Source organism: Talpa europaea (genome assembly GCF_964194135.1).
Source record: "Talpa europaea genome assembly, chromosome: 8".
Lineage (NCBI taxonomy): Eukaryota > Metazoa > Chordata > Mammalia > Eulipotyphla > Talpidae > Talpa > Talpa europaea.
In genome coordinates this window covers 117,661,256-117,803,918 of record NC_140075.1, presented here as the reverse complement: position 1 = coordinate 117,803,918, position 142,663 = coordinate 117,661,256, and the positions used below count along the sequence as shown (strand labels likewise).

Here is a 142,663-nt window from a genome sequence, read left to right as displayed (position 1 = left end):
GCGAGAGGTGGGGAGCAAACACAGATGCTCCCCTTCAGTACTGCGCTTTGTTTGTGGGCACCATGTACCTGAATTCTCTGCAATAACAAACACACATGTTGGATAAACGTGTCCACGCGTGCCGTGCACGCCAAGGTGGTGTCAAGTAAGGGTGCCCTGATTCTAATCCCACATCTGCTAGCTGGGTGCTGAGCCTGACCGAGTTCTTTAATCTCTCTGCTGGTTTGTTCACTTATAAAGTGGTAATAAGAGCCCTCCCTGATGGCGCAGGGGCTAAAGTCTCCTCGCTATCAAGCTATTGCCAGCCACTGCAGCACAAGTTCAATCCCTGGCCAGGGAGCTGACCCACATGGAGCAGCAGACCTCTCCTGACTCGCCTGCTCCTCCCCTCAGCAGTGTATTTCAATAGATTCACCTGTTCTGCTCCCCACTCTGTCTCTGGCGGGTCCTCTTACCCAACGCACCTCTGGCCTACACCCCAGCTCTCGTATGCATAAATAAATTTTAAAAATGGTAATAATAAATGTCTACCACACAGGGTTGCTACAAGAATGAAATGCTTGTAAGTGTAAAACTAAAGACAGAGTTTGGGTGACCTGAGTTGTTTTGGGTGACCTGAGTTGGTAGAGACTGGGTGCCCAGAGTGAGGGGGCAATGCTTCGTGAGGCTCTGTGGTTTTTGATTAGCCTCTTGTTATTATTATTATTATTCCTTTATCCATCCTTGAACGCTAGTCACCTCTTGCTGGACTCCTGTTTCCCTACCCATGTTTTCCCAGGTGGGAACAGTGGCCTCTGGGGACAACCACAGCCCCACACCCTCACTGGACAGTAAGTCCTCACATGACATCATGACAGGCTCTGTCCACAATGGAATGAGGCTACAAACTGAGCCCCCACTCCTGACCCCGCAGACAGGTTTGGGAGGTTGGAGTAGGTAAAGGAATGGATAAGGCTGCCTCGGGGACAAGGCCATAAAACCGACCACCATGGCCAGATCCAGCCCCGCTCCAGCAACGCAAGAGCAGGGGCCAGAATGTTTCCATGTCAAAGCCCAGTACCCGAGACCAGACATCCCAGCAGGTAACTGGTGCAAACTTGCACCCCACGTTAGAAAGCCTGTGAAAACAGAGTATAAAAGAGCCTCAAATCATCCTCAGAGCTCAGACTTCTCCTGTCTCACCTGCTGCTCCCCTCAGCAGTGTATTTCAATAAATCCACCTGTTCTGTTTTCCACTCTGTCTCTGGTGAATTCTCTCACCCCCATACCTCTGGTCTCACCATGATCTCCCCGCAAAAGGTTCTTAGAAAGACTTTAACATAACAGTTTCCAAGACTTGTTGGAACATAAGCTAATTCACAGAAATAAGACTTAAGTTCTAACGGCACGTTTCAGTCACAAAAACATCAAACTTCTAAATAAAAAACCCAAACACATCTAATATTAAACCACCACTTGTATTTTTTCTTCATTTTCCAACCTGATTATTCCAGGAGTTCAGGGTCGTGGGTGACCAGAGTCCATCTCAGCAGCTCTGGGTGCAAGGCAGGACCCCACCCTGGAAGGGGGACCCTCCTGCCACACCCATACCCAGCTCACTGACTGAGGGTGCAGGCACAGCAATGAAGCATAGGTGTGCATCTGTGAGGTGCGGGAGGAAACTGAGGCACCTGGAGAAAGCCCACACGGACGTGGGAGATGGTGCAACCGTTGCAGGGAGTGGCCACCCCAGGAAGGACTTTTTCTCCTCAACGGTGTCATGAAACGAGGTTGAAGAAAATGGTGTGTGCAAGCCAGAGGTCCTGACATTGTCTGTGACTGGGGTCCTGGCATCTTCGCCCATCTGACCCCGGGGGCCCTCGGGAGACACAGGACCTTCCAGGCAGCTCCTGGCACAGGTCTGCCAAGTAGTGACCCTTCAGGAGTTAAATGGAATTTCTCTGAATGAGAAACACAACCGCCTTCAAAGTGAAAGCATTTGCCAGCGCAGCCTCGTGCCTTGCGGGGGGAGCCTGGCCAGCAACGGGAAGAAAATTAGCAGGATCTCCCATCCCCAGCCCCTCTGAAGAGGCAGCTGAGATTTTCCCCTCGGAAGAGAAATTAATTCTGCCCAGAAATAAATCCCTAATGAGTCTCCCAGGGAGACCATTAGGGAAGCACATCTCCTCGCGGCAGGAGTCCCCTCCTGTGGAAGCCCGGTGGAGCGGCTGCTGGATCCTTCTCTCCTGCACAGCCGCCTACCCTGAGGGGTGTCTGACGATTACAGGAGAGTGAGTATCTCAGCCGCGCCGGGTCAGGCGTCTCAACAGCCAACAGGACGCTGCTTCTCTTTCCTTTAAACTGCTTATTAAAACACAAGGCTAAGTCCAGCAAGGGAAAACTTTTGCCTGCCTTCTCCTCCAATTAGCCAGCTGTTGCGCCCCGAAACCTTCTTACTTGAGCAACACCTCTGCATAAACTCTGGGCAGGGGGTTCCCTTTAGGGGGCCACGGGAGTTCCCAACTTGGAATCAGATTCAAATCCCTAATTTCTCCTGAGCCAGGTGTGTGGCCTTAGTCAGTCACTTGTCAAATTTCTGGGCTTCAAGTTCAAGAAAACGGGGAGAGAAACACCACCTGCAATTGCGGAGACTGTGTGCCGCAGACTGTGGAGGCACCGCCCGCGGGCAGCCGCCCGAGCCATGGCTGCTTCTGCTCCACACTGGCGCCCCCATTCTTTCAGACCCCGGGAGACCCCAGCAAGGGAAGGTGCATTCTGCCCAGCCCAGGACGGGTTTCCTGATTGATGCCTCCAGTCGGGGCCATCCTACTTCCCTCCCATGAGCGCTGTAAGAACACAATTTATTGGCTAATGAAAAATAAAAATAGACATTCTAGGCAAGGGGGTGGGTCTTCTGGGAAAGGGATCCTTACTTCCAAAAGGGCTACCCCAAGGACTGGCAATAGTCCCTCACCCCTAGCACCCCCACCCCCACCCCAGCGACAAGTATCTGGCAGCTGGTCCATGGACACAAGCGCTTCTGCAGAAGCTTTGGGACCAAGGGAGGGGGCTGTGACCCTCTGGTGGTGTCCCTAGCAAGCATGGCTGCTTTTCAAAGGTAGCCCCTTGCCCTGGCAGACTCAATGACTGAGTCCTGGCTGGTTACACCCACCACAGCCCAGTCTGGCCATGGCCGCCAGCATATTCCAACAAAAGACCCTACAGGAGTCATACCCATCTTTGCCCCATGAAACAGACCCACTGACCTCAGTCCTGCCTGTGGAACCTGAACCAGCCCTGGCCCTCATAGACACCAGTCCTGCCCACCCAGACACCAGGCAGGGGGCACGCCCATTCAGAACCCCCTGAGCAGGCCCGAGGGCCCCAGTATGATCCCATCCCTAAAGGGCCCTGTAACCTGGCTGCAGCCCTCTCAGTCTCAGCCAGGAACACTCCGCCTGCCTGGGGGACCCCAGGACTTGCAGTCACTGTGTCCTTGAATCATGCTGCCTCCGAGGCCTGGATGCTGGCCCTGCCCCCTTCCTCACCATCCTCACCAGGAAAGGGCCCCACATGCGGTTGGCTGCCTGTGTTTCTTTCTGCCAAATCTGCATGGATGTCTCTGATGATCTGAATTTAGGCAACATTCTCAGCTGCTTGAACAGCAAGCTCATTTCTGGCTTCTACATAAGGAAGAGACTGAAATGTGGCAATTTCCTCAAATTCAAGAAAAGTGTTCCAAAATGTTGAGTGATAGCACAAACGTCCATTGTCCCATCTCTCCCGAACTCTGAGCTCGCAGGGCTCCTCTTGAACAAGCTGGCACTTTCAAGGACATATGCCAGTTTGGGGGTTTGTAGTAGTCCAGTAGACTAGAAATCTGCAGACTTGGGTTCACATCTCAGCTCCATCACTAGCCACACGGGACCAGACATGAAAGGTGACCTGGTGCTGCCCCCCAGACTCAGTGGAGTCAGCTCTTTGCTTCTGGATCCTCAGACTCTCAGGCACGAAGTCAGCGCTGCTGCGTTTCAGGCCAGGTCTGGCCCCGAGCTGGCTACACAACCTTGAGCATGTCACAGAGCCTCTTTGGGCCTTGGTGTCCACACTTTAAGGATTTGCATCAGCTGGTGTCATTGGGTCTGTCCTGCCTTTTTCCTTGCCTCTAAAAAAGGTGTCACGTCCCATGATATCGCAGAGTGAGTGTGGTTTGGGTAGTGATAATTGCTCATTTAAAGGTGAGAAATCACCAAGATACAGCCTCCCCAAGGAAATGTGAGGAGTAGGCATCAGGAAACTTGCACCAATATCCCCCCAATTAAAAGTGACGGGGAAGCATTTTGCAAAGAAAGCATCACGTCAACACCTGCTAATAATACACCCATCTCTCCCCAAAGACGTGCCAGCGTCCTGTGGCAGGCAGCTGCCGGCTGACTCATCCACCCAGGGAAGAGGACTTGGCCTTGAGAGCCAGCCTTGCTCAGTGCCTCTGCCCCTCTAGTCTGAGGACACCATCTCCTCTTCTCCCCTCAGACTCCCCTGGGGGGGGGGGCTCTGACTCCTGGCGAGAAGGGGTGACTTCTTTGTCCCCCATGCTGGAGAACCCATGCGCTAGGCACACAGCCTCCTGGTTTCTCACTTTCATGGCACAGAGCGTGCCACCTCCTTCCCCACTCTCGGGACCAGAGCTCAGACTTCCCAGACCCCAGCACATCCGTCCAGCGGGCCTGGGGTGTGCTTTAGCACCAACGTGCCTGTCTGACTGTCCAAGCCTCTAACTCTCTTTCTGAGCCTCAGTTTCTCCATCCTGTAACACAGGGCTAAAAATACTGTCCAAATGATTTAACAAGTGGATATGCGAAGTCCTAGCCTGGTGTCGGGCACTTAGTAGGTGGTCAGGTAGGTAACTTCCCTGTCTTCCCTCAATGCCCTAGTTTCCTGGATGGCCCCTCTCTGCAGAGGACTCCCAAGTGAGCCTCTCCTCCTGTGCAGCCCTCTCTTCAGGCCTGTCTGCCTGAGCCTCTAAGCTTGGGCTCCTCTGTGTTTACCTGATGTGTGAGTCAGGACCCCACTGTTGGTGAGCACCGCTTCTGCCCTGGGGACCAGGAGGCCGAGCTCAGGCCACTGCCTGGCCCTCACCTGTTGTGGGGCGGTGTGGAGCGCCCCTCCTCCCCCTGTAAAGTGAGTGTGTGGAGTAAAATGGCCCGCATCTGGGGAGCACGTGAGTCAGACACCCCCTTGCGCTTCAGCAGATTCAGTCATCGCTATAGACGAGGAAGGTCCGTGGCATCCCACTGAAAGGAGAGGACACTGAGGCACAGCCCCAGGTCCCAACCCTGCTAAGTGGTGGGGAAGGATTTGACCCTTGGACCCTGGGCATGACCCACCCATAGTCTCCCATTTCCCCTGCGTGCCCAGCTCCTGGGCATAACATTTAAAGTGGAAAGAACATTCCACACACCCCAGCCATGTAAATGTGTTTATGGGTCCAAGTCTAGGGACCCCACCGCACCCCAGAAGGATACTTGAGAGTTCAAGAACAATTACTGGCTCCAACCTGCCTGCCCAGCGGCACCATTGCACTTTGGCAGCAGCACAGGTCCCAGGCTTTGGAGGCAAACAGAGACCATGGGTGCAGGCACTTCCCCTGCCTGAAGCTCAGTGTCCCTCCCACCTGTGGGATGGGCCTGATTCTGTCCCGATGCAATCCCAGGGAAGGTGACACTGATCACGTGTGCAAAGAGCTGAGCCAGGAGGCACCACGCAGCTGCTCAGCACTACGAAATTGAGACTGACTCCTGCCCCCGCCCTACGAAGCAGGTGCAGCCGCTCGCTTGCGAAGGACGCACTTCTGGACAGCTTAGGGAGGGTTTGCACCCCAGTCCATTTCCCCTCTGGCCTCTCTTTCCCACTCCCTCCCTCCTCCTCACTCTCCATTCTGGAGAGAAGGCTGGGGTTTCTTCTTTAAAAAGGTGGGGGGGTGCACTTGCAGCATCCTCCTGCTCCCTTTCCCTCCAGTTGCTGTTGTCATAGCAACCAAAGGCATCTGCCTTTCTCTTCAGCTGCGCCTCCTCCCTGCCTGTGTGACTGGTCTTTCCCCTGCCCTGGGAGGGCTCAGAAACCCACCGTTAGGGTTCCCCTGTTTGTTCTTAAATTTCCCACTCAGCTCTGCACCCTCCTGAGCTCTTAATCTCTTATGCTGCAGCAGCAGAAAGGCCCATTCCAAGCAGCTGCCCAGGGCAGTGACAGCATTCATTCATTCATTCATTCACTCATTCACTTATTCACTCATTCACTCATTCACGCCACAGATGTCTGTGCCCCCTCCTGGGCACAGTGTACCAAACAGAAATTTGCCAGTGCTAGAATGAATGAGGAAGACCCTCATTTTAGAGCTGAGGAAACTGAGGTCCAGAAAAGGGGTGAGGCTGCCTGGCGTTAGAGGTGGCAGACGCTGTGCCCCCGTCCTGTTGGGAGCCTGGGTGAGTGCTGGGCTTTCATCAGACTTTGCCAAGGCAGCCACGCGCAGGCCCAGGCTGCCCGTCTGCAAAGGCCACTGCACCCTCGGTGATGGGTGTCACTGGCCAGTTCTCAGATGGGTGGGCACCCCTGCCCATGCGCTGTGCCCCGCCCAGCTGCATCTGCTCCCGTGCTCACCTGCCAGCCCCACGCCTGGGCTGACGTCACTGCCCCTCCCCCGCCCGTTCACATGCATGTGCCTCCTCTCTCCCACACCACGAGGGTTTGCAGGGCACAGACCCCACCTGTGGGGGCCGGGGGGAGCGGAGGTGGACGTCCACACACTGTGGACATGAAGGAAACCTGGCTCTGCCCCCCCGGGGCGGCTGGAGAGGCGGCTGGATGCCCCGGGCTCTGAGGCTTGAAAAGGAATCCTTAAACATGAGCACTGACTGTCAGCTGCTCCCTCTCCAAGGAGTGAAAGGGCCAACACCACACCCTGCCGGCCTGGCGCGCGTGGACGCTGACGTCGCTGTCACCATGGCGCTTACTGAGCACTGGGCACGTCCCTTCTGCCGGGCCTGAGCTCCCGGCTGCAGCTCTCACCACATGGGCTTTCTGCAGCTCACTCTCTGTGCTCCGGCGGTGCCTCCAGGACAGACACCCGCTTGCTGCTCCTTTTGCAGACTCTCTGCGTAGTCACTTCCGTAACTACAGGTATAGTTTTTTATAGTGACTTGGGGGTGTCATCATCCACTTTCCGCGACAGAATTTAGCCCTTTTACCGCCTCCTGTGCCCACACTTCCTGCTTGCATCCTCCTAAGGTGGCTATTTCATCATTTTATTTCCATCACCAGCCAGTTAGCATGATGATGAGGGTGGAAATGCAAAACCAAGCCGAACCTCCAGGGCTGTTTGGTTTTCTTTGGAGCAGTGACAAGAGAACAGACCAAGCAGACCTCTCCCTCGCAGGGAGGAGGGACAGCAACTGACAGGTGGCCCCAGCTGCTGCCCCTCGGGCCCAGCCCCACCGCACCCCAAGGCCACATTCCTGCAGCCAGGGCTGAGCACAGGCCACCCCTGCAAGATGTGAAACCCCTTCGAGGGGTCCCTCAGGCTGGAGAACCCCCTCGCTCTGCTGCTCCTTCCTGGGAACTATAAGCTGCAGTCCAGGCTCCTCCTACCCGCTTCTTCCAGCCTGCGCCGCCCTCCTCGCAGCCATTCATTTTCCCCAGTCCATCTTTCCAACATCTAATCCATCTTGTCCTTATCATTAATCCTGAACTGTCAATCAGAGTACCTCTCCCACACCCTCTTTGTTCAGTTTTTCAAGCATGTTGATCAATAATTCAGCCCTGATCTCTGCTAGTGTGTAAATCTCCTTCCCATCGTGCGCAAACATACCAGGTGATCTATCAATTTCACCTCTAAGAAACTTGTCCAGGTGCCTTTAACCCACTCCCTCCTGGACCCACCTCTCTGTGTGTGCTCTGCTGCCCAGCTACCCCCGGCGGTCTTCCTCTACCCACCCTCTGGTGATTCCCTCCCACCTCCACTTGGTGCACCCCTTGTTACTGTTTCCCAGGCCTTGCTCCCCCTCATCTTGGCTTCACTCGTCCTCAGTAGCTTCCTCAGGTGGGAGCGAGGGCTGCAAATCCTAACCTTGTCTTTGGCCTGTCCTCACATTTCAACGGGAGCCTGGCTGGCCGTGGCATTCTTGGCAGAAACCATTTCCCTTCCTTCGGCCCCAGTGCAGCAGCGCTGGTGTTGGGGAGTCTGCAGCGACTCCAGTTCTCCATGCCCCCTGAGAACATTCTTCTCCCCTCTGGAGGCATGTGGGGTGCCTCCTTGCCACCAGAATTCTCGGGAACCCCAAGGCCGTGTGCCTCAGCTGCAGGCCCGCCTTCCTCCCTTGTCCTGGGTCTTACGGTCTTTTCAGATGAGAAGCTCAGCTCCCTCAATTCGAGCAAAACCCCTGAATTTTTGTCACCGGTGAGTTCCTCCTCTGTTTCCTGTCTTCCCATTTCGCTTTCATTCAGATATCGAACCTTCTAAACCCGTTCTCCTGTTTTCATCTCCGTCTAGCTCCTTATCTTGTTGTCTTCCCAGATTTCCCCACTTGCACCCCTTGATGGGATTTTTCATTTCTCCTATGATGTTTTTTAATTTCCAAAAGAGCTCTCTTGGTCCTGGGGTGGTCCTCTGCTTAAAACATCTCCTCTGCAAGACAAGCTGGCCTTGACCCTGACTGCTAAGGCCAGCAGGGATTATCTATTCAAGGCTTACCCCTCTCCTTATAACTTCTGCAACTTTTGGTCTTCGTTCTGAGAGCTTTCTTGTTGAGAGTGTTCTCAAGTTTTCTTGACTGACTGGTAGTATTTACCAGGAGACATTACAAAGATAAAAAGCTGGCAGGAAGTCTGGGGGAGGCAGTGGGGGAGCTTGTTGGTGGTTCTCATGATGGGAGATCAGCAGAGCATTTTCCTTGGAAAATTCCAGTTCTTAGTATTTTGGGTTCTTTTCTCTTGGGCTGGTTACATTTCCCAGAAAGACTCCTACAGCCATTCTGGATGCCAGCGGAGGAAGGTGATTGGAGTTCCACCTCCAGCAGTGCCCTCCTCAGCCTGTTTCCAGGACAGATCGTATTTACAATCCCCTCCTCTACATGATGACGTTATTTTCAGTACTAATCATGTAAGGATCAGTATTAATCATTTCTTAAAATTTCCTCTTTTGTTTTAAAACAAACTACTAATGCTTACAATGGAAGAATAAAATGTCAGAGATATTATGCAGGTTCAGTAAAATATGTCACATGGGCAAAAATCTGCATCTACCAATCAAAAGCATCACATTCAATGCATCCTCTGATTTTACTAGTTTAAACTGTAACGGGAATAAAGTTCCAAGCGGTCTTGTGAATGGGGGGGGGGGAGGTCCCCCAGCCTGTTTCTGTCCTGATAATCACTGTCTTCTCACCATGGCTCTGCAGCTCCTGGGCGCATATTCACAAGTCCTTCCGGCCCTGGGGGGACAGTCTCCTCCTTCCCCATACATACCCCTATGGCTGTTTTCCACTCAACTACCTTTGTTTTTTTGTTTTGTTTTGTTTGCTTATTTCTAAATTCCAGTTTCCTTCATTTGCTCAACAAACACTGGATACTTATTCTGGACCTTTCCTGGTGGTCACTAGGAATGCTGCCGTGACTGAGACAGCACCCCTCCCCAGGAGCTCACAGTTCCCAGGAGACAGAGGGTCAGCAGCCTCTGTGTGGTATGGTTTGAACTGGGATGGGGGGCAGGGGCATGTGGAGGTTCTGGGAGGGCCCTCAATGCAGCAGTGCAGGGGGATCATTGAAAGCTTCCCAGGGAGGTCACATGTAAACTAAACTGGGGAGGAAGATTAAGATTTTGGCCCATTTTACACCTGCTCTGTGCTGAAGACTGAGACACAAAGGTTTTTTCATTATTATTATTGAGGCATGATTGACATATGACGTTAAATTAATTTTAAGTGTATAATATAATGAATCCCAAAGTTGCATGATTATGAAATTATCATCATAATAAACCTAGTTATTATCTATCACTATGTGTGGTTACAAATATTTGTTCGTGTGATAAGAACTTTTAAGCTCTACTCTTGTTACAGACCCCAAATCAAAGAGTGGGTCCCTGAACGCTCTAGGGAAAGACTCCACCAGACAGCACCGGGTGTCGCTGAACCCGGCAAGGCTTTACTAGAGACTCGCACGAGGGAGCGGTGCAGGGAGGGAGACTGTGGCCTGGCTCCTCGCAGGGCCTGAGGAGGAGATAGATATTTGAAGGGCAGGTGCATGAGGCCGGGAGCGGGGGCCAGCATCACAGCCCGTTCTGGGCTGGTCTACACCTCGCATGTGCAGATGGGGAACCTTCCAACAGTGCCCGTGGATGCTCAGCATCCTCCCGCCAGGAAATTGTGAGCTAATCACTGGTCAGGATCTGACGCCTTTGTCTAGCGTGGGGCCTCATGGTCAGCGCGGGGGCCAGATCGCCTGCACAGGGCTCCAGCCCGTGATTCAGTCCACCTGCTCAAACAGGACTTGGGGCCGCTCATCATGTGGGCTCTCAAATTTCTTTTACCTAGGCTGTCTCACTTTCTCTGCAGGGTAAGTGTGCAATAGAGTATTATGGGCTCTAATCATGGTGCTGTACATTACACCCCAGGGATTATTATGTATTTTGTAACTGGAAGTCTATACCTGTTGGCCCCCTTCACCCATTTTGCCCACCCCCAACCCACCCTTACTTGTAAAGGTGTAAAGTTTTGATTCAGTTATTCATCCATCAACCCAAAGTAACATTCAGTAGCTCCCCCCAGATGCCAGGCCCCGTGTGACTAGGGGTGAGTCTCTAGCATGTCACAACAGCCTGGGGTCTCCCCATGTGCTCTGGGCTCTCAAGACCCCAGCAGAAGTCATCTGCCTTACAGGGCCAGCATGGGACCCTGATGGGGCAGTTCGACCATCTGATACCTCCTCATTCTGCTTCCAGATACTCATGTATCTTCCAGACTTGCCTGATGCTCCAAGAGGCCGGTAAGAAAAGCCTCACCTCCAAAAAGCTGCTGCGGAGTCCATGCTTCCTTTTCCAGAGTAAGGAGGCTGTGCAAGGTCACACAGAGTTGCTCTGATGAAGCAGGAAGATTGTGCGGAATCCATTGTTGATGACAGTCATGCCCAGGACAGAGAATCCTGAAGAAAGCATCAGAGCTGACTTGAATCTCTACCCTCCAAGCGTGACCTTGGACAAGACTCCCATCTGCTCCTGTGCTGAGCACCCACTCAGCATAATTAATTGGAAGCCTTGTCCTTATGACTGACAGGCTGCCACTGATTAATTATCTTAATATTTGCTCCAGGTTCTGAGAATGTGCAAAGAGGGCTTTTAGGAAACAGTGAGTTGTTTGTTTTCTGTGCTGTAATTGTTTGCTAAATGATTCACCATAATTACATGTAACTTTCCATTAGGAGACAGCGAGTAATGGAGTGCCCCCAGGTAATACTTATGAACTATAGAAGCAAAATGGAAAATCCTAAAATATAAGCACAGTAGGGGCTGGGGCAAGCTGGGAAACATTAGAAAGTATCAGAGGGACTCACCCACCCAAGGTTTCTCTCTTGTGCATTGTTCTGATTTGTAGACTAGCCTGAGAAGAGATTCACACAAGCTTTGGAGCAGGATTGTCTCATAGCAGGATGCCCATGGGTGGTGGGGTGCAGGCAGGTGGGGAGGGCGAGGCAGGCCTGGGTTCTAAGCCTGCTGTAGTCACATTGTACCTGAAAGCAGAAAAAGAATCTGAGACACAGAGATTCTGACTGAGTCACCATGGACCTTCCCAGGCCAAGGGCCAGGGCTCCCAGCTGCTGGGCCCCAGGTTTCCTGGCACAAGAGAACAGAGTCCTGAGCCTGCTCTCTTGTTCTAATCAGCAAGGGATTCACAGCTGGCGCTCACCTGCCTGTGTCCACTGCCTGCCCAACCCAGTCACTGGGCTCAGAAGAGGCCAGCCGAGAGAGGTGGCGTGTTGTGCAGAGCATCCAAGACAGGTGTGGGGGTTCGCAAATTCCTAAAGCCTCCGTTCTAGTTAAAATTGTCTTTATAGTTCAGCACCACGGACAGTGTCAATGGCGTCCAGAGACCTTAGATTGGAGGCTTGAAACGTCAGAGAGGACTCTGAGGTCCAGAGGCCAGAGGGGACTTCCAGCATCAAGTCAGACCCAGGTGCTCAGGATAAGCAGCACCGACTGCCTGGTTGCACAGCTCTGGGACGCTGTCCCCCTGCCTGAGCTCTCTGGCCCCTGGAGGTCGCGGCTGTGCCTACCTCACCTGTGCCTCCAGAGCCCACACACCAGCCACAGGGGAAGTGATCGGCGGACATGGCTCTGACTGCTGAGAGAGAGAGAGAGACCACGTGCAAGAAAGAGACGGCTGGAGAGAGAGGGACTTAGACAAAGACACTGAAAAGAAAAGGGAATACTGGGAGCGAGGCCCCACTGTTGTTCAGGGCCCGCAGAGCCAAGAGGAGCACTTTGGGCAGGTAGAGCTCACTGGCCAGGGTTGAGACTGTGTTTTATTTAGTCTGATTTATAGGAAAAAGTAAGCATAGTGACTCACTGTTGGTTTAAAATCAGTCCCTCCACCCCCAAATCCACAAAGCAGGACACGCGTTGATTCTATCTGTTTTCACTCCAGTGCCAGCCCTGGTGACCCCTCTGTGTCCACACATTAGTCACGGGCTGTCACTTCCCTGGGAGGAGGACATGCTGCTAAGTGGAGCTTCACCCCAGGAAGCTCTGTATCGGCCTTGAGAGGGCTCGTGTGAGTCACAGCGGGGCCGGCCATTCCGGCAGGCGGGCTGTAGGGTGGACATGCGCAAGAGTGGACGAGGCAGAGGACACTAAAGTCAGGTGACCTGGGCCTCTGTCCACCTCGAGGACCATCCTGCCTGGATGGCCAAATCAGAGCCTCCAGGCTCCAGAGAGGAAGTTTGGCTTTGTGACTGCACTGATCTGACCTGTCGGGTTACCATCGAAGACTCCTAGGGCTCCCGAGATCTAACCCAGGTGCTCAACCAGAATTGTAGGCCACCGGGTCTGGTCTCTACGACTAGACTTGCCTTCTGCCCCATCCAATCCGGATCCTGACTCTCAGTCACCCGGCCGGCTGCTGGGCTGGGCACACGCACCGTGGCCGACAGCCCTCTGCTCCGCAAGGCTGCGTTTCACCCGTACCTGCCCCCTCCTACTCCAAAGCCAGCCGGGGCCTCCCAGGCTTCTCCAGGATCCCAGGCTGAGTTGTCCACACTCCTCTGCTCCACATCCATGGAGCTGGGCTTCATGGGCCTTCCGTCAGCTCCCACACAAGAGTGATTTTCTCCCTCTGTTAAGTTGTGCATCCCCAGGACAGTCCGCATGGCGCACCCTTGACTGGCTGCCCAGGAGCCCTGCCCGTCCTCGCTGCCCACTGTACAGGGAAATGGAATTTGAGAAATGCATCCCAGGCCAGGTGGGCACACGTTCAGGCTATCGTGGCACCCTCATCCTCACTGGTGGTGATGGGTGGTGAGCGCAGGGCCAAACCAGGCAGTGCTAGAACTGGGTTGGGGCTGCTGTTGGTGCAGAGGCAGGCAAGAGAACTGACCCAATCAGAAGAGGCAGGGGCTTGCCTGTAGAGCTAGCGGGAAGGTCTTTCTTTCTTTCCTTCCCTCCCTCCCTCTCTCCCTGTCTATCTCTACCGCGATCTCTATCTCCACTGGCCGTGAGTGATGAATGAGGAAGAACATTCGCTTCCTTGTGGCTCCTTGACCACAAGGACAAGCAACTCCGTGCACCCAGCAGTGTGGAGCCAGAGAAGAGAGCCAGGAGAAGCTGCGTCCTTGATGACACCACGGAACCGCCAGGCTCCAGCCATGCCCCAGCTTCGAATTCTGCAGCGTTTCCTGGCGATGTGAGCCAGGCTGGGCTGGCTTGTCTGTCGCTCACAGTTGAAAGCCCTGAGTGGATGCGCTGTGTCACCCTTGTACGCCAGAGGCCAGCACCCTGCAGGAAGACAAGCCCCAGTGTCAAGTTCTCTAGCTGATGAAGGAGGGAGAAATTGGCTGAGAGGAGTGAGCACCTCATCTTCCAGGTGGGCTGGGTCAGAGGCAGGTAACACAACCCTCCCAATGCAGACTCAACAGTGGCACAGGTACTCACCCCAAGTCTACCTGGACCAAGGGCCTAGCTGTGCCTACCATCAGGCCTCCCTGCTGCTGCAAGGGGTTGAGGACAGAACTGTGAAACTACCTGCAGCCACTGCAACATGAGTTCGATCCCCAGCCAGGGAGCTACCCACAGAGCACAGCAGACCTCTCCTGTCTCGCCCGCTGCTCCCCTCAGCAGTGTGTTTCAGTGGATCCGCCTGTTCTGTTCCCCACTCTGTCTCTGGTGAATCCTCTCACCCCCACACTTCTGGCCTGTACCCCAGTTCTTGTATGCATAAATAAATAAATCTTAAAAAGAAGAAAGTCTCTCCCACCCCTACATGCTACTTACAGTTTATCTTGTGATTTTACAATTTTATCATTTTTTTAAAGATTTAATTATTTATTTATACAAGCACTAGGTACAGTCAGAAGCGCGGGAGGGTGAGAGGATTCACCAGAGCCAGAGCGGGGAGCAGAGCAGGCAGAAGGACCGAAGTACACTGCTGAGGGGAGCAGCGGGCGGCAGGAGAGGTCTGCGCGCCTTGTGGGACCCTCCTCTGGTGGCCGGGGAGCAACCGGGGATCGAACCAGTGCTGCACAGGTTGTGAGCAGCTTCACAACCCAGCGCTCAACCGTGGCGCCACCAGGGAGGCCCAATTTTATCGGTTTTTTAATGCAGTCTGTCATCCATCTAAATTTTTGATCTTGTCTAGAAGAGGGATTTGTTTTGTTTCTTTCCAAATGGACAGAAGTTGTCCTGATGCCCTGGATTCAAGAATCCATTTTGTGCACCATGTGGAGTGGAAATTTTTACTATATAGTAAGATGTAATTTAATTGGGACTGTTCGTGCCTACTCGATGCTGTTGCCTGGATCTATTTATCTAGTCCTAACCCAGCGGTTACAAGGGCTCATAGAACCTTCTCATAACGGGCACCGCATAAGTCCATCTGCACCTTTGATGTCTCTGGCCAATGACCTATTTCAGCCCACACCTGTTTATTGCATGCATGGGGACAATTATGAGGAATAATGCAATATAAATGTCATTTACATTATTCAAAAAAATACCCTTTAAAAAGGCTTTGAAATTCTAATGCAAAGTTTATCTTATTTACATATTTATTTGTGAGGGTTATTTGCATATTTATTTATATGAAGCAAAAGTTTGCATATTTATTTTAGGTGAACTGACTTTTTTTTAAAGATTTATTTATGCATGCATGCATGCATACATGCAAACAAGAACTGGGGTGCAGGCCAGAGGTGCCAGGGATAAGAGGATTCCCCAGAGACAGCGTGGGGAGCAGAGCAGGTGGATGTACTGAAATACACTGCTGAAGGGAGCAGCGGGGAGACAGGAGAGGTCTGCTGTGCCTTGTGGGTCAGCTCCCTGGTGGGGACCCAAATCAAGACCACTGGAAAGAAGGAGCCTTGTGTCATACACAGATGTGAAGAAATAAAGCGCTGATATTATTGAGTACCTACTATGTGCCTATAGGCAGACATCATTGCCTTGGTACATTATCTTATTTCCTCCTCCCTCCGGCCCTAGGATTGGACACACTTATCCCTAATGGTCCAAGTCAGTTCAGGCTTTCAGGCTGCTATAGTAAAGTGTTGCAGACTGGGTGACTTTTTTTTTTTTTAAAGATTTTTTTTATTTATACAAGCACTGGGTACAGTCAGAAGTGCGGGAGGGTGAGAGAATTCACCAGAGCCAGAGCGGGGAGCAGAGCAGGCAGAAGGACCGAAGTACACTGCTGAGGGGAGCAGCGGGCGGCAGGAGAGGTCTGCGCGCCATGTGGGACCCTCCTCTGGTGGCCGGGGAGCAGCTGGGGATTGAACCGGTGCTGCAGAGGCTGTGGGCAGCTTTGCAACCCAGCGCTCAACTGCTGCGCCACCGGGGAGGCCCTGGGTGACTTTTTAAAAAGGGTGTTTGCTTATAAGTTCTGGGGCCTGGAAGTCCAAGATCCAGGTGCCTGCAGATTCCTTTCTGGGGATCCCTCCCCCTGCCCAGCTTGCACAGGGCATCTTCTTGCTGTGTCTTCATGTTTCAGAGAGAGAAATTACCGATATTACTTTCGTCATGGGGGCTCCACCCTCATGGTCTCATCCAAGCCTAATCACCCCTCAAAAGCCATACCTTCAAATGCCATCATTTGAAAGTTTAGTGCTTTCAATGCATGAATATTGGAGGGACACAAAGATTCAGTCCAATTATAAGTGAGAAAACAGTCATAGATGGGACTTGAGTAGATTAAATATTCTGTTCATAAATTCAACCACAGGAAGTAGCAGAGATGGGATTGAAACTGAGGTCTCCCTTACTCCAAGGCCATGATCTTTATACTACATTATGCTGAGCACACACGTTCTTTTTAAAAATTTCTTAAAAAAAAAAAAACCAACCACCCTGTGCAGGAGCATCTGGTAATTTTATAAGGCTTTATAGCACTCGCTTCTCCCTGTGGTGACACTACTTGGAATGAACTTGCTGTTCCTGAGCAGGGGTGGAATTCATTTTCCTCCTCAAGAATCTGCCAGAACTAAGAATAGGCTAGAGACAATCTGTGTATTTAATAACACTCTGAGCCGGGAGCGCCAGCCCGGTGAAGCATCACCTTGGTTAATGGGATGAGACTAGAGAGGGAGGCAGACAGAGGCCTGTGGCCTCTGTGCAAAGGCAGGGCTGGGATCACCCAGACTTGCCTCTCAGAGACTCTGGTCAGGCCACACGCACAGTCACACACATGCATGTAGTGCACATGTGTATACCCATGCATCTTGTATGCACAGGGGTATGCATGTCTGGTGTACACTGCACACACACACAATGGTGAGCATGCATGCATATGTGTGCGTGCATGCATGTACTCATGTGTGAATGTGCACATGCATGCACATAGTGATGCTCACCCACACATGCAAGCCCAGATGCACACTCTGCATGCATATGCACACAGCCGACATGCACTCAAGTGTTTGTGAATGCACCATGCAGACATGCACGCATCCACACATGTTCACAGTAAGGTTCATGTGTGTGCACAGGGATGCACATGGGTGTACACACATGCACACACTGGCACACATGCTCACATGCACACTCACCCACACGGTATTAATGCCTTCTCCACGTTGAATATATGCTGGCCTCTGGGAAACAGCTTTCGTACAGGAGTAAAGAGAAACTTAATGCCTTTGTATCTTTTTGCACTCCTGATTTTTCTATATGGCACAAGCAGCTTTATGCTAGCAATAAAGGAAATGAGAAATCAAGGGAAACATTCAGCCGGAATCCCTCTAGTCCAGCCTCACACTCTGTTTTAATTCCTTCACGTTCCTCTACCTTCTTCAAGGGAGCACGTGTTTCCAGCAAGCTCCAATCCCGAGCTCAGCCTTGCCCTGGGCTGCAGATTGCCTTTGGCGATACTGCAGCTGCCGCCCAGGGCTGACTCTGTTGAGTGGGATTTCCTAATTTGCTTTATTGTGTAAATATCTGTACTGCTGCATCTTTTTCATGGCTGGCCCATTTTTGCCACCATAAATAACAGCACAGAGAACATTTTTGTGAAAAGACTCTACTATTTGGGAGAATTTCCAGGAAGGGTGGATGGGTCACCAGTGGGTAGTTGTTTGGTCTCAAGCTGTTTTACAGGCTTCTTTGTTGGGCGCCCTTGGGAAAACCCCGCCGCAGCGGTGCCTGCTGCCCTCAGACAGGTGAGAGGCCCAGAGCCGGGGAGCTGGTGGGTGGGGAGTGGGGGGGGCCCATGGGGGGGGGCCTACCCAGCCCTTCTGCGCTTCTTATGTTCTGCTTACACCTCCTCTGTGTTAGACTTCTACAAAGAATTGTGCTTCAGGAAAGTGTGCCTTGCTGAACACAGGCTTGAAAACCAGAGGCCAAAATACTCCTTAGAGTCCTCCCAGCTCCCCTTGGTTCAATTTTCACTCACTTAATAACCCACAGGTGCATATTTTCATTCATTTAGTTCTTCATTCGGTCCTTTCAGAAGCTCCATTATGTACCAGGCTAGTCATCACAGGTCAACTGGGGAGAGCAAGTCCCTGCTCGTCGGCCAGCTGCTCCCCGGTAGGAGAGAGAGACTCAAGCAGCGACGAGACAGCTCATCTGGCCCTCACATGAGCCTGCTGTGGCATTACCCATTTTACAGGTGAGGAGACTGAGGGTTAGTGCCTGCTGCCCATCAAGGACACACAGGACAGCCGCAGGGCAGCAGGATCCATGGGCTGTGAGAGAAAGGGGTGCGTTGGGGAGGACCAGAGCGGGCAAGCGACGCCGGCAAAATTGCACAGCTGGGGCAAGAGCGAGCAGAAGCTGGACAGTGGTTCCTTCACTCCTTGTCTGTGGTCCTGCCTCTTCAGCAAACGGGCCGCCCCTGGTTCTCGTGCACTCAGGAGGGTGGATGGGGAGCCTGGATGCCCCTGAGAGCTGAGATGCTGTCCATGCCGGGGCTGCAGAAGCAGCAATGAGGGGACATTTCCCTGACAAGGAACAATGGAAATTGGAGATTTTCAGCATAGCAAACCCTCTTGCGCTCTTTGAAAAACTGGGTCAGCTGTGAAGCTGAAAGCCCCCTCCGCCCGGGGATTGCTACCTGGAACGGCGTTTCACGCACCTCAGATGTCATTACTGCCCCCCAGGGACTGAGTGGTCTGACAATGCTCCTCTAAGTTAATGAGCAAAAATATGCAAAATCTCAGGGAAATGAGAATCAGGAAACTGTCCCTCACTCTGCGCCTTCCCTCTGGGCTGAAGTTCTGAGACATGAAACCAACCCACTGTGATCCGAACCCCATCGCTTCTGCCCAAGATCAAAAGGCTGTGCTTGGAAAGAGGTGAAGGAAGGAGAGGCGCTTTGGTTCAGCTCTCTCCCTGTTGCAGAGCTCAGAGAAGATTCCATGTGGTGGACAGGAAAGAAGCTTGGCCTGGAGGTCAGGTCATGGGGCTCCAGTGATAGCTCAAAGTGTGGCCGCAGGCCTGGCTCTGCCCCTGGCTGCCTCTCAGTCTCTCTTCACAAGTCAGCATCTCCCCCAGGAAGGCATGTTCTGCCCCAATCCTGTCACCTGACCTCCTGGGTCTGGGCGCTGGCCCCTGTCTCTTCTGCTCTGCCTCCGCCCCACTCCTGTTGAGAGCCCCCCCGCCCCCACCCCCGCGTCCTCTCTCCCTCCCCCACCCTCTACCCACCCCCTTCGTTTCCCCATCCTGCCTCTCAGCCTCCAACACACTGCCCAAGCTTTCTGTTTGTTCTTTTATTCAGGCTGCCTTCTTTCACCAGCATATGTGCTTTATTTTAATTACAGTGACTTTAACATTTAAAATCTGTCACTTTATTTCACCTCCTCATGCTCTAGTTAGTGGCCACATGCGAGGGTTTGCAAAGCCTGTGATGCCAGCAAGGCAGCCGACTGATCATCCACCACACTCACTGGGTGTCGGGCCGGGCGCCAGGCGTCCCTACGTCAGCACCGGGAGCTTGCGGCCAGGCTGCCCGCACCACTCACACACTCACACGGCGTCCCTGTCATTGGATGCCTGGGCTCCTTCAGATTCCCCCCCACCAGGTGACCCTGGGATAGCTGTCTGTGGGTGTCAAGGTTTCCCCAACGCCTGGATCGTTGGTTTCTTTGACCTTGATGGGGCACCTCTGCCCTGGCCTGTAGCTGCTTCAGCTGGCAGCAATGTCCCTCTCCCCCCACCACTTCACAAAGGAAACAAACAAGCTAATTTCCCAGACTCCTCTTCCAACAGGGTTCCTGTTCAGTTTCTGAAAACGACAGCCTTCCTTTGAGATATGGAAGGGAAGAGAGAAGTGGCCATAATCCATCAAGGGAGTGTGGGGCAGGACGCTGGGGTCATCACCATCAAGTGGCCATCACTTGGGTATCCCCTGCAGTTGGCCTGTTGAGTGCTGTGGGCAGCTGGAGTCAATGGGGATGCCTTCCTGTAGCATCTGGATCTTCTTACTTGAGTGAGTAGGCACTGAGGTGTACCCCCAGATCCTGTCTTCAGGAATGATATATATCCCCTGGCTACTGATGGAATTGCTCTCCAAGGGGGTAAATCCACACCCAAGGTTATGTCCTCTCCAAGGGGGTGGCCAGTAGCCAGTTGTTATGGCAGAATTCCATTAGGGAACCAGGCAGCACTCAGAGAGAAGGAGGGAAGATCTTTCTTTATGCCAACAGGCCCAGAGGAGATATTTCTCCAAGGTCTGAGCCCTGAGCAATTAGGTAACATAGTATTTGTTGCCTCAGCAGGGGCACATTTACACTTTGGAGCAAGCAGGGAGAACAGAAGCAGGAGATTCCTGAGCAGTAGTCTGGGTATAAGTCAGGTGTGTGGCCTTGAGAATGCTTATCAGTTACTCCCTGGAAACTTCAGTCTGTATTGAGGCTTTGTCTCAACATAACTTCAGACATTTTTCACTTCACAGTGTTGTTTAGCCCAGCCCAGTGTTAGCCCAGTGTTGTTTATTCTGCCCAGCCCTCCCCTCCTCTCTTCCTTCCAGGAGTGTCTCCCAAGATCAATTTCCAGTGAGCCTCCATGTGCACCTGCCCTGCTCAGAGCCTGTTTCCAGAGAAAACAATCTAGGATGCTGGGCCTTGCCATCTAAGTCTTTGCAATGGTCATGAAAGCCAAGCAATTTCAGGGTTGGCTTGATGTGACAACTGGCACTAATCATCCTAACAAAACAGAAGTGAGGGATGGGAATCAAGTTCTACCTGAGCAACAACCCTAAAATCTGTGACTTCACTGGGGTGATGGGCATTGAGGAAAATGATCAGTTGAGATAGAAATATGTGATTTCATTGAATTATAAAATAGGTAGGTCATGGGCCGCCCAAATGAATTTTCCATTCAAGGGCAGAGGTTGGAAAAATAGTATTAGTGGTGTGTGTTGGTTGCAATTGGTTGGATTTGAGAAGACACTCTAAGAAGAGATGAGACAAAAAAGAGAAATAACGAGTGTAGAAAAATGGGACCTTGCAGGGATGAAAAAGGAAACTGCTTCTAGATCCAAACCAGGAAAAGATAGGATCAAAGGAGGCTTTCAGGTACAAAGTGCGGCCAGACGGCCAGTAGAGATCAAACCCACAGTGAAGATCAGAGTAAGGCAAGAGCTGTCTCCTGGCTACTCGAAAGGGACAATACATACTGGGCAGCAGTTTCAAAATAAACTTGAGGTGTTCCTCTGGCTGGAACACCCTTCCACCCCTACCCCATGCTTCAAACTCATATTTACACTTTGGAACAGAAGCAGGAGAAGCATGTCTGTTTGGTTTCTCAGCCAGGCTCTCTCTGGGCTTCTGGATGGACCAGACTCCCTCCCCATGAGCCTGCGGAGCCCCTGCTTCCCTCCGCCCCCCAACCCAGGTCCTGCTGACCCTTCCCATCGGCCTTCCAGCTGTGAGCCCAAGGTCTGTGAGCATGTCCCATTCTGAGTTTTCACCAGCTGTGGCTCGTGTGACTTGGTTCTACCAGGACCCCTTGCAGCTTGAGGTTCTTGGTTTTCTGAGAAACCACAGGAAGTGGGAATCCAGCCCTGCAGGGTCCTCAGGACAGACAGCCACCCATGGCTGTCCTGCTCTGGGACTGGGGTCTTGTCCTTGCAAGCCAGGGAGCCTAAACAACACACTTCTTACCAGCACTGAGGTCAAGACAACATCTCAGAGAAACTTGAAGATATTTTATTTAAGACAATAAAGTACTCTTTGGAGCCAGAGGAAAGTCTCTACGATGATGTCAACACAGTCTCTGTGACAAGAAAAGGGGGTCAGGAATAGGCCGGGCCCCACTCCCAAGCCTCCGGGCCCAGCACAGAAGTCACTGGGTGGCTGCAGAGACATGTCATCCCGGAAAGTCATTAAGCCCTTTGCATTTTATGAGTTCCCTGCCCTTCTGGTCATATATCCCAGCTCAGCAAGGCTGAGAACCTTGTGGAGACCCGTCCCCAGCCTTCCCAGCAGCAGGAAACTCACTGTGGGTGTCTGTCCTCCCCACCAGGCCCTTTAGGCAGCAGAAAGAGATTCCACTCCTGGTGGGTGAGCGGAGACCATTTCTTATGCACTAGAGCCCCCTGCTGGCTGCAGCTGAACTGTGGGCTCCAGCCTACCCGGACCCTCTAAATCAGAAAGTTCCCCATCCAAGAAATGTAGACTTCTTGTGAAATCAAATCACACAGCATTCAGATCCATAGGGAGGAAAGTGACTTATTCCACAGTGAGTGGAATTAGGGGTCAACAGTGTGGAGGGGATTTAATTCGATTCCACTACACACAACACACTGATATGAATTCCTGATGACCAGAGTCACATGGGAAAACACAGACTCCTAAAGGAACGACAAGAAAATACAGGGCATGGTCATTAGATTCACGGTGGAAAGCACTCTGCTCAGTATGCAATGAAAATGAGATTTCACAAGGGAAAGTATGAATCCATCTGACAAGGGTGAGTGTGTCAATTTCTTTACGGAGTCATCCCAGATTGCAGCAGACGTGGAACAAGGGCTGTGTCCAGGTAGGAGGTGTGATGGGAGGGCCCTGGAAGGACGACACCGGGGAGAGAGGGGGAGAAGCAAATCCAGCAGAGGGCAAGTCGAACCCTGTCCAGCTGCAAGAGGGCTGGCCAAGCAAGAAATTCCAGGCTTCCTGGCCCACAGCTGCCCTGACTCGGGCACAGGCTCCAGGTCTGCTCTGCAGACCAGCCTTGGGATGTGAGACACCTGCAGGGCTTTCTTCCCAGGGAGGGACTCAGCTGAGCCGTCCATCAGCAGAGAAACGGCCCCCGTCCTGCAGAGATTCTGGGGGCACCCGAGCCCACAGCACCACCGTCACCGTGCCCATTTCATCTTACCCTTCCAAACACTTAGAATAGGTATTTTTAAATCTTTGCCAGTTTCATGAGTTAAAAAAGTGAATATTTTTCTGTTGCCTCTCTGGGCGGCAGTGTTGGTTGTGGTGCGGGACAAAGGAAGGACAACCCAAGTGGACAGAGGCCTAGAGGGGCTCACATGTAAAAAGGTGCAACCCCGATCTCTGGGCAGTCATGTGTTTGTTTAGATCCAGGTTCAGAGAAGATGGGCCAGCACATGCAGAATGTGCCTTTGTGGGGTGAGATGTCTGGGGATGCATCATGGTGTGATGCAAGCTGGGGTGCAGTGACCAGGAGCTATTGCCTGGGGGGGCTCCATAGCTCCTGCTAATCAAAGCATCCTGTCTCCCGGCCTCCTGGTGCCGCAGGGGTTAAGCACAGCACTGTGAAGCTATCTGCAGCCTCTGCAGCATGAGTTCGATCCACAGCCAGAGAGCTACCCACATGGCGCAGCAGACCTCTCCTGACTCCCCTCTGCTCCCTCAGCAGTGGATTTCAGTTGATCTTCCTGTTCTGCTCCCCACTATGTCTCTGGTGAATCCTCTCACTCCCCCCTCACCTCTCACCTGTACCCCAGCTCTTATAAGCATAAATAAATAAATCTTTAAAAAGAAAAGCATCCCATCTCTATTCCCTACTCTTACCTAACTTTCTGCCAATTCTCACAAGTAAGGCATTCTAGCTGATCTCGCTAATCTGGCCATAATGTCTGCCTGCTGCTTTCAGCAGATGCTGGTTTCCCAGTATGTTCCTCATACCAGGACTTTCACCCTGGTGAGAGGCTCCTGCCTGACTCTACATTTTAGCTTGACCAGCAGGAACTCTGGGCACCGAGACAACAGCCTTGAGAGTAAAGAGGACTGGGGATCCCACATTGTTTTAATTTGCCGAGGTACATTTTTGCTTATAGATGGACTGATTTTCCCCCAAATTTGTGACGTGGCTAGTCATTTTCTTTGCTTCTTTTTCTAACTAAACGTGGCTTCTCTTTAAAGGGGGTGTTTGGACAGTAAGCAACCGACAAAGATAACTTGGGAGCAAATAATCCATTGAAGTCTTGTCTTTTTCCAAACTCATAATTATAAAACCTTAAACATATTCTCAGGAACTTAAAACATTACATCCTAATTTATCCCACCTGCCATTCCAGCCACTTATAATTCATTTTCATTCCCTTCCCTTTCTTTTACCTAAAAGGCTGAAGGCAACAGCTTTGATGAATGCCAGCCGCTAGCCACTTAAATGATAATCAAGTTCTTTTGAGAGAAATTTATCTTCTGCAAAAGGTATTTAGCTCCATGTTTAGATGTTCTGAAATCTCAATATGATTACTGAATCATTTGTAGCCTGAAAAGTGTACATGTGTTCTAGCCTCTAAAATAAACACTTTTTTGAGGATCACTTTCTGAGAAAAAAATCCATCACCTTGTCTAACCATGAAACTCTTCTTTATGATGACTATAAATTTCACATGTCAGCATCATCAAAGCGTTTGGGGGAAATTGTGTTGTTAAAACACACTTGGTGAGGCTGAAACTTTGAAAATCACCTAAATAAGAGACAATAGTCAAGTGGGGGATAATAATTTCCTCCCCTTCACAGCCATTCAATTCAATTTCACAAGTGACTGTTGACTACGCTTCAGAAGGCACCACACCAGGCTGGGGTGATTCACATTTAGATTCCTCAACACAGCAATCAAGGGTCTTCATGCTCTTGTTCAGCCCACCATTCTAGACCCTTCTGCAGCCACACCCACTTCATCATTAAAGTGCGGCTTCCCAGCACCTGGGACTGTGCCAAAACAGGTCTCCCTGGCTCCCACCCCTGTCTGGGCCTCCATGGCCTCCTCATACCTTCTGTCCCTGAGCAGTGAGCGCTGCTAAGATGCCTCCTCTCCTGCGAATGGCTCACTGCCCTCTGTGGCAGCGGAAGCCCTTCTCTAGCTGCCCTGGTCTGCCCTTCCCACCCACCTCCGGATTCCTAGTTTTCCACTGTTGTTTCTTCCCACTTCCCTCGAGGCCACAAATTCTTTAAAGGAGTGAGCTGTGCCCTCTGAGCGTGCAGGGCACAGCTGGCAGACACTGTTAACAGAAGCCTTGTGAACAAGCAAATGAGCAGACCTGGAAAGTGCTTTGTAGTTCCAGAATGTTCCCGCAGACTGGAGGTGATCTGATCAACTGTGAGGAGAGAGAGAAGAGGGAAGAAGAGGGAGGGGAGAAATTGACTAAGTTTCTGCACTCACAGGGTTTACAAACTAGTGGAGGAAACAACTCTCACAATCCTTGACAGTAAGAGACCCTAAATAAGCCTGCCGAATTGGTCCTGGAGATCAAGGTAAAAGAGATGAAATCCAATTGAAGGGGGAATTAAATGACGTTCATTTTGATTTTCTGATGAGTGAGAAAAATTCTAACAATAACTTAAATTCACCGCACGGGGCAGAAGAAGCTCACTGTAATTAGGATTTAATATTCCTCTGTGACTTTGCTCCCATTCATAATTCTCCCTTGGATGGAGCCGTAGAAGGAAATGAGGTTCCTTGCATTTACTGAGGGCTTGCACATGGCAGGATGTTTATTCCAGGTGAGTCGTTAATCCACCAGTGCAATTAGTCTTGGGCAGAATTCCTATGTTCCCCGAACCCAAACCTCCCGCCCAGCCACCCAACCTTCAGCCCCAGAGGCCGTGTGCCTGGTGTCAGGCCACACACGTGGTTGTCAGTGCAACTAGGAGTCACAGCCACGCTAGATTCCAGTCTGTATTTATTCTTCTCTCTTCCTATTTCCTTTTCACCCTTACAATACAAATAACACAAGAATGCATTCTCATTGTTAATAAATCCCAGGAAAAACGCATGTCACCCTTAAGCCCTGCCCAGTTGCTCTCTCTTCTCATGGTGTAAATGCTGGTATCAGTTTGCTATGTTCCTTGCCAGACTTCTGTCCATGCATTTGCAAACATATGGATATTTATTTGATCAACAGAACACGGTCTGTCCACACAGTGGAATGCTTTAGCCAAAAAAGAAAGCAAAGTCATGATTCAGGTTATATCACCGGTGAGCTGTTAACTAACAGAGAGACCAGGCACAAACAGCCACGGACACTGGCTCTGTCCACATGGACTGTCCTGGGACAGGCAAATCCAGAAAGAGAAATAAATTCCTGGTGGCCCCAGGCTGGGAGGAGGAGGTGATTAGGAGTGTTACAAGTGTGAGGTTTCTTACTGGGAAAGGTTTTGGACTTGGTGGTGGTGCACAGCTATGCAAATACACTCACAACTACCGATGGTTACTTCTTAAATGTTATGAAATGTGAGTCAAAGCTTACTTTTTAAAGCTGTACCTGAATGTTTATAGTGGTTTCTTTAAATTGCCAAATGAATTCTCTCACCCTCCCATGCCTCTGGCCTGTACCCCAGTTCTTGTATAAATAAATAAATCTTTTAAAAAAATGCCAAATAAAGGAAATAAGAGAAAAAAATCCCCTCCAGTCCCTCAGTGGGACTGGTGTGTCTGTGCAATGGGACACACCTCAGCAATGAATGGGGAGGGACATCCTGAGCCCCACGAGGACAGGGGAATCTCAGATGCATGGTCCTAAGCGGCGGCAACCAGACTGACAGGACCCACACCGTGTCATCCCACTTCTATGCCATTCTTGCAAAGGCAAAATTATAGCACTGGATAGTAGATCAGTGGTTGTCTGTGAGTGGGATGGGGGTTGACTACATAGGGACATGGTGGGGGTACCTGGGGGAGTGATGGGGCTCGTAGCTTGATAGTGGTTGTAGAGATGGGACGTGGGACTCCTCTCTTTCAGAACTGCCTACATTTGTAAAAAGACAGAATTGACACTGAGAGGGGTAAATTTTTACTTTACATGCATTCTACTTTAAAATTGGGGGTGATTTTTCTTTGTCTTTGAGAACTAACCAGTCAGTGAGTTTGGGACTTGGAGTGCTACCTCACAGTATAGATCCCGCACGGGGGATGTATCTCACTTGTTTACCTCATCCTCATCCATGGCCACTGAGCTGGCTCCTTCCTGGCTATTACAGTCTGGCTTCCTTTAGTATTCTGGGACTTGCTTCCTTGCGCTCTGCGTTTTCCTTTCTCGAGACGTGCATCTACTAATGGCATTCCTAGGTCAAGTTTTAGCCTACGCTCGCTATATACAGAGGCTGCCACCAGAGATTCTTCTGCCAGGAGACAGCCTGGAGTCCTTCTTCTACAGCCCAGCGTGGAGCTGAATATTGATCACTGTTCACACTTTCATTTTCCAAGGGTTAGTTACTTTTTGAATCAAAGACTTGTCTCCAGCATTGTTGCCCTATTTGGTGGATTGAATTGGCTGATAAATATCCCTTCTGTGGCTCATTTATCTTGCTCTCCAACTGTTCTCTTTTTCATGAGGTGGCTGATAGATTTGATTCTAAAGCTATAAAGGATTTTTTGGCAGCAATATTGATATTTTTAAGCAGTGCTAGACAGCTGCAGTTAGCACAATCGATGACTTTCTTTACTTTGCACAGATGATTCATGCAAGTTTTTTTGTGTGTCTTACTGGGAATTCCTAGGAAACATTGGTTTCCCAAGGTGATATAAATGCCATATGTTTTTAACACATTGTTAGCCATGGAGTCTTGAAACTAGGAGGAACTCACTACTCCATAAGGGAAAGGAATCATACATGAAGTACTCATTACGAAATACTCAGTATCTAGAATGGTGCTTGGCATGCAGTTGCTGTGTGCTAAATGTTGAGTATGCGATCCCGCTGGATTGTTCAGTGGAATCCAGCCCATGTATCCAAGGATTTATACTCACAAGATTTGCAATTGGACAACTAATTGCTGTGGCCCTAAATAGGTGCACAGGGCTTTCTCTTCCCAGAAATCCTTGCTGAGTATGCCGGACAGCCTCCGTTAAGACAATCCGATTACTTTCTTTATTATGCTTAGATGATTCATGCGAGTTCTTTTGTGTCTAGTTGGAAATCCCTAGGAAATGTGGGAGGAAGAGGAGGAGAATAAAAGGGGAGGAGAAAGAAGGGGGAGAAAGAGGTGAGGGGGAAGAGAAGAAGAAAGCGAGAGGGAAAAGAGGTTAAAAGAGAGAAGAAAACATATTTGTTGGATGGCTGACTGGCTGGCTGGATGGATGGATGGAGGATGGATGGAAGATGGATGGATGGATAGGTGGATGGATGGGTCGATGGATGGATGGATGGATAGATAGATGGTAGGATGGCCATTCTGGGTTTTGAATTTGAACTTGGCCATTAAATGAATATGATGGTCATTGATGCTACTCAGGGATACCCAGTTCACTCCTTCCTCTGGGTAACAGGTAGACACTTGCTGGATGATTGGATGGAGACATGTAATTTCTTCTTGACAATGAGTTGTGGGTGGAAAGAATATATATCACATGTGTCCTGGAATAGTATGAAACCCTGCAAGTTTCCTTTTCCTTTGGTGTGGCTATGGCTATCCCTACCTTTCACAGCCATGAGCTTTCCTCTGACATTTTAGCCCATTTTTATTTGAGGTCATCTGAGGAAATTTCTCTTCCTTGAAGTCAATATGTCTTTACCACATCCTAGGAAAAAATATCAAAGGATCCAATTTTATTACAATTAGTGTCCCTCCAAGAGTGTGAATTTCATTGAAGGCATCAGAGATCCCCAAAGTGATGAACTACATCTTGGGAAACAATTCATGTAGTACCCATCACTGGAAATCAAGGTGTTTGTTCTATTATACATCCTCCTGGGTGTACAATGCCAAAAGAAGGCAGGATGATGACAATGCCCAGCTGGGTTCCACCAGGAGGCAGGATACTCTTCCCCAAGGAATGCAAGTAAAGCCTTTCTGGCTATGGCAGCAGCTCAAAAGCCATGCCCAACACCTCCCCTTTCAACTGGCAGATTTCAGGGTTAATTGACATATACACAAAGTGTGAGATCAGCATTCCTTATGAAGCAAAACCAAAGATGTTAATGGTTTATAGTGATCTGGACATTGACTTGGAACATCTGTCCACCACGAATAAAGACCAGGACATGGTCAAATGGGCCAGGGCTTTAAAGACACACCAAAAAGAACAAGGACCTGGAGCCCCATGACTAACTCAGAAAGGAAACCACTGCACCACGAACTTTTCCAGGATCACCGAATTTAACCTTCAGGACACCCCAGGGATATGCCATCATTGTTCCCTCCCACCTTACAAATAGGAAACTTGGGAGATGTTTCCACGCAACATCTGATAGCTGGGCAACATGATGTCACATGTCAAATCTCAGCATAGAATGTTTGTAGATTAGGGAGTTGTGTGTGCCTTTGGATGTTCCTCTTCGTCTATTTTTCAATCGTATCATTTCATATTGAGGTAACATTGGTTTGCAACATTGTATGTGGTTCAGGGGTGCAGAACCACACTCTTCAGATGTATGAGTCCATGCCCAAGCACCAATAATCCACCATAGTCCATGAACCTCCCTGTAAGACTCCCCGCTGCCAACCCTCCCCCTCTGGCAGCCTCAATTCTGCCATCAGATTTCAATGGTTTGTCTTTGTTTAGTTTGTTTGTTCCTTTGTGTTACCTATTCATACACTGCACATGTGTAATCAGATCCTATGCTGAGTTCTCAAAATATTTCCATGAAGTCTAGTTCTCCAAATCTGGAGGACTCCATTGAACTTCTTTCATTTGTACCTGAAACCCCTCCTGTCTCTCTGCTGTCTCCGTGGTGTCTGCTGGCCACGGTGCTCCCGGGCTTCCTGCCACACGAGGCCAATCTCCACCTCTTGGCCACCCGGCCATCTCCGAGCTGCGGTGGCTCCTCTCCTCTTCTTCGGGGGACGCCAAGTGGGTTATCATTCACCCTGATACCCTTGTCTAAACTTGGTCACATCTGCAGAGCCCCAGATTTCACTCACGACAGCAAGGGGAGGAATTCGCCACCTCCAGACTTGCGCCTCTCTGTGGGTCACACGACGCACCCACGCCGGGCCGGGCCCGAGTCCTCGCTCGCCTCTGGCCTGACGCCTGGGAGACAGCCGCTGGGGCCAGCGGGGCGGAAGCCAGGCGGGTCCCTCCCACGGGTCACAGCAGGGCCACAGCAGCGCGGTGAACAACAAGGGGGCAAGCCGCTGGGCCCTGCCTGTCCCAGGCGGGTTCTGGAGGAGGGAGGCCTGTGGAGCAGGGAGACAGGCGGACGCAGGCAGGAGGGACAGGGACGGAGCGGAGACTCTGTTTCGGGCAGAAGGGAAGCCTGGGACAAAAGCCAGGGAGAGGCCTCCAGCCTGAGTGGGCCTGTCCAAGCAGTTCAGCTGGCGCAGAGCAGCCATCGAGAGGGACATGGGGGCAGAGGAAGCGGGGGGCCGGCAGAGCAGCCCCGGGCTGTGCTGAGCACACCCTCCGTGTCCTGGATGCCCGGGGAGCCAGCCAGGGGCGAGGGGCCCAGGGGAGGTGCTGTGGGGCGGACGCATTGGCCCCATGTGACACAGTCAGAAAGCAAAGCCCCAGACACGAAGTGAGCTGGGCAGAGGCAGAGGCAGGGTGGACTGGACTCGGAACCTGGAAGGCCTTCTGGGGACACGTCTTGCTGCAGGGAGTTGGAACAAAAGGCGGTGGCGTGTGCAGGTCTTCCAGCCAGAGGCTGAGCTCAAGTCCTGCCCTTCTGCGCGTTCGCTGGTGACCCTAGGGTGCCTGCCCAGGGCTCGGCTTGCAGACACCACCTGGCGGGGCTGCTCTGGGGACTGACCAAGAGGGGCCACCAGGGGTCTTGGAAGCACATGTGGGAACAGGAGCAGCCTGGTGACCACAGGGTCACTGTCCCCATCATTGAGGTCATGGGGGTGGGGGTGGGGGTGACAAAGCCAGGGGGTAGAGGGTCCAGGGGGTAGAGGGTCCGGGGGGTGGAGGGTCCGGAGGGGTTTTGCCTTGGGGGGGGTCTGGCGCCCCCTACCGACGGTTCTGACGTGGTCACTCTTGCGCCTGCGCAGCGGGGCCGGGGTCCGGCTCACCTGGGGCTGCCCCTGGGGCTTCTCAGCGCGGCTGGGGCAGGTGCGGGCTCTTCCCAGCAGGGATGAGGGTTGCCCGGGGCGCACGCGCGGTGGTGAGTCTGGGGGGCCTATTTGCATTTTCTGGCAGGGGGCGCGGTCACCGGCTGCCTCTGGCTGGAGGGGGTGTCCTCCCTGACAGTGACCTGGCCCCTCCGCCCCTGGCGTCCTCGGAGTACAATCTGCCCCTGGGGGTGGGAGGGTGAGCGGAGGGTGCAGGTGTCCCTCTTTCCCGCGGTGAGTGCGGCCAGGGCCAGGGGGTGCTAGGAGGGTTCGGGGAGTTCTGGGGGTGCAGCAGCTGGAGATCCTGGGCGGGCGGGGTGCGTGCGTCCCTGCTCTGCTGGAGCCCCCCTGGCATCTCAGGGTCACAGGCGGGGCCTTGCGGGGCGCGGCCTCTGCGGAGGGCGGGCGGGCAGAGAGGCCCTGGCCTGGGGGGCACCGGGTCGGGCCGGCAGCCGCTGCCCACGTGGGGGAAGCTGGGGGTCAGGAGCCCCCGCACCGTCCCGGGGCCGCTGCCCTGAGCTCGGTCTCTCCATTGTGATCCCACGGCGGCGCCGTCTCTCCTGCAGCTCAGGTTGTGCTCAGCTTCCCTGTGAGAACTGGGGGCCATTTCAGGTCATGACATGGGCCTCCCGGGGGGCAGGGGGGAGCAGATGGAGAGCCCCAGCTCTGGCAGCCCCTGCAGGACGAGTTCCCCGCCCCCCACGGGCCAGGAGCAGCCCACAGGGCGCAGTGGACCTCCCCGTCTCCCCACTGCCCCCCTCAGCTGTGGATTTCAATCCATCCGCCAGTTCTGCTCCCCTCTCTGTCTCTGGTGACTCCTCTCACCCCCCGCACCTCTGGCCTGTACCCCAGCTCTTGCAGGCATAAAGAAATAAATCTAAAAAAATAAAGGAGGAAGCGTGTAGCTAAAGAAGCGGTTACTGCGAATGTGAGGGTTGGTCTGAGCTGCTGGGGTGCATCTGATGCAGCTGCAGGTGACGGGTCCCTCGGGGAGGAAAGCACCAGTTGGTCTCCCCATCTCTGGCGTTCCCCCCTCGCATGACAGATGTGTCTTCTCCCCTTCCCAGGAGCTGAGGAAAGCAGCCTGGAGCTCACCCATTGGGACCCACCCCTTCCCCTCCCCTTGGCAGACCCCCCTCAGCCTCCCCTGTTTCCCCTTTGCATAAAGCCCCTGCCCTCTGCCCAGAGCAGGCCGGGGTCTGTCAGACATGAGTCTGCTGCCCTCAGGTTTGTCCACAAATTCAACCACTTTCCGCTCGGTTTCCTTTTTTTTTTCCCTTAGATTTCATTTATTTGTACAAGAACCGGGGTACAGGTCAGAGGCGCTGGAGGGTGAGACAATGCGCCAGGCACAGAGCGGGGAGCAGAACAGGCAGACAGGCGGAGGACACTGCTGAGGGGAGCAGCGGGCGGCAGGAGAGGTCTGCGCGCCATGTGGGTTTCTCTGTGGCCGGCTGGGAGTTGAATCCGTGCTGCAGAGGCTGCGGACAGCTCCACAGCGCGGCACCCAACCTGCTGCGCCACCGGGCAGGGAAACTGAGGCCGGCATCAGGTACCAATGGGGCAGGCCAGGGGCACAGGCAGGCAGGTGCTGCTGCCCTGCGGAGGGAGAGAGAGTTGGTGAAAAGAGGCACCTGCACAGTCACGGGTGGGCAGAGGGTCGGCTGCTCCTTGCCAGGGCAGAGACTGCACCGGTATAATCTTTTTCTCTTTGGGAGCCGTCCCTCCTTTGTGGAGTGGCCTGTTTGTTGCTGATGTTGGATAACTTGGCAAAACTAGAAAGGGGCCGTGGGTTCCAGGATGGACCCCATCTCCCTGTCTTTCCCCTCAGGCCTGTGCGCCCCTCCCTAGAGCATCTCATCCTGCTTGGGCCTTCTGCCTCGTGACAAGGCACTCGCCTGAGGCCTTGATTTCTACAGCTGGGGTAATGGTCGTGTTACTTCCCTCTACCCCCACCTCCTGTGAGAGTCAGGTTCTGGTCTCAGGGAGCCCCCTTTCCAGGCTTATCACTCTTGTCCTCCATCAATTCTTCCAAGGAAGGAAACTCAATTTGAGACTGTTTGCAATTGCAGTGTGGCAGGGTGTGTTCTTTTCTTTTGACTCATTCAGTCATCACTGCTGATAACGAGGGAGTACCCCGCCCCCAGTCTCTGCAGCTTGGCCTGACTCCAAGCCCTAACCACCAACCACAGAACAGACTCAGGGATGTCAAAGTTGGGGCCACAGTGTATTGTGCTGCGCCATGATGCGCAACGAGAAATGTTATATGTGGAGCCGTGAGCCTTCATTTTTTTCAGAATGTATTTTGAATAACAGCTGCTTTTTAATGTTTGCTATAGGATCCATGTCAGGATCTGCAGGTAAATGACATTTTGGTCATGCTTTTATTTTATTTTATTTAATTTTTTTACAGATTTATTTACTTATGTGTTCATTTGGACTGACAAATGAGTTCAAGCTAAAAATTGAAAACCCATTGATGGAATTCCAGTGATGGGGTTCAGTATGGGGTGGGGTTCTTGGACTCCTCTGACAAATCGTTCAGTAATGTTCCCCTTCATCAGCCCATGGCAAGGTTATTGAAGAAAAGAGAGCAGGAAAGAGAGGCATCTGCAGAGACACAGATCGGCTCTGAAAAAACAAAAGTTGCATTTTGCCAGGGGAAGGGGTGTTCTTTCATCATGTTCTTTGATGGAATTACGGTGGAAATTATTGCCTTGGGTCAGAATGGGTTCTAAGTTTGATAATCCCCTCTGCCCCCTCCTCTGGCTGATAATCTTTTCTGACCCCACCTTAGATTGCTGGAACCTTCCACAGTTGAGTTAATAAAGATTTATAAATTGTCCTTATGATACATCCCTCAGTAAAAAACAAAACAAAAAAAAAAGGTGACCTTGACATTAACTGATACACAGCTGCTCTTCCCACACCTGCTTTACTATCAGGAAGACCATATTTTCACCCTTAGAAATTTTTCTATAACTGCAACAGAATTATTTTTTTATTATTTATTTATTTATTTATTTATTTATTTATTTATTTATTTATTTATTTATTTATTTATACAAGCACTGGGTACAGTCAGAAGTGCGGGAGGGTGAGAGAATTCACCAGAGCCAGAGCGGGGAGCAGAGCAGGCAGAAGGACCGAAGTACACTGCTGAGGGGAGCAGCGGGCGGCAGGAGAGGTCTGTGCACCATGCGGGACCCTCCTCTGGTGGCCGGGGAGCAGCCAGGGATCGAACCGGTGCCCCAGAGGCTGTGGGCAGCTTCGCAATCCAGCGCTCAACCACTGCGCCACTGCGGAGGCCCTGCAACAGAATTTTTAAGGCTTTCTTTTAAAAAATTCTATGGTTACTTTTCACCTGACAAGGAGCAGGGGGGAAATTGCACCAATGATTGCACTAATTTTTAAATTTGCTTTGGTTGACTGGTTCTGAAACTGAAAGGAAGTTGCATACATTGTAGAATATTTGAACATTAGAATAAAATAAAATGAGGAACAGTGAACTGTGATTTTTCATCAAAAGATAAATACTTTTAGTGTCTTCCTAGTGGTGCAGGAGTTAAAGTCTCAGCGCTATCAAGAGATTGCCAGCCACTGTGGCCTGATTTTGATCCCCAGGCAGAGAGTTGATCCACAAGGCGCAGCGGACCTCTCCTGTCTCCCCGCGGCTCCCCTCAGCAGTGGGTTTCAGTGGATCCACCTGTTCTTCTCCCCACTGCCTCTGGTGAATCCTCTCACACCCCGCACCTCTGGCCTGTACCCCAGTTCCTGTATGCATAAAAATAAAAAAATCTTTTTAAAATAGATAATTTTAAGAATTAGCTCACTTCCTCATAATTTCCACTATTTTGAACTGTGAACTATAACACCCGTGTGTAAGGGCAGAAAATTTAGAATTACAAAATGAACTCCCATTAACTGGGTGAAGAAACCTAAGTCCACACTATATCATCCTCTTCCTCCCCAAGGAAGCAGGAATACGTGGCTGTCATTATAGTTATTTCCCTTGACCTTCGACAGTTCATCACCTCAGCGTATCACTAAATGCACCGGTAACACATGGTTTCAGTGTTGTCTGGTATTGAAAATTTAAATCAATCCTATTATCTTCATTCTATATCTGGAGCAATGCTGTGCCTACAGTCTTCTCTCTTCCCTCCTTCATTTACCATCATAACACAAGTATTTTCAAGTCATTTAAAACTATTGAGAAGGATTGTACCCAAGTGCTACATTTGTCTCATGTACATAGCGCCACATGTGTCACTGTTCCCGGAGTTTTGGCTTAGATTGCTTCCAGTATTTGTTAGTATGAGGAGATGCTGGTTAGCATGTTTACAAATAAAGGTGTGTGTGTGTGTGTGTGTGTGTGTGTCTCAAAGCGTCTCCTTAGGTCGTGTCTCAGAACCTGAATTACTATTTCTTTCAACGCGGACACACGCATATGTGTAACACCCCAAATGCTGATATCTAAACCCGGAGTCCCGCCGAAGGGCGACACCACCTTGTTCTCTTCCCCGAATGCGCGAGAACCCCCATTTTGCGGGCTCTTGCCTCCACGTCATTCTGTCTCCCCACCTTCAAGGCTCTGACGTCACACACTCCCGCTTCCTGCGCCCCCCCTGAGCGGGCCTCCCCGCGCCCCCCCCCACGCCTCTCCGGGCTGCGGCCCCCCTCGCCCCTGCGCCTCTGCCCGCCCGTGTCCCGCCTCGGCCGCACCGCCCCTCCGCGCCACCAGGCGGCGCGCGCCGCTGCTCCGCCCTGGTTTCCCCCCCGCGAGCCTCTCCTTCCTCGGCCTTGCCCCGCCCCCTACGTGCTACGTCACGTCCCTGCGCGCTGACGCGGGAGCGGAAGTAGCAGGGACACGGAAACCAGGAGCGCCCGCCCCGACGGAGCGGGCCCGCGGACGAGGAAGGAGAAGCCCCGGGGGCAAAGCACAGGAGCGGGGGGGAGCGCGCGCCGCCTGGTGGTGAGGCGGGGAAGTGCGGCCTCGCGGGGAGTCTTGAGGCGCTGGGGCGGGAAAGGCGGGGCGGGCGGAGCAGGACGGCCCTCCTCTCACTGTGGGGGGCCGCGGGTTCGGGGGGGCCCTGTGCGGCCGCGGGTCCGTGTCCCCAGCGTGTCTGCATGCACGTGGACACGACCTGCTGTTTTCATGGCTGCGGGAATTTTAGGGTCACAGCATTTTCAGAGACGTGGGCTCTTCGCCTCCTTTTCCGTTGGATTTTCTAAACTTCAGCCGCAGCAGGACGGGCCGGGGGCGCCCCTGTGAGCACCCCGGGGCTTTCCCGCTTGCCCCCCGCCCCGGAGCGCGCCCCCTACACCCGCCCCGCGGCCCGCCCCTGCCGCCCGCGGCCCCGCCCCTGCCGCCCCGCGGCCCCGCCCCTACCCCGCGGCCCCGCCCCTACCCCGCGGCCCCGCCCCACCCCCGCGGCCCCGCCCCCACCCCCGCGGCCCCGCCCCACCCCGCGGCCCCGCCCCCGAGGCCCCGCCCCTGCCCCCGAGGCCCCGCCCCCACCCCCGCGGCCCCGCCCCACCCCGCGGCCCCGCCCCCGAGGCCCCGCCCCTGCCCCCGAGGCCCCGCCCCTGCCCCAGGGCCCGCCCCTGCAGCCTCTCTGCCCCAGCACTGGCTCCCGCCTCCCGCCGCCGGGCTCGCCTTAGCACTTGCTTCTCGGGCTCGCGGTGAAGGCCTTGCCTGCGGGAACCCGGTTTCTTCAGGAACCACCCAGAGCGAGGGGAAGGTGAGGACGTCTCCCTGCCCGTGGCTGGCTGCAGAGCCGCGAGTCAGGGACCCGGGGCCGGGCAGGCGGGCAGTGGCGAGCTCTGCGCGGGTCGTTTTGGGTCCTGGAGGAACACGGGGGTCAGGACATTCCCGAGTGTGACTCTGTGGGTGCCCGGCGCCCCTGAATGAAAGCGCATCCCCCGTGTTTGCTCCCAGCTCCTCCCTGCTGCACTGATCACCCCCGGGGTTGGTTTTCTGGGCTCTCCGTTCTGTTCCACTGATCTGTGTTTTTATTTCTGTGGACTTAGAATGTAATTTGGGGATGTATTGTAAACTTTTCTGGGGCTGACACCCCCCTCCCCACCCCAGCTCCAGCAGGCAGGAGGGCAGAGTCCTGTCCCAGTCTCCCGGCGTGCGGGTTCTGACCCAGTGGGTTGTGTGGCGCCCTGGGCTCTGCATTTCTCACAGGGTCTGAGATGCCGCCTGTGCTGGGCCTGGGCCCACATCTGAGGGCTGAGGTGTCACTACCTGCCATGCAGGTGATGTGGCCATTCAGAGCCTTGAAGGCAGGGTTGACCCTGGAAACTGCCTCATGAGGCGACTTTACAATAACCCTTGAATAGAATCCAGGCTTTCCTGAGCCTTGAGTGACCAGGAGCCACACGGCTGGCATCCTCTGGCTACAAGTCTTTGGTTTTCTAAAATGGGTTATTATTAACTGATTCGGTGTATTGAAAGCAGCAGCCCTCTCTGCATCACTGAAGGACCAACCCAAGAAACCCCACAGCAGTGACAGCTGGGCGCTGTCACCCATCGGGGTGGAAAGTTTCTTCATGCTGCGTATGTGAGATGCTGAAGGGCCCTTTTCTAAGCTCTTGAGATCTTTTCTTTGTAGATGGTGCTAAGAGGATCCCTCCTACTTCAGGGATTGTGTAAACCACAGTGACTCATATGGGAACTAGACATTTTGGAGATAATCCACTTTATCTTTTTTTTTAAAGCTTTTATTTTTTTCATAGAACTGGGGTGCAGGCCAGAGGTGTGGGAGGGTGAGAGGATTCACCAGAGACAGAGTAGGGAGCAGAACAGCGGATCTACTGAGATAAACTGCTGAGGGGAGCATCAGGCGAGACAGGAGAGGTCTACTGCACCATGTGGGTAGCTCTCTGACCAGGATTGAACTCAGATCATTGTGGTGACAGCACTGAGATTTAACCCCTAGGCCACTGGGGTAGGGGGAGGCTGCACTTTACCTTTTAATGTGTTAAACTGATGTTACCTCCTCCTTCCTTGCCAATCCCTCTGTTATACTCGCTTTGGAGACAAGTTGAATTTGTCAGGAAAGGAGAAAGGAATCAGGAATTGGCATTTATTGAGCACCTGCTGGAGCAACAAGTTCATCGCTTTAGTTACATGATCTCCATTAATGACGCTGTAGAGATATTATTCCTACCCTGTAATCGTAGACCCTGAGGTCCAAAAAAGGGATCAGTCACTTCTCTGAGATCAAAAAATAAGCACAAGGGCCAGATATATTTGGACTCCCAAATCTTTGTATTTTGTGCTGAACCAGAGGTTTTAAAATGAGGGTAAATTGTTGTGGACTTCTAGTGAGTCCTGACCCGCGACGGTGAAGGAAATCAGACATGGGGGACTGTCATGTCCAGCATGCAGCAAATCTTTATTGTCTTAGTGCTTATTATATACTATTTTAATTGTAGCAGGTGTAACATCAAAGCATACCACATAATGATAACACGTATGAATGATTAGTCTATTTCTTACTATTATCTATTTACTTCAGACAGTAGGATACCAGGCGGTTAGTTCTCACACACATAATCTTATCGCCTCCTAGCCTGAGCCTGGGAAGTTCGCTCATTATTTTGTTGTTGTCAATCTGTGGAGATGTACGCAGTTCACTTCCAGGCTCTCAACACCAAGTCCTGTCACCCAGAGGTTTTCCTCCGAGACACATGTGTTTTCACATGCCTTAGGGACTCAGGTCAAGGCCCTTCTGCTTACTGCGCAGTATCTCTCCATTTTGTTATTCTCAGACTGTGGAGATGTAGAAGCCCGACTCCATGCAGGTCACTTTCCAGGCTCTCAACACCAAGTCCTGTCACTCAGAGGTTTTCTTCCGAGACACATGTGTTTTCACATGCCTTAGGGACTCAGGTCAAGGCCCTTCTGCTTACTACGCAGGGTGGCCGCCTCCAACAAATTGTAACCCTCTTGGAGGCCAGGGGGAGGGAAGGAGTGTGGGAGACCCCACCCATCCTCAGAATAGGTCCTTGGGTGCTGGGTGTCCTCCTCCATAAGGAAGGAGCTTTGGGCTAAAACAAGACAGAACAAAACTTTCAAGTTTCATTGTACCACATGAAGATGCCGTCATTGATATTGAACATGAGTGACTTAATAGTTTTAGAATGGCTCTAATCCCAAACATGATTGCTACTCGTAAGAGACTGCAATTAAAAATAGCCTTTTTCTAATGATTCCCACACAGCAGGCTTAATTGCTGCACCTACCAGAGAAAATTTCTGGAGATCTAGAACAATTGGTGAGGAGGGGATGCCTTGGCAGTGCCTGCAGCATTGTTCAGGATAAGACCCCCTTTAGGAACATTTCTTTATTTATATTGTCTTAGGGTCTTCCCTTTCCTTAAGACCATCTCTTTTTTCTTCTTTTCTTTTTTTTAAATGAGTTATTTATTAATACAAGAACTGGGGTACAGGCCAGAAGCACGGGAGGGTGAGAGAATCTACCAGAGACAGAGCAGGCAGCAGAACAGGCAGAAGGACCGAAATACACTGCTGAGGGGAGCAGTGGGGGGGACAGGAGAGGTCTGTTTTGCCATGTGTGTTGCTCCCTGGCAGGCCAGGGATCGAACTCATGCTGCAGAGACTGCGGACAGCTTCACAGTGCTGTGCTTAACCTCTTGGGAGGCCCTAAAGGGTATCTTTTTAGCCAAAAATAAAATCCGGACCTCCCTGGTGGCACAAGGGGTTAAGACACGGCCTATGGGGCTGCCCACAGCCTCTGCAGCACAAGATGGATCCCTGGCCAGGGAGCAGCGGGTGAGATAGGAGAGGTCCAATGCACCATGTGGGCCATCTCCCAGGCTGGGGATGGAACTCATGGCACAGTAGCTGCCAGTAGCTTGATAGTGCTGAGACTTACCCTTTGCACCACGAGGGAGGCCCCCAAACCTCTTGTATTTGAAAGCTGGAAGGGTCTGGACTTTGAATTAGTGCCTTATTATTTTCATTGTTTCATATTTTTACCTATGATTATATGAAGCTTGTTGATTAAACACAACATGTATTTTAAAACTTGAAAAAGAGTAAAATGTGTTCATTTGGGTTGACAAATGAGTAGTAGCCTCAGTTCAAGCTAAAACTTGAAACCCCCTTGGAATTCAGGTGATGGGGTTCAGTATGGGGTGGGGTTCTTGGATCGCTATGACAAATAATTCAGTAATGTTCCCTTTCATCAGCACATGACAAGGTTATTGAGGAAAAGAGAGCAGGAAAGAGAGGCATATGCATAGACACAGATGGGCTCTGAAAGAACAAAAGCCACATTTTGCCTGGGGAAGGGGTATTATTTTATAATGTTCTTTGATGGAATGAGTCAGAATGGGTTGGTCTTCTCAGTTTGATAATCCTCTCTCCCCCCACCTCTGGCTGATAATCTTTTCTAACCCCACTTTATATTGCTGGAACCTTCCATAGTTGGGCAAATAAAGATTTATAAATTGACCTTACAATATATTTCTTTCTAAATTTTTCTACTCTAATAATCCATCATCCCTCAGTAAAAACAATAACAACAAAAAGCCCAACAAAGTGACAATGACATTAACTGATATGCAGCTGCTCTGCCCACCCCTGCTTTACTATCAGGAAGGCCATATGTCCACCCTTAGAAAGTTTTTTATAACTGTTCAGAAAGTTTTCTATAAGTGTTCCATGGCAGGCAGAGGGACAATCCAGAACTCCCAACCCTGCCTGCTCTAAATAGGTTCTGCCATCTTCCCATCAAGAGAAAACATATAGCACCTTTAATGGAAAGGAACTTTAATACAATTTGAGAGAAATACATAAAAGAGAAAGAATATAGTTTCTAAATCAAGCACCCAAATTTACCCACCCCTCTGGGTTAAAGTCCAGCCAAACGGGATTGGCCCAGAGCAAGGCCCGAAAGCTGCCACATGTCTAAAGCACCTTTCCAGCAGGGACCCAAAGAAAAGGGTCAGAAATAGCCAGACAAGTCTGGGAAGAAAAGAGCAAAATCAGAATCAAGATAAAAAGTGAACACTTCCCTTCAGGTCTCTCACCCACGTCTCTTTCAACCAGGACCAAAAGGTAAGCACAGTTTCTTCACATGGCTCTCTGCTCCATGTGCCTCCTGCAGGTCTCCTGGCTCTCCACCCTACTTCCTTCCTTCTTCAGTCTCCTCTCCAGTATTGTCTCCTCCTGCTCAGCTCCATCCTCCCTTGTGTGGGGCAAGGAACCTGAAACTTACCCTTTTCTTGGGCACCACCCTGTGACATAACCAGAACAGAATTCTTAAGGCTTTCTTTAAAAAAAATCTTGGTTACTTTTCACCTGCCAAGGGGTAGGGGGATAATTGCACCACTGATTGCATTAATTGTTTAATTTGCTTTGGTTGACTGGTTCTGAAACTGAAAGGGGGTTGTGTACATTGTAGAAAATTCAAACATTAGAATAAAATAAAATGAGTAACAGTGAATTGTGATTTTATTCATCAAAAGATAAATACTTTTAGGGTTTCCCTGATGGCATGGGGATTAAAGTCTCAGCACTATGAAGCTATTGCCAGCCACTGTGCCCTGAGTTTGATCCCCAGCCAGGGAGTTGACCCACAAGGCAGAGTAGACCTCTCCTGTCTCCCCGCTGCTCCCCTCAGCAGGGTAATTCAGTGGATCCGCCTGTTCTGCTCCTCATTCTGTGTCTGGTAAATGCTCTAACCCCCTGTACCTCTGGCCTATACCCCAGTTCTTGTATGCATAAAATAAATCATTTTTTTAAAAGATAATTTCATGAGTTATCTTACTTTCTTCCTCATAATTTCCAATATTTTGAATTGTGAACTCTAACACCTGTGTGTAAGGGAAGAGGCTATCCACACAAAATTTAGAATTACAAAATGAACTCCCGTTAACTGGGTGAAGAAACCTAAGACCACATTGTGTCATAATCTTCCTCCCTGACTAAGCACGAATATGTGGCTGTCATTATAATTATTTCGCTTGCCCTTCATGACAATTCATCACCTAAGTGTGTATCACTAAATGCATACATAGCACATAATTTCGATTTTGTCTGGTATTTAAATTTTAAATCAATCATATGTTCATTTTATATCTGGAATAACACTGTGTCTACATTTTCTATCTTTCCTCCTTCGTTTAACATTATAAGTATTTTTCAAGTCATTGAAAACTATTCCGAATGATTGTACCTAATTGCTACACTGATTGTCATATATTTGACTGTTTCCTGGAGTTTTGAGTTAGATTGTTTCCAGTATTTGTTAGTATAAAAAAGTGCTAGTTAGCATTTTTACGAATATAGATTTTTATTTGTGTTCAAAGCATTTCATTGGGTCATTTCTCAAAGAAAGCCCCATCCAGCTCTCACCAGCTACTGCAGCAAGAGATGGACCCTGAGGCCAGGAGCAGCGCACAGGGCCCAGCAGACCCTCCCATCTCCCCGCTGCTCCCCTCACCAGGGAATTTCAGTCGATCCACCTGTTCTGACCACCACTCTCTTTGGTGCATCCTCTACGCCCCCCCACCTCTAGTCTACACCCCAGTGCTTGTATACACAATAAATAACTCTTGAAAAAAATAGAAAAGCCCCCCCACACACACACCCCACAGTGCAGGCAGGGGCACTGTAAAGGCCGGACTGGGCACAGTGCAGGTTTTCTGATCCCATGCAGACCGGGTAAAGGAGGAGTCAGAGTCCTCAGTGGTTTTTTGCAGGTCTTTTATTGGGGTTCACCAGGCATATGGCAGGCAGGGGTGCTGGCTGGGAGGCTGGCAGGCTGGCAGGCCTCCCAGCCCCCAGCAAGTCTTTACTCTATCTGAGCTCTCTGGAGTTTGTTCTGCTGCTTCTCGGCTTCTCTTTCGGCTTCGGCTTCTCCTGCTGCTTCAGCTTCTACTGCAGCTGGCGTCCCCGTGACGCCGCCCTTAAAAGCACAGTCTTAGCTCAGCTGAATCCCATCTACCTATGCCCACACCCTATTCCAGGTGCCCGCCATCAGGCATGCATTCAGGACAAGGATCCACCATCTATCCTGATGGCGGAAGGGCAGAAAAGCCTGACATTTTCTTTACCCTACAGGCACACACTGAACCCATCATGGTGTGAAAACAAGGAGCGTGTCAGGAAGAGGTGCCTGTAATGGCAGGACAGGACACAGTGCAGGTTTTCTGATCCCATGCAGACCAGGCAAAGGAGGAATCAGAGTCCTCAGTGGTTTTTTGCAGGTCTTTTATTGGGGTTCACCAGGCATATGGCAGGCAGGGGTGCGGGGGGCTGGGAGGCTGGCAGTCCTCCCCGCCCCCCAGCAAATCCGCACTCTCTCTGGGCTCTCTGGCGTTCTCTGCTTCTGCTTCTTTGCTTTTCTCATTGGCTTCTTTTTCAGCTTCTACTGGCATCTCCGTGACGCTGCCCTTAAAAGCACAGTCTTAGCGCAGGTGTACCCACTCCAGGTGCCCGCCATCAGGCATGCATTCAGGATCACAGGGTTCCCTCATCTATCCTGATGGCGGGAGGGCAGAAAAGCCTGCTTTTTTACCTTATCCTACAGTGCCCAAGAGCAAAGTCGATCAGATGGAGGAAGAGGCTCTCGCCCGTGGGAGCAGGTGTTGGGGGTCGAAATGGGCCGGGGGACTGGATTCCACATGGGAACCGAGATGATTTATTTTGGGGGGCGAGGTGCTGGGTCCCTGGAATATTTTGGTTGAAGGCGATATGGAGACTTGTGATGAGAGCAGGCGCAGCGCTGCAGGTGTGGTCACCTACGCAGTGAGGGGTCCTGAGAGTGGATGGGGAGCACCTGGGCTGCTGGGAAAGTCCCCGCGTGTTTGCAGTCACCTGAGGGTCAGTGACTTTTCCAAAGTGTCTCCCAAAACACACAAGACACTGTGACCCTTTGCGGGGCGGCCCTGAGCAGATCCGGGGCACGCACGGTGGTGGGGCTCAGGGCCAGAGCGGGAATCTGGGGGTCCAGGCCGCCGCTCTGCCCGGGGCCCCGGCCTCTGCGGCATCACCTAGGCCTGGAGCGCGGGAGGCGCTGGAGCCTGAAGGGCGCACACCTGGGGCGCAGCGGGGAGCAGAACAGGTGGACTGACTGACATCCGCTGCTGAGGGGTGCAGTGGGGAGCCAGGAGGGGTCTGCAGGGGGCCCTGTGGGTCCCCTTCCTGGCTGGGGCTGGAGCTCGTGCTGCGGGGGCTGCGGGTGGCTTCACAGCGCGGTGCTTCACCCCTGCGCCCCCAGGGAGGCCCCTTGTCGTGCTTTGATGTCCGCTTCGGGTGAGGGGATTTTCAAGAATGATTAAAAAACAAATCTTTCCCAGAAACGCCAGCAGCCTGGCCTGCCGTGTTACTGCCCGGCGGATAACGCGGGGGCACAGTATTGGGGGAGGGGGAGGCCTCTTTCCGCACTCACGGTTCATTCGTGAACCTTCCCGCCCGGGTGGGCGTGGCCTCCGGGAGCCCCTGCGCGCCCCATCCTGCCCCGAGCACCTGCCGCACCTGCGGCGCCACCGCGCGTGCGCGCTCGCCCAGGCCCGGCCCCTGGCCCCGCCGGCCCCCAACTCGGGGTGAGGTTCCGGCTGGGGTGAGCCTGGTCCTCCAGGATCCCCGCGGGGGCGCCGCTGCGCTTGACCTGGGCAGCCGGCGGCGGGGAGCGGACAGGTGAGGCCGGGGAGGGAAGCGCGAGGGCTCGGGGCGGCCCCGGCGAGGGCTGGATGTGGAGAACTGGGGCTTTGGGGAGCCTTTTGGGGCCTGCAGGACGCAGGGGTCTGGGTCCCTCCTGCGCTGGCCCCGACGTTTGCTCCCGACTGCGGCCCGCGAGGGCGCCCCGGCGGGTCCTGGGCCTCCCGCCCCCGCGGGCTGCGCGTTTCCACCCCGCGGGCTGCAGTGCAGTTCGGGGAACGGCTTTTCCGCTTTCCCGGGGCCCGTCCCCCGCCCGCCCCGGGTCCAGCAGGCGGAGGCCGAGCCGCGTCCAGTGTCCCGCGTGCGGGCTGTGCCCAGCGGGCAGCGTGGGCCGGGGCTCCGCGTTCCTCGCGGGGTCTGGGGCGCTGCCCCTGCCGGGCCCACGTCTGAGCCCACGTGCTGCCGCGCGGCCGAGGTGGCCGTTCAGAGCCTGGAAGGGGCTTTCACACCTGGAAGCTGCCTCAGGAGGCGCCTTGAGACTCTCCCTGGAGTAGAATCCAGGCTCTCCTGAGCCGCGAGTGACCAGGAGCCACGCGGCCGCCGCACCCTGGCTGCTCGTCTCTGGTTTTCTAACATGGGTTATTTCCAGCCGACTCGGTGCAGTGCGAGCAGGGCCCTCTCTGCGTCACCGAAGGGCCCGCCCGAGAAGCACAGCAGGTGCAGCCGGCCCCGTCACCAACGGGGTGTGCAAAGTTCTTCATGGGGGGTCATCGGAGACACGCGAAGCGCCCTTTCCTGAGCTCTGGAGATCTTTCTCTATGACACCGGGTGCCGAGAAGATTCCTACCTCAGGGGCTGCATCAGCCACAGTGACTCATTCACCTGAGAACTGGGCAGTTTGTGGATAATCCACTTTGCCTCTTAACCGTTGTAGTGTGTCAAACTTGTGTTACCTCCTTCCTGGCTGACGCCGGCCATGCTGCTCATGCCGTCTGACAAGGGCCGGGTATGGGGGAAATTCCTGAAAAGTCAGGAGGCTCCATAGCTGGCTCCTGCTGGATCCTACCCGTTTGTTTATGGCTGATTCCCCTGGATGTGACCATTGTCATGGCAATTGTTAAAGTATGCGTTCAAGAATAAGCCAACAACAATGTTGTGACTGACTGAGCTGATAACCATGGTAGCACAAAGGGTGCATTTGGAAATAATCAATGTTACAACAACTGATATGTCACGTATTAGCTGTTCTGGGAACCAAAAGCTATAATCATTTCCGGCCCTGCCTCCCATAAAATATTTGTAGTTCTTTGAAGCAACAGTCAGCAATCTTATAGAGAAAGGAGTTTTCCCTTGATCTTAAAGTGAGATATAGAAACTAGGCTGACGAGATAAGTATGGGAGTAATAGGTGGAAAAACTCTTTATTAGATTAGGAGAATTCCTCCCTTAATTGAGAGCTTGGGTTTAGGGAAAAGTCAGTGCGGCTTGCCCGGCATTGATGTCCTCCAGGCCCTTGGTTCCTTAATATTGAATCAATAGTTTATTAAAACAACATATTATTAGATGATGATTTCTATATGAAAGCCTTCTGTTTTTGCTTTGATCCTATGGTTACATGTTAGTCTTAAGTTTATAGGTTAGTTAGAAATAATCCCTTTGTTTTCCTCCCCCCGGATAACTTCGTCCTTTGATTCATCGTTCACAGTGGTAAATATAGAGATGTTAGCTGTCAGTCACATAAGTTTTTTTGAGCCAAGCAGACGCCGGCCGGCGCGGAGGGCGCCCCCAGCCCCCAGGCGGGCGCCGACACCCGCTCCACGATTCCGGCCAACGGGGCGTGACCCCCGCAGTCTCCGCCCCCGCTTCCCAGGGCTGGGGCCATCGGGTCGGGTCCCGCGCCCTCTGGTGGCTCGTGCTGGTGCGCGCGCCGACCCCCCCCCACCGGCCCCCGCGGCGTCTCCCCGGCACCTGGGCGGGGGAGCAGGGCCATGGGCGCCTGCCGCCCGCACACACACACCCCCCCACCCCCCGCGAAGGGGGCGGATTTGGCGGCGGCGCCCGGCGCGCGGTTCCGGGAGGCCGGGCGCGCGGGCGGACCGGCGGACCGGGCCGGGAGGGCGGGCTGTGCGTGCGGCGCCCGACGCCGGGGGATCGCGGGCGCAGGTTTGCGGGGGAGGCGGTCGGCGCGCTCGCCGGGGCGGGGGCTGCGCGCTGCGAGGGTGGACCAGCTCCCCGCGGGGCCCGCGCCCGCCTGGGCTGCCGAGACGCACGGTAGCCCCGCAGCCCACACGGAGCCGCCCGAGGTGCCGAGCAAGCCCGGTAACCCCGCAGCCCGCCCGGACGCCCGGCCCGCCCCGAGGCCCCCCGCAGCCCGCGGGGCACTGATCCGCAGCCCGGTCCCGGGGGAGGCAGCGGCTGTCCCACGCCCGGGGCTGCATCCCCGCCGGCCCCACTGCGGCATCCCGCGCCGAGGGAGGGAACCTCGGGGGTTCCAGCTGGTGTGAGGGCCGACCGGGGCCCAGCCTCGCCCCCGCCGTGCCCGGAGGCCGGAGGTGCCGCCACTGTTCGCCCCAAGTCTCCGGCAGGTGACGCGGGGCCAGGGGCCCATGAGGCGGGCCGGGGCCTGGGGGCCGAGCGCTGCGGGTGGGGAGCGCGAGCTCGGGGTGTCCGGAGCCGGCGCCGGGACAGCGTACGCGGGTGAGGCGACCGAGGGGGCGAGTCGCGATCCTGCAGCCGCGGGGGAGACCGGGGCGCTGAGCGGTCGCGGGGTGCGGGCCGGGGAGGGACCCGCAAGCTTCGGGGCGAAGCCCGCACTGGGCCGTGGTCGGGGGGGGGGCAAGCCGGGGTCCCCGGGGGGACCCGCGAGTTCATGGCCGAATCCTGGGGTCCCGGAGCCGCAGGACGCGAGTCTCAGGCGGGGTCGGGCCTGAGCCCGCTTCGTGGAGGGCCGCGGCGGGGAGCCGGGCTGGCAGCGACCCCCTCCCCTCCCCCTCCCCGCGCGCAGGAGGTCGACTAGAGGCCCCGGCGGCGGGAGAGGGGTCGCGCGGAGGGCCCGGGGCCCGGCCGCCGCTCCAGGCGCCCGCGGGGATCTGGGGCCTCGCCCCGCCCCCGAGGCCGAGGGTTTTTTGGCCTCAAATCTGCGCTTTTTGCCAGCAGAGTATTGGTGGCCCCTCATGCTGGGCGGAGCCCCGCGTGCTCCCTCCGCGCTCTCGGGGTCTGCGCGCCGGCCAGGGCGCTTGGAAGCGGCGCACCGCGCGAGCAAAGCCGGGCACCCTACGGGGTCTTCCGGCGGATGCTGCCTCTGTCTAGCAGCGGGGCGAGCATGTCAAGAGGAGCGCAAAGAGTATCTCGGGCTCCAAGCAGCGGGCAGGGCTGTTGAGCTTCCCGGGCGCCCCGCGACCTGGTACGGGCAGTTCGTTGTGCCACGGTAACAAAAAGATCCCGGATGAATAATGTGCACCACCCGGGGCACCGAGGTGGGCGCTGTCAGCACCACATACGGCATGGTGAGCTCTGTGGCCCGCACCGACCTTCCTTTGGGAGGGTGCCCTGAGCACAAGTGGATGTGCCGCATCGGGGCGGGAAGATGTAGGCGTCCTGGTGGATGCGTGTCTTCTGTGAAGATGCCTCCATGTGCTCCAGGGTCCTCAGTGATGGCCTTGGGCTAGCCCTGTGGTTGACACAGTCTCATTGTTATGCTCACCAAGAAGAGGCATGGGGGTCGTTCTTCCTGGCCTTTGTGTGTGGCATCCGGGGTGCCCATCCCGCTGAGGAGTGTGCGGCAGTGGTGTTCCCACCACTTTTAGACACCAGCACTGCTGTAGTGTGCACCCCGGGGTCGACCAGATGAGCCGGTTTTTTCTTCCCCAAAGATCCTCTCCCCTCTATTTCAGATGTACATGGGAGACCAATTTCTAACACCAAAAAAAATTACTCATACTGAGGTTGTGGGGTCATTCCCATCCCACTGGTCGACCTTAGCAATGCAGTGAGTTCAACACAGTCACAGCTCAGAAAGATGTGGGGCCTCGGGCATGGCCCAAGGGAAGGCACCCCAAAACATTGGCTCTTTCCAGGAAGGATACCTCATTGAGAGCAGGGCACATGCACCAGGTGCCCACTTCAAACTGCTTGTTGAGCATCAGCAGTAGGAAGAATAAGGACCCCTTCATGCATTCCAGATGGGTTGTGGCCAGAGAAGACTAAGACGGCAAAACCACAAACCTGTACTGGACAACGCAGGGTCAAGCTCACGGCGGCATAGGCACCACATGACTAAACATCCAGCCGTTGAGGACAAGACTTCACCAACAGCTCAGGCCTGGGGCACTGCCCCTCTGCACATCCACTTGTGCTCAAGGCACCCTCTCAAAGGAAGATCGGTGCAGGCCACAGAGCTCACCATGCCAGATGCGGGGCTGACAGGCTTCCAGCCCCCACCTCGGTGCACATTATTCGTCCGGGATTTTTCTGTTACCGTGGCACAACGAACTGCCCGTACACACCATACACATCCCGGCGCGGTGATTGTTCCCCTCTTGACACGCTCGCCCCGCTGCTAGGCAGAGGCAGCATCCGCGGAAGACCCCGTAGGGTGCCCGGCTTGGCTCGCGCGGTGCGCCGCTTCCAAGCGCCCTGGCCGGCGCGCAGACCCCGAGAGCGCGGAGGGAGCACGCGGGGCTCCGCCCAGCAAGAGGAGCCACCAATACTCTGCTGGCAAAAGGCGCCGATTTGAGGCCAAAAAACCCTCGGCCTCGGGGGCGGGGCGAGGCCCCAGATCCCCGCGGGCGCCTGGAGCGGCGGCCAGGCCCCGGGCCCTCCGCGCGCGACCCCTCTCCCGCCACCGGGCGGGGAGGGGGAGGGGAGGGGGGCGCTGCCGGCCCGGCGACCCGCCGCGGCCCTCCACGAAGCGGGCTCGGGCCCGACCCCGCCTGAGACTCGCGTCCTGCGGCTCTGGGACCCCAGGATTCGGCCACGAACTCGCGGCTCCCCCCGGGGACCCCGGCTTCAGTCCACGGCGCCAAACCCAGACCGCTCAGCGCCCTGGTCTCCCCCGCGGCTGCAGGATCGCGACTCGCCCCCTCGGTCGCCTCACCCGCGTACGCTGTCCCGGCGCCGGCTCCGGACACCCCGAGCTCGCGCTCCCCACCCGCAGTGCTCGGCCCCCAGCCTCCGGCCCGCCTCATGGGCCCCTGGCCCCGCGTACCCTGCGGGAGACTTGGGGCGAACAGTGGCGGCACCTCCGGCCTCCGGGCACGGCGGGGGCGGGGCTGGGCCCGGTCGGCCCTCACAACCCCCGGAACCCCCGAGGTTCCCTCCCGCGGCGCGGGATGCCGCAGTGGGGCCGGCGGGGATGCAGCCCCGGGCGTGGGACAGCCGCTGCCTCCCCCGGGACCCGGGCGGTGGATCAGCGCCCCGCGGGCTGCGGGGGCCTCGGGGCGGGCCGGGCGTCTGGGCGGGCTGCGGGGTTACCGGGCTTGCTCGGCACCTCGGGCGGCTCGGGCGCGCAGGGCTCCGTGTGGGCTGCGGGGCTACCGGGCGTCTCGGCAGCCCAGGCGGGCGCGGGCCCCGCGGGGAGCTGGTCCACCCTCGCAGCGCGCAGCCCCCGCCCCGGCGAGCGCGCCCACCGCCTCCCCTGCAAACCTGCGCCCGCGATCTCCCGGCGTCGGGCGCCGCACGCACAGCCCGCCCTCCCGGCCCGGTCCGCCGGTCCGCCCGCGCGCCCGGCCTCCCGGAACCGCGCGCCGGGCGCCGCCGCCAAATCCGCCCCCTTCGCGGGTGTGTGTGTGTGTGTGTGTGTGTGTGTGTGTGTGCGCGCGCGCGGGCGGCAGGCGCCCATGGCCCTGCTCCCCCGCCCAGGTGCCGGGGAGACGCCGCGGGGGGCGGTGGGGGGGGGTCGGCGCGCGCACCAGCAGGAGCCACGCGAGGGCGCGGGACCCGACCCGATGGCCCCGGCCCTGGGAAGCGGGGGCGGAGACGGCGGGGGTCACAACCCTGTTGGCCGGAATCGTGGAGCGGGTGTCGGCGCCCGCCTGGGGGCTGGGGGCGCCCTCCGCGCCGGCAGGCATGTGCTTGGCTCAGCTCGCCGGCGCCAGGCCAGGACCCCCGCTGACGCCGAGCCTCTTAAGGTCCCGGGGCGGCGGGGAAGGCGGGGCCCGGCCCAGCACAGCACCCCGGGTTGGCAGCGCAGGAACCCGTGGCGCTGACGACTGGAAGGGGGAGAGAGGGCGGCCATGGGCCGCCACGTGCCCGTCCGCGTTTGCGTTTGTCCGTCGGGGTGACTGGCGCAGACCCGCGCGTGCCCACGTGAGGAAATCACCCCGGTAAGGAGTTTCAAGCGGAAGCCAAGTGAGGGGCGTCCCGAGATCACGCATCGGGAGGGGGCGCTGTCTTCCTGCGGGGGAGGCCTGGCTCTCGCCTGAGTGAAATCTGCCCCTGGAAACTGGGGTCTCATTTCACTCGTTCAACCACCCAGCTGGCATTTCCTGAGCACCTACTGTGTGCGGAGGCGGGGGCGGGGGCGGGGGGAAATGTGGGCGAGAGGGAGGAGCTGGACTGTGTGGTTATGACCCTGGGCTCCGGGCCTGAGCGCGTTCGGCTAAATAGTCCAGCACAGCATTTCTTGAGGACCTAGTGGGTGCTGAGCCCTAGATGGTGTCTGCGGCCCTGGGAGGAAACAACTGGGCGTTGTCCCTCAACTTTGAGGACTCTAGGGTGGATAGTGGGTGAACTTGCATTCAGCTGCGGGGGAGGGGTTGGGGGGGCTTCGTGAAGACCTACTGTGTGCCAATGGCCAGGCGCAGGAAAGAACTGGAACGCTTGGTTTCTGACTTGGAGGGCCCCCAGGGCTACAGCTGTGGATGCTCACCGTGCATCCATTCACCCCAGGACTCCTGAGGACCCGCTGTGTGCTGAAGCCCGGGTGACCCCCAGAGTACAGGGGAGACTCAGTCCCCACAATTCCTGACCTGCTGGGCACCAGGGCCAGGCTGGGGCATTCCCCACTTACTCATTTCCCAGATGTTTTCTGAGGGCCTACTGTGTGCCAGGGCCAGTGCGGGTAATGCCAGACCAGAAGCAAAAAGTCTGACAGCCCCTGGTTCCTTCGCAGAGCTGAGCTGAGCGGCCTCCTGGGTCTGGGCTCTCCTCCTCCAGCTACACACCCGCAGATCGTTGGCTTATTTTCAAATAAATCATGTTTTCCAAACTTTTGGGGGTGGAACAAGGAAACCTGAGTATGGCCTGGACAAGGACATGAAGAGATTCACTCTGTTGGGATGACGCTGCAGCTGTGTAGGAGACGATTTTGCTTCGACTCGCAAGCGAAGGAGTTTACTAGTGAAGTGAAGCCAGATCTTATAATTTATTTCAAAATAAATTCGGAAACGTAGACATTTCCATGACCTATTTCAAAAGCAGTTATCTACTACAAAGCCCATTAAACCCTTGTTTTTCTTGGTGGTGTCTAAACTTTCAAAGGTGTTGGATTAGGGAATGCATCACACTTTAAACTTTTCGGTATAATTGGAAAACCTCGTTTTTTTTCAAATGTGGATTTTTGTGCAGACCTGTTGTTCTAGGCACAGGGCAGTTCGTCAGTTGACGCTGTGCCCAGGCTGTGGGCACTGGGGGTGGGGGGGTATGACGTGTGTAGGGTGTAAGAGAATGAACAGAATCCCCAGGGGCCGCCCATGTGGGGGCACATTCAGGCAAATGAGCGAATATTCACAGGAGCACCTGCTTACCGGGAAACAGGGGAGAGGGCCCGGGGACCACAGACAATGGTGCCTGGGGGGCCGCAGGGAGGACTCTGGGGCGGCTCAGTGCCTCTGGAGGGGACTCAGTGCCTCTGGGGTGGACTTAGTACCTGGTGGGGACTCGGTGCCCAGGAGGGGTGGCTGGTTATTCTTTTGACTGCAGAAGTTGCCCGCCCCAGCGGGCCACGTGGTACTGTAGCAGCGGGGTGCGAGAAGTCGGCGGCTTCTGGGGGGGGGGTCCCTTGGTGTGCTTAAACCCCTGAGCCTTGAGGGCCTCGCCCCTTCCCCCTCGATCCCCTCCTCCCTCCCCTCTCCCCCTTCCCCCGCCTCCAGGGCTCCCGGACCCTGCAGCCACCATCTCTGCCCTCCAGCCCCTGGGTGGTGCCGGTGCGGGGTGAGACTCTCCGCTGTAGAGTCTGGCGGGGCCGTAGCCCCTGCGTCGTGCTCCCGGTGGCTCCGCCGCAGTCTCGGTTCCGGACCTGCTGGACAGAGAAGGGAACCCCGAGCCGGTGCTCTTTGTCCCGGGAGCAGCGGCTTTGTGGGGAGCAGACGGGGGTGGGGTGGGGACCTGCACTCCGGGCAGGAGGGCCCAGGCCGGGGCGGGGCTGTGAGGGGAGCGGGGCTCAGGCCAGGGCAGGGAATCAGCGGCTACAAAGGGCGTGGGTCAGTTCGCACAGGGTTTCGGGCGCTGCGGGCGCGTGCTGGGGGGCCCTGCACCCTGGGGCTGCACCCGTCTCCTCCCGGGCGTGTGGGCGGGCAGGGGTGGGTGGGCGGAGTGTGGCGGACGGGCAGGGAGGGGAAGGGCCAGCGCGGGGGTCGCCCCGCCTCAGCATCGCGAGGGAACAGATGCGCACTCCGCACAGCCGCGCCCTCCCCGTCGGGCCCGGCTCCGGGGGCTTTGGGCGGCCTCCGCCGGGCGCGGCGAGTTCGGGCCGCTTCCTCTCGGCCCCGAGACTCCCGTCCCGCAGCGGCGCGGGTGGGCGGCGCGTGCCCGCGGGGCGGGGCCTGGGGCGGGGCCGGCGCGCAGACCAGAGAGGCGGAGGCACCGCCCCCAGGTCGCACAGCGGCCCTGGGCGCCCTCAGCCCGACAGGCGCAGCTAGCGCGCGCCCCAGCTGCACAGTCCAGCCCTCGCCGGCCCCCCACCGCTGGGACGAACGATTTTCCCGCAAACGTCTGGGGCTCCCCAGCTGGAAAACGGGTGACGATCACAGACCCGCGCCGCGCCCCCGACTCCCCGTGGCCCTGCACGCTGGTCTCGCCGCCAGCGGGACCCCAAGGGAGGCAGAATGGGGGCGCGCCGGGGGCCCCCGTAGGAAGGAGGCGCCCAGGGGTGCCTGGAAACCGGCTCAGTGCGCAGCGACCTCTCGCCCCGCCGCCCCCGCCTTCCTGTGCCCGCCGCGGGGTCTGTCCTGGGGACGGGGCGGCGCCCTCAGGAGCTGGACCCACGGGGAGCGCGGCGTCTGTGCCTCGAGAAACGTCTCCCCGGGAGCCCCAGGGTGGTCCGCGGCCCTCCACTGACGGGATGAGGCCACCGGCGGGCCGGGGTCGCCGCTCGGAGACGGACTGGCAGACGCGAGCGCAGCCGCCGCCGCCCACCCAGACCGAGCCCACTAGCGGGGCCGGAGCCAGAGCAGGCACGCGGGACCGCCCGGGCTGGGAGGGGCGGGCAGGAGAGGGGCTGGCAGGGCAGAGGAGGGCCGCGGGCGGGACCCCCCAAGCTCAGGAAGGCGGACAGGACAGCAGCGGGCGAGGACAGGGCGGCCACCTGGCTGCGGGGGGTGGGGGGAAGAGGCCGCTCCGCCAAACTCTCCTTTGGACTTCAACGGCCGAGCCGCTGACCCACAGGCCCCCCAGGCCGCTCTCCAGCTGACGGGGTGGGTCCCCAGGGCGCCCGCAGCCGGGGGAGGCCTCGTTACTGCGGCTCCACGGCTCTCCCGGCGCGGCTCTCCCGCGGGCTCCGGGGCGCAGAGGCTGAAGCGGAGGTGGAGACGCGGGCAGGGCCGGCCCGGAGGGACACCGGGGCCACAGGTGCAGGTGACCCCTTGGGCTCACTTCCTGCTCTCGGGGGGGGGGCCTTGTGTGAGCGCCTGAACCCCGCCTCTGTGGGGCCCCCACACAGAAGGAACCCGCGCCGGGTGTGCGGCTGGGAGCAGGAGACGCGAGAGAGGCTGCAGGGAGGGGGGGACCCCAGCCACCACGTTCCCCCCCAGTCACCCCCCGCGTCGCCCCCCAGCCACCCCCCGCGTCCCCACCTCTCCCCATCCCCCCTCACCGGCGGCCTGTTTCCGTCCTGGATGTCCCTCAACCGTATGAAGCAAGACTAGTCCGCATCCTGGATGCAGCCACACCGTGTCTTTGCACTGCCGCGCAACGGCCACTCGACGCTGTTGTGCACATGTGTTCTCCTCACGCGAGGGGGAGGAGAGGACATTTCATTAACATTTCCTTCTGTGGCGGCGTGACCGCATCGCGAGAATTCTCCACTCTCCACACTCAGCACTAATGTGCGTCCTTTCCACGCCACTCAACACCATTCCGTGTTCCCGCACGTGGTGTTCACATTCAACTTTGTATATATTGGCGGGTTCTATTGAGACAGTTTCAAATCCTCTGCTGTAAATAAAGTGTTAGTGAACATTTTTACACATAAAGTTTTTTTTCTGAATTTGAAAACATTTCCTTAGGCCATTTCCAAAAACAAGACCGTGTCCATTGAAAACGTAAGTGTTTTGAATTCAAAGTCCCCTGCAGAGGCTGGTGACCTGATTTCTCAGGAACAGTGAGGACAGACCTCGCCTCCGGCCGTCACTTCTCCCGTCCCGCGTTCCCGGTGAAGCCCGCCGCCCTCCCCCCGCGGGCGGCGCGGGCCTCACGTGTCTCGGCTCCCGCCACCGTCCGGCGCGGCCAGCGGTGCTCTCAGTCCTCCGGCCGGCCCGTGAGCAGCCCTTTGCCATATGGGCCTCTAAGCGCGCCCTCGGCAGCACGTCATCACTCTGCGCCTCCCGGCATGCACCAGGCGGAACGTGAGTGGCCGCGCCAAGTCGGCTCCCGCGGGCAAATAAATACAGCGAGTGGAGCGATTGTCGCCGCCTTGTGGACTGGGGTGGTATCGTGGGAAAATCGTGGGAAAAATCACTACCTGAAACACCAGCTGGCCTGGAAGTGGCCGCGCCAAGAGCGGCTCCCAGGGGCAACCTAAACGAGCGTGATGAGGCAGTGTCGCCGCCTTGTGGACCGGGGTGGCATCGTGGGAAAATCGCAGCCCAAATCACCATCGGGACCGGAAGTGTTCGCGCTAAGGGCGGCTCCTGGCGGGCGAAATAGAGGCGAGAGGAGCGAGTCTCGCCGCCATGTGGGCCGGGGTGGTATCGTGGGAAAATCGCGGCCGAAATCGCCAGCCGAACCAGAAGTGTTCGCGCCAGGGGCGGCTCCTGGGGGGGATAAATTAAGCGGCGAGAGGCGCGAGTGTCGCCGCCTTGTGGACCGGGGTGGTATCGTGGGAAAATCGAGAATCCCAGCGGTGTAGTGAAGGCGCGGGCGGGGCGGGTGTCGCCGCCTTGTGGCCCCGACGGGTAATGAGGGGGAAACGCAGTGACGACGGCAGGGGGATGGGCAAGGTCAAGCGCCAGGTAGGGTGAGAAAGGTGGAGAGCAAGGCGGGAAACGGGAGGAGGAACGAGGCAAAGGGGGCCGAGCGCGGAATAATGAGTGGGCGGGGCGGCGAATAAGGTGCAGAGACGTGTTTCAGGGCAATGGAAAGGGCGGTGTGGACCATGTGAACAATAACGGGGGCGGGCGCCGCCTGGTGGCCATCAGTGGCGAGAGGGCACATCCCTGACCAGCGGCCCACGGGGAGGAGAGGCCCAGGGGGCCGAGCCCGGGGACCACGACACGGGGTCTGTGGGGGCAGAGTCGAGTGGCGGCGCCGGGAACAGCCATGGCGGCCAGCTGGGCAGGGGCGGGCCCGCACAGAGGCAGGAGCAGCAGAGCCTGGTGGGAATTTGTGTCCAGAACCTTGAAGAAAACGGATAGACTCACGTGTGAGTGAGACTAGGCAATCTGCCCTCACCATTCCTGAGAAGTAAGTCCACAACCCCTCTGCAGGGAACTTTGACTTTAAAATACTTGAACTTTTAAAGGAAATAGTAATTTTATTTTTGGAAATGAACTAAGAAAATGTTTTCAAATTCAGATAAAAATCTTTATGTGTAAAAATGTTCACTGACACTCTAGTTACAGTAAAATGATTTGAAACAATCTAAATAAAACCCCCCCAAATATACAAAATTAAATATAAACACTAGATACATACAGTGACACTTAGTAGCTTTTAATGCTGTGGCGAGCACTTACATTGTAGTGTTAAATGATGAAGTAGAATATAAAATTTCAGCGATGATGTAAGCATCCTCTCCTTAACCCTTATGTGAGAGTAGAAGACAGTGTAAACAGTAACTGTACACCAAGTGGAATATTATACAGCAGTGCAAATAAAAGCCTCAAGCTGCATCCAAATGTGGACTAGTCTTGCCTTCATACTGTTGAGTTGACATTCAAGACAGAAACAGAACATGATTTAATTTATGTAAATATTAAATACCAGACAAAATTAAAGTCACATTGTAATGATACATGCACTGATACATACCGGGACCTGTAGTGAAGAGCAAAGAAAAAAATTAGTGATAGCCATATAGGGGCTTCCTTATGGAGGAAGATCATATGGTGTGACTTTACATTCCTTGACCTATTTAGTGGAAGCTCATTTTATAATTCTCAAGCTACTACCCACCTTCTACACAGGCATTCTATTTCACAATTGCAAATATTGGGGGGAAAACTAGGAAGGAAACATGCTAAGTCATCAGAGTACTTTTTGATACTGTTCATCCTATTTTATTCTACTCTTCACATTTTCTGTAATATACACAACTCCCTATCATTATCAGGACCAGTAACAGAAGCTGATGAAAACTCCATTGGTAAAGCTACCTCCTTGCTCCTTGGCAGGGGAAAAGTAGTTTTTAAAAAGTCTTAAGAATTCCATGTGGTTACAGAAAAACATTTTAAGATGACACATGGCCTCCCGCTAGCCACGCGGGCGAGGGCAGAGCAGCAGCGTTGGGAGTTAATGTCAAGGTCACCTCATTTTTTTTTTCAGTGAGGGGGTTTGGATTTCTAGCCTGAACCTGTGCTCCGGCTAGCTTTTAAACCCAAATAAACAACTTTTGCCCCTTTCCTTCATTTTTAAATTTAGAAATTTATTCGGTTTAATCCACAGCTGTATATAGCTTCAATTTAAAATAAAGTGAAAACCAGACATTACTTCAAAGTCTGGGCCCTTCCAGCTTCCAAATACAAGAGAGTTGTCTACACCTATAGGAGGAGCAGGACAAAATAATGAATGGGGCCATGATATTTCATAAAACAAAATTTTATATAACTGAAAGCTCCTCCCTGTGACTAGTTCATTGCCTTTACAAAAAGGGGGAAAAAAGAATAGAACAGGGGGGCATCCCTGTGGGTGCATGGGGTTAAGACGCTGCACTATAAAGCTATCACCAGCCACTGCAGCACGAGTTAGATCCCTGTCCAGGAAGCTGACCCACATGGTGCAGCAAACCTCTCCTATCATGCCCGCTGTTCCCCTCAGCAGTGTATTTCAGTAGATCTGACTGTTCTGTTCCCCACTCTGTCTCTGGTGAATCCTCTCACAACCTCCCCCCTTCTCTGGCTTACACCCCAGTTCTTGTATGCATAAACTTTTTTTTAAAGATTTATTTATTTTATGCACACAGGAACTGTGGTATAGGCCAGAGATGTAGGGGATGAGAGGATTTATCAGAGACAGAGTGGGGAACAGAACAGGCAGATCTACTGAAATACACTGCTGAGGGGAACAGCGGGCATGACAGGACAGGTCTGCATGCCATGCGGGACCCTCTCCGGTCAGCTGGGATTGAACCAGCTCTGCAGAGGCTGAGGACAGCTTCACAGAGCAGCGCTGAACCGCCTGCACCACCAGGGGAGGCCCTGTTTTAAATACAATTCACTTTTTAAAGATTTATTTTATTTTTATACAAGAACCGGGGTACAGACCAGATGCGCAGGAGCGTGAGAGGATTCACCAGAGACAGAGCGGGGAGCAGAACAGGCAGACTGACTGAAATACACTGCTGAGGGCAGCAGTGGGCGAGACAGGAGAGGGCTGCTCGCCATGTGGGATTCTCACCGGCCGACCGGATCGAACTGGGGTGCAGAGGCTGTGGACAGCTTCACAGTGCGACCCTCGACCACCTGCGCCACCAGGGAGGCCCTAAATACAATTCTTCACATAACTCACTTTATTTGCATTTAGAGTTAGGACATTCTACCTTTTGATTTTTAGACCGTAAGAGGTTATGGAAGAATTTTGTCTTTATTTATCCTGCAGGCCCAGAGGTGATCTTTTTTCCAAAGTCTGAGCCCTGAGCCATCGGGCGACAGGGCACCCATCGCCCCGGCAGGGGCACATTTGCACCTTAAAGCAAGCAGGGGGTAGAGAAGCAGGAGACTTCCAAGAGCTCACCTGGTCATCTGGGGTGCACAAGTCAGGCTCCTGGCCAGAGAAAGTCCATCAGTCACTCCCTGAAGCTTGTAGTCCACCCCCAGGCCTTGTGCCAACATAATTCCAGCTAACAACGAGCAGGTCACAATGGGCTGGGGCAGGCGGGCTGGGGCAGGAGGACAGGCGGGTCTGTTGCAGGCTCCGGGACAACCAGCCTTTCACCGAAAGTGTCCACCACAGCCAGACCCTAAAATATCTGCAAGTCATTAAAACAGCAAACAAGGTTGCTTAAATTTCTGGGAAAGATTTTTTTTTAAATCATGGTTAAAAATCCCCTTACCTGAAGCTGATATAAAAGCAAGGCTTGGGGCCTCCAGGATGGCGCAGGGGTTAAGCACAGCACTACGAAGCCCTCCGCAGCCTCTGCAGCATGAGTTCCATCTGATGGAGGACAAGAATGGAAAGACGGGGAAGGAGGCCTCACAAGCCAAAAACCGGACTCACACAAGGAGGTGGGGGTCAAGGGGAATCACATGACCATTAACCCAGCTGTGGAGGTCGTGACCCTTAAGCGCCAGTGCCTTGTCACTAGGCAGGAGACCCAAGCAGGGTGAGATGCTCTAGGGAGTGGCGCACAGGCCTGCGGGGAAAGATATGGAGATTGGGCCCACCCTGGAATCTCTGGTCCTTCTGTAGTGTTGCCTGTTACCCAACATCAGCCACAAGCAGCCACTCCAGGGAGGAGCGACCCCTCCCAAAGAGGAAAGGACTGAATCGGGGCAGTCTCTGCACAGGCTCGGGGCAGTGCTCCCACCGCCCACCTGTGACTATGCAGGAGCCTCTTTTCACCAACTCTCTCTCCCTCTGCAGGGCAACAGCCTCCTGCCTGCCGTGACCTGTCAAGGCCGCCTGCCTGCAACCATGTGGGCCTCTCTCAGCAAAACCTGTCCCTTTCCTTTTCCCTAATAAACCTGCTCTTCAAATAGAACTAATGTCACTGTCTCATGGAGAAACATGCCTGGGGAACTCACCTTGTGCCGCTGAAACGGGAGCTCTGGGGACACCTTCCCCAGAGTGAACCCCAGGACCCGCACGCACTCAACAACCTACAACATTTTGGCAACCACAAAGGGACTCTACACGTCATCTGGTGCCAACATCCCATCCCCAGCCAGAAAGGTGACCCCCAGGGCGCCGCAGACCTCTCCTGTCTCCCCGCTGCTCACCTCAGCTGTGGATTTCAGTCAGTCCGCCTGTTCTGTCCCCCACTCTGTCTCTGGTGAATCCCCTTACCCCCACCCCCGCACCTCAGCCCTGCAGCCCAGCTCTTGTGTTCATAAGTAAATAAATCTGTAAAAACAAAAAAATAAAATAAAGCATGACTAAAACATCATTTACCTGGAGATGGATCCTATTGCAAACATTAAAAAGCAACTGTTACTGGGCCTCCCTGGTGGCGCAGGGGGTTAAGCATCACACTGTGAAGCAATCCACCGACTGCTGCATGAGTTCGATCCCCAGCTGGCCAGGGAGCTAGCCACATGGTGCAGCAGACCTCACTTGACTCGCCCGCTGCTCCCCTCAGCAGTGTCCTTCAGTCGGTCTGCCCGTTCTGCTCTCCACTCTGTCTCTGGTGAATCCTACTACCACTCTCCGCCCCCCGCCCCGCATCTCTGGCCTGTGCCCCAGCTCTCGTATGCATACGCAAAGAAATCTTAAAAAAAAAGAGCAGCTATCACCCAAATACATTATGAGAAAAATGAAGGCTCTTGGCTCCACATATCATGTTTCTCTTTGCAAATCATGGTGCAATACGGTGTGGCCCAGCCTCTGACATCGCGGAGTCTCTTCCGTGGTTTGCTGGTTAGGGGCTGGGGTCCGGCCAAGGCACAGAGACTGGGGGTGGTGCACGTGCCTGTCATCAACAGTGATGGCTGAGGCCGAGGGGGCGGGGCCGCGCCTGCGCAGAGCCGGAAGCGGAGCACCGGCGCCTCGGGAAGAAGCGCGTGGCCCCAGAGACTACATTTCCCACAAGCCCGTGCGCGGCCTCGGGTGACGCCCGGAGGCGCGTCCCGAGGGTGGCGTTGAGGGCCCTGGGGAAGTGGGCGCGGCCCTGAAGACTCGGGGCGCAGGAACTGCTGCAGGGCCGCGGTGGGAAGGCGGGCCGCGTGGTGTCGCCATAGACTTGGGCTCCTCACACTCCCCCTCCTCTGTCCTCGGCGCTGCCTCCTGGCGAGGGCGAGAAGGGGCGACTCCTCGTGGCCGCGGCGGGGCAGCTCCACGGAGGGCGCCCCGGGGTCCGCGCTCGGCCGTCCCGGTCGCCGGTGAGGGGCGGGCTGGGTCGCTCCCGGGGGGCTGCGCCTCCGCCCCAGTCCACCCGCGCCCGCCGCGCTCGCCCGGAGTCCGCTGGAGGCCGCCAGGCCCGAGTCCCCGGCCCTCGGAATAGCTCTTGAAAGGCCTGAGCGGGCGCGGCCGGCAGCGTCTCCTGAGGATCGCGACGAGGAATTGCGGGCGCCGCTCCCCGGCAGGCGCCTCCGACAAACAGCCCCGTTTCAGGAGTAATCGCCGCGAGGCCGAAAAACAAGCAAGTGCTGCCCAGGCCGGTAACACCACGAAATGCGTCCCTGGGCACACAGCCTGCCTCCCCGTGCGCACGGAGTAAACACCCGCACTTCTTTTCCGACCTTTCTGTCATTCCTGACCGACGTCTCAATGTCTTCACATGTCGGATTCAATATGTATCAGCACCATGACAATGTGCGTGTGTGTGTGTGTGTGTGTGTGTGCGTGTGTAGGCCATGAAAAGGTCCCTAACTGGAGTATTTCAAAGTTCACGAACTAACACTGTTACTACTCAGGTAAACTTAAATCCGTGGGCCGAGTGTCCGGGCTGTGGAGATTTTCCCCAGGGCCAATCAAGGGGAGGCCTGTTAGATAGCGGAGACTACCGTTGACAATGCCTGCACGTGAGGTCACGTAAAGAGTTTATATTTACTTGTGATCATGCAGGGTGTGGGTGTTAGAAGCGTGAACAGCAGGAACCTCTAGAAACAGGGCCGAGTGTCACTTTAGAGTCCCAGAAACGTTATGTACAAAAATGGTTGGCAAAGCACCCAGATCACAGTGTTTGGCAAAATCCTTGAAAATACTGCTATGTGCTCTTCAATCCTCATTACAATGTCTGGACAATATTAAAGGGACAATAAGTCTGTTGCAGCACAAGCTCAATCCCTGGCCAAGGAGGTGACCCAGCACACCTCTCCTGTCTTGCCCGCTGCACCCTTCAGCAGTGTATTTCCGTCGGTCTGCCCGTTCTGTTCCTCACTCTGTCTCTGGTGAATCCTCTCAGCGCCCCCATGCCTCTGGCCTGTACCCCAGTTCTTGTGTGCATAAATAAATAACTCTTAAAAAAGAGATGAGGAGCATTACAACTGCACCATCATGAACAGGGGTGCAGAGTCCTGAATAAACTATGCACACGGAATAGAAAAGGACCTTTAACAACTTTACCACATGAACAACTGGGAGAATGTGCTGGAATTAAAAGGGAGACCCAATACATGAAAAACTCTCAATGCAAGACTCCAGAGTAGCAGAATCGAGGGTGAAAACCGCATGATCATAACCACCCACATAGACAAAGAATGAGACAACAGTTGACACTCTTTCATGACACAGTCACTCGGCCCAATAGAACTGGACACACTAGCCAGGACTGCAATCCCTAATATTAAGCTGTCAACATTATGCAGAGTTATCTAACAGATTGAAAGAATCCCCATCAAAATTCCAGTGACATATTTGAAGGAAGAGAGACCCCACCCCCAAAATTCATGTGGAAAGGAATAAAAAGTGATTGTGTGGGGACGCCTAGGGACGTAGACTCACAAGAGCAAGGGCCGAAGGATTACAATTTCCACTTGCAAAATCCACGGTGGCCACGTCACCCCTTTTGGATATAAAGGGGAAACTGAGCAGTACCTTCTTCCAGATCTAATGTGATGCGTTATGCACACCTCCCAGGAAATGAACCCCAAGCCCTCGTCAGGAGAGCATGGACACCCAGAGATCAGGGTAAAACCATGGCCAGATGAAATATTCAACATTCTTTAATAATAAAGCGATGATCAGCATGCTTTACATGTTATCCAGAAGAAAATATACTATATATATATATAAAATATACTTTCCATTAAACGATTAACTGTTCTTCCCAACATTTAGTTAATCTTATTAAATTATATTCCCAAGATTTCATTTTGTTTTATGCTTGTCAGGCAGAATTTTATGTTCATTTTTATTATATTCCTATGCATAATGTGAAAGTTCCTGCCAGAACGCAGAGGTAATTCATATGAGGGAAAGAGATTTTTTGGTGGGGGGGGGCAAGGAGTCAGACATTCTTAATTATTTAAAAAAAACACAAGAATCTCTTAGTGTCACCCTGTATACCCTGTGAACGTTAATAACAAGGATTATGTCGCTATCCATTACTCCAAGAACAGAGACTGAAATTCAGCCTGGCCCACACACCCTAGATCATCTGTTGCCATCCTCCTTCCATTAAATAAATAGAAAAATATACCCAGCTCATGGGTTGGAGGAATCAACGCTGTCAAAATGGCCATCCAACCCAAAGCAATTTAGACATTCAACGCAATCTCAATAAATATCCCAATGGCCATTCTTCAAAGAAACAGAATAAAGATTACTGAAGTTTATAAGAAAACACAAAAGACCCCAAAGAGCCAAAGCTTTCCTGATATCAAAGGGGGGAAATGAAGGTATCTTACTCCTGATTTCCAATTATACTGTAAAGCCAGAGTAGTTAAAGCAGCATGGTAATGGAACAAAAACAGACACACAGATTAATGGAACAGAATTGAGAGCCCAGAAATAAAGTCACATGTTTTGGGACAATTCATATATAAGACAGGCGCAAAGTCCATACACTGGAACAAGGAAAGCCTCTTCAATAAAGGGTGCTGGAAAATTGACTGCCACGTGTAAAATAATGAAACTAGACCATGATCTCACATCACACATGAAAATCAACTCAAAATGGATAAAAGACTCAGATATAAGACCCGAAAACATCAAATATATAGAGAAAAACCTATGCAAAATGCTCCCTAACATAAATCTCAGAAACATGTAAAGGAGAAAGTAAACAACGGATACTATATCAAACTAAAAATTTTCTGTATGGCAAAAAAGATAGTGACCCAAACAAAGAGACACGGTCTGAATGGGAGAAAATACTTGCACACCCTATACCTGATAAGGAATTAATATCAAAGACCTACAAAGGACTTATGCAACTCAACAAAAACAACCAAATCAAAAATGGGAAAATTAGCTAAAGAGTCACTTCTCCAAAGAAGACAAACAGATGGCCAATAGGCACATGAAAAAATTCCATCATTTATCATCAGGGAAATGCAAACCAAACCATAATGAGACATGACCTCACCTCACAACTGTGAGAATGGCCCACAGTTAAAACACACACACACACACACACACACACACACAAGTGCTGGCGAGGATGTGGAGAAAAGGACCCTGTTACACTGTTGGTGGGAGTGTGAACTAGACTAGTCCGGACACTATGGAAAGAAGCATGCACGTTCCTGAAAAGACTGAAAATGGATCTTCCACATGACCTGGCAATTCCGCTCCTAGGGATCTACCCAAAGAGCACAAATGAGGGGCCTTCCTGGTGGTGCAAGGGGTATATAGTCTCAGCATTATGAAGCTCTCTGCAGCCACTGTGTCCTGAATGCAATCCCTGGCCAAGGAGCTGAGCCACATGGTGCAGCAGACCCTCCTGCCTTCCCCGCTGCTCCCCTCAGCAGTGGATTTCAGTCAGTGGACCTGTTCTGCCGCCCACTCTGTCTCTGGTGGATCCTCTCACCATCTACCCACCACCCACCAAGCCCTGTACGTACACACACACACACACACACACACACACCCCTCTGCCCTGCATCCCAGTTCTTCTGTGCATATATAAATATTTAAAAGACATCTTGATTCATGAAAATGTTCCCTGGCTCTTGATTTACAGGAAGAAATGATTGGAAACCATCTCAATGAAAACCCCAGGAAACAATCCACTCTACCTCTCAGATTTATCAAATGTGACCATGTTCAGTAAAGAAAGTGGAATACAAAATTCTCGAGATAGTGTTATTCCAGCATGGATAGAAAACAGGAATGAACTCACCTAGTGTGCATGTGGACAAGAATGGACTTGGCGTCCAGTGGAACACGATACAGCAGTGACAGCAGGAGGCTCTAGCTGCAGCCAATCCTGGAGATCATCTTGCCCACATCTTGTTGAGTCTCCATAGAAAATGAATCGAAGAGGACTGATTAATATTTCACATACCAGACAAAATGAAAATCATGTTTTCATGCTACATTTCCAAATACACCATTATGTGAGACCGTGTCGTGAAGAGCATGGGGAATCGTTATTTTTTTTAAAGATTTATTTATTTATTTACACAAGCACTGGGTACAATCAGAAGCGCGGGAGGGTGAAAGAATTCACCAGCACCAGGGCGGGGAGCAGAACAGGCAGACTGACGAAATACAATGCTGATGGGTCAGCAGGCGACAGGTCTGTCGTGCCATGTGGGACCCTCACTGGGGGCCGGGGATCGAACTAGCGCTGGAGAGGCTGAGTGGGCAGCTTTGCAGCCCAGGGCTCAACCGCTGCTCCACCAGGGGAGGCCCAGGAATCGTTATTGTAAAGGTCACCTATTGGTGGGAACTCAGAGAGAAAGATGATGACATGTGATGGTATGTTTCTTCCCCAGTTCATGGGAGTTCATGTTGTGATTCTGTGATTCTCTTCATGGATACGAACTGCGCTTACACACAGGTGTTCTAGGTCACAATTCAAAATAATGGAAATCACCCAGAAGAGAGTCAGCTAACTCAGAAAAGTGTTTCTCTGTGGATGAAAGATCATCATTGGTCATAGTTCATTTTATTTTCATCTACGGTTGAAATTTCCTAGAATGTACACAGCTCTCTCTGAGGATCAGAACCAGTTGACTCTAGCTCGTGAAAAATCACTGCTGCACTTATATCCGCGATGCTTGGCAGGGGTAAAGGAACCAGTCAAATTATTTTCAAAGTGAATCATTCTATTGTGGTCCTAGAAAAACTACTTTAAGGGTGATACTATGGCCTTCCTGCCAGTCAGGCAGGCTTGGGCAGAGCAGACTCACCTGGAGTGAATGTCAAGGTCACCTCACTGATATTACTGAGGGAGTCTGGGTTTCTGGCCCGAACCTAGGCTCCTGATCATTCATAAATCCAAACAAACACATTTTGCCCTTTTTTTATTTTTAAATTTAGAAATATATTCTGCTTAACTCAAAGCTTTATCTTGCTTTCATTAAAAAAGAGACAACAGGACACTCATTGACAGTCCAGATCCTTCGAGCTTTCCAAACAAGAGTTCTGAAACTTGTACATACCTATGGAAGGAAAAAGGCCAAATGGAGCCATGACATTTCAGCAAACAATATTTGAAATAACTGAAGACCTCTAACATCTCTATAGTGTCATTAATGATCACTGGCTTCAGTCACGGGAGCATTGCAGGGCCTCACGTCACCTCCAGCAGGTGCTCAGTAAATGCAATTCCTTTCTCCTTCCCCGAGGACCCCAACTTCTCCTCAAAGGGGATTGCGAGGTGCCGGAGTCCAGCTCCGACCGGGGCAGGGTCCCCGAAGGACAAGACGGAGTCAGCGAAATGGAGGGATGAGGGGAAGAGGGAATGAGAAGACACAGACACTCAGTTGAGGTGCAAGTATCATCCTGATGAGGGTCTCAGCGGGTCTTTATTTCTACATGACGAGCAAGCCCTGGGAGGACATAAGCATATGCATTAAGCAGGAAGGTAACAATCATCAGGTCTTTCTCAAGAACAGCCAGGGGTCTATTTGACCTCCTGCAGAGGTCATGACATTTATCATTCTTTGTTGTGAAGAAGGCACAATTGCTAAACAAAGTGTCCTTAGAATAGTCATTTATCTTAAACAACCAAGCAATCATCTTATTAATATCAAAGCTAGCAAAACAAAAACTTATGTGACTGACAACTAACATCTCTATATTTACCACTGTGAACGATGAACTAAGGGGGCTGGGGGAATCAAAGGACAGGAAGATATCCGGGGGGAGGAAAACAAAGGGATTATTTCTAACTAACCTATAAACTTAAGACTAACATGTAACCATAAGATCAAAACAAAAACAGAAGGCTTTCATATAGAAATCATCATCTAATAATATATTGTTTTAATAAACTATTGATTCAAGATTAAGGAACCAAGGGCCTGGAGGACGTCAATGCCGGGCAAGCGGCACTGACTTTTCCCTAAACCCAAGCTCTCAATTAAGGGAGGAATTCTCCTAATCTATTAAAGAGTTTTTCCACCTATTACTCCCATACTTATCTCCTCAGCCTAGTTTCCATATCTAAGATCAACGGAAAACTCCTTTCTCTATAAGATTGCTGACTGTTGCTTCAAAGAACTACAAATATTTTATGGGAGGCAGGGCCGGAGATTTTGGGTCCCAGAATAGCTAATAGGTCACATATCAGTTGTTGTAACATTGATTATTTCCAAATGCACTCTGTGCTACCATGGTTATCAGCTCAGTCAGTCACAACATTGTTGTTGGCTTATTCTTGAACGCATACTTTAACAATTGCCATGACAATGGTCACATCCAGGGGAATCAGCCATAAACAAACGGGTAGGATCCGGCAGGAGCCAGCTATGGAGCCTCCTGACTTTTCAGGAATTTCCCCCAGACCCGGCCCTTGTCAGACGGCATGAGCAGCATGGCCGGCGTCAGCCAGGAAGGAGGTAACACAAGTTTAACACACTACAACGGTTAAGAGGCAAAGTGGATTATCCACAAACTGCCCAGTTCCCAGGTGAATGAGTCACTGTGGCTGATGCAGCCCCTGAGGTAGGAATCTTCTCGGCACCCGGTGTCATAGAGAAAGATCTCCAGAGCTCAGGAAAGGGCGCTTCCCGTGTCTCCGATGACCCCCCATGAAGAACTTTGCACACCCCGTTGGTGACGGGGCCGGCTGCACCCTGTGCTTCTCGGGCGGGCCCTTCGGTGACGCAGAGAGGGCCCTGCTCGCACTGCACCGAGTCGGCTGGAAATAACCCATGTTAGAAAACCAGAGACGAGCAGCCAGGGTGCGGCGGCCGCGTGGCTCCTGGCCACTCGCGGCTCAGGAGAGCCTGGATTCTACTCCAGGGAGAGTCTCAAGGCGCCTCCTGAGGCAGCTTCCAGGTGTGAAAGCCCCTTCCAGGCTCTGAACGGCCACCTCGGCCGCGCGGCAGCACGTGGGCTCAGACGTGGGCCCGGCAGGGGCAGCGCCCCAGACCCCGCGAGGAACGCGGAGCCCCGGCCCACGCTGCCCGCTGGGCACAGCCCGCACCCGGGACACTGGACGCGGCTCGGCCTCCGCCTGCTGGACCCGGGGCGGGCGGGGGACGGGCCCCGGGAAAGCGGAAAAGCCGTTCCCCGAACTGCACTGCAGCCCGCGGGGTGGAAACGCGCAGCCCGCGGGGGCGGGAGGCCCAGGACCCGCCGGGGCGCCCTCGCGGGCCGCAGTCGGGAGCAAACGTCGGGGCCAGCGCAGGAGGGACCCGGACCCCTGCGTCCTGCAGGCCCCAAAAGGCTCCCCAAAGCCCCAGTTCTCCACATCCAGCCCTCGCCGGGGCCGCCCCGAGCCCTCGCGCTTCCCTCCCCGGCCTCACCTGTCCGCTCCCCGCCGCCGGCTGCCCAGGTCAAGCGCAGCGGCGCCCCCACGGGGATCCTGGAGGACCAGGCTCACCCCAGCCGGAACCTCACCCCGAGTTGGGGGCCGGCGGGGCCAGCAGGGCCTGGGTGGCGGCGCAGGTGCGGCAGGTGCGCGGGGCGAGGCGCGCAGGGGCTCCCGGAGGCCACGCCCACCCGGCCGCAGGCGGGGGCGGGACGGTTCGCGAATAAACAGTGGGGTGCGAACAGTGGCCTCCTCCTCGCCCGAAGCACTGTGCCCCGCGCTATCTGCCAGTAACACGGCAGGCCAGGCTGCTGGCATTTCTGGAAAGGATTTTCCTTAACATTCTTGAAAATCCCCTCACCCGAAGCGGACATGAAAGCACGACGAGGGGCCTCCCTGGGGGCGCAGGGGTGAAGCACCGCGCTGTGAAGCCACCCGCAGCCCCCGCAGCACGAGTTCGAGCCCCAGCCAGGAAGGGGACCCACAGGGCCCGGCAGACCCCTCCTGTCTCCCTGCTGCTCCCTCAGCAGCGGATGTCCATGAGCAAAATATGCGCCTGCACCAAAGTCTCACACCTAGAATAAAAATGTACTGAAAATGGCTCATGAACCTAAAAGTAAAGCAAACTGTAAATATTTTAGAAGAAAACAGTCAGGATCTACAGTTAGAGAACTTAAACTTGACACCAAAAGCACAATCCATGAAAGTAATCATTAACATTGAATTTCACAAAATTTGAACTAGCTCTAGCAGTCAGGCAAGAATTCTACCACTTCCCACCGTCCTGGTCTATTGGGTCCTCGGGAGACTGGGTGACACCCACCCATACCGGACCCTTCACACCGTCCCCCCACCCCGCCGCCCCGCACCCTCCACCCCCATTCCCGGTACCTTATTTCCAGCGGGGTTGCTCTGGTTCTTCCTCTTCGCTCCTTGCTCTACCGCAGCCTTTATGTTCTCAGCCCCCCAGGTCAGGTGTGCCGCGTAAGCCTGCCCGCCTTCCCCCAGGTGCCCCCGCCTTCCCCCAGGTGTCCCCGCCTTCCCCCAGGTGCCCCCTGCCCCCACGTGCCCACCCCTGCCCCCACGTGCCCACCCCTGCCCCCACGTGCCCACACCTGCCCCCACGTGCCCACCCATTCCCCCACGTGCCCACACCTGCCCCCACGTGCCCACCCCTTCCCTCACGTGCCCACCCCCAGGCGGCCGACGCAAAGCCCACACTCCCAAAGGCCCCCAGTTTTCCCAGCTGCAGGTTGCCACAAAGGTGTTCGGTGCAAACCCCAAAAGGAAGCAACCTTCCCTGACCCTCCTCCACCCGCCATTTGCTGTCTCCGGACAGTCCCCCCGGTTTTCTCTTGGCCTCGGCACCCCACGAACCGCACAACTGAGCGCGCTCCGAGCACGACCTCACCACAGACACCGCGGAGACCCGCTCCTTCCAGACAGGCGCCCCGAGAGTGGACGAGGAGCCCGTGCGCAGGCCCCCATGGTCGCTCCCCACGGCCCCCACAGCCCCGCTCCCCGCGGGGGCAGCCCCGCTCCGTCTGGGCGGCCTCCGGTCCTGTGCGGGGGCGTCGGGCTCAGCGCCAGCCACACCCCACCCCCACCGCCAGCCACACCCCACCACCCCACCCCCACCTCAGCTGCGTGCACGCTGAGGTCTGAGACGCTCAGCTCTTGGGGGGACCGCCCGGCCCGGGGTACTCACTGCCGTCCTCGCCGCTCCAGGTCTCCTCACCGCCGCTGCCGGCGGCCCCTGCGCTCAGGCAGTTCCTTTGCACGCTCCACCCCCAGGACCTCTGGACGGCGCCCCACACCCCGCTCCTCCCAGGGGGAACCACTGCCCAGTCGGGGCGCACCATGCTGTCCCATGAGGGGCGTGGGGGTTCGGGGGCCTCTCCCGGCTGCGGTCTCAGCACAAGGCACACCCCACGACCGCCTGAGGTCTGAGACCCTCAGCTCTCTTGGGGGGACCCGCCCAGCCCCAGGGGTACTCAGGCCGTCCCCGCCGCACCCGGCGGCCCCTGCGCTCAGGTCAGCCTTTTGCCCGTGGGCACGGCCGGGCCAGGAGACCAGCGACCCGCGGGCCGCTCCGGGCCCCTCCCCGCCGAGGGCTCCCCCACGGGCCTCGTCCCCACCCGCCCCCTGAGGCTCCCCCGCCCTCACCCTCATCGAAGCCGATGGGCTCGCCCTCAGGTGCTCAGGTGAGGAGGCTCCGCTGCTCCGGGAGCGTCCACAGCTGCGTCCCCCGGTTCCCGGCTCCCGCCTTCAGCGCCCGCTTTCGGTGCGTCTGGGCGGCTTTTTGAGACTCGCGCCTGCTGCGGAGAACGGCTCCCCGGCCGCTTAGGGCACCCGACTCTCCTCTCCGGGGGCACAGAGGATCCCCTCGCTCCCCCTGCCCCGGGCGCCACGGAAAAGGCGCCCCCCGCCCCGTCCCCAGCCTCTGGCGTGGCCGTGAGCCCCCGCCGGCCCGTGGGGGTGCGCCAGGCAGAGGGTGGGGCGTCGAGCTCCTGCTCCCCGGCTGCGTCTGCGGCTCCGGGTCCCGTCGAGTCTCCGCTGGCAGCTCCACCTCACCCCCCCCCCCTCAGGTCTCCTCCGGCAGCTCCCGGGCCGCGTCCCCACCCACGGGCAAAGCTTGGGGGACACTCACCCCAGACCTGCTCTGAGCGGGGCTAAGCCCGTCGGTGGCCCCCGCCGTGCGCACCGTCCCCCCGCGGCGCCGGGTCCGGGGCGGCAGAGAGGAGCCGCGCCCCCCACCCCCGCCCCACTCCCGCCCCAGGACTTCGGGGGCCGCGTTCCCGTTGGCGCCGGATCCTGCCGCCCCGGCCGGCTCCGGAGGGCTCGGGGCACACCGGCAGAGGTCCGGGGGCTCCCGGGGCTGGCGCGGGCCTCTCGCGTTCTCCCCAAAATCGAGCTGGGCGCCCGGGGCAGGGCGGGCAGAGGCCCGGGAGAGGTTCTGGCGCCCAAGAACCCAGACTCTCGCGCCCTGGGGAGGGCGCAGCGCGGGCGGGCGGGGGGCTGAGGGGCCGGGAATGCGGGGCTGAGGTGGGGGGGCTGAAGGGCGGGCAGGACCCCCAGCGCCCGGGGGATCTGGACTCTCGGGGTTCTTTCCGGCGTTCCCGCGGGGTCGGGGCCGGAGCCCGCCCGGCTGCCGAGACACCGCCTTATATGCTCTGCCCCGGCGCCAGGTGCGCGCCCTTGCCCGCCCCGCGCCTCCCGCCGCCAGGCCCAGGTGATGCCGCAGGGGTCCCGGCGCCCGAGCTGGAGCGGCTGCCTCTCCCACACAGACACACACCCCCACACCGCCCCCCCCCCCCCCCCCGCTCTGGCCCTGAGCCCCCACGGTGCGCGCCCCGGATCTGCTCCGGGCTTCGCTCCACCAAGGATCACAGAGTCTTGTGTGTTTCAGGAGAGACCTTGGAAAAGTCACTGACGCTCCGGGTGGCTGCAAACGCGGGAGACTTTCCCATCAGCTCAGGGGCTCCCCATGTCACTCTCGGAACCCCTCGCAGCATAGTGAACCTCACGCGCAGCGCTCCGCGTGTTCTCATCACAGGCCTCCATTTTGCATTAAACCAAAATATTCCAGGGACCCAGCACATCGCCCCCCAAAATAAATCATCTCGTTTCCCATGTGGAATCCAATCCACCGGCCCATTTCAACCCCCAACACCTGCTCCACTGGGGAGAGCATCTTCTTCCATCTCATGGGCTTCTCTCTTTGGCAGCTGCTCCTGACCCGGCTCCGCCTTTTCACAACCATGATGGGTTTAGTGTGTGCCCCTGATGTAGGACAAGAATAGAAAGACTGGAAAGGAGGAGCCCCAAGACTAAAACCTGACTCCCACAGGAGGTGGGGAGTGAGGGCAGTAACATGACCATTAACCCAGCTGGAGAGGTCGGGCCCTTAGGCACCAGGCCTTAGCACAAGGCAGGAGGCCCAAGCGGGATCAGATGCTCTAGGGAGTGACGCACAGGCCTGAGGAGAAAGATACGGAGATTGGGCCTCCCTGGAATCTCTGGTCCCTTCCTGGTTTTGCCTGTTACCCAACATCAGCCACAAGCAGCCACTCCACGGAGGAGTGAGCCCCAAGGAGGAAAGGTCTGTATCAGGGCAGTCTCTGCACAGGCTCGGGGCAGCGCTCCCAACGCCTACCTGTGCCTATGCAGGAGCCTCTTCACCAACTCTCTCCCTCTGCAGGGCAGCAGCCTCCTGCCTGCCTGTGACCTGTACCAGGCTGGGACTTCTCCTCACTGAGGTCCCTCAGCGGAGGCCGCTCTCCTCAAGGCCGCCCGCCTGTAACCTGCAGGCCTCTCTCAGCAAGCCTGTCCCTGTCCCTTTCCCTAATAAACCTGCTCTTTAAATATGACTAACGGCTCTGTCTCCTGGAGAAACGCGCCTGGAACTTGCCACGTGCCACTGAAACGGGAGCTCTGGTGACACCTTCCCCAGAGTGACCCCAAGGACCCCACACTCCAAAAACCCCATCCTATGGCACCCAATGTTTGGTTTTTCACAGCATTGGTGAGATTTCTCCAGTTGTCTATCTTCATGCTATTGCAGCCTCCTTTTCTGGGAGGAGTTGTTCAGCGACTGTTTGGCGTCCTACATGGACTGAGGGGCCCAGGCCAAGGCTACTCTTTGATCTTAAGTGGCCAAACCTCAGATAAAATTGTAAGCAGATCCCAGAGCAAGTACAGTGGGCAGAGGAGCCCAGCCAGGCCCCACCCCAGAACCCCAGCCTCGAGACCCAGGAAAGTGGGCACCCCTGGGACACAGCCCCTTGGCCTCTGCGTGCCAGTTAACAGCCCTGCAGGCCTTCACGGTTGAGGAAACTGGGGCTCAGGATGCTGCTGAGCTGCTTGAAGACCCCTCTGAGCTGTGGAGGGGGACTGAGACCCAGGCAGAGTAGAAGCCTGGCCCCCATGGCCTGCCCTGCACGGGAGGAGACTCCAGGCCGAGCCTGCAGTGTGGGTTGGAACCCAGATTGTGTGAAGCCAGAGTTGGTGATTTTTATGGTGCACCAACTGTGACAGCGAGAGCAGGCGCTGGCAACCTCAGCCCCTCACATCAGATCTGCCCACTCCCTGTTTCTGTGCAGCTGTGAACTTTGTAAGAAAGGCTTTTACACTTTTTTAAAAAGATTTATTTATTTATACAAGACCTGGGGTACAGACCAGATGTACAGGAGGGTGAGAGGATTCACCAGAGACAGAGCGGGCATCAGAACAGGCAGACTGACTGAAATACACTGCTGAGGGGAGCAGCGGGCGAGGCAGGAGAGGTCTGCCACACCATGTGGGAATCTCCCTGGCTGGCCAGGAATTGAACCGATGTTGCAGAGGCCACGAACAGCTTCACAGCGCGGCTCTCAACCTGCTACACCACCGGGGAGGCCTGCTTTTACACTTTTTAATGGTTGGGGGAAATCAAAAGAATTTGTGGCAAGTGAAAATGATACGAAATTTACCCTTTGGTAAGTAACGGCTTATAGAAATGCTGCCACACCTGGGCGTTTGTCTATCACCTGTGCATTTGCATATCACATATGCCTGCTTTCCTGCTGCACCTGCAGACATGAGCAGTTACAGCAGAGATGGTCTGGCCTGGGAAGCCTGACATGTTCACTCTCTGGCTCTTTCCAAAAGGTGTGCCCACCCCTTCTAGAGGCGATCTGCCCAATAGAAATTGGATGCCAGCCTTGCAGTAACTCCGATTTTCCCAGGAGTCCCATTAAAAGGGCCTCTCACGTGGCCAGGGGCTGCTGGACTGATGCACGGTCGTAGAGGGAACTTGGTCCTTCCATGTCATTGGCCCGATGGTCCCTCCAAGCTTTTGCTCACACAGATAATCCTGCGATGAATGTCTGTGCCCGAAGCCTGGCCCTTCTTTTGGAAACTAGGTTCCCAGCAGGGGACTCCTGGGGCCTGAACCCTTGTTGACCTGTTTTAGCTGCTCTCCTGCCTCAAGGGGAATTTGGAGGAAGAAAACCATCACCTCCTGAGGCAGATCCAGCTGTTGAGCCAGCAGAACCAGATGCTTCTGGAACAGAACATGGAGAGCAAGGAGCAGTACCATGAGGAGCAGAAGCAGTACATGTAAGGGCGCCTGTTCCTCCACCATGGTGGGGGATTCTGTCCACAAAGGGGTTCCGGCTTCCCCTGCCGCCTACCACGACCTGTGGCGTTCTGGGCGGAGAACAGCGTGGACCATCGGTGTCCTGAGGGCCGTGTCCTTGTTCCAGCACCTGCTTCTCTGGCTGCCCTGGGCGAGGCTGTAGGTTTCTGCAGGCAGTGATGGTTGCCATGTGTTTGCTTTACAAAGGCACGCCCACTGCCCAGAGCTGCTTAATCTGCTTTTGGATTTACATCCACTCCTAAAGGTGGGCAAGTGCTGTCGGCGCACCTCAGGGGAAGAACTGAAACTGAAGACCGAGCAGGGGTGCCCTGTCTCATGTTCCTGCGACTGCCGCGCTTGTCCTCCCTTGGACGGTGTCTGATGTGCCGGCTCTGGCCTAGGCCCCTTAGGGTGCACAGAAGCTGAAATACACTGCAGAGGGGAGCAGCGGGCGAGGCAGGAGAGGTCTGCCGCGCCATGTGGGAATGCTGGGGCAGTAGCTGGGGCCCTGTTGGAGACAGTCTCAGTAGCTGGGGTCCTGTTGGAGACAGGAGGGTGAGCAGAGCTACGTCCACGCGAGACAGATGCTGAGGAGCAGCACAGAGGTGGGGGAGGCAGGAGGGGTGCGACACAGGACGGGAGAAGGCCAGCCCGGGCAGGGGCATGCAGGTGCAGGGCAGCCGTGTCTACGTGCAGGGCACGGGCAGGGCTGTCAGGAGCAATGGCCCGAGAAGGAGGCGGTGCTCGGCGGTGCGGGCTTCCGTGCCTGGCTAGCAAGTCTGGATTCCCTGGGAAGTGTTTGATGGGTGGTGACCTAGCAGGGCCTAGAAAACAGCCAGAAATAGAGGTCAAGAGCCCTGGTGCTAGCAGCCTCAAGGTTCCCAGGTGGAGTAATCCAAGATGCTTTGTGCATCCGGGGTGTTTTCACTCCTCCCTGTGGTGGGGGGCGGGGGCTGCCCTTCCCCGTGATAGGGATGGTGGCCAGTGTGGGGGCCAGCAGAGGCAAGCTCCACAGGGGTGTGGTGGCAGCAAGCCCCCACATGCCATCCCATCCCCCTGTAGGCATGCACCTTCATTCACTTCATTCACACTGCAGCCTCCTCTGTTCATCTTGAGGCGCCCATCACCTGCTAAAGGATGGGGTCCGTTGAAAACCACTGCCCTTTGGGGTACAAATGAGCATTGCCTGAAGTTGACCCTTTATAACACAGCTAATGAAAGTTCGCAGCAGTTGCTGACTTGAGGGGCCCGAGCCCAGGACCCAGGGGATGAACTGATGATGGGCTTGTGTTAGAAGGTGTCTGCAGAGACCCTGGAGCTGCCCCCAAGGGGAGCTGCCCCTGGGGGGGAGGGGTGGTGAGGGGCTGCTGCATCTGTGAGGCTAAACCCATCCATGTCGGTGCTCAAAGCACAAGGCCAAGCCACAGGCTGAGGACAGCGTAACGACTAGACCTAGAACCCAGGGCTCGGTGGATGGCCAGCGGCCAGTGTGTGGTGAAGCCTTCAGTTTGCTTGAGGTACTCCGTTTATGGTGAAACCTTGGAAAAGCCCTCAGTTTGGGTGGGACCTTGGCAGCTTCACCATGAAGGAGTCTGAGAAGTTACCTCTGGTCCAGGGGTGTCATTTTCAAAGAGGAAACCAGGGGTCCAAATAGTGAAGAACACAGAGGTGGCAGGAGGCAGGAGCAGGACAGCAGTGGCGACCCTGGGGGCAGAGAGGTGTGGGGTGCATCACTGCTGCCCCCGGCACCGAGATAAAAGCACACCCCCCTTATTAGGAAGACCAGAGTCTCAGCCCCTAAAGCTTCCAGGGTCAAGTGGTTCGCTTTGCTTCTTCCTGTATTTTTGAAATGATGAGTTGGTTTCCAGCATTTCAGAATCAGATTTCATTTCATATCCTGGGTTTTTGGCTTCTCAGAAAACCAACGGAACATCTACCCACGGGGCCTGCATTCATTCCCACACGGCAGTGTGCTCGCAACCTTGCCGCAGTCCCCACCACTCCCTCTGGTCTTTCTAGGCTGGCTTTGCTGCTTATCAAAAGCTTCCTGAAAGCTTTTGAGTTTGTCTCTATGGAGGGGTTAACCAGAAACCTGACATTGCAGCGGGTTTAGGTCACCAGTCTGACTTAGCTGAGTTGACTTTTTCCACCCTGATGTCCATGTAACTCCCTGAGGCAGATTTTTTCCCTGCACCAATGGTGAGCACCCCCAGGAGCTAGCCTTGTGTCTGACCCCATGTGCCCACCATCCTGGCTGACCTGGATTGAAAGTCCTTGTGGTTTCTGAGCTTGAACTCCAGGAGGTTAGCGGTTTGCTCTTTGGGGCGCACTCACAGCCAGATGCTAGGTGCTTTGCCAAGACTTCCAGGACCTGCCTGGGATGCCTCATTATTGTGTTCCCAGTGTAGCGATCAGGATGTCTGAGTCCCAGATACACACTGGACACCCTGGGGCAGGTCCCAGGCTGGAGCTATGAGTCAGTTTCCTTGTTTTATTTAAAACGGGATGGATAATTTTTCTCTGCCCCTCTATTCACAGAGACAAATTAAATGCTTTGCAAAGACACAAGGAAAAACTGGAAGAAAAAATCATCATGGATCAGTACAAGTTCTATGATCCTGCTCCAAAGAGGTGAGTTGAATAACATTGTCATGACTTAAATGCAGCCCCAGAAGCTGTCCTCTTTCATGAGGGAGCAGAAGCTGGCTGCCTGGAGTAGGCCGGTATATGGGGCTGGGGTCTCCCATGGGGTGGGGGTTCTGGGCGCAGGGTTTTGACTTGCTCTCAGCCCCATCTTCTGTGCTCCAGCTCCCGTGTGAGGGAGGTAGATGCTGGCTGGCCCAGAGGAGACACAGGCGTGATTTATCCACAAGCCCTGTGGGGGCCAGAGGAGCCTTGAACACAGCACGGGAAGGTGGCCTTGTCAGATTTCATCTTGGGATTGAACAGGTCAGAGAAGGCCATGGTGTGCTTGTGTGGGGCTGGGTAGGACCCTTGGGCCAGCCGCTCAAGGTCTTCCAACTTGGAAGCCTTTTGACCTGACACAGTCTCCTCTGGCTTCTCCAACTGGGGGTGGCTCCCCAGACACACTGCCTGGTGTGGGCTGGCTCGCCCCTAGGAGCTGGTCCTTGCCTCCAATGGGGAGGCAGGTCCCCACGCCTCCTTAGGCCTTTGTTGAAATCCCAGAACCACAGAATTCCAGAACCTCTGTCTAAATAGCCCACCAGTCTAAATAGCCCACCAGGCAGAGGCCAAGGCCCAGGTGAGGAAGGGGAGCTGCTGGAGTAAACGCCGTGCTGTCAGTGCCACGCGGGCTCAGAAGGCCATGCAGCCCTCCTCCTGCTCCCCTGGCTTCCTGCCACGAGCTGCCGCTCAGTCGCTCCTTAAATTCGCTGGTGTTGGCTCTGATGACTGCTCTTCCCCTGTGCCCACTCCTCAGTGCCAGGCGTAGTCAAAGGATGTCAGTGTAGCTGACAATGAATGGGGGTGGGGGTAACTCCACTCATGCATTTGGACAGAAAGATTGTCCTGGAGCTGGCCAAGACCAGCAGGGCGCCACTCCGTCCATCCCCCAGACCATCCAGAGCCCGAGGCCCAGCTCCCAGTGCTGTCTTCCAGGCAGCTGCTGAAGCCTTCTGCCCCGAGGCATACTTCCTCATGCCCCCCAGAATCACATCCCACCCTCCGAGCCTCAGATGCCATGTCCCTGGTAGTGGTGAAGAGGCCGTCCTTCTGAGTCCCAAATTAATGGACAGCGCTGCCGGCTGTGATCGTAATCCTGACCCCGTGAGGAACCAGCCCCCTGCTCCAGGGCAGTGGGGCTTGGCTGGGGTCTTCCCAGATTCCTCTTCTAACCAGGAAAACCACCTCACGGGAGCCAATGCCTTAGTCAAACTCATCAAACCAAAGAAAGAGGGGTCCACAGACAGCCCGCCCTGGCAGCTGGAGGCCACCGACCCAGTCTCCCCACCTGCTCAACCTCTCTGATCTCAGCCAGAGAATCCCGAGACCCCATCGAGCTCAAACAGTGCGAAAGAGCAGGATGCCCACAACGGGCCAGTGGGGAAAGGTAGGTGAGGCCGGCCCCCTGCGTGGGGTCAGGCAGGGGCTGAAGGTGATCTCAAGGACTCACCCTGGGGGGAGAGCCAGAGGGGTGGGGGTGCACACACAAGGGCAGGTGTGTCCGGGGGAGTGCAGGGCACTCTACCCCACAAAGACACACACACACACACAGGTCACTGGAAGAAAAATAAAGACCCACAGAGACACACAAAAACATGACGGGCTGGTTATTTTTAAAGATTTATTTATTTATGCATACAAGAGCTGGAGTACAGGCCAGAGGTGTGGGGGGGGGGGTGAGAGGATTCACTAGAGACAGAGTGGGGAGCAGAACAGGCACAATGACTGAAATACACTGCTGAGGGGAGCAGCAGGGAGACAGGAGAGGTCTGCTGCGCCGTGGGTCAGCTCCCTGGCTGGAGATGGAACACGTGCTGCAGTGGCTGCAGATAGCTTCATAGTGCTGAGACTTAACCCCTTGTGCCACGAGGGAGGCACGAGGGGCTGATTTTTGACAAAGGTGTAAAGTGCAATTCAGGAAGGAGTCTTTTCAACAAACAGTCCATGAGCAAAATATGCGCCTGCACCAAAGTCTCACACCTGGAATAAAAATGTACTGAAAATGGCTCATGAACCTAAAAGTAAAGCAAACTGTAAATATTTTAGAAGAAAACAGTCAGGATCTACAGTTAGAGAACTTAGACTTGACACCAAAAGCACAATCCATGAAAGTAATCATTAACATTGAATTTCACAAAATTTGAACTAGCTCTAGCAGTCAGGCAAGAATTCCATCACTTCCCACCGTCCTGTTCTATTGGGTCCTCGGGAGACTGGGTGACACCCACCCATACTGGGGAGGGCCATTTGCTTTACTGTGGGTTCCAGTTCAAATGCACATCTCTTCCAGAAACACCCTCACAGACACACCCAGAGTTTGACCAGCTGTCTGGGTGTCCTATGGCCCAGTCCAGCTGCCATATAAAATTAGCCATCACAGTAACTAAGTCCGAATAGCATTAGTGTGGGAATAAATGAACAAGCAATGGAGCTAAATTACCCCAAACCAAACCCACACCTAGATGGAAACCTGACAAAGTGGATGTGGCAGTACTACGAGAAAGAGCTGGACTGCTGAGCACAGGAGCTGTGATAATTGATTATTAATGTGGGAAAGTGAAATTACTTTCTAGCCACCTACCAAAAGAGCTGCAAAATGATCAAAATATGCAAAAAAAAAAAGAGTTTTTGGATACTTATTTTGCAAATGGGAAGATTCTAACAAGAGTGATAAAGTACAGTTGGGCAAGTTGCACACTGTGCAATCAGTCCTCAGAGGCACCATTCACAGTCCAGTCTGTTGTTAGGCCTGTGGAGTTCACTCTTGTTAAAACACGGCGTCCCTGATACAGGATCTCATTTATGCTCCAGGTTCCGTTTTCTTCATTTTTCTTTTCTGTTTTTTAAAAAAGATTTATTTATTTGTGTATACAAGAGCTGGGGTACAGGCCAGAGGGGGTGGGGTGGGGTGGGGTGAGAGGATTCAGAGTGGGGAACAGAACAGGCAGATTGTCCAGAGCACACTGCTGAGGGGAGCAGTGGGGAGACAGGGGAGGTCTGCTGCGCCATGTGCGCTGCTCCCTGGCCGGGGATCGAACTGGTGCTGCAGAAGCTGCCTGCGCTCAGCCTCATAGGTTGCATCTTAACCCCTTGCGCCACCAGGACGGCCTCGTTTTCTTAATTTTTCAAATGAGGAAACCTAGGCTCAAAAAGCCGTCACACAGCAGAGCGGAGCCAGGATTCACACCTCCTGCCCCCTGCCAGTCCTGAGCAGCCCAGACTCTGCACGCGGAGTTGGTGAGGAAAGCAGGGTCACCCTGGTCCTCAGGCCCGCGTGCAGTTCCCGCCAGTCCCAGGACAGGCCTGCTCACCCCCCTGCAGGGCTGGAAGGCGCACGGAACCGGGGAGGCCCGGGGCCCGGGACCGTCGGTCCAGGCGGGGTCCCCCGGGACCAGCTGCGCCACCCCGCGCCTCCTCTCCCGGGCACGCCCACGCAGGCCGGCTCGCGGGCGCTCTGGGGTTCCGCCGGCCCCGCCCCCGGCTTGGGCGTGGTCACGTGGTCACGTGGCGGGGCGCCCCGATTCCCCCCAGCCCCGCCCCGCCCCCACCCCGCCGCCCCCGCACTGGCGCCCGCCGCCCCCCACTCCGGAGCCGACCGCGCCGCCGGCTGAGGGCGCCTGGGGTCGGGTCGCGCCTCCGAGCTTCGGCTGCTGAGGTCGGCGCGGGTGGCCCGCGCGGGGCTCGGGGCGCCGGCTCGCTGCGCGGAGGGTCCCCGCCCATAGCGGCGGCTGCACCGGCGGCAGCCAGCGCCTGAGCGCCCCGAAGCAGCAGCACCATGGACCTGTCCTTCATGGCCGCGCAGGTAACGGGGCGTCTTCGCGGTGCGCCCAGGGCCGCCAAGTTCGGAGAGGGGTCGGAGCCACGGTCTCGCCCCCCGGGCTGGACCTGAGGGCGGGGCGGCCAGGGCTGCGCTCTTCGGGCGCCGGCGCCCGGTCCTTTCCCGGAGCGGGGTCCCACCTGGTGCGCCCCGGGGCGCCGGGCGCCGCTGCGGGGGTGGGGCGGGCCGTGCGCCCCGAGCGTGGGGAGGTCCGGCCGCGGACCCCTCCTCGCGAGTAGGGGGGGGGGCCCGGTCCGTCTCCCCGCCCTGCCCATCCCCCACCTGCCTCCCCGCGCTGGTGTCGGGGAACCCCCCGGCGGGCGCCCGGGGTGAGGGAGACCTCCGGCCGCCGGCGACCTGGCTGTTCCCGGCTCTGTGCCTTCGCGAGGCGCCAGGGAATGCCGCGGGCGCCCCCATTTCACTTTTCTCCCTTCTGCCTGGTGAGCACAGCCCCTGGCGCCCCGGGGAGCCCGGGAGACGCGCCCCGAGCCCGCCCAGACCTGGCGCGCGGCGCTGCCCTCATCCTTGTTTGCTTTGTGCTGAGCCTGGAGCCCCCCGAGCCTGCCGGGCGCGCCGGTACCTCCTCCCCGGACTCGGCGGGCTCCCAGCTCTGCCCTCTGCTGCTGGGGACACCCTGGAGTCTCCGGGAGGGTTGGGCGCGCTCCGCCTTCGCTGGCCGAGCCAGAACAAAGGCGCGCGCTGGCCTTCTCCGGGGGTCGGTGGCCTCTCGGGCCGGGGGACCCGCATGACCCCGGCCTGCGGGGGTGGGGGGCGCGTGCGGGGCGCGTGGGGTCTGGAGAGTCGGTGCCGTGTGCGGCTGGTCCTGCGGGAGCCGCGCGCCGGGAGGCCCCTCTCTGCCCCGGGGTGTGGCAGGTGCCCCACTTGCTGCTGTTTTTCGTGTTTTTTTTTTCCCCTCCGAGGAAATAGAGTTAGAGGGACGCTCCGCTTCCTTCCCTCCCCAGCTTCACTGTGGTGGGAGCCTGCTTAGACAGTAACAGCGGGATTCAGGCTGTGTAGACAGATTTCCCAAATGCAGGCGCAAACAAGATGCAGAATCCCAAGTTTACTCCGCAGAACCAGGTCCCACCGCTGGCAGCCTCTTAGCAAGATTTCCAGAAAGTTAATTGCTCTTGTGGCTCGCTCTCTCTTTTTTGCCCCCCTAATTTCTGTCTCTTGTTCCTAAATCCTGTCGTAAATAATGTCCTGTGGAAATCATTTTAGATCGTGGTGACCTTAGCTACATAAATGACGAGGCTTTGTCAGATTTATTTCTAGAACAGAGGCGCTCATACAAGGTCTGTCTCTGCCCTTCCCTCTGGATCCCACCGGACAGCTTGTGTTTCCATGGTTACAAGATAAATTGATCACTACCCACCCCTAGGCTGGCTAGAGCATCATATGTTGCTATGGTAACTTGACAAAATAAACGTAGGGGTTTTTTTTCCAGCATTCGTAGGCAGAGCCTGCAGAGATTGGATTTGTCCCTTTCTTATTTTGTTTACTATTCTTGTTTCATGTGGTCAGTTTATTCCTGTCAACAGATGATTGGGCACTGATTACACGCTCAGCGCTGAGCTGGTCACCAGGAACAGGAACAAGAAGTGCCAGCAAATGTGTAGACCTGAGGTTTGTTGGGGGTCAGGGGCGGGGCAAGTGCACACATTCTTACGCAAATCCTTCAAATCTGTGATGCAGGCCCTGTACCCCCATTTCACAGATCAGGAGACCAACGTCCCAGATTGAATACTTTGCCCAGGACACACCATTGGTCAGGAGAGGTGGGTATCACATCTGGGTCTCAGTATCTGCACAGGTGCTGGGTTTCTGCCTCATTACTTCATCTTGAGAAAGACACTACCTAAAGGGCAGGGGAGGCATCTTTAAAACTGACTCACCTCTTCTGCGCCACCCCAGAAGTGCTCTTCCTGTGGTGCGTTGTGCTGGGAGGGAGTGCTTTCTGGTGTTGCTCTGCTGCCCTCACCCACCCCAGCCGGGAGGGCAGGATGTTTACCCTTATCTGCTCACTAATCAGGGCCTGGCCGCAGTGAGTGCTCCCCACACATTTGAGTAGGGGCTTGGTACCTAGCCTGGACTTGCTATCGGGGTGCACCTAGAGAGCACAGAAGCCAATGACTAGGTAGGATACCCAGTTTTGAGAAAAGAAAGGTTTTGTAGCAAATCAGTTGGCAAAGATAGCAGGAGAAAAATTCAAATCTGTCTCCCCAGTTAAGAGGCATAAAGTTCCGTGGGGTTTGGCGACTGAGGTTAAGAAAGGAATTCAGGGCCTCCCCTGGTGGCGCAGGCTGTTGAGCACTGTGCTGTGAAGCTGTCCGCAGCCTCTGTAGCGCTGCCGGTTCAATCCCCGCCAGCAGGCGGGGGTCCCACATGGCGCGACCTCTCCTGTCTCGCCCACTGCTCCCCTCAGCAGTGTATTTCAGTCAATCCGCCTGTTCTGCTCCCCACTCTGTCTCTGGTGAATCCTCTCACCCTCCCGCACATCTGGCCTGTACCCCAATTCTTGTATAAATAAATAAATAAATTCTTTAAAAAAAAAAAAAGAACAAAGGAATTCAATTTTATTGAGTAAGGAGTGAGCTGAGGGAGAGGAAATTTGAGTTGACTGGAGTTCATTGGCTAATTCCAGGGCAGCTCACACATGGGAAACACAGACAGGCTTTGCTTCAGATCACTGGAGCTTTGAATTTCTGTTGGTGGCCCCTTTCCTTTGGGTTGCCCCCCCTTTACACTTGGGTCTTCCAGTTCCAACCTGCCTGGAGCTCAGCTCAAGGTTAGTTGTTTCTGCGCATGCTCCAATTGTGTGATTTTTTTTGATAAGGCCTGTGCTTTGATCTGTCTGTGAAAGCACAACTCAAAGGGAAAATTAAGGTTTTTTCCCCCTCTTGTGTCCTAAGGCCTGAGAACAAGTTAACCTCAGTTTTACAGTGGCCACGGTGCATGTGAGCAAGTCACTGCCCCACACACCAGCAATGGGCAGATAGAAACATCGGTGCCTCCACCCACTTGTTCCCGCTCCATGTGAGACGCTGGGACAGGGGTGCTGGGGAATAAAGTTGAGCGGGATGTAGACTTTCTTACTGGGGCTTACCAAGTATTAGGGAAGTAATGGGACAGTGATTCCCAGCAGGGGAAGGGATCAAGTGCTGGGCCTGGCACAGCCTGCCATGTAGTAGGTCTTCCAGAAATAGCTGTTAAATGATCAGATGAGGGTGAGGCAAGGTAGATGTGCCAGAGAAGACAGTAATAGAAGATTGACTTTGAGGTGCCCTCCCTCCTGAACCCCTACCATCATGAGGGCCTGGAGGAGGGGGTTCTGCTGGGTTCGAGCTGCCTTCCCCTGGTGCGCATGTGCATGATAGTCCGAGGGAGGGGAGCCCTGAATACATTCACAGATTCCTTCAGGGAGCCCAAGGGGGTGAGGGTAGGAGAACCTGGGAGCTAAGGCCAGGTTACAGAAGAGTGAGTGTTGGGGTGAGAAGTTCGGACCTGATCAGTAGGTGGTGGGAGTCAGTGCAGGTTAAGGAGCAGGAATACTTCACAGGGGAGCAAGCTTTGTGCCTTGGAAACTCCAGCCCAGAGAGGCAGAGCCAGAGGAAGGTGGGGGCTGGGAGTGCTCTCTTCTCAGACTGAGTGAATGAAAATAGCTTGTGACTTCATTTAAAAGTATTTTTAAAAAGAAAAGAGACCAGATTAGGTGACCCCCGCCCCAACTCAAGCCTCATTTGTCTTCTGCCTGTTATGAATTGTGATTTCTGTTTATGCCTTTAAAAGACCGTTTTAGGATATAAGCGATTTTACAAAGATTTCCTTCTCAACAGCTAAGCCCTGGACACTCTTGGATGTCAGGAGCAGACATCCATTATCCAACAAATATTCTTTTGCAAATGTGCCATCCCTGGCACTGGGACAGGGCCTGTGATTAAGGGCTTACAGGAGGCTGTGGGCACTGAAGGTACAAAGGCTCAGCTTGCAGCCCTACCTCACCTTGAGCCCTGGAGGCATGCTGCACCGTACCCCCACCCTGGAAACACTCCAGGCCCTCTCTGCCCAGTCCCTGAATCCCCAGATCATCCGGAGGGTTGAACAGTGGTCTGGGGCATCCTTTTCTCTATGGCTAGAGGCGGCCAGGAGGGCAGGCTGCCCAGGCCCCCAGGGACAGGGAGGAGGGGAGAATCACAGAAACTGTGGACTGATCCTCCAATCCTCCCATCTCTGAAGGTGGCTCCATCCCTCCCCCCTTCCCTCCTGGCCATGCACACTCACCACTAATCAGGAGGGGGATTCTGATTCCCCTCCCCTTAAATCTGAGCTGGCCTCCGGACTTCCTTGACCAAGGGAATGCAGAGTGAGTGCAGCCTGGGACTTGGATTAAGCCTTTAGGAGCCCGCTGCTTCCTCTAAGCACCCTGGGAACTCTTGTTCTGGGGGAAACCATGTGGAAAGAAGCATGGAGCCCTTGAGTCTGCAGGAAGGGAAGGCATATTTAAGGAACCTACTGTGTGCTGGGTCAGCATATGGGATGAGCAAGAAGGACGAGGAACACTTACTCCTGATTCAGAACCTCAGGGTACAAGCACGCCTGTGGCGGAAGAGCTCAGTTTTATTTTTCACTTGTAGTATCCCCAGTGACTAGTGTAAAGCCAGTGGTTCCCAGATGCTGCCATTGGAATCTTGGCAAATTAGCTGTGAGCTTTCAAGAGTCCTACCGGCCGCCCACTCTTGATGCGCCCATCAGTATCCACTGGGTGGGGTGGGCAGAGTGTTTGTTTTATTCCCAACTGATGCTGGTGCTCAATCAAGGTTGAGCCCAGAGTGTCAAGCCACACTGCCAGCCGCCTCTTGCCCCCTCTCTGAATGAAACAGGCCCTTGGATCCTGGTCCCTTTGGGTCATGAAGAGTCACGTGACCACTCTAGGTCAACACAGTATGGTTCCAGCAACTTGAAATAGTGAGGCCCAGAATGATATAATTGGGGGACTAGCTCCAAAATTGAGGTTCTCCCTGCCTCCAGACTATACCTGCCTCAGGCGGAACCTACAGTGGAGGTGGGGGTATTAGATGTAGTCTCTAGACAGGGAGGACATGGAGGGCTCAGGCAGAGTGGCCTTAGCAGGGCCCAGCTGCTGCTGACCACTGAGTGTCCTGCCACATCATCCTAACCCTTGAAGAACAGTCTAAGTGCAGGGGTTGGGGTGCTCCAGGGACCTTCTGAGGATCAGCTCTGGGGATCCTCCATCCCCTGAGGCACACGCGTCTTGCTGCGTCCACCTTTAACACAGGTTCTTGAAAAGGCCTGGTTCATCCCTGCAGCAGAGTCCAAAATCCAGGTGTAGCAGGGCCTGCTCTTGCAGAAGGTCCTGGGGTTTCTCCCCCTTTCCTCTAGCTTCGTGGTGTTGCCGCGGTTCTTGGCGGTCCTGGACCTCCTGGCACATTACTCGGTCTCTGCCTCCTGTCACCTGACCTCCTTGGGGGCCTCTCCGTGTCCCTTCTCTTCTTGTAAGGACACCGGCCACATTGGATTAGGAGCCCCCCTTTCTGGCCTTGATTATATTTGCAGATTACCTGTGTACCAGCGAGGTCACCTTTCCAGGCCCCAGGAGCTAGGACTTCGGTGTATCTTTTGGAGAGATGCATAATTTGACCCTAACAGGCTGTGAAAAATGAGGACTTTAGTTCTCGTGTCATTGACCAATAGCCTAAGAGGGGGCAGGGGCCACGTCACTTCTCTAAGCCTCAGTTTCGTCATCTAGGAAATGGGCGCCAGATTACCTTCCTCACGGACTGTCCATCTGGTCATGCAGTGAAGGTGCCCTGCGTGCCGGACCCCCAGCCTGGAGTGCGGGGCCGTGGGGTGGGGACGGGGCGTCACAGGCCCTGCGTGTGATAGGTGACAGGGTGGAGGTGTGAGAAGACTTCTGGAGGTTTGCATTGAGCTGAGACTGAAGCATGCGTGGCTGCTGTGGAGGCAGGAAGAATGAGGACACTTCAGGCAGGGGAGTGACAAAGGCTGCCATGCAGTGGGGCTTCAAGTAGTGTTTCCTGGAGGGGGTGGGACCAGAGGAGCAGGTGGTCGGGGAGTGGGGCATCTGCCCGGGAGACTGGTGCTGGGCAGGTGGCCTCCGCAGTGGAGGAGAGCCTGCTGGAGCCTGTGCAGACTTGGAGAGCAGGGGCTGGGCTGGAGGGGGAGAGACTCCGGCTCCTGGCTTATGCTGTGCAGACCCACAGGCCCAGGGCAGCGAATGCTTCTGGGCTTTCAAGAAAACTGAAAAATTCTGATTTTTACTTGCAGACTGAATATTTAAATGCTGGTGACTAATTAAAGAATTTTACAGAATCAACCAGTCGTGATGAGAGCTGTTCCGGTTACTTACTGCTTATTTCAGCTTCTTAGTGCCTTACAGCAGTTTATTTTGTGGGACCAGAATTTGGGGAGGATTCAGCCAGGGAGTTGGTTTCTGCTTCAGTGGCATCAACAGGGCCTCTGGGTTTTCGAGTCCACCTTCCACGATGTGTGGTACCTTTCTGCAGCTTGACCATTCTCTCCAGCTGAGTTTTCATTCTGCAGATGTTTCTTCAGGCAGCTGGGGACCTCAGGGTCATTGCGCTTTCTGCCCAGCAAGCCCTTCCCCCAGCAGGTATTCCAGCGGCCTCAGGTGGAGACTGAGAAACTCCAAGACCTGGCCCTGGAAGTCCCCAAATGTCACTAACTCCGAATTCTATGGGTCAAGAAAGATCTTTTCTGTGTGTGTGTGTGTGTGTATATTTTTTTTACATCATCATCTATTTTTTTTTACAATGCTTGATATCTCCTCTCAGGTGTAATGCCCGTAAAACTACCACCACCAAGGTACCCGTGAACTGTCACCATAGTCTCTTGTGCTCTGCCACCCCCCACCCCGGTTTTGAGGTTTTGATCCCTCTCCCTCCCCTGCTGAATGTCTCCTATTTATAGTTTTCCTGCTAGTTTTATCCTTTTTTCCTGCAAATTGCATGAGTTTGTCATTTTTGATTGCTGAATAGTATTCCATTGTGTATATGTGCCACATCTATTTTATCCTGTCATTTGTTTTGGGGCATTTAGGTTGTTTCCATATCTTGGCTGTTGTAAATAGTGCTGCAGTAAACATAGGAGTGCAGGTTTCCTTTCGAAGGAATGTTTGTGTGTCCTTTGGGTAGATTCCTAGGAGTGGAATTGCTGGGTTATAAGATAGCTCCATTTTTGGTAGTTTGAGGAACCTCCACACAGCTTTTCATAGTGGTTGGACCATTTTGCACTCCCACCAGCAGTGTAGGAGAGTTCCTTTTTCTCCACATTCTCACCAGCATTTTTTGCTGCCAGTTTTTTAAATATGAGCCATTTGCACTGGTGTGAGATGGTATCTCATTGTGGTTTTGATTTGCATTCCCCTGATTATAAGTGATGTTGAACATTTTTTCATATGCCTGTTGGCCATTTGCATTTCCTCTTTGGAGAAAGTGTCTTTTTAGCTCTTCTGCCCATTTTTTTGACTGGATTGTTGGTTTTGTTTTTGTTGAGTCATATAAGCTCTTTGTAGATCTTTGAATCAGTTGTATGGAATGCAAATACTTTCTCCCAGTCAGTGGGGTGTCTCTGTTTTGATTATTGTATCTTTCACTGTACAGAAGCTTTTTAGTTTGATGTAGTTCCAACTGTTTATCTTTTCCTTCACTTTGTTTGAGGGGATGAGTTCTAAAGATGTTTCTGAGATGGATGCCATGGAGTGTTTTATGTATGTGTTCTTCTATATATTTTGTGGTTTTCAGTCTTATGTTCAAGTTTTATCCATTTTGAGTTTTTTTTTTTTGTTCATGGTAAGAGGTCCTAGTCTAGTTTCTTTCTTTTGCATGTGATGGTCCAATTTTCCCAGCACCATTTATTGAACAGACTATCCTTGTTCCATTGCATATTCCTTCTATGTCAGGCAGCTCTCCCAGCATCGCCAGCGTCAATTTATTGACATTTCTATAGTCTAAAGTTAGTCTCCATTTGCCGTTTGGCTTGAATACTGGCCAAACCAGGCTGTTATACTTAAAACTCTGCGTTCTCTCAATACTGCTGCTTCTAGCAGTTTCTTAATTATCCCATCTACTTCCTCATGGCCTCCTTTTATGGGGTATTGCGGAGTAAAGCTCGTGGGAATTTTTGGTAGTCTCACTGGTTCTACCTTCACTTCTGCCAAGTTAAAACACATCAGCTTTATTCATTTAAAATCAAAAAGTGGCTTCCAAATTCTATGAATTTCCTTTATACCTAAAATATCCATGGGTGCCTGTGCAAACAAGGCATCCACTGGTATTCTGGATTCTCCTACTTTAATCCATATTTTCTCCTCTTAGGCCCTTTGACAAGTCTTATTTACACCTTCCAACTGAACACTTGGTTTACCAACATCTGCAGGGAAGCCGGAAATTATTGTTAATTCGCTCCCTGTATCTACCAAAAATTGGGTACACACTTCACAACCACGAATAATCACATTTAACAACACATACACTCAAGTGTCACCATTTACATTATTTACATTGCTCATATAGGTTAGGTGCTTATCTATCTTATCCTTGGCCCTAGGCTGTGATTTCCTTGCCTGCTGCCATTTGTCGGTCTTCCAGTCCCTTGGGCGAATGGCTTTCTTATTTTCATTCCCTGGAACTGTCGTGTTATTGCCTGCATAGGTTGGCCACTCCAAGGGCGGCCCCAGCCGTTTTTTCGTCTGTGAGCCTCCACCCCACAGTTCAAACCGTGCCTGCAGTAAGAATGTTGGTTGGGCCTTGATGGCATTGTTGCGCCCTATGTTATTTTGCACTGCCGGTTGTCTTTGTCCTGCTCTTGCTGGGCGAATATTTGAAAAGAAGCTCACAACCCTGGTTTCTGTTGTGCCCGCAAATGACAAGCACAGCCCCCAAGGAATCAAGGACAGCCAATGCAAGCACAAAAGGGAGTTGAATGCAGACTCGAGTCTGGACTCATGACACCCATTGATGCAGCGGTGGATGGCGAGAGCCCCGAACTGGGGAACAGGAAGGTTTTTATAGGGTTACAAGCAGGCTTAAATTTTAAAACAAGCTGGCAGTTACTCATTGGGTACTAAAAGGCTTTGTAGGTGTGGGCACAACTCAGACTCAGTTGATTAGCCAGAGATGCCGTGGTCTCCCTATTTGGTCGTCTCTTTTTCTGTTGGCCACCAGGGTGGTCCGAGAGGGTGAGGTGAGGATGAGACATAGTTCAAGAACATTGCATCATCTTTCAGGAAAGTGAAACCTAAACCTAAAATTCTAAAATGGTGGTTATACACACAAAATGGTGAAACAGTGGTCAAGCGCGTAACAATCCGGTTCCACATTATGGCTTTTTTTTTTTTTTTTGGTAATACAGCTAAAAATAAAAGAGGCATAAAACATAAAACCTATAATATCAGCATCACTATATCCAAATGTAGCTAAAGCTGCACAACCTTATAACAAAGAGGTGTGTATTGGGTGCGGAGGACCATGAGTTGAATGTTTTGCAGACGCTGTTTAATAAAGCGGACCAGCATATTTAAGATGCAGGGGCCAAAGGTTAAAGCTAGAAGAAGTAATTCCAGAGGCCCAGCTAGTGCCGTAATCAGAGTGGTCAGCCAGGGGGTGATGCTACACCAGTACTCAAACCAATTCTGTCGTGACTCACATTCATGTTTTCGTTTTTCTAATCCTTCGCGAACTACGGCCATGGATTCCCTGAAGACCCGTGTGTGATCCGCATAAAAACCACACTCTTCCCCTGACACCGCACACAATCCACCCTGTTGTAGAAATAACAAATCCAGGCCGCGGTGGTTTTGGAGAACTACTTCTGACAAGGAGGTTAGAGATTTTTCCAGATGAGATATGGATTCCTCCAGGTGACCTATGTCCTCATCTATGGCTGCCCTGAGATCCGCCAGCCCTTTGTACTGATAACCCAAAGCTGTGGAACCAGTAGCCACTCCTGCTACACCTAACCCGAAGAGGGTGGCAATGGTAAGGGCGGTTAAGGGCTCTCTTTGGTACGTGGTAGGGACTGTTTTTCAAAAATATTAAAACCTCCGATCCCTCATGATAGTAAATTTTTGGAAACAACCTGACATGCACTCAGAATTCTCCTGTAAGATTGACAACCTCGCCGTGTACACAGGGACTAAGGCCTGTCTGCGAATGCGCCCACCAACCTGCAGCATAGAACCAATTGCTACTGTTACTGGAGGTGATAGCAAAAGTCTGGCTACATGGAGCCTCAGCAGTGCCTCGTCCTAAACAAGACCCAGACCACTGTACCTCCCTAAGAGTCAATCCTTGCTTAGACTCACTAGGGGTCTTTTTCCATGGACAAGACGAATAGTTGGTGGTAGAATTAATAGGTAACACCAAGGCGGTAGCTTCATAAAAAAGGAGCCGTCGCTGCATAGCATAACCAGCAATATTGGGTGGCTTTAGGGTTGGTGATATTGATGCCGGCGTGTGTAACAACTGCTGCCGTTTTACCACTAGTTCTTGTCTCGTGAAACCGTAGAAAGGAATTCACAGACTTTTTGAAGTAAGCAGAGAGAGACAAATCTTGTCTTTGAAAGAAAAGTTTATTTAGGAAGAAAAGAGACAAAGGAGAAAGACTCCCAGGTATAAGGTACCTGGGAGGGGCCAAGATGAGCCGGTGCGGGATATTATGTTGGCAATATATACTTTCTCTCCCTCATTATGTTTAAGTTTTACTTTTTCTCTCCCTGATTGGCTAATTCCCAGAGGGTCTCACACTTACTAAGTGAGAGATTTCACATTCCTTATCTAACAGCTTTCCCTTTCCCCATTTGTCATGCTTGTCACTCTATCTTTATGGCCTAGTCCTCTGGGTGAGCATCTCTACATTGAAGTTAAACAGCTGCCCTCCTAAGTTGTCCATAAATTAAACCACTCTCCATTTCTCTAGTCTCCACCTCCCTTTATCACCTGAAGAAAACCAGTACCATCGTTAACAGCATTAATATTGTCCGTGGTCCTGGGGTATTTGTTTTTCCTAATGGAATTGGTTATATCTCTGAAGCCTCCCTAAATTCTTCAGAGGTCCCCTCCTGCACTGTCCCTAAAGCTGCCTAATAACCCTAGCTTGCCCTGTGTCTCAATATTAAGTACTTTTTTTTAAATTTTATTTTTATATTCCCCATACAATTGCAACCCCCTTATTTTGACCCCAATCCCTCCCCTCCCCGCTCCCCACCCTTCATAGAGTGTCTCTGGTTCATAGTTGTTTGTTGATTGTGATTTTTACTTTCTTACAGTTATTCATTTTCCTGGTCCCTTATTTAAGTTTTCTAGATTCCTGCTATGAGTGAGACCCTCCGGTATTTTTCTTTTTCTTTCTGGCTTATTTCGCATGATCCCTTCCAGCGCCATCCATGTTGCTGCAAATTGCATGTATTTATCTTTTTTGAATGCTGAGTAATATTCCATGGTGTATATGTACTACATCTTCTTGATCCAGTCATCTATTTTTGGGCATTTGGGTTGTTTCCAAAGCTTAGCTATTGTAAACAGTGCTGCTATAAACATAGGGGTGCAGGTGCTCTTTGGAGTTGATGTTTCTGTGTCCTTTGGGTAAATACATAGGAGTGGAATTGCTGGATCATATGGAAGCTCTATGTTTAGTAGGTCCAGAAATCTCCACACAGCTCTCCATAGTGGTTGGATCAGTTTGCACTCCCACCAGCAGTGCAGAAGAGTTCCTTTTTCTCCACAAACTCGCCAACATTTGTTGTTGCTAGTTTTTTTAATATGTGCCATTCTCACTGGTGTAAGATGGAATCTCATGGTAGTTTTGATTTGCATTTCCCTGATGACAAGTGATGTTGAACATTTTTTCATGTGCCTGTTGGCCATTTGTATTTCCTCTTCAGAGAAGTTTCTTTTTAGCTCTTCTGCCCATTTTTTGACAGGATTATTTTCTTTGTTGTTGTTGTTGAGTCACATCAGCTCTTTGCAGATTTTTGTGATCAGTCCTTTATCATTAGTGTTGGGTGCAAAAATGTTCTCCCAGTCGGTGGGGTTTCTCTTAGTTTTTGTTATTGTCTCTTTTGTTGTGCAGAAGCTCTTTAATTTGATGTAGTCCCAGCTGTTGATCTTTGCCTTCACTATCACTGCTTTGGGTGATGTGTCTGTAAAGATGTCTTTGATGTGCATATCACATAGTGTTTCACCTATATTTCCTTCTATGTATTTTATGGTTTCAGGTCTTATGTCTAGTTCTTTAATCCATTTTGACTTGGTTTTTGTGTATGGTGTGAGGTAGTAGTCAAGCTTTGTTCTTTTGCATGTAGCGACCCAGTTTTCCCAGCACCATTCATTGAACAAACTTTCTTTGCTCCAATGCATATTCTTTGCTCCTTTGTCAAGTATTAGTTGACCATAAATCTGTGGGTTTATTCTGGATTTTCTATTAGATTCCATTGGTCTGTGTGTCTGTTCTTGTTCCAGTATCATGCAGTTTTGATGATTATGGCTTTGTAGTATAGTTTGAAGTCTGGGAGTGTGATGCCTCCATTCCCTTTTTTTTTTTTTTCAGGAGAGCTTTGGCTATTTGGGGTTTTTGGTGATCCCATATGAATTTCATCAATAATTGTTCTATTTCTTTGAAGAATAACATTGAAATTTTTATTGGAATAGCATTGAATTTGTATATTGCTTTTGGTAGGATGGCCATTTTAATAATGTTTAGTCTTCTAATCCATGAGCAGGGGATGTCTTTCCATTTCTTTGTGTCTTCTTCTATTTCTTTTAACAGTGTTTTATAGATTTCTTTGTATAGGTCCTTTACCTCTTTTGTTAGATTTATTCCCAAGTATTTGATTTTTTTTGTTTTGATATTAAAAGGGATGGTTTTTTTATTTCTTCTTCAGATTTATTGTTTGTGTATAGGAAGGTTACTGACTTTTGCATGTTGATTTTGTATCCTGCCACTTTGCTGAACTGATTGATGAGTTTAATTAGTTTTTCTATGGAATTTTTGGGGTTCTCTATGTAGATTATCATATCATCTGCAAATAGTGATAGTTTGACTTCTTCTTTTCCTATTTGGATTCCTTGTATATCTTTCTCTTGTCTTATTGCTCTGGCTAGGACTTCCAGTATTATATTGAAATGCAGTGGTGAGAGTGGACATCAAGACAGATCTTAATGGAAATGCTTTCAGCTTTTCACCATTGAGAATGATACTGGCTGTTGGCTTGTCATATATGGCCTTTATGATGTTGAGGTATGTTCCTTGTATCCCAAGAATTTCAGGGGCTTTTATCATGAATGGGTGTTGCACTTTGTCGAAAGCTTTCTCAGCATCTATTGATATTATCATATGGTTTTTATATTTCTTTTTGTTGATGTGTTGGATAACGTTGATTGATTTTCTGATGTTGAACCATCCTTGTGTCCCTGGAATGAATCCTACTTGGTCGTGGTGAATTATCTTATGGATACATTGTTGGATTCTGATAGCTAAAATTTTATTGAGGATTTTTGCATCAGTGTTCATTAGGGAGATTGGCCTGTAGTTTTCTTTTTTTGTGTTGTCCTTGTTAGGTTTTGGTATTAGTGTAATGTTGGCTTCATAGAACGTGTTTGGTATTATCCCTTCCTTCTCAATTTTTTGGAAGAGTTTGTGAAGGATAGGCACTAATTCGTCTCTGAATGTTTGGTAGAATTCATTTGTAAATCCATCAGGTCCTGGGCTTTTGTTTTTGGGGAGGTTTTTGATTACCATTTCAATATCGCTACTTGTAATTGGTCTGTTTAGGTGTTCTATTTCTTCTTTATCTAGCTTTGGGTGATTGTAGAGTTGTAGGAATTTGTCCATCTCCTCTAGATTGTTGAACTTGTTTCCATATAGCTCTTCATAGTAGTTAATGATTATTCTTTTGATTTCTGCTGTGTCTGTTGTGATTTCTCCTCTTTCATTTATGATCCTGTTTATTTGTGCTTTCTCCTTTTTTTCCTTTGTGAGCCTGGCTAGGGGTTTGTCTATTTTATTTATGTTTTCGAAGAACCAGCTCTTGGTTTCATTGATCTTTTGGATTGTTTTTTTAATTTCTATTTCATTTATTTCTACTTTGGTTTTTATTATTTCTTTTCTTCTACTGGTTTTGGGGCTTTTTTGTTATTCTTTTTCTAGATCTTTGAGCTTCGAGATTAGGTTGTTTCTTTGAGTTCTTTCTTGTTTCTTGATGTGAGCCTCTATTGCTATATATTTTCCTCTTATTACTGCTTTTGCTGCATCCCATACATTTAGGAAATTGGTGTCCTCCTTGTCATTCAATTCAAAGAATTTTTTAATTTCTTCTTTGATCTCATTAGTCCAGTGGACTTCCAGTAGTGTGGGTTTCAATCTCCATGAGGTAGGATAGTTCCTTGCCTTCTTTTTATGCTTTATTTCTAGTTTGATGCCTTCATGGTCAGAAAAGATGGTTGGTATGATTTCAATCTTGGTGTATCTGTTGATGTTTGTCTTGTGCCCCAGTATATGATCGATCCTGGAGAATGATCCGTGTGCACTTGAGAAAAATGTGTACTCAGATTTTTTTGGGTTTAGTGTTCTGTAGATGTCTGTTAAGCCCAAGCTCTCTAGATCCTTATTTAGAGCTTTAGTGTCTTTACTAATTTTTTGTCTCGTTGATCTAAATCCATTGTTGATAGTGGTGTGTTGAAGTCTCCCACTATGTATGTGTTTTCTCTGATGTCTGTTTTCAGAGATGACGGTAGTTGTCTGATATATTTTGGTGCTTCTTCGTTTGGTGAATATATGTTAATGAGTGTTATATCTTCTTGAAGTATTGTCCCTTTGATCATAATGTAGTGACCGTTGGGGTCTCTTTTTATCTTTTTGAGTTTGAAATCTGTTTTATCTGATATGAGTATAGCTGCTGCTCCTGCCTTCTTTTTTGGTCCATTTGCTTGTAGGATTGTTTTCCATCCTTTAACTTTGAGTCTATTTTTATCTTTTGCAGCTAAATGTGTTTCCTGGAGACAGCAAAAGGTTGGGTTTTGTTTCTTAATCCAGCTTGCGACTCTGTGTCTTTTTATTGAAGAGTTTAGTCCATTTACATTTAGAGTTAGTATTGATATGTTAGCATCTGTATTTGCCATTGTGTTTGTCTTTCCTTTGATTTTATTTATTTATTCTTTTAATAACTTTTTTTTTTTGGCCTTCTTTCGTTGTTATTCGTCCCTCTGAGGTTCTGGTTTTAGGATTCCTTGTAGTATTTTTTGGAGTGGGGGTTTAGTCGTAATGAAATTCCAGAGTTTCTGTTTGTCTGGGAAGGTTCTTATTCTTTCTTCATAGAGGAAGGAGAGCTTTGCGGGATAGAGTATTCTTGGTTGGCATCTGTTTTCTTGGAGTCTGTTGGCTATGTCCCTCCACCCTCTCCTTGCCCGTAGTGTTTCTTCAGAGAAGTCTGATTGGTTTTCTGATTGGTTTTCCTTTGATTGGTTTTCTGATTGGTTTTCCTTTGAATGGTATCTGTTTCTTCCCTCTTGTCAGTTTCATTATTTTTTTCCTTGTCTTGGATTCTTGGGAGCTTTACTATTATGTGTCTTGCTGTATTTTTCCTTTCGTCATGGAAGTTTGGTGTTCTTCTTGCTTCTTGTTTATCAGTTTTCAGCTCCTCCTTCACGTTTGGGAAGTTCTCTTCAATTATTTCCTTGAATATTTTCTCTGTTCCTACATCTCTCTCCTCTCCTTCTGAGATTCCTATAACTCTTATATTTCCTTTCCTCATGGAGTCAGATAGTTCCCGAAGTCTTTCTTCAGTCTTTTTCCTGCATACTTTTCCTTCCTTTTCTGTTTTAGTTCTTTTTATTTCTGTGTCTTCAAGAGTACTTACTCATTCTTCCATTTCATCTATTCTGCTTTCATTGCTTTTCCCAGAGTTCTTTAGCGCCTCCATTAATTCTTTGATCTCCTGCATTTCTTTTACTTCCCTCTTTAGTGACTCAATTTCATTCTTCTGGTCATTAATTATTTTTCCCTTATCATTGTTTTCCTTTATGAGTTCTGTCAGTTTTTTAATCACGGCAATTTTAAATTCTCTTTCTGGAAGGCTCAGAAGTTCTTCCAAGTTACTGTCGTTGCAATCTGGTAGGTGGTTTTCTTTTTGTGGTGTGCTTTTTTCCTGAGGAGTTGCTGGGTTGCATGTGGTTTTTCTACTCCCTACTGCCTGTTTTCTAATTTGCCATATTCCTTGGAACACTGTGTTGCTGGTACTGGCTGGCATCTTGGGTGAACTTCCCAGCTCACCTCTGGCTCCTCAGGTAGCCTTCTGCTGGTTTCACACAGTCTCCACCAAAGAAAGGTCCCTGCTGCAAAATGCCGGCCCCAGTGGTGGGTGCCGCTCCCCTCTGGGCTGGGACTGCAGGCCAGAAGGGGCCTGGTGTGGGCGAGCCTCCCAGCTCACCTCTGGCTCCTCAGGGAGCCTTCTGCTGGTTTCACACAGTCTCCACCAAAGAAAGGTCCCTGTTGCAAGATGGCGATGCAGGGGATGTGCTCCCCTGTGCTCCCGGTCTGCCCCAGGGGTGGGTGCTGCTCCCCTCTGGGCTGGGACTGCAGGCCAGAAGGGACCGGGTGTGGGCAAGCCTCCTAGCTTACCTCTGGCTCCTCAGGGAACCTTCTGCTGGTTTCACACAGTCTCCACCAAAGAAAGGTCTCTGCTGCAAAATGGCGATGCCTGGAACGCGCTCCCCTATGCACCTGGTCTGCCCCAGCAGTGGGTGCCACGCCCCTCTGGGCTGGGACTGCAGGCCAGAAGGGGCCTGGCATGGGCAAGCCTCCCAGCTCACCTCTGGCTCCTCAGGGAGCCTTCTGCTGGTTTCACACAGTCTCCACCAAAGAGAGGTCCCTGTTGCAAGATGGCGATGCAGGGGATGTGCTCCCCTGTGCTCCCGGTCTGCCCCAGGGGTGGGTGCTGCTCCCCTCTGGGCTGGGACTGCAGGCCAGAAGGGACCTGGTGTGGGCTAGCCTCCTTGCTTACCTCTGGCTCCTCAGGGAGCCTTCTGCTGGTTTCACACAGTCTCCACCAAAGAAAGGTCCCTGCTGCAAAATGCCGGCCCCAGTGGTGGGTGCCGCTCCCCTCTGGGCTGGGACTGCAGGCCAGAAGGGGCCTGGAGTGGGCGAGCCTCACAGCTCACCTCTGGCTCCTCAGGGAGCCTTCTGCTGGTTTCACACAGTCTCCACCAAAGAAAGCTCCCTGCTGCAAAATGGCAATGCGGGAACGCACTCCCCTGCGCGCCTGGTCTTATATTAAGTACTTTAAAAGAGGCTACTAACAATTCCCACAAAACATTTTTGTTGTCACAGAATTTCCCAATTGGGGGGGTCGGCGTAGGGAGTACAAGCAAGGGAGATCCCAATGAATTAACCTGCAGCGGGGTTTGCGAGGATGGGCTGGGGATATTCAGTTTGTGTACCTTCTGGTCACCGATTGTTGCAATATTGGGACCTACAGGGACTATCTGTACCGGCTGAACCTGCAGTATTATCTGTATCATGCTGCCATGCCACGGCTTCTGGTAATACATCAAGCCCCATGTTAAGCCGCTAGTCCACCGCAAGTCTTGCAGACCTTTGTCGGTAAAGGTTAGCTTCAGTATATTGGCCTGTGGGTGTAAAATCTCCTGTTATATGGGTGAACGAACTGGAGAGTTACTAGGTCAGGGGAGGTTTTCCATTTCCACTCCCTGTCATTGGTATCTACACAACTCCAGTCAGCACAGAAATAATCTAGGGCAGTACCGCAAGTTTTGTGCCATTTACCCGTCTTGTATCCTGGACAGGTAAAGAATCCATTTGACTGCATCATTTGCCTTGCCCATACTCGATGCAATGTGGACAATTCATTGAACCCTCCCACCGTTTGTTCTAAGGAAAAATACAGTTCAGGAAACCGGGTGCGCGGAGGCCTAATTGCAGAAGTCTGATTCCAGACTTCATAGCTCTCACCGCTTCGGATGATCCACATGAGTTTCTTCGGTTCGTGGGGGTTGAACTGGGCCCCCGGAAGCAGTAGAACTAGGCACATCCAGCTGAGGACCGACATTATCACAGGGAAGCGCTCGAAGAGTCAGTTTGAGTGGGTTAGTTGGATGTTTTCAGGCTTGCCACCGCTGCTGAGAGTTGTCAGCCGGCCCCGCCTTGATGTGAGAGTGATGAACCCAGGCCACAGTGCCATCCACCTTTAATGCAGTGGGTGTGGTCAAAATGACAAGATATGGACCTTTCCAACAGGGTTGGAGGCCGCGGCCGTCAGTCTTATGCCAGTGAACAAGGACACTGTCCCCTGGCTGGAAGCTGTGTGCCCGGCCAGGAGGGTCCTCCTCCTTCCTAGAGCACCTTAAGGCGGGGCCAAACTTCCCAATGAGCCTGTTGCACAGCACATACAGAAAGGAGAAGTTCACAGTCAGTAGGCAAAACATTGGGAAGGTGGGCATCATGGAGAGTAGCTGGGGGTGGGGGCGGTCCCATAGATAATTTCAAATGGGGACCACCCCAACCGGTAAGGGGAGTTGCGAGCCTGAAAAAGGGCATAGGGAAGGAGAGTCACCCAGTCCCCGCTGGACTCCAGAGTTAATTTAAAGTTTCCTTTAATGCTCTATTCATTCTTTCTACCTGCCCTGCACTTTGAGGTCTGTAGGCACAGTGGAGTTTCCACTCCGCCCCTAAGACCGAGGCCACAGATTTGGATACCTTTGAGACAAAGGCTGGTCCGTTGTCAGACCCTATGGTCAGCAGAAAACCAAAACTAGGAAAAATGTCCTCCAGGAGGACCTTGTCCACTATGCGGGCCGACTCACCCTTTGTTGGGAACGCTTCTGGCCATCCAGAGAATGTGTCCACCAGGACCAGTAGGTATGGATAGCCAAGTTTACCTGGTCTTACCTCAGTGAAGTCTACTTCCCAATGGACCCCAGGGCGTGTTCCTCACGGCTCTTTCCTGGCTCGCTTATTGTCGGGGCTACATTTACCAAGGCACACGACTGGCAGGACGTCACAACCTGCCGCACGATGCCGATCAAGTCCCTAATATGAAGATTCCACTGTCTTATTAGGTCCAAGGTTTTTCTTTCCCCCAGGTGCGTGGCACAATGTAAACATTGGACAAGATCAGTAGCTAAATGTGTTGGCAAAATGGGCTTGGCTTCCCTAGTATACCACCAGTCGTCCATAGGGAAAGGATCTGGCAAGGACTGGATGTAGTCAATGTCCGTGGCACCATGCTTGGGATCTGCCGGTAATTGCGGACACTCTGGGTCCGGCAGCTTTACTGGCAGGGCATCTGTTGGCATTAGGGCAGCTTGCCGAGCCACCTCATCTGCCTTTCTATTACCTTGTGTAGGAATAGAGGAATCCTTTTGATGTCCAGGGTGGTGCATGATGGCCAGTTTCAATGGTAGCCAGATTGCCGTCAGGAGATCCAAAATTTCCTGTGTGTTCTTGATGCCTTTGCCGTCTGCAGTTAGAAGTCCACGCTCTCGATATATGGCCCCATATATGTGGGCTGTGGCAAACGCATACCTGCTATCTGTATACACAGTCAAATCTTGCCCCGATGCTAGGGTAAGGGCTTTAGTCAGGGCAATTAGCTCAGCCTTCTGAGCTGATGTCCCGTGCCGTAGAGGCTGAGCCCATATGATCTCCTGCATGATACCACTGCCGCCCCTGCTGCCCTCCGTCCCTTGTGGATGAAACTGCCCCGTCTGTCAACCAGACTAGCCCGTCTGGTAGGGGGCTATCTTGCAAGTCTGATCTTAGCCCTTAAACCTGAGCCGAGATATCGATGCAGTCTAGGTGAGCTTCCAGGTCTGGGGCGGGCAGGAGGGTGGCAGGATTTAATCCCGTGGGTGGCACGAAGATAACTTTTTTCTGGATCGAGCAGTAAGCTTTGATAGTGCGTAATGTGAGCATTACTTATCCATCTGTCCGGGTTGCCGGAGAACTCTCTCCACCGCGCGCGCGGGGTGGTTATAAAAGTAACCTGTCCCTGCACTTTTGCCGTTTTTCATGGAGGGAAATAATACACAAAAGATGTGGTAACGCTGAAGAGGATATTCTGTTATCTCTTGAAATGGTGTTAGCTACAGTCCAGGGCCTGTGGGATCCTTCTGAAAGATCTGCAAGAAATCATCAGAAGTTTTCCCTCTCCAGAGACACCCAGCACTGCTTGGAAGAGAAAAAAATCTAAGCATTCTGGATATCTGCTACTTAGAGGATGTTTTTGCCGGCCAGTGACTGCTCTTTTCAGCCTAAAGCAAGAATTATCATTAAAATACTAATTGCCTATTATCTTGCATGTTTTTGACTGAAAGTCCTATCTTGTTATGCTTCAAATTCCCATTTAAAATATGTAAATATTTTATCATTCTAATTAGACTTCCTTCTGGAGAGAATACAATGGTGTGTTTTTGCAGGGGTATAATGCTATCTCCTTTGCTGGTCTGTTAGGTGTAACTCTTTTGTTAGTTTGGTGGTTGCTTTAGGATTGTAGTGTATACCTTAACTCATCACAGCCTCTGTGTAAGTGATATTATGGCACTTCACATACAGTATAAGGACCTTTCAACAATATACTTCTGTTTCTCTCTTGTCAGCTCTGTGCATCTATTGTTATACTTTGCACTTTCACGTTATAAATCTCACGTGACATAGTATTTATTTTAGTTAAAAAGTCAGTTATCATTTAAAGAAATTTAAGTAGTAAGAAACAATTCTTTGTTTATTTTACCATATGGTGGTTATTCCTGGTGTTCTTTATTATTTTATGTTGAGCTATGTTTCTCTGTGGTATTATTTCCTTTCTGCCTTAGGGACTTTAACATGTCTGATAGTGAAGAAGTGCTGGCGATACATTCATTCAGCTTTTGTGTGTCTGGGAAAAAAGTATTTTCTTTGGCCTTCAGTGTTGAAAGTTATTTTTTACTGGGCATAGGATTCTAGCTTGACTGTTTTTCAATATAGGTGATCCTCTTGACTTACAGTTTTCAGCTTTGTAAGTGTGCAAAAGCAATAACCCTTGAGTCATTGAGTGAAGTTGTGGGCCGTTACTCTCTCGTGATGCAAGTGGCGGCAGCAGTGAATCAAAGCCCCAGCCAGTATTTTCCACTTCACTATATTTTCAACTTATGATGCGTTAATTGGGATGCATTCCTGTTGTAAATCAAAGAACAGAAGATCTGAACAGTTAAAAGCCCTCACTTCATGTAGTCACTAGGCTTTTGGAAACAATTATTTTAAAGAAACTGACTCCTCAAATAATGTTCTTTCTTCCAACATTGACTGGGATTTTTTTTCTCATCAGCTTTATGATGAGAACACTGAAGAAATTTGTTGTCTTTTTATTTGAGGATTTTAAAGTACAGAATCTGCTGTACTTTAAAGAGACTGTCCCACCATCTTCCCGTTCATGCTGTATCCAGTGAGAAATCTGCTCCCATGCTTTGTTTCCCTGAATATAATGTGTCTTTTTTTTCCCTTTGGCTGCTTTTATAATTTTTTCCTTCTCATTGATTTGAGGACTTTGATGATGATGTGTCTTAGTGTAGCTTTCTTTGGGCTAGGGATTTGGGAATGCCCCACATCTGTGAGTTTATATTTTTCACACTTTTGGGAATTTTTATGCCATTGTTTCTTTGCCTGCTTTCTCTGCACCCTCTCTTCCCCACCCCAGTGTGGTGGCCTGCTTGAAGTTGGCTCGCAGCTCTCTGATGCGTGTTCATTTTCTTGCTCACTTACTGCACAGAGATGGAAAACTCCTGGAACCATGGTCGGAAAATCTTGGTCCAGGTTCTCTGTTGTGTCTCCCTGTGTGTGACCTGGACAAGTCACACGCCTCCTCCACCCCCCACCGTCGATGGTGCCACCGATCACACCCTGCCGCCATGTCTGACACTGTCATGAACCAGGCTCGGCTCAGGGCTCGTTCGGCTCAGAGCATGTCAGTCAGCAGGGCCATGGGCCGCAGAGAATGCACCATCCCAAGGGGCCTTACCGGTGGGAAGGTAACACACCCCCAACACTGAACAGGTCCAGGGGATCACAAGGCAGGTTCTCAAAGTGGCTGCAGGCAGGTGCCCGTAGTGTGAGCCGTCCCTGGCTCTGGTTCAGCCCAAGGCTCAGCTCCTGGGGTGGCTGCTGCAGCAGCCTGGGCCCATAGAATTGCCACTTATTGTACACCAACAGCAGTGGGGTGCAGGAGCAAAGTCTTCTACAAAAGGTGAATCTGCTCAGCCTCCTGATAAATGGCCCCGGGTGGTCCTGCCTGAGATCAGGAATGCCGAGTGCTGCTGACGACATTCTGCCCCAGGAGCATGCGGCCTCATATCCCCGGGACCTCGGAGAAGAGGAGCATGCAGGCTCCAGGCGCCTCCTTTATCTACATTCGGGTAGATAGGACTTGAGGGATTGACTTCTCAGAGCCCGTGGCCCTGGGATCTCTCTAACAGGACTGAGCGTAACATGCTGGGTGCCGGGTGCTGGGCTCTCTGCTGAGTGTGCTATCACAGCCAAGCCTCATGCAGCCCTCAGAAGCAGAAATCAGTTTTGCCCATTTTTCAGATGCAGTAACTTACACTCGGGAGGTGAAGTAACGCAGTGCTGGGCTGTGAGCTGGCTGCCAGGCGCCCCTGCTTGTCCCTGTCAGCGACTGGTGGTTTGCCTGCTGTGTGTTTAGACCTGGGCTCAGCTCCAGGAGAGAATCAGAGCAGCAGGGCAGGCCCCACACCCGCTATCCAAAAGTACAGCGTCCCTAGGAAGCCTTTCTGGAGCAAAATGGCATGAAACAAAGAAGCAATTGCCATTCATTATATGGAAAATATCCTGTGCGTTCCCAGACCCTCAGAATAACCTACCAAATCATACCAAATAACACATCAAACTTAAAATAACACACATGTAGTAAAAGCAGGAATGCTGTGGTAAATACACGACCTGTGGAAGGTGGGGCCGCTCGGGCGCCCTCGGCCTGGCCTGGCCCGGCCCGGGAGGCCAGTGTGGGGCGCTGTCCGTGCTGTTCACCTTTTGTCGTAAAAGTGAAAATCCCCTTCCAATTTCTTTTGGTGCGTGAGAACAGGCACTAAGGTAGGTCTTTCGTAAAAGCAAAGTGGCACTGAATCAGGCTTGGGGTCCGGGCACCCCCAGGTTCTGTCTCGGTTCTTGTCTCGGCGAGGAGAGAAGTCACCGTTCAGACTAGAGTTTGGCAGCGAAGCAAGAGATTTATTGACAGATGAGAAGTAGGACGGGAAAGTAGAGCGGGGTCCCGAGTGGGCTGCTGCTGAGGGGCCTAAGCAGGTGTTTATATGGGTACAGTGGGGGTTGGGGACCTCGGGTGTCTCGGTGCCGTGTCTCTTGCCGATGGGTTGGGGCCCGTGGGTCTTCCGGGTTCCTGAGGCCCAGGGAGTCTCCCCGGTTACCTGGGCAGCTTTCCTGAAACTGGCTTTGGCCCATGCTTTGGCATTGGGTCATTGTGCTGGGTGCTGAGTACCCCACTTTTACTGGGTTGGGGGCACCCTGACTCCCACTAATTGTCCTTACACAGATTGATCAATGCACTGGGGGCGAGGGGCACCCTGTTCCTGCCTGCTGTGCCCATTTCCTCACCTCATTCCACATCACGTGGGCTTGCTAAAGTCGGGGCACACCTGCCATTGGCATCCCTCCATTCCCACCAGGCTCTTCAGTTTGCAAAGCAGACTCAGAAACCAAGGAGCAGAGAGAATGGACACCCCATAGCCACATGGGATGCCCCCTTGAGGGGCACAGCAGGAGCTAGAAGTAGTGCAGGAAGGGAAGCAGGTGGGAGATGGGCCTCCCCTCAGTGGAAGACTCAGGAAAGGGCTGGGAGGTGGCCAGGAAAGGTTTCCTGAGCTCAGCTGCACCCGAGGGGGGCTCTGTGTGCAGGGGCTTGGCAGGAGGGCGCGACACCGCAGATGGATGGAACAGATGCCGTGTCCTCTGGCACACACCCTGGAGCACAGCAGAGGTGTCCAGACTACAGAATGAGTGAACGATGCCGTGGGCCTTCCCACCCCACCCAGTTGTTCCCGATCTGCTTAATTCACTCCGTAGCTGTCCCCTGGGCCCCTCCCCTGGGCCTGGGCCCTGCCAGTGTTGGGAGAAGAGGGAACCAGGACAGCCCCCGCTACCGAGAGGCCACCCTTTCGGTGCAGGAACAGGGGAGCCAAGAGAGCTGACAACACTCAGAGTGGGGTGGCCTCAGAGGAGGCGTCTGAGCAGTCTTCGGTGCAGGGTCTTCCAGGAAGAGGCTTTAGGGCCTTCTGGTTTTGCTGACCTTGCACATGTGAGCGCACCGTAGTCGCAGCAGCTCTGGGGGGGAACAGGCTGGTTGGTCGGGGGTTTCTATAATTTGGGGCGCTGGCCAGTGCCAGTTCTGTCCAATTTAGGGTATATAATGTTTGATGTTGGGTCAGTGAGGCCTCCCAGAAGGGAAGGAGGGCATGGGCAGAAGTGAGGTCCAGGTGTCCCGCCCAACTGTTCTCTGGAACTTTCAGTCTCCAGGCTCTGTCCCAACTCCAGCTAACCAGCAGGTCAGCCTGACATTTTTTCTTCAACCGTGTGACACAGAGCCCCTCACAGCCATATTACACACCATGTCCACTGCCCGCACAGCACCCAGGAGGTCTCATGCTTGCTAGGCTCACTCTGAACTCAGGCCCAGGATACTCCCATGTGGGCATTCAGGGGTCTGTGCTGGAGAAATTGCCCACCTGGGGGTGCTGGCCCCTATTTTAGCGGGAAACACTGAACAGGAGGATGCAAAAGGCTGAGGCGACAGTCACACACTTGCACCCTGCAGCCCCTAGTGGAATCATGCAGAACCTGAGAGTGAGGCACGGCTCCGGCTCAGGGTGCGAACGCAGAGTTTATTAACAAAGGGGAAGTTGGGGAAAGGAATGGGTTTCTGTCCCGACCCGTGGGATTCATAGGCACGAAAAGAGAAGGGGTAAGGATTGAAATGAGGGACTTGAGACAACTTGATGCTAGCGGTTGCGTCTTTATTTTTTCTTTACCTTCTCTTACTTTTCCATGTCTTTCTTTTCCCGGTCTTTCTACCTTCCCTGGCCTCTCTGCTCCTCTCGCAGTATCCTATCTACTCTCTCGTGGTTCTCTTCTTATACCCTGGTAGCTCCTCCCATCGTACCTCCCAGTCTCACGTGATTTACAGGAAAACGCAGTGGTTTCTCAGAAGGCGAAATGGTAAAGCAAAACTTCACTCATCGCGTGCATGTGCAACACAGCGCATGCTCCGGACGGCTCCGGACATCTCCCCCTTTTTTCTTTTAAATGAGACACCTGGCCTGTCTTAGGTAGGCATATTCCTTGACCAGCCTTACCCGTCATCGCTAATCCAGCGCACTTGGTCCAGACCGCTGTCTTAGGTTGGTCTGGACGGGCTACGCTCTTACCCATCTTTGGCTCACAGGTTCTCTAGGGCTAAGTTGACCCATCCAGGTGCTACTGGGGAGTCCTGGTCAAGTACCATGGCGCCAAGTACTTGCCTGACCGCGATAGCACGTTCTTTGTTTTGCTTCCGTAGCCGATGGAGAAACCATATGCTGAATGCACAAAAAGCCAAGAGCTAAGGCTACCACCCTGTCCCAAGCTTGCAACTCTGGGAGGAGTCCTCTAAACCAGGCAATGAGACCCTCACCCGTAACAGAGGTAACACAAATAAAACGGTACAGAGGGTTACAAGGTATGTGAGCAGTTAACAAAAGTGTGTCTATCCCTTCTTACATTAGAGCTATCTGCTGATTAAGCATAAAAAGCCCATTTCGTAAATGTCCATTCATATCTTGCTGTGTTGATAACGCAGAAGCAACACTGACAGCTAAATTGTTTATAGTGTCAGCACTTGCAGCAGCTTGAGTGACAGCAATGGCGGCAGCAGCCGTAGCCGCGGCCACTGCTATTGAAACGGCGACAATAGCTGCAGTGATGCCAAAATCACGTCTTCTCCTAGGTAGAACAGGAAAATGAAAGATGTGCAGAAACACATCGAGAGAGTAGATAGGATACTGCAAGAGATTACTGCAAGAGGAGCAGAGAGAAGGCCAGGGAAGGTAGAAAGACCGGGAAGACATGGGCATGATTAAAATAGAAGGTAGACAAACAATCACCGCCCTCTCCGCACTCCGGGCCCAGCAGGCAGAGAGGGCGCAGGGCTCCGCTGAACAGTTCAACACAGTTGCATTTCCTGCATTATTGGAGAGGACAAGAAAGAAGGGAGGGGACAAGCAGACAGCAGCAGACAAACTCTCCGACCCATTATTCTGGACACTAATGGATTGTTCAAAGGTACTGTTTGCAGAGTAAGTGCCATTATATAATTTCACCTCACCCTGGCCCACCAGGGCAAAAGGGCACCAGTCCAGACATGAACGATTATTACATACACAGATATCCTAACAAAGTCTCACATAATCATACAAACTAGCCCAAGCTTTCCAGGGTCTAATAGCTTCCTAACACCACTTATTAGCATTTTCAAAATGCAAGTTGTTTCACTATCAGTAGGGAGGCATCAGTGTTACCTAGAATTCGGCCAGCTGCAGTCATCAATTTTGCTAGGAACTCCGCATATGGTTGTCGACCCTTGAATGACCTTTGTTAATTGAATGTCAGTTCCTCCTCTATCTCCTATTGCCTTATTCCAGTTGGCACTATCGACCTGATCCTGCTCCAGAAACCACTTACTAGTGATACTAAGGGTCTCTACAAATCTTTTAAGAATTTTTCTTCTAAGAGGAATGTCGGTTTGTCCCGCAGGCCGATGGGGTTCAGGAACACGGCGGAGGGGCTGGGGATGAAAAATGCGTCTACTCACTTGGCTGGAGTCAGGAACACACACACTTTATTACCGAGGGGGCAGGGATATATATATGAAAGTCTGCACATGCGCTTTTCTTGGCTTGCACATGCGCTTTGGTCTACGCATGCGCTTTACGTGGCTTGCACATGCTCTTTTCGTAGCTTTTGCCTTGTGCATGCACTTTCCATGGACCTTGCAACTTCCTGTTAAGATTGCATCAGATTTGTAGTTCTTTCAGTTGGCGGAAGCAAAAACTACCTCAGGTCCCTCTGTCAGCCAGAAAGCAGCATTGCCAAGGTGGTATTGCCAAAGGTTACTAACAGTGGAACCCCAAACTTTTTTAGGAAAGCTTCCAGGGAAATAACTAATTGCCCCTTGGACACTGAATTGCCCATGATCCCAGCTACCTTACCTTATTTTACTTGCCGGCTCACCACAGCTGGTCCTTCAGCGGTTCCTTCGTTCTTTTTCGTGCCCCATGTTGGGCGCCACCTGTCCCGACCTGCAGGATTCGTAGGCACGAAAAGAGAAGGGCTAAGGATTGAAATGAGGGGCTTGAGACAACTTGACGCTAGCGGTTGCTTATTTATTTTTTCTTTACCTTCTCTTACTTTTCCATGTCTTTCTTTTCCCGGTCTTTCTACCTTCCCTGGCCTTCTCTCTGCATCTCTCACAGTAACCTCTCGCAGTAGCCTATCTACTCTCTCGTGGTTCTCTTCTTATATCCTGGTAGCTCCTCCCATCGTACCTCCCAGTCTCACGCGATTTACAGGAAAATGCAGTGGTTTCTCAGAAGGCGAACGGTAAAGCGAAACTTAACTTATCGCACGCATGCAACAACACGGCGCATGCTCCGGATGGGTGCGGACAGTTTCTAAGGCCACAAATGGTCACCCATCCTACCCTAGAGAGTGCCTGCAGTGTCCAGTAGTCCAAAGCAAAGGCTTCTCATGCAAGATGTCACTACCCCTCCAATGCAAGCCTGGAGCTGGTGGCATACTGGTCAGTGGTAGACCAGGATCCAACTCACAGTGGCAGTTAAAGGTGCTCAAGGTGGTGCTGATGAGGTCACCCTGTTAAAGGGCAACCCCGATAAGAAATAGATTGCCTAACTGAGTCCTCACCCACTTGCTTAATGGGGACTTAATAATGCTAAACTGCAGGCACACACAAAAGGTTAATAAAAAGTTTATATACAAGGGAAGGGGAAATGAGGAAATGAGTAACTCAGGGAGAAAAAGAAGGCGATAAATTTGTCAATATGTCCTACCCATTCTGCTGACCTGGCAAAAAGCAGGCAAAAAGCCAAGCGCCGTGGGGCCAAGAGGGCAATCCCAGCTCACATGGCTGGTTATATTCCCAAACAAAAACATGGCTGCTTAACTCTGCCTTCAGGTCCCCGCAACCCTCCCTTCGGTGATCATGGGATTTGTAGTTCCCAGTGTCTTGATGGAGTGGGGTGGAGTCCACAAAGCCAGTAAGGAGCCTCCTCAGGACATCCTTTCCCCTAAAGACCCCCACATCAGCCAGCAGCTCCTATCCGGTACCAGTGTTACAACTCTTTCAGAGACACAGGGCACAGGCTGGCAGTGCCAGGTGACAGGTGATGTTGGAGGCAGGGCGGGAGGCAGGGGCAGCTCTCAGGCTGCAGTTTGACGTGGAAATCAGATGCAGAGGACTCGGAGGTCTCCAAGGTCTCAGGAGTTGTGGAGGCCTCAAAGGTCTGCGTCTGGACAAATCTGCCTGAAGCCCTATAAAACTTTGCTTATATATTCTCGGGGCATGCACCTTTCAAGCCTGCTCAGTGTGCTTACCCTTCCTGAATGGTCTCAATACCTTGAATTGTGCCAGTGGGAGCTTAAACTGAATTGTCTATTGGGAGCTCAAACTTGGTTCTCTTTTCCAAACCAGCTTGATGGGAAGACCTGACCTGTGCTGGCTGGGCCATCTGGCTCTGGGCATGCAGCACAGGGCCTCAGGGAGCCCTGCAGAGGAACCAGGTGCGGGTCCAAGTGGCTGGAGTGTGGGCTGCTGTGGCCATCAGAACCCCCAGGCTGACATGCGAGCTGCCCGCAGGCTGCAGGCTGAGCACAGAGGCCCTTGTCTTTCAGGCCTCTCTCCCTCAGCTTGTGCTGCTGTAGGGCAGAATTTTGGTGCTGCTGGACCCTGGGGCCTCCTCTGACACTAGTAGGGACTCAGCATTTGCAGAACCCTGTGTGGACCGGTGTTGGGGTGGAGCCCCCAGGTCTGGGGCAGGGTCTGCACCCTGGTTTGGAACAGGCCTCTGGAGGAGATATCCTCTTAGGCCTCCTGCTCTTCCTGTGCCCCCTCCTCACCTGTCTTAACAACCACCCTGTCCTAATAATGCCCCAGAAGCCTTCACTTTCATAGCACTTGCAGCTTCCCTATGGCTGCTCCCTCAGCTTTGGAAGACGGTCACTTACTGGCTCTAGACCTGTTATCCTGCGTGTAGAACTGAGTGGATGACATTTGTCTGGATGGGTAGCGTGGAGCCATGGCACAGGCCTGGCACGGGTGTTCTCTACACCCGAGAGGCCCAGAGACAGGGAAGGCTCTGTGTGTGGCCACTGGCTTGCACAAATTCGTGGCTTTGTGCCATGGACCAGCGCAGCGGTAGACTAGCAAGGCCGACTCAGGGATGAGAAACTGTGCAGGATGGTCAAGCATTCGGCGCATAAATGACAGACAGACACACTTCGTGAGTGAGTATCTGACTGTAATGTGTTCAAATTATCATGCATTTTTATACATTCTCAAACAGCATTGGATTACATAAAATTCATTTTTTCAGCAAATGACAATGCTTATGCAAAAGATATATTGTCTTATTCTTCATAAAAAATGAAGGCAGTGTTTCATATCAAGGTACAAAATACAATTTTCTAGGTAATGATTACAAGGTGCTAAGCATATGTGGTTAACCATACATGAAGTACAAACTTCATTATTTTAACTCTGAACCTGTTTTGCTAGTTCTAACTCAAGTGCGTTGATTTCTCTGAACAATTCTTTCCAACAACTCCAAGTGAGGTCTTGACTGTTGGGGGGAGTTTTCTAGCTACATCCTGTAGTTGATTATTAACATCTTGTTTACTCTCCGATGGCGCCCAAATCTCTCTAATATGAGTCTCATCTATGGCATTAACCAGAGAAATATTATGTTTAAATTTGTCAATTACTTCATACAATAATTCCATGAAACGAGGAAGATTAGAACAATTCAAGGAATTGGAGAAAAACAACTCATGACCAGAAAAATCAGCAGAAGACAGTTCAGTTACAGTACCGGCACCAGATACATTCTTAGGAGTTAGGAGATGAACAGACAGTGAGTTACTTATTTTACTAGGCAGAAAAAATAAACATGATTATGAGCATAACAATCAGCAGCAATCTTCTCGGGGTCTGGTGTGTTATCTGCAGTAATCTTCTCGGGGTTCAGTGTGTTCCTCCCGCGTGCTCGGTACCTTGACTGTGCCGAACATCAAGGACTAGATTGTTATCACTTGAGTTCTGCCGCGGGAGGGGGCACCGCAGCTTTGGGGTCTGTTGTCACCTGTGCCTCCTCCAACATGCCTGCCTCCAGCTGGCAGCCGCTCCCAGCTCAAGCCAGCCCCCGATCCAGAGCCTGGGCTCAAATGGGAAGATTTGGGTCCCACTTTTGCGCTCCTGCTCCCGGTGACGCATGGCCCTGGGTGGGTGAGGCTTGGCGTTGGCATTTCTTGCTCATCTGTTGGTCACGTTTTTTATTTGCAAATAATTACAGGCCAGGAAGCAAAAGCCCTGTGCCACTGTCCTGGCCATGACTGCTCAGGCTTGGGGAGCTGGTGGAGGACATTTATGGCCAGATTGGTGGCGAAACCCTCCTTAAGCAGTGCTGGTTCATAACTTTGGGTAACCAAACAGCTCTCTAACAAATGGTAATAAATATTCTATAAACTCAAGGCAATAAGTCAGTAAGCCTTAGGACTTGCAAAACAAAATATTCATTATAACAGCAAAGCCGGTGGCTCGTCTCAATAAATAGAATGAAGTTTGACCTTTGAGGACAAGATGCAAACTTTATATAATTTGAGCTTAAATGTTTTAGCAACCATTATATAAATATTTAATCATTTTTCCTCTTACCCATCTAAACAAAGATAAAAAAAAGTCCTGAGTCATTAGCTTCATAGTCTCAGATTTCAAGCATCATATCTGTGGATTCCGTTTTATTACTTGTTTCTGGTTTTATTTTTTGAGGGACATCTTAGAGCCCATGCAGAGTAGAACTCTAGTGCCAGACCCGTCAGTGCTACAGAAAATGACCACCCCGTGCCGGATGGCTGTCCTGGGACGCCTCTTACAAATTTAGAATCAGGGAGGGTCTCCACCATCCTAAGTGATGGTGAGTCACCCCTGTTTGTGAGCCATTATGACACCATCACCAGGGGTCATGTCACCCCTGAGCTGTTTGTGCAGTGAGGATGCTAACACCCGCCTTCCTTCTGGAAGTATGGAACTCAGGCCCATGCCTGTGTGGTCAACCCGCAGTGAAACCCTGACATGGAGTCTCTGTAGTTGCTTGTGTCTTAGACATTTGGTCACAACCTGTTGCTGGGGAATATAGGTGTGTCCCCATGGGGAGGGGATGCTGGAAGCTGTGCCTGCTTTCCTGGGACTCCTCTGGCTGATGTATGGTGTCCTTGGGTTGCAATAAGTGGTAGCCAGGAGTTCTAGACAGTCCTCAAACCTGGGGGTGGATCTGAGGACCGTCGCTATGCAGACATAGGCACTCACACAACTGACACCAGGGTCCAGATACGGAGCGTTTCTAGGGCCCCTGGAGGTGCTCTTGCCCCGGAGCCTCCCAAGTGTTAAGGGGTGCCTCCCTCCCTGTACTCACCCCTCAGAAGCCAAAGGTCAAAGGGCAAGAAGTGGTGGAAGGAAATCAGGTTTAGCCAAGGAGCCAGCACACCCGAGGATATGACAAACTGTTGTCGCACAGGCCATCTCCCCAAACCTGGGAGAAGGGGCTGCGTCAGGGCGTGCAGCAGGGAGAGGCTGCAGGACCTGCATCCACAGGATTCCCAAGACTGGGCGGCATTTCCAGGAGCTGCATCCACTCCGCTTTGTCTTCCAAGTCTGGTCTTGACAGCTCCATCAAGGTGCTCCTGGTGCTTTTTATGCTGGCCATGAGGCCTGCGTTAACCCGGCCTTGTTACTGCCTCCATCTTGGTCTCGGCTTATCTTGCCTGGTTTCCTGGTTTTGTCAGCAAACATGAGCAGGCAGGGTGGGGAGCCTAGGTTGGGTCCAGGCTGGAGACATCCCCTCCAGTGTCCGTCTCCTGCTGCTCTTTCTCCAGGGCTGAGGGTGGAGGCTCATGTCCCTGAACTGCTCCCTGTGGGTCGGGGCAGAGGTGGCAGCTCCTGTAGGAGCAGAATCTCTCCCTAGCAGACCTGAGATGAGACTCAGCGTAGACCCTTGAGTGGCAATTATTTGGGAGCTTTAATGTCTCCAGCCATTTGGAGACAAAGAAAATTAAGTAATTTGGGACATAAGGCAAAAATCCAAAGAGGCACGTAGCTCACGGTGGCAGTGGCATGGGGTTGAGTACGGGTCCTGCCCGGCTGAGCTAATTAGAAAAGCCTGGAACAGGAGGCCAGGGCCAGGGTGCAGGTTTTTCAGGCCGCCTCCAGGAGCCCCCTCTTGCTCTGCATTCTCAGTTCCCAACCAGCCTTGGAGCGCAGTTCAGAGCTGTTGTTTCCACTTGCTCGGGATGGCAGATAAGCTGCCGTCTGTAAGTGGAGCCTCAAAGAGAAAAGTTTAAGGTTTTTTTTTTCTTGTGCTCTTTACGGTCTGGTGAAAGCAACTTAACTATTTAGCCTCTGTTCGGTAAGGACTTGGTCATTGTTATTGAGTGTTCTGAGCATCCTCCAATCCTGCAGGTAGATCTTGGAGTGCCTCCTTCTAGCTCAGTCACCCCTTTACATTGTCTTGTGCACAGAAATGCCTTCTCATTAGGCATGCAGCTTGCTCACAGACACACCTCTCATCCCCTGGAAATAGCTGTTGCTCTGCAATGTTTTATTTCCCTGGAAAATGCTCCTTGATGACAACATTTCTACCTCCCTCCTCTCTGACCCCCAGCACTTCACCACTCATCTTACTTTTAAAAACCTGATGAACATTGGCTTATTTTAAATGATGTGTCTTATTAAAATGCTGCCGGAGGGGAGGCTTAATAGTCAAGCTCCCTGCTGAGATTTTTTAAGACTCCAAACCCGCACCAGCTCCAAGAAAATTTCAGAGCTGAGTAGGATTCGCCCAGACTGTTTTCCATCGACTTTAATATTGTGGTTTTTGCCAACCAGCCAGCCACTCAGCAAGGCGTCGACTTACAGGGGTCGCTGTGAAATGCTTCTTGAGTCATCTCTCAAGCAGAGCCTTCCTCTCCAGAGAGAGCCCCTTAAGGAGTGACAGCTTTCCACAGTTTTAGCAGGAGGAGATATTGAAAGGGTGATGTTTGCACTGTGTTGATCAGGGACAGTCACAGCAGAGAAGTCAGCATCAGCAAGGAGAGGCTGAAAGACAATGTAACACTCTGGTCTTCTGCATATCTGCAAGTGGGCTCAGTAAGTCCCATCACTCAGTTTCATGTCGAGCATCAGTTGTGCCGGTGTGTACGAACAGCTCTGCAGATAGAACCCTCGTCCTTGTGATGCCACCCAGCGTGTGCTGCTTCTCCAGTCACTTTGTGTTTGTCTTCACACCATGCAGGACGTGCTCTGAACGTCACCCCATTCTTCAGAAGAGGACTCTGAGGCCCAAAGACCGACTCATTGACCCAAGTCATACAGCAGACGAGTGGCAGCAGGGATTTGCAGTTGGCATCCTAGCCACCCACTGCCCTGCTAAGCTCAACCTGCCAAGCTGCAGCGGAATTTACAGGCTAGTCTTTACCTGGGGGCAGCCCCTCAGAGGAGACCTAGCAGGTGGCGTGTTTCTTGACTTGGAAACATCCACCCCCAAACTCTCGTGCTACTGCTACACTACTTGGCCAAGCCTCCTTTCCTGATGGACCATTGGGAGTGCCGGTCACCCCGCTATTGTCTCCATTGCTGTCCAGGCAGGTCCGTTTTCCTTTCCTTACCCTTCCAAAGGAGCTTTCTCCTGCTGGGGCTCTTCAGCACTCATCACCTGCTGTGGGATAAAGTCCCAGTCCTGGGGCTGGCCCCCTGCCTACGGGCTGACCCCTTGTCCCCATGCAACTTTCTGGTCTCCTCTCCAGCTAGGCTGAGACATGGGCAGCCCCAGGCAGTGACGTGGGATGCCCGTATGCTTTGTCCAAAAATGCCTTGTCTCCTTCAAGGTCAGATGTGCAGAGACCTCCCTCCATGGGCCCCCCTTGAAGCCAGCATGCCTCCCAGCCATGAGGATGCTGTGGGTACAGAAGTCAGGCTGTGCTGTTCTTGTAACTGTGTCCCCCGCCCACCCCCCAACCACGGAACACGGGGCTGGCATGGAGTAGATTTGGCACAGAAGATGAAGGCAGGTGGGAAGGGGTGGCAGCCCCACGTCTGAACTACCCCCCATACTCAATGCGGGAGCACTGGCAAGTCCCCGCCCCAGACACAGTTTCCTCAATGGCACACTGAAGACAGCAGGAGCCCCAGTTTCTGCATCCTCGCAGACCCAGCTGCCCCATGGGAGATGTGCTTTTGGGTGTGGAGTTTGCAGTGCTGGGCACCTCGTTTCGTAGCAGTGTGTTCCAGCCAGTGGTGTGCATCCCCCAGTGTCCCGACCCGCGGGATTCGAGAGGCATGGAAGAGGGGCTGGGGATGAGATAAGAGACTGACACACTTGATGAGAAGCTGCAAAAAAAGGAACTTTATTTCCTCTCCGCCTACCCTTAAGTACCTTATGCTGCGCCTGCACTTTGCCTGTTCCGCATGCTTGGACTGCGTGGCTTTCTCTGATTGGCCCTAGTGTCTCGTGTGCATCTTTTACTGGCTGCCTGTTAACTATATGCATTTCAAGCTACGCAATAGCTGCCACGGCCCCGGACATCTCCCCCTTCTTTATTTATGTGCAAACCTGGCCTGTCTTAGGTTGAGGCATTCACAGTATCATCCTTACCCGTCATCGCAACCGCTGTGTCTGCACAGCGGCGCTGTCTTAGGTTGGTATGCCCGCAACGCCTTCTTACATGTCATTGGCTCACAGGGCGCGGAGAGCTATGTTTATCCATATTGGCTCCTGCTGTCCAGGGGCCCATTGCGTCTGCCGTAAAGCACGGCACAGGATGTGGAGGCGATGCACATAGCGGACAAGAAGGCATTGCGCTATGACCAGGCTGCCAAACAGCACGGATGCCAAAAGGCTGAGACCACTCCAAACCTTAGCAAAAGACAGGGCTTTCAAGATCCAAGACATGAAGGTTCCAGGCTGCATTACTTCAGCCCTGGAACAACCTGTTTTGCCAATTGCAAGGTATAGTTAAGAAATTGCTGGCTCCAGGGGCCACGCAGGGCAGCATTAAGGCTTTGTACAACCGCTGAATGATTATGCAGAACAACCGGCATCACACGAGAGTATTGGTAGGTAGGCATGCATGCAATATGAGAGGTCAACATAAACATCAATTTCTTCTTGAAGCAAGGCTATCTGCTGATTCAGGTTTAGCATCCCTACATGAATATGATTTTGAGTGCGTTTTGGGTAGTTATTGCGGCAGCGACCTCTGACGACAAGGTATTGATGGCATTTGCAGTGGCCACAGAATTTGAGATGGCCAAAGCCGCTCCCGCCGCCGCAGCAACCACTGCCGCTGTAATGCCAACATCCCTTTTGTTACGGATGATGAACGCTGTGGCTGGGCTGCTGACGTTGACTGGCAGTAGCAGTGTGCCAGGGATCCTCATGATCACCACCAGTTGTCCTCGCGACACGTTCCAGCATGATTGAAGCTGACACGGAACATCGGAACAATTCAGCTCTTCTTTCGCGGAGGGCGATGAATTAGTATCAGCATGTCTGAAGTCCAGTTCGCCTGAGGCAACATCATCTGGAAGTAGAGGGCATTCGTGAAGTTCCAAACCCCGGTGACATTTGCGGCCGAGGAGTCAAAAGGAACAGAGGGAAGGCCGGTGGACAGGTTTGTGGCATAAATCTGGGGAAACACGCCACTATATCGATAGACAGGAAGCAGGAACGGCGGATGGTGTGTCACTGCCCAGCGGATCTCCCCTGACACCGTCACGGTCAGGGTCATCAAGAGCAACATCAGGATCCGCGGGTGCACAGGCTGCATCTTCATGATTCACCGGGGGGGGGGGGGGTAGAGAGAAACCGGACCAAATGCGACGGTAACCAGATGGGACGGTCAGCCGACCTAGGGAAAAGACAAACACTGCCTGGTGTTTGGGTTAACACCGGCATGGGCAGTTGCCAATCCCCTAAGGACGGGTCTTTCCACCTGGCAGTACGTAAGGGAGGCCAGCCATCCGGCGTCCAATGACGATCTGCCGCCGAGCGGGAAGAAGAGTCCAGCGTTAAAAAATTTAAGGTAAATAACGCTAAGATTAATCTGTCCTTGGGGGATCGGTACTCCCCCTTTTGTTTTTCAAGCATGGACTTTAGGGTGGCGTGCGTGCGCTCCACTATAGCCTGACCCTGGGGATTGTAAGGAATGCCAGTGCCATGTTGTATAGCATGCTGACTGCAAAAGGTAGCAGAAGCCTTGCTGGTATAGTAAAAAAGCAGTCTTTGAGATCCAAGACAGCTAAGTGATATTTCCTGGGGATACCGGAGGGGTCCAAGACCCCCAGTTGGACTGGGCCCATCAATTGCATGGCCTCATTCACTGCTCTAAGATCTTGTAATAGGCGCCATTTTCCTGATTTTTTCTTGATGACAAAGATAGGGGTGTTCCAAGGGGAAGTAGAGGGGACTAAATGCCCTGCTGCTAATTGTTCATGTACCAGCAAATGAGCCGCCTCCAATTTCTCATTTGTAAGTGGCCACTGAGGGACCCAGACTGGTCGGTCTGTTTTCCATCTAATGGATAAAGGGGTCCATAGAGGTGGCGTTTCAGTGGCCACTAAGAAAAAGGTGTCTGAGCGACCATCCCTAGGCCTCGACGGTCCCCTTCTGTCCTGATGTCTGAACGTAGGTCAAAAGAGGAAGGGCCCTGTTCCAACTTCCCCAATCCCTTCCCTGGGGTGTAACCGTTATTTATCATCATCTGAGTAACATGAGGCCCTGCTACCAGTAGAGCTCCCATAGCACTGAGAACAACTCTGCCCCACAAATTCATGGGGCTATTAGAGAGAACATAAGGTTGGAATAGCCCAGAATGACCCTCTTCATGTTTCCACTGCAGTACAGCAGAACTGCGTTGAGGGTTTTTTGTAGATCCAAGACCCTGAAGGGTAGTGTGGACTTCCTGGAGAGGCCATGATGACAGCCAGTGTTTAGAGGCTATGATTGAGGTATCTGCACCCGTATCCATGAGGCCGATGAAGTCTTTTCCCTGAATTTTTAGTGCCATGGATGGTTGATCCTCTAGGGACAACGCCAGATTGATGACGCTGTCTCCCGAAGACCCTGCCGCAGACCAGCACAGCAATGGATGATGAGGCCGTCTCAGGGTTGAGATCTCGCAGGGTGGTCAAGGATTAGGCGAATAAATGACACACAGACACACTTCAAGAGAGTGAAAATCTGAGTGTAATTTTCTTTGAGTTGGTGGCCAGTATATATATGTTCTCTAAAAGCATAGTGAACGAAATCAGCTTGTTCATAGGTTTAGCTTATCATTGACAGGACAGTGATCTATGTCCGAAGTTACATCTGGACCTAGTCACATTCCTAAGTAGTCAGACTATTAATTTTTGCTTTTGTTCTATGTAATTACTTTTTTGTTTTAATAACTACTCACTGCCACTAAATCATTATTAATTAGCATGGGTGAATTTACTCTTTACAAAGTAATATCTTTTCATTAAGATTAAAGCTAACAAAGCCAAGCACACAACAGAGAAATCATTAAACTAACAATTCCATTATTACACAGAGTTTAGTGATGTTTCATTTGAATTAGCCTAGTTATTAAATTACGTATGTTTTTTAATTAGCAACCAAGGACCTTTTTAGAAGGGGAAAAAGAAAAGATTTTAGAAAGACAGTTGTAGTAGAATAAAGTTTGTGGGCCTTGAGAAAGCGAGATAAGGTTCCGTGTGGTCAGCATTCCTTTTAACAATCTTTGTGGCGGCTTCTGGTAGTCGTTATCGCTTAACAGGCATCCGGTTTATCTGTATCTTAGGGAGTTTGCTGTTCTCCCCCTGCGCGCACGGTTCCTTGCCCACGCTGGACCTCAGGGACCATGGCAACAGCCATTAGCCCTAAAGGTCATGGCAGGGGGAGGTGCAGCAAGACCCAAAGCCAGAGGAGCCCCTAACCTGTCGGAGGCACTTCCCTGATGAAGGCAACAATGGTAGGGGGATGATTTGTGCGATACGGTTCCCCTCTTGGATGGCAACCACGCCACGGAGGGCTTGGGCCATGACTTTGATTTCACCTGTGTAATCCTGATCAATGAGACCTGGAATAATTGAGAGGCCTTTCAAGGCACTAGAGGAGCGACCAATTATCAAACCAAGGGTGTTCTCCAGTAAGGGGCCATACACGCCTGTTGGGAGCAGCTGTACGCCCATGGTAGGCGTCAGTACTGAGTACATGGTTACGGAGAGGTCATACTCTCCGCTGCCTTTTGTGGCACGAGGGAGGTCAGAGAATAATCTAGCTGGGAGCTCTGTATGTCTGCCATGGTCTGTATTGCCCCGTACAGCTGGGGAGTCCAGGGCTTCGGCACCCCGCGGCCATTTCCCTGTTGAAGGGGGCGGCCTTCGCTGTCAAACTTGGAGCGACATTCATTTGCCCAGTGGGAACCCTTCCTGCATTTTGGGCAGGGACCAGGTGGCAATCTCCGTGTGTTCTGAGCCCTAGGTGGAGCAATCATAGCCCGTCCTAGAGTGGGGCACTGAGCTTTAAAATGGCCTGCTTTTCCTCAGGCAAAACAGGTGCGGTTGTTGCCTCCTCTGTTCCGGGAGGAGTTAGAGCCTCGTAAGGCTGACACAATCACGCTGCCCGTGATCAACGCCTCACTAATGTCCTTGCACAGCCGTATATAATTCTCAATGTTTGCCCTATTCTTCCATGGTCTGATAGCGTCTTGACACCATTTATTAGCATTTTCGAAAGCCAACTGTTTGACAAGGGGAATAGATGCCTCTGTGATGCCTAAAATACGACCCGCTGCCATCATCAGCCGAGCCACGAAGTCTGCAAATGGCTCGGAGGCTCCCTGGACTATACACGTCAAGTTTACATCTTGGTGGGTCTTGCCCCGCTCCTCCCCGATCCCTTGTGGCTCGCCAAGCCACCTTCGCCGCTACGGCAACCTGAGCGAAAACAGCAGGGCCATAATCTTTCTGGTGGTCATTCCCTGTATGTTGCCCCTCCCCAGCTAGCATGTCTTTGTTGCGGATGGGAAAACCCGCCGCTGCATTCTAACGAGCAGTGTGCTCGCAGTTCTCAAAAAAAAGTCCCTTCCAAATAAGATAGTCTCCAGGGGTCATGACTGCTCGGCATAAGTTTTTCCAGTCATCAGGCGTTGGGTTCTTATCAGTGAAAGAGTCTAGCCGGGACTGGGTGAAAGGACTCTGCAAGCCATATTGAGATACACTTTCCTTTAAGGTTTTTGTGTCCTTAAAATCGGTGGTGGGCTGATGCACTCGTGTGCGAAGGCCTTGGACATCTACCTCATGTACGGGGTGATAATGAGAAGGAGGTGTGAATAAGTCTTTAATGGCTTTCAAAAGCTCCAGGATGCCGACGGCATCCCGCCCCTCACGCCCCATCTCTCCAAAGGGCCGCTCCTCATAGGGCGCGCTAGGTGTGGCACATGGCGGCTGCTGTGGAGGGGAACATAAGATGGCGGCGGCTGCCCAGGCTCTAATATGGGCGGTGGCCGCGTCTCTTCCGCATCTGATTCCTTCTCCGAACTGGATTCGGAGGAGTCATCATCAGATGAGATCGCCTTTCGGGGCCTCCGGGGCCCTTTTTCTGTCAGCCCTGTCACCTCAGGAGCCCGTCTTGGCTGTGCTCCACGGTGTCACTCTCCGACTCCCGGGCAGAACAAAGGGCAACAGTAGCCGCGGCGCAAGCCTCCCTGCCCCCCATCTGCCAGGCATCCCTAATTAGTCGCCATAGACTTTCAACCTTCGGGGGGACCGCATCCTTTCTGTACAAATCTCTATGTAGCTGTAGGTCGCCCCCCACCTTCACCCAACCGTCCAACGTCACACAATCCTGTTTCAGGAACCAGAGGCTGGTTTGACTCAATGTTTCAACTAAGAGCCATACAGCTCGCACACTAACTGGGGTGCCGTAATTTTCGAGCAAGACCTGGAAAACACGCACCAATTGCCCCTTGGACACACTAGTGCCCATGACTCCCAGTCTCCCCTTCCTTACCTTCAAAACACAGCCGGCCTACCTGGAGACGGGTCCCTCAGCGATTCCCTCGTGTCTGGGCGCCACCTGTCCCGACCCGCGGGATTCGAGAGGCAGGGAAGAGGGGCTGGGGATGAGATGAGAGGCTGACACACTGGATGAGAAGCTGCAAAAAAAGGAACTTTATTTCCTCTCCGCCTACCCTTAAGTACCTTATGCTGCGCCTGCGCTTCGCCTGTTCCGCATGCTTGGACTGCGTGGCTTTCTCTGGCCCTAGTGTCTCGTGTGCATCTTTTACTGGCTGCCTGTTAACTATATGCATTTCAAGCTACGCAATAGCCTGCCACGGCCCCGGACATTAGGTGTGTGGCTCCTGAAGTCATCACAGCACCCCAAGGAGGGATGTGTTTTCATTAGTCTCTTTTTACAGATGCAAGAAGTGAGACTCAGAGAGGGTGAGGGTCCTTGGTGGCAAACTCAGACCTGGAGTACAGATGGCGCATGCCCCAGGTTTCCTGTTGGCCTAGCTGGGGGTGGTGTTACCTGTTGTCATGGACCTTTTGTTTCAGTCCATTGGTCCACTCCAGGAGCTGCTTGCTTTTATTTAAAGGTTTGAAAGTAGAAAACAGGCTACCAGGAGAGCCTGTGCATTTTCCAGAGTGATGAGCATCTGGGCCTATCTGTGTGTGTGTGCACGCATGTGCACACATCAGTTACTGTATTTCTTTAAAGTCAGTAAACCTCTGTGTAACCAGTATGTAAAAGAAGATGCCTTTGGGTGAGCAAGATTTAAAGAAAGAAACACTTGGGCATAATCTCACAGCTTTCTCTCTACACCTCAACAGGATAATTATTCCAATACTCAGTCTTCTATTCCAGTAAGCACATCCCTCCCTAATGAGGAATTATTCAAACCTCCTGAAGATAAATGTCTCTCCAGCTGGCCTGTGCCCTGCACATTTTGAAGTCAAAAGTCCCTGCAGGCAGCTCTTTTAGTTGCTCTCTGCCCCATTTGCTGAGACCCTGCCGTGTGTACTCATCACCCCAGGCTCCCCTGCTGCCTGGCAGACAGTGGAGAGAACGGGCCTGGGGTGTGCTGGCACGTCTGGCTGCGCCGTCAGTGGGAGCAAAGCCTGAGCCCCAGCCCTTCCCACTTCAGCCATGGAAAGAGCGTCACGTCTATGCTCCCAGTTCAGCAGAGAAGAAAGCAAACCCCAGGCCCACGTATCTCTGCCTTCCGGCTCCTGTCTTCCCTGCCTGTGGCTGCGGCGGTCGTGGAGATTATAGCAGCTCGCGGAGTCTTCACGTTAGTCACGTGAAACGCGGAAAAGGCCCAGAGCCCACTTGCAAACATCTCAGATGAAGCTGGACCAGAGTTTCTCAACAGAGGAGTCAAGCTCCTGGGATGTCAGGGGCCACCTTTTGGGTTGTCCTGGACCCTGTTAGGCCTTGGAGGGAAGGTGTGGCCTCGCCTCTGAGATTTCTTTCCAACATGCAGGTCTTCTGGGGAACATGACCTCGGCCTGCTTTTGCCTGAGCAAGTCAGGGAGCATTTACAGAGGAGCTGCCACCTGCAGACACCCAGGGCTGAACCTGACAGCAGGGTTCTGCCTAGGGCTGAGGCGAGGAGGTGGGGGGGTTCCCTACACATAAAACTATGACTTTTATCACAGAAAAAGACAAATCTTACTCTCAAAAGCTCTGCAAGGAAACCGAGGCAGGTGGCTTATTGGAAGGTGGGGGGCAGAGGCCGGGAGGTTTCTGCACCTGTGGGCCAGGCCTTAGCTAAGGACGTGGACAGTCCTTCTCAGAACCTCCTCGCCAGGCGTGCCCGCTGCAGAAGAACGAAGCTGCCTCTTAGAGTCCCTTTCATCAGAGAGATGAGACAGGGCATTTTGAGGACTGACAGGTGCCTGCCAATCTTCGGTTGCTCGCCTGGCTCTGCTGACCCCACCCTGGGAATCCCTCCAGGCCAACACCATGACCTTGCAGTTGGCCCGGTCACCATGCCCCAGGGGCCAGCCTCCGCCACCCTCCCCCACCACCCCAGCCTGTTTCTCCCACAGGCCCATGCAGGGGACCCATTTGGTTCCAGCGAGGGTCCTGAATGTCTCCAAAGATGGTTTTGAGCTAATTGGGGCTGAATAGGTATGAATTTATGACCTTCAGTAGCTATTTCTTAAGGAAAGCTTACAACCTCCCCATTGTTTTGTCTCTGCTAACTGCTGAAACTCCGAGCTGAACCAGCAGAGGCAGCGACCCCTCCCCCAGGAGCCCAGGCCTGGCAGGGGAAGGCGGCAGGTGCAGCCTGGAGCCTGTCCTGAGCTGGTGGTGGCTGGTTGTCCCTGGGGTCCTCAGCCAGCCGCCTCAAAATGCCAGTGATGGCCCTTACGGCTCACTGTGGGCTGGTGGATACAGTGTGGGGCAGGTCCCGGAGCACTGGGCCATACCTGGCCTCTCTGCCCCCTTGGGCCACTTTCCTCTCATTGTTGGTAATGGGAGATGAAGTGCTGTAAAGAGGCAGCCTTTCCTCCTGCTGCGTCATGCTGGGTTTCTATGGCAACAGTTTCAAAAGCGGTGAATTTGTGTTTTCCTCTTCTACAATGTTCTCAGTCTTTGCAAAAACATATTTATTTTCTTTTTTCTTTTTTTTGGTCTCGGGGTGGGGGCACGTGCAAACAGATGTGTCTGGCCATAGCTGAAGCTCTACGTCCACCTGCATCTCCTGTTTGATGCAGTAATAGTAGAGTGCAATGCACAGCGACTAAGTCAGTGAAATTGTTTTACTAAAAAATATTTTTAATACCTGTTCTGTGTGTGTGGATATGCTGGGCACTCACAATTGAAAGAGAAATTAGACTTGGTTCCTGTCCTTGAGTGGTCACAGTTCCCAAGGAAGTCGATAAGTACACAGCTCACTGTAATACCATGTAATAGAAAGTAACTTAATGAAGTATAATATAATAATAAATACCCAGCTAACTAATGTGATATGACAATATCACATAATTAAGTGTATAGTTAACAATGTAATTTAAGTAATATAATGTGACCTGGTATACTCTAACATGCCACATAATGTAACTTATAGTACATAGCTAAAAATAATGTAACATGACATACTATAATAAGAGCATATAATAAAATGTAAGTACACAGCTAACTGTAATGTAATGAAACAATGTAATGTAATGTCACTATGTTGCTAATTATAATGTAATTAACACGTTATAACATAATGTAAGGTAGCCACTAGCTCTAGTATTAATATAATGTAATACGGCATAATACAATAATATAATTGATAAAATGCATTATAGTGCATGTAATAATAGAGTGTCACTTGTGGGACTGAGCATTGCTCAGTGGTTCATTCATTCTCTGGCTAAGCAAGCTGCTTCTGGTGGCAAAAGGCCCCGGGTCAGCTGAGTGACTGCAAGGCTAGGAGTCTGCAGGTCGGGATTTCAGTTCCTGCTCGGTTCTGCAGAGCTGTGCCAGCCCGGGGCAAGGACTGCACCTCTCCAGCCACCATTCCCAGGTGTGTGGTGCTCAGGGGGAACCTTCCACAAGACTCCTAGAGACGGGTCGGGTGTGCAGCTCTCGGAGTAACCGGCATTGCCTTCAGTCTTCAGCTTCAACCTCTGCAGAAGGCGGCAGAGCCTGCCCCCCTGCTACCCTCGTGGGGATGAGACAAGGATTTCCTTTTCCAAACGAGACCACAGCAGGGTCTGTCTCCACTTCCCCGTGTGTGGTGCATGGCTGGTGGGTCTTGCCCCGCACCTCAGAGTCTCTCCTTTCTTGCCCCCAGGAAGCCCTTGGGAGGTGAAATGCGGACCTCGTTTATAGATATGCACGGTCCAGGAGCCCCTTCAGACATGTCACCGAAGGACCCAGATTTTGAGTTTGAACTGTTGTGTAGATCTTGAAGCTTCATTGAACATGCACACGCCCACATGCTCTATCCCGCGCACACAGGCCTGTGATGAGAGCATGCTGTTCAAATATTTATTGAAGTGTTTATACTATTTAATATTTAAAATGAAGTAACTTGTCAAACATAAAATGGAGTCACTAATGTCAAAGCACAAGTTACCACCCCCAGATGGACTGAGGACCACCAAGGACACGGTGGTCAGGGGAACCAGCCAGGGGCCCATCAGGCACACTGACCCTGGGTAAAAAGACTCTCATAGAGGTGTGAAAACGGCAGCAGGAGACCGAGCAGACAGCAGATGAGCTCCACACAAATCCATTCGTCTGAGACACCGCCACCCTTTGGGGCTTCACTGAGAAGCACCTGCTTGCTGATGCTGCAGGGCCCACGCTGCGCCCCCTGGCGGGGCTGGAGCACCACTGCCCGGGCAGCTCTGTCTGCTGGACACCTTGGGTAGAGGCTGCTGTTTGACGGTGACATGGCGGTGACACTCCCAGTGCCACAAGGCTGTGGTGGGTGCTGGCTCTGGTGGGTCGTGAGTTCCCTGCTCACTTGAGGAGCAGCTGGGTGAGCGGGACTTCACTGCGCGTGGGTCATGGCCCGCCAGGGTGTAAGTTGAGAAGCTGCAAATAAATTGACATGTGACAGAAGCGTGTGAAACGTGAATTCACGACACTGCACCTTGCTCACTGAGGGATGACGGGACAAACACCCAGACTCTTTCTGGAAGCAGTTTCTGCCTCCAGAGGTTGCAGGGGTGATGAGAGCTGCCCCGCCTGCTACTGGCAGTTCTGGGGCTCCAGACCGGAGGCGTTTGGGGAGAGGGTCCCTTCCGCCTGCCTTGCCCCTGCTCTGGCAGTGCCCTACTTCCCTTTGTGCTCACCCATGGGGCCCACAGGGTCCAGGCAGGTGGCTAGACACACGGGGGTTGATGGTTGCATAATGGGGTGCCGTCTGGTTTGCAGGGACCAGCCACTCATTCTGATCTCTTGAGCTGCCTAGCTAGAGATTCCATCTCAAATGCCCTGAGTCCAATATAATATTCCCGTGTAAGCCCCACCAGCCCTCCATGTCCGAATGGACAATTTCTGAAGAACAGACGCAGAAACCTGGCGTCTTGATGCACTTCTTAAAGTGATCAGGCTCATGTTGCAGCCAGGTCAGAGCCAACCAGCACCGCCCTGACCCCCAGGCATTCCTGGACTGACTCCCTGGAGTGGCAGGTGCTGGTCCTGTCTGCTTTGAAGGTCGCTGCGAGGAGTTCCTGTGACGGGTCTGCATTTCCCTGAGTCCACAGTGTATGACGTGGTTCTGCTTCCTCTCCCTCCAGTGCCCACGTGGCTTCCACTCTTTCATCAGAGGGGCCTCCTCATAGGGCGAAATGCTGTGAACACACCCCGGGCCCCTTGAGCCTCCGCAGTGTCTGGTGGCCAGTGTCCTGACAGCCATCGTCACTTTCGGTCCCTGGACATCACCACGCTCCCAGCCTTTGGCCAACTTTGTGCCATGACCCAGCCTTCTCTTGGGGTGGAGGGGAGTATTATCCAGCCTTTGGCCAACTATGTGCCATGACCCAGCCTTCTCTTGGGGTGGAGGGGAGTATTATCCAGCCCGGGAGGCAGCCTGAGGGGACCTTAGCACCTGCAGAACAGCTCAGCAGGAGATCAGCTCTGGGGCGGGGTGGGGGTGGTGCTGGCTGCGCTCTGGGGGACTCCTGGACAACTGCCCCTTTCCTTAATGGTGCACGTTATGTCTGACCAGAGGCAGTGGGATTTGGAGGCTAAATACATCAGCCTCCTTGTCCAAGTAGCCCTCCCTGCCTCCCTTCCTCCGGATTTCTTTCCTTCCCAAATTTTGATAACTGCACTGTCATTCTTACACAGTTGACTATATCTTTTAATTTCCTTCTCAGCCTTCCCCTTGATCTGGCACTTACTTAGAAGTATGTGGTTCCACTTGCAAGTGATCAAAGATGTTCCCAGTATCCATCCGTCACTGATTGCTACTTGAGTTCTACTGTGGTGAGATGACCCATCTGGTGTCATTTTAACTCTTAAGCTTGTTAAGGTGGGTTCTGTGGCCCAGGGCTTGGCCTGCCTTGGTGAACGTCCCCTGTGCCGTGAGTTCCATGTGCTGGCACCAGCTCAGTGAATGAAAACTGAGAGCTGCTGCTGCTGCTTATGTCTTCCTCCTGGCTGTGTTCTCCTTCTGTTGCCAAAAGAGGGGTGTTGTGTGCCCTGGCCTTTGAATATCATGTTGTGAGACTCAGCTGGGTCCCCAAAATGAATATGGTGAAGTTCTAATCCCAGGGACCTCAGAAAGTGACTGAATCTGGATGGAAGCTTTGAAGAGGTGATTAAATTAAAACGTGGGCCTTTATCTGACATGACTGGTGTCCTGATAAGGGGAAATTTGACACGCCCAGAGGGAAGACCCCGTGAAGACAGAGAAGACTGCTGTCTGTAGCCAAGGGGGGGGGCCTCTGGAGAACCCCACCCTGACGACGCCAAGGTTCCCGAGCCCCGGCATTCTGTAGGCTTGGGAGGCCAGGGTTGAGAAAAAGGAGTTATATTTTATTGGTTGAAAAGTGGGTTTGGGGCAAAGAAAAGTGGACGTGGCTGAGGTTCATTGATTGGTCACAGGGCGCCCCGTGTATGAAGTCCTCAGTGCTTCTTCCCTGTCGTCCAGCGTTCCTAGGGGTCACCTGTAATGGGTGTACTCTGAGCTGGCCAGCCCCAGAAGCTTTTCCATTGGGTTTTCATTTTTTTTCTAGCTGGAGTCCTGGTTCAAACAGGAAATGAGCTCAGCAGTGGTGCAGGCCGGGCCAGTGGGCAAAGCTGGGCCCGGAGCCAGTTTGCAGGTCCTCCAGGGACTCTCCATCCACCCCTGCCAGTTCTCTGGCTCCCTGATGCCTTTCTCTGGCCACAGGCCCAGACTTTGCCTGCAAGGCGCACCTGGGACCCCAAGTAAGTTTGCACAGGGGAAGGTGAAGGCTTGGCCTCCCTTTTTCTCTGGGGCCTTGGGTCCCCTCAAGGCATCACGTTCACAGGCGTCATGTTCATCTTGAAGCCACTGCTCCTTGCTTTTCTCAGGCTCCCAGTGGAATTCACTTAATACTAACTGGATCCAGACATGGAAAAAGAGGCCTAGAGGTGGACGCCGCTGACAGGCCGTGCGTGGCCACGAAGAAGGCTCTGCCTGGACGCCTGGGCCCCCGGATGGTGGTGACAGCCGGCCACCCCGTGTCACAGCTCAGAGCCTCGAGCCTACAGTGTCAGACGAGCACTTGCATCCCCACAGCACCCACGGGGCATTTCATCCTCATTGCACAGATCAGGAGACAGGCCCAGGGAAGGCTAGTCCTTGCCAGCATCTCACAGCCGGGAAAGAATAGAGCCGGCAGTCTCAGGCCTGACTCTTCAGGCCGCAGAATCAGCCCAACCCACCCTGCTCTGTCCTGCTGAAATGTCTCCTCCTGGCGTGAGATCAGAGTCCCCTGTTAATGTGGGGTTATTGTTACAACTGTGTGTGTCTCTCTTCCTTGTAACTGTTGAGCTCTTCCGGATCAGAGGTCAGGGGTAACCTGACCTAGTGTCTGTCAGCTACTCCTGGAGCCTACGGGCCTTCAGCGTTTGTTGAGTGAATAACGAAGGGAGGGAAAAACTCTCCATCTATCCAACCTTTATGTCTGGATCATGGAGACCCTACAAGAATTAAGTGACAAAGTCAATTATCTTGACAGTGTTTGTAGTCTGGCTGGCAGCGTCTCTGGAATTTTCTGGTGAACTAGGTCACGCAGAGCGCCTGGGCCACAGATGGCAAGCTCTGAAGAAACAAAACAGAAGGCACAGAATTGTACAAATTCGGAAATTGCTGCTATTTTTCAGTTTGGTTGCATGAAGAGTTGCTATTTAGCAAGTAAAAATACAGGATGCTCAGTTAAATGTGAATGTTAGATCATTTTTTTAGTATGATAAAAGCACAATATTTAAGTATGCCCAATGCAAATATTTGGGATAAACATACTAAAAACATTTTTATTGCCTATCTGAAATTTAGGTTTCACTGGGGTCCTGTGTTTTCGGGGGTCTATATAAGGGCTTCTCCCTGACCACCTTGCCATCTGGCTTTCCCCATAGGGCTGTCTAGAACTGACTCTGGCCGCCTCAGTTTTTGGCAAGGACTTGTGAGCCCTGGCCTGGACTGCGGCCATCACTTTCTGTGCTGTTGCCAGTGACTGTGGCTCAGAACCCGGGTGTCTGGGCCCCAGCCCCCTCCAGAGCCACAGCCCCGCTGTTGGGTGGGGCAGTGCCAGTGAGGTACCCCTGCACAAACTTACCTTTAAAATCCATTGCCCAGGAGCCCCAATTCTTCATGTGGCTGGGCCCAGATGCTGCACGCCAGGCCAGGCCACGTTGGCCACATGGGGTGCGGGCTTGGTGGGAACAGGTCGTGGCCAACAAGCCCTACTTCCCAGACCCCCAGTCCAAAGACACCCCTTCTCCTCCCCTCCCCTCCTCTGCAGGGTGGTTATTATTCAGGGGAAACCTGAGCCTCAGCCAGGTCAAGAAATGGGCCTCCGTCATCCAGGAGGGCAGTGTTGGCCCAGGGGCCAAGCCCCAGCCTCCCCTCAGGCCCTGGATTCATCCATTCACGAGCCTGTGCGGCCACCCACTGCTGTGCTTGCCGGTCCCCATCAGGAAGATGGACCTTTCCAGATAACACTGACCTTGAACTTTGACCATCATCTACTCTGCCCTGGGGTCCCCTTTTCAACAAACCAAGTGTTTTTCTGACCTTGATGGGAATATCTGTGATTGGGGAAATGAGCCCAGATGCACCCTACTCCATGTCCTGATTGTGTCTAACTCAGCAAGAGGAAATGTCTCCTTGTTCTGTGTCTTGGGGTCACACTTTCCTGCTTGGTGGCCTGACTAGTGTTTAATACTAGAGGTTGTACCCCAAGATTGCTCCGAGCACACACCTTACCCCAGGTGCCATTCTCAGGGCCTGTGGTCACACCTGCTCACGGGTGTGAGAAGACCCTGATGCCACCCAGAGGGCTTCTCCAGAAGTGACTTAACAGACCAGAGCCATTGGCTTTCTTGGTGGCGCAGGGGTTAGAGACAGCGCTATCAAGCTGTGGCCAGCAATTGTAGCACGAGTTCGATCCCCGGCCAGGGAGCTGACCCACATGGCACAGCATGTGGGTCAGTTGCCTGTCCTGTCTTGCCCCTGCTCCCCTCAGCAGTGGATCTCAGTATATCTGCCTGTTGTGCCCCCCCCCACTCTCTCTGGTGAATCCTCACCCCCCACACACCTCTGGTCTACACCCCAGTTCTTGCGTGCATAAGTAAATAAATCTTAAAAAAAAAAAAATAGACCAGAGCTGGCTGGATGGTCTTTGCAGGGACATTCTAGATGCCTCCGTTACCCCTGCTCCAAGGTGACAGGCGCCATCACTCCTCATTCTGTTATGCCTACTCAGCTCTGCCCGGCTGCCCAGTGACGAGACTGAGGCTGGCCTCTTGTTTTCTAGTCTTGGGATTTTGCCTTTCCAGCTTACTTTCGTGTCTAGACCAGCACTTTGAATTCAGACTCTGTTTTACAAGGAGCGCTGTGTGCGGGTGAACGCCAAGCTCCCCGCCTGGTCTCCAAAGGCCGCGCTCCTCTGCTCAAGTGGTGCTCGGATTCTACCTGCTGACACTGTCGTGGGTATCCTCTAAAGGGGGCTGTGAGATTCGGGGTCCAAGTGTGGGGCTGGCTGAAGGTGGCCTCCAGGTGCCAGGCCTCCTCCCTGTTCATCTCTGACGACTCCTGGTCCCAGCACACCCTTTCTCCTCTCCCCCCACCCCTTCCTGTCCTCTCCTTCCTTGCTCTCCTGGCTCTCGCCTCCAGCTGGAGTGTGGCCCCCTGAGATCTGGCCCTCAACTGCTCAGCCCTGTGCCCACAATCTAGAACTGGCGCCTAATTAGTACAAGCAGCTGAGCAAGCCGGCCTTGCTCTGCTCCCTGGCCCCGTGCAGCCTGTATCTCCCAGGCGGGACCCAGAAGCAGTGGCCCTTACATTTCCAGACCCCGGTGCAGTGTCTGACCCCAAGGTCGGGGAGGTGTATACCGGTGGTGAGCAGCCCTGTACCTTACAGACACACCTAGCGCTCAACCCTGATGCCACCGCGGCCTCAGGCCACGACCTTGACCTCTGCGAGCTGCACGCAAAGTGGGATGGAGCAGAACCTCCGGCCATGTGACTCAGTGACCAGATGAGAGTCTGTTAACAGCTCTAGCACATTCCCTGGCCATAGCTGGGCCTCTAGCTAGCAGCAACATCCAATAACCGTGGCCTGGATGAAGACTGAACTCTCTCTCGTTCATTCGAGAGTCATTCAGAAAACATTTCTCAGGGACCCAGTCAAGGCCAGGGCCAGCACAGGACTGGGACACACTGCCAGTCAGTCCCGAGAGGTCCCGGAAGGGCGTGGAGGGGAAATCAGAGTCACTCTTTGGGGAGTTTGTGCTCATCTGATGCTCTGAAATGCTCCTTCTGGTGACTTGAAAGAAGGTTCCCTAGCTGGGGCCCCGTGCCAGCAAAGGAAAAGGAGCAGGTGTGCACACCCAGCTGTCCGCACAGCTGTGCCAAGACCTCACAGGAAGACGCTTATTAGGGAAGATAAAGGCTCCTGGATCTCCAGGCCCTGGAGAGTGGCGCAGTCATCGCCTGCATTAGAGCAGGTCTGTGGCGCTGTGAAGGCGGCTTCTGATGGGCCTTTATTCAGGACTCTAAGCCCACACCCCACACTCAGATTGTAAGGAAAAACACTCACACGGGACAGTGAATCCCCCACAGTAACAAAGTATTCATTCTCAATTTTCTCTTTATTCTCTTTTATGCTAATGTTCGCCCCTGAGCATGTCTTGCTCTTAAAGCTGGAAGAGGGACAGGCTCTGACAGCGTGCTGTGACAGGGCTGGCCCAGAGGACAGGGTCTGTAAGTCCCAGCCAGCGGCAGGGGTGTGGGATGAGCTGCCACCTGCAACGTGGCCCCGAGCATCTGCCTCAAGGCTGGGGCAACGCATGTCGCTCACTGTCCATGGTGACAAGCAGGAGAGCCCTGCTGGCCGCTGGGGACCTCAGGGATTTGTTGGGCCTGGCGATGTCCCCCGAGGCCATGAGCCCTGGTTAACTCTCTCTCTCCTTCTCCGCAGCTGCCCATGATGGGGGGAGCCTTCATGGACTCGCCCAACGAGGACTTCAGCACCGAGTACTCCCTCTTTAACTCCTCCACCAACGTCCACGCGGCGGCCAACGGCCAGGGCCCGGGGGAGGAGCCCACGAGGTCCTCCAACGATGCCGTCCTGCTCTGGATCGCCATCATAGCGACGCTGGGGAACATAGTGGTGGTGGGGGTGGTGTACGCCTTCACCTTCTGAGGGCGGCAGCCGGAGCAGGTGGACAGCTGCCCTGTGCCCGGCTCACGGGCCGCGCTCTGCAGTCGGAGCCTCGGGGAGCTCCCGCCGCGCTCTTTCTGGAACGTGAGCCCTGACCAAGCCCTCCGGCCCAGAGGCGGCGACCATGAGTCCAGGAGATCCACCTGCACCCCTGATTTCAAATATCCCGCGCTGTCGGCGAGCTGTTTTGGAAAACACGAGGGTGTGGACTTCCAGCCCCAGCGGCGTGATGGCACAGGCCTCAGAGGCATGGGCTGGGCAAGTCTGGAAGCTGCCTTCCAAGAACGCGAGACCAGAGGGAACAAGCGGGACTTAAGATACAGAGAGGGGCTGAGGGTGGCTTGCGGGCAGTAGAGGATCACTACGCATCCTCTTTTTATGCAGACTTCATGGGGGGGCGGGGTGCCCAGCGGGACTGTCTCCCCCATCTTGGTTTCCTATTCAGTCCCTTGAAGTATTAGTGGCAGTCACTTGGGGGGACCATAGAATGTTCCTCATTTGACTTGGAAATGGCGCCTTTGTCACCAGACACCAGGGCCCTTTTGAGGCCCAGATGCTTCGGGGAAACCCCAGGATGGGGCATTACTGGGGAGGCAGTGGGATCTCCAGGTGGACGATGGCCTCTGCCGCTGGACGAGCTCTCTCTTTGCAAATAGAGGGAAGCGCCTTGAAAAATCAGTCATGCCAGGCAGTTAGCCCCTCAGCCCCCGCACCTGGAGGTGCTCTTTGAGAAATCACAGCTTTTAGAGGTGAACAAGCGTGTGTCCACCCAATCACCTGTGGAGTGGCAGGGAGGGGGTGTGACTTGCCTGAGAGCTCAGGGCAGCTTTGGGGAGCAGTAGCAGCAGAGGGGGATGCTCCTGTCTCTGCTCGGTGCTCTGCATGCCCCAGCCCAGCACTTCTCAGCTGCTTGGGGCAAAGCTGCCCTGGAATTTTGCTGTGTGGGCAGGGAGGTCAGACACCTGCCATTTAAATCTGGCTACTTGCATTTACTTGCAGGTTTGAGAGTCCTTTGTACTCAAGTCAGTCCCCTTAGTTCCTGAAGTTGGTGGCTGGGAGGCCCATGCAAAGACCAGAGCAGGATGGGAGAGGCTCAGTTTTCTTCCACTCTTGGGGGGGTCTTGCACAGTGTCTGCCCACCCCCACCCCCACCCGCAAGCAGCCTCCCTGTGTCCCTGTGCAGACAAACAGGGAGCAGCACAGACTTGGGCTCACTGGCTCCCAAGCCGCAAGTGTCTCTCCCTGCACTGTAGAAAAAGAAAATAAATGGCAAATCACCCCAACCCCCACCCCCGTGGTTGAGAGACATGCACGCCTGGGTAAGGAGCCCCAGGTGTGTTTGGGGACAATGCCAAAGGGTTGCATTTGTCACTGTGTTCCCAGAAGACCATTCCTGATGGCAGGCAAAGGAACATCTTAATTGTCCAGAGGCAGCCACTTGGCCCCGGGTGGTGGGCGCGGAGCTCTGGCAGCTCCTGCGGACAGTGCCAGCTTTTATTGGCCTCATCTGTCACTGCAGCCGCCGTCTGCCCGAGGCCTTCAGCTCATGCAGAGGTCAGAGCGCAGCACGCTGGCGTGAGTGTTGCAAAGAAGAAGGGCTGTAGGACCTTCTGCCTGGACTCCTCTAGAACCTGCTGTTTGCATGAGTGGAAGCACCCAGAACCAGGCCGGGCAGGGAGCCAGCGCCTGCAGAGGCCTCTCCGCCAGCCCCGGTCTGCCCCGTGCAAGTGTTTTGTCAGACCAGTGTCCTCACGAGAAGACCTGGGAGGGAGGTCCAGAGCCAGGTGGTGGTGGTGCTGTGGGGGGCTCACTGCAACCCCGTGCTCTCTGATCTTCACCTGACCCCACACCCCTGGGCCGCCGCAGCCCTGTAAAGAGGCAGGTGGCAGCTCCCTGGCCCAGTGGGACAGGGTGTGTCGGCCGTGGCGTGTCGCCCTAGAGAGGACTCCGCCTCCCAGAGCCGTGGGGTGTCTGAGCATTTCTCTGGGTGCACAGGCCTCACCCCCGCAAAGGTTTTTTTTTTTTTTCTTGATATAAAAGTTGGTTAAATTCAGCATCAAGTCCTCTCCCCTTTCAGCAGCAGGGCCTGGAAAGTCTGGGGATTTAGGCGCCATCTCTCTACCTTTGGTTTATCCGGGTCACAGTGGTTTTGCTCAGGTGCCCTCCATCTATCTCCATCCTTTTTCTGTTTTTTTCGCCACCATCACCCAGATTACAGCAGATGGAGACGTGCACATTAGGTTCCCAGCCAGAGCACGGCTGCCCCACACCCAGCCTTCGAGGAAGGGCAGAGAGAGGCACCCCCAACACTGGGGCCAGCTGTGTGCCCAGGCCCCAACCTGGACCCAGGGGTTCATGCCTGATCCTCCTGCTCACCTGAGAGCAGCGTGGTGCCGGCACAGACCAGGAGGCAGGAGCTCAGAGAAGGGAAGTCACTTGCCTGAGGCCACAAAGCTTGAGCTGGGATTTGAATGTGGACTTTGTGCTCCAAAGCCAGGCTCTTCCTGGGACACTGCCACCTTCATGATTGGGTGGCCCCTTCCAGGTGCATTTACACTAGCCCCCAGGTCCACAGAGGCCAGGTCCCCATCATGGTGTGGCCTGGACTGGCTGGACTTCCGCTCTGCCATCCTCAGCATGGTCGTGCTTGTCCTGCTGCCCACGGCCATGTCCAGGCTTCAGGGCAGGGGTGGCGGTCCCTGTCACCTGCCCCTTTCTTTAAAATGGAATGCAAATCTCCAAGGCCAGAGAGGTTCTCAGAGACCAGCTGTCTTGGGATGCAGGCGGAGGCCTAGCCTGGGAGTCCAGGGGTGGAGTCAGCACAAGAGAAGGCCCCCAGCAACCAGAACCACCAAACGGGCACAGATGTCTACGCTGCCCATCAGGCCCCCACCCAGGATCTGGCCCTCCCTGGAGCCCCATGGGTTTTGCCGGCAGTGGGTGCGGGATATCCTCTCTGGGACCCCAGCCTGGGGCTCCCAAGCTGGCACTTCCTGGGTGTGCTGAGCCGGAGCCCACCATGACCAGATGGGCCAGTACTGCCTCTTCAGTAACTACATTTGCTGGAATATTCTCTGTGCTGGCCCCTTCACCTCCCCTCTGCTGGCATCAGTGTCCACATTCCAGGATCGAGAGCTGCTGTCACTGGACCCGCCACTCTAGCCAGGCGTGTCCCCAGGAATCTGCCTCTTCAGGGCCGATGGTACAGCCTGTTTCTCTCTGTCACTGCTGCCCCTCCCCTTGCCCATGAGATCAAGGTCAAGAAGCCAATGAGACTTCCCCAGAGAGAGGATTCTCTCCTTTTAGGAACCCGCAGGACCCCGGGGAGAAAGAAAGGACAGGCTCATCCTTTTAGCTGCAGAGGTGACAGGTCATTTTTCAGCCGTTCTAAATGGACGGCCTGGATGCTGGCCAGACCACAGTGTGTGTCTCTCCTTCCTGGAGACCAGAGGCCCAGCTGTCTTCCCCGCTGCCTGAGTCCTTCCAGACACACGGTCCTTTTCTTCTGCAGGATGAGACCTCCCTCCATTACCAGTGGTGATGTTATTAATAATAGAATTACATAGAATTAGCCATTAGAACTTGTTACTCTCCCTGCTGTCTGTTGCATGTCTTCCTTGTGCTCTGTGCTCTGTCTGTACCTCTGTCTTTTCACATCCCCTTGAGGCCCAGGAGGCAGGATGCTGAGGTTCATTATTGTCCTGCTTTCCTGTTGGGGGAAACTGAGGGCAAGCTCTGTGCTGGGAGCTGGGGTTCAGCCCAAGTTCTGTTGGCTCTGCAGGCTGGGCAGCCGTCCCCAGAGTGATTCACCCCAGGCCAGGGGTGCTGGGGTGGTGGTGGTCCTGGGGAACAGCTCAAGTGTGAGTCCTGGGCAGGGTTTTATCCAGCTCAGCATCTCAGGGCAGTGAGAGGCCTTAGAGGGCATCGAGTCGGGGCCTCTGGTTTTCAGAGGGCAGCTTGGACCACGTGGCTGGTTTGGGGAGAGCTGATGGCCCCTGGATACCCTCCCTGGGGCCCCCAGCACTCTGTGCATCACCAGGGAGCGCAGCTGTGGCCCTGGGACAGGCCTGGTATTCTCAGCGACTGCACTGGCCTCTTATGTCCTGTGCAATGCTCGCTGACCATCCCAGGGCAAGTCTAGTGAGCTGGGCTGTCGTCTCCAGGATGCCCAAGGGGACAGAAGGCAGCATTAGAGCCGGAAGCTCTCCTGCTGGCCATCCTCGGGCCCCTGACCCCATGTCTCAGTGGAGAGGGTGGCAAACTGCCCTAAGATCCCAGAGGGGCTGAGTGCACAGTCTCCCAGCAGGAAGCGTGGCCTTTTGGAGAATCCCAGGTGATCTGATAAATGGTGCCCAGATGCTGCCAGAGTCACTTCTGAGATGAGTGTGTGAGCGTGCCCTTCCTTTTATTTGGGGATGAATGGAGGAGCTGGCAGGAGACAAGAAATGTAAACCACAGTGATTGGAGAAGAGGGAAGATTCCCTCAGGGTGAGGAAGTGAGTGTCAGGAGCATGGAGTGGTCAAGGGGACCTAAGTAGACCACATAAATGTGGGGGTGTAAGTCTGCATGTTTGTTCAGTCACTGTCACAAGTCACACATTGGTTATCAGGATAGAAAACAGAAGTGGGAATGCCCTCAAGAGGCCATGACCTCCAGCCCCATGTCTGACAAGGATCATCATCTGCCTCTGGCCCCTGGCAGACCCCCGCGGCCAGGGAGATGTGAGGTCCGCCCTCCTCAGGAATAAATGGTGACAGAGCATGAAGCATGCAGGCAGGGAAACTGTGCTGTGGCCGTGGAGGGTCCAGAGCCCTGATCCTTCACTGGGCTATACACACGCACATGTATGCACATGTGTCCATGCACACAAACACGCATGCAACCACACATGCACATGCATAAACACATGCATGCACCCATGTGGCTGAGCAGCTACCAGCAGCCCCAGGGCCTGTCTCTCCAGCCATCATGCTCCCCACATCTTAGGGATCCCAAGGATCATCTGTGGACAGCTCCAGGCATTCCCCAAGCACACAGGGGTTCCAGCCAGGGCTCGCGAGCTGCAGGGGGTGCTTCCAGGCTTTTACATTTGAGGAAACTGAGGCTCCACAGGTTTGAGAACATTGCCACGCCAGTCAGCAGGAGGGCGCGTCTTGAGCTTCTCTTCAGGGTTCCTAAGCCCCAGACCAGCTTTATTCCCTCTGGGTCCCTTGGCAGTGTCTGGGGACAATTTGGGGAGGGGGCTGTTCTACTGGCATCTAGTGAGTAGAAGCCAGTGATGCTGCCGCGGGGTGAGGAGGCTGAGGCCGAGAAGCCTTGCACTATCTGGTTCTATGGCTGGCGGTGTCCCCCGAAGCACCCCCTTCCCCATTGGTGAGTCATCAGTGAGCAAAGCCCTCCTGAGAGAATCCCGCCCCGCACACAGTTGGAATCCAGCACGTGTGGCAGAAATCCATGCGGCTCCGCTTCCACTTCTAGGGGTTTTGTGGGCTTCTCAGCCTAGGTGGAAAGAACCCTCCAAAGTGGGGGGCTGACCTGGACCCCACCAGTAACTCTGGGACCTGGCCTCTCCCCGATGGTGGGAGAAGCTTAGAAGGGGTGTGTGGGTCTGCTTACCCGCCTCTGGGCAAAGCTGCACCTTCTCCTGGCTCTGCTCCTCCCACGTGCTCACCCCACGTCCCCAGTCACACACACGAACACTTTCTTCTCTCTACATGTTACAGAAACCTGATTCTTGTAACTAACTGCCCTTCAGATACGATTCTTCCCGCCGAGAGCATCAGAAATGCTTGCGTGTCTTCCGAACGTTTTCATGATCAACTTACAACTGTGAGTAGTTGGCTGAATAAAATGGTGTCTCACTATTCCTGTAGGCCTTCGCTGCTCAAGCCCGTTTTTGCTCTGAGATTACTGACTTTTACTGCAGTGAAAAGATTATTTCCTAATGTGGGGTTTCCATGTGCTCTTTTGATGAAAGTCACCTACCCTAAGGGGTGTCAGATTGTGGCCGTGAAATCACCTCCCGTTGCTGTGTGCGTTGCTGTCATCAGTTTCTATTATGATAATTAAAGAAAACTGTCAGCCCTGAGTGTTTGCCTCACACCAGCGCCTTGTCTGCAGGGGGCGGTCGCGTATCCCCACAAGGCTCCATGAGGATGCCCCTCTGTCCCATCCAAAGCAGGACAGACCCTTCCCCGCCCACCCTCTGAGCTCCCCGCCTCACCCCTGTAGCAATCACGTTGCTGCATCCACCATCCACTTAACCGCATTTTAGCCTGCAGGCCTCATCCCTACGACTTCCCATTTGGCCTGGGCAGGCCCAGTTTTCAGGCTCCTGCAGAGGTTGGCCTGACCACGTTTGATCGTTACACCTGCCAGCTGCCAGACCTTCTCTGCAAACTGTACAGTAACATTAACTAACTAGGTGTTGCCCTATTCCCTATGCAGGGGCTTTGTGAAAGATTAGCTGAAGACAATAAGCTGGGAATGGGGGGCATCATCTTGGGGGGCAGGGGCAGGAGAACCACCAGAGGAGGGCCTCCTGACCAGCTGGTGCCAGACCAGAGTCCAGTTTTAAGAAAACAGGTTCACATACGTTTTTACTCATTGAATACCTACTGTGTTCTCTGTACTATTCTAGACCCTGGGGGTGCATGAGTGAGCAAAACAAGGTATATTTATCACCCTCTGATAGTAAATATAGAAAAGACGCAAATAAGGAAATAGCACATCAAGTGTGACTAATAAACAGGTGCTAGTGTCCATTGCTAACAATATAGTGCCGTATACACAACATCAGCTACGAGGGTAGGTCTTATGTTAAGTCCTCCTGTGGTCTCCTGCGACAAACCAATAACAAAATCTGGGATGAACTTGGGAGGTTTGTCTCTGGCCTTGAAGGTGCTGGTGGCTGTTTATATTAAATATGCACAGCCTTTCACGTATCAATCATATCACAGTAAATTGGTTTAAAGAAAAGACAGAGATTTGGTCTCTGTCCCGGTCCCTGACACAGAGCTCCTAAATTCCTTGGAATTGCCCCTCCTTCATGAATGGAACAGAGACCACCACAGTCTTCACCTGCTCGGCTTCTAGGGCCCTACCTAGTCTGTCACCAGAGCATGGCAGGCCCAAATTCGAGGCCGGGGCCACCCAGAGTTGTCTGTGCCACCGCTGAGTTCCATACCCCCTCACTGCAACCTTGTCCCCACGGTGGGGCTCGGGATGGGCCCACCATCCCTTCCACCCCGAGGAGGGTAAACATGGGCCCGAGGAGGGTAAACATGGAGCAGGAAGTGAAGATCCCAGTTCCTGAAGGATGGGGCACAGGGGACCACCTGCTGGTCTAAATGACGTGCAGATGTGGTACCGCAACTGGCTTTGCAGATGCTGCTACAGACCTAAGCTTCAGATACCAGTGTGTGCTCTGAACTTTGTGGCATCACTCACTGGACCTCATGTAAGTGTCCAATTATATTAGCTGCATGTATCTAAACACCAAAACCAAATGCAGAGTTCAGAACATTTTAACACACTCTTTTGCTAGGGAAGTCACAGGGATTGTAAATTCAATCTCAGTTAAGTCTAAATTTATGACAAAGGACCTTTAACTGAAAATGGCCAAAGCACCAATATTACATATTGGTTGTGCAGAGAATTATAGTTTTAATTCTGGGGTATTAAATGTTACTTAAGAAGGTCGCATTCCCTTTAATTGAAGAGAAAAAAAGATGCTTGTTACAAAGTCACACACACAAGTTTCCCACCTCACTGGGCGTCCCTTGTTCCCTGTGCTAAGTCCCCTTTGTTGAGTGGGGGAGAGGCAGGCAGGAGCATGTTTTGGTGAATATTTCATGTAAAAATGAAATGCAGCCTGAGGGGTGCAGGGCAGGTCAGTTGTGAGTCCCCGTGGTAGTACCGCTGGGGGTGTCAGGAGCTGGAAGCCAGAGTAGAGGGGGTACTGGTGGCTCTGGGATGGCAGCTGAACCCCCACACTCCTACCTGTAGGATCCGGGTGAGGAGGGCGAGAGTTGGGACTGCCTTCAGAGAAGCGTGTGGCAAGGGCCACGACTGCCTGTCCCTTACTCCCGCCTGCGCTCGCTCCTACAGGAAAGGAGTCTGTGCTTGTCTGCACCTGTGTTGAGGCGCCTTCTTACCTTCTGGAAACCCACTCAAACTCCTGCCTCTCCCAGGGAAAGCCCGTGCCTTGAAGTCCTTCCCAAAGGTTGCCACTAGGGGGCACCGTGACTCTCCGGGCCCAGGAAGAGCCTCCTGGAAGAGCAGCGCAGGAGGGGACCAGCAGGGGGCAGTGTGGGTCAGGAGCGGGAACTCAGGGCTGGTGGGGTTCAGACCAGCTCATGCCGCTGACTGTGGGGAGCTGCGTGGGGAGTGCAGGAGCGGAGACTGTCCTGCACCACTGAGGAAATGCACCCAAATCCCCTGCCCTCTCTCCCCAGTAAATACCAAACGGCAAGAAAGCCGGATCCAGAGTGGTGGGCTGCAGGGGACACCTTTCAGGCTCTGCTTGTGGCCCAGATTTGTTCTGATAAAGCTTTCCATCGAGTGTATGATGCACAGACAGAAAAACACACACCTATGTTCACCGTCACCACAAACCCCTAGAAACCAAGGGTTCCGGCAACCAGCTGAGCAGTCTCAGCTCGTGCAGACACCCATAGAAAGCGCAGCCTTGTAACCGTCATTGTAGTTCGTTGCATTATATACATGCTCAGCAACTGCTCCCGTCACACCAGTATTTCTTTCTCTGACCTTTAGGATTGTGAGTCTTCTATCTGGGGCTCTGATCCACTCTGTATTTTTTTTTTTTTGCAAGGAGTTACAGAGACTGATCCAGCTTCACTCTTGCATGTAGCCATCCAGCTTTCCCTGGGCCCCACACTTAAAGGGTCCTTCTGTGTTATCCTCAAATGCCCTTTCCTGCAGGACAAGGGGAAAGGACCAAGAGGGCCTGTGAATCTGGATCCCCCTTCTAAACACCCTTAAGTACTCAGACCCCAGAATCCTGTGTCCTGCTCTAGGCCTGGGTGGCCTGTACTTTGAAAGCTGACTACCCTGGGCAGTGCCAAGGGGCAGCTTTTTCTGAGACAGGGTGGGGACATTCGATGGAGCTGAGATGTGCAGACTGGAGGATTGGCGGGGGTCAACAATGGAGGCAGCCCCCAGGCCAGCCACTCTCCCTGAGCACCATGAACCAGCACAGAACCTCACAGGGCATCAGGGCTCACTAGAGAAAAAGAAGCAAGAGCATACGGGTGTTTATGGAGAAATTGATTCTAAGGAATTGGCTCATGTTCTTTCGGGGCCCAGCAGGCCTGCGACCTGCCAGT

General features: G+C 53.1%; 1 protein-coding gene across 1 annotated transcript; it reads left to right on the top strand.

Moving 5' to 3' along the window:
* Positions 1–81,468: 81,468 nt before the first annotated feature.
* LOC311175812 (uncharacterized protein C14orf132) lies at positions 81,469–133,297 on the top strand (the record flags this gene model as incomplete). The annotated part of the gene is made up of 2 exons (XM_084240943.1): positions 81,469–81,495; positions 133,073–133,297. The coding sequence occupies 2 exons, from the start codon at positions 81,469–81,471 to the stop codon at positions 133,295–133,297; spliced, it is 252 nt and encodes an 83-aa protein (XP_084097069.1).
* Between the last annotated feature and the right edge of the window lie 9,366 nt (positions 133,298–142,663).